The following is a 123,398-nucleotide window of genomic DNA, read 5'->3' as shown; positions in this document are numbered from 1 at the left end:
TAGGATAAATGTCCGGCCAAACATAACCGGGGACATTTTGTGCTGGTTATACGAGGTTTTTTGATAGGTTTAGGCGAAAAGTGGCATAAAAAGTGCTATCGTTCCTATGAAAAGTTTCGCGTTCTCTCAAAATTGAATGCTCATTCAAATTTTCTATCGAATTGTATGGCTCACAAAAATCATTTTGATTTTTGTTGCGAGCGGAGCGAGCACACTCGGGGGATTGAAGGGGTCTGAGACCTCCGGAGGGGTCCGAAGGGCACCTCCGGGGGTCGAAGACCCCGGAAATCCCCCCAGTGAAAAGTAAAGGTCGGGAATGATCACGAGGTCCCTAGAAGCCCCGCCGGGGGCGGGGCTTCTAGGGACCTCGTGATCATTCCCGACCGCATTATATACCTACCGAAACACGCGTTTTAAGATTTCAATGCAAAATTAACTTTTTCAGAACTCATTCAAATCATTTTGCCCGCCAATTTTTCAGTACTCATTCAATTATTAATCGTTTTGCCACTAAATTCAATGTCAATTCAAAAATTTTTACATTTGCCATTCATCGTAGATATTTTTCTTTATCTATTCGAATATTTTTTACAACACATTTTACAACAATTACTCGACCGTTAAAATTCATCAACCGTCATTTTCTCCGTCCGTTAATTTATACCAAAAATCAAACAGAAAACCGTTAAAAAAAATTTTTTGAAATCCGTTAAAAAAAGTATATTTTTCACAATTCACTTTTTCAGCGGTTGTTCGAATTCATCAACCGTCATTTTCTCCGTCAGTTAATTTTTCGTAAACGTATCACTAACGAACGTTAATTTGACATCAACTGACATGTTATATGAAATGAAAAGACATGTGATATGAAATGAAAAGACATGTGATATGAAATGATTTTTCGGAAACGACATGTGAAAATGAAAAACAGAAATGTAATATGAAATGTTTATATAAAAGTGACACAGACATGTGATATGAAAATTTACACAAAAAGTGACACAAAATTTTTTGAGGGTCAAAAAAATAAAAAAATGAACCCTTTTTTTAACCCTTAACGAATCGGATAAAATAAGCGTTTTTCGGATGATTTCACAAAATCAAAAATTAAAGCTAATTTCAAAAAAATTTATTTTTCTGTCATAATCCTTTTGCGTTAAATCATTCAAAAAATGCTCATTTTCTCCGTTTCGTTGAGGGTTAAAAAAAGGGTTAGAAAAAGGGTTAAAAAAACATCTTTGAAAATTAAAAGGTACTTTTTACATTCAAAACCTCAGTTAATAACAACTTTAAGCTCCAAACACTAAAATCTACATAGGATTAACAACAAAACACTAAAATCCACATAGTATTAACAACAACTCAGCCGGATTCATGCCTCACACATTTTAAATATAAATGTCATCATGAATTTAAATATATTTTATTACTTTCAATCAAAACCAACCGATTTATGATAATTCAATCGATCTCAACCGTTCAAACAGTCACGTTTCAAATCTCCGTTGGGTTTATGAGTCAGAGCATTTAAAACACAAAAGTTCAGGTAAAGGAAACGACTTTGAATTCTTCGACGAAATCAATGAAGATTCAATTGAAGTTAATAAGTATGGCAATCATCAATTAGAAGATTATTATTATGATGATAAAACAGATGCGTTTTACTTTTGGAACGGTATTAAATTCAGAAAATTAACAATCTGTTATGATAAGCGCGGTTCTGCTCATGTTTATTGCAGAGATACTAATAATTCAAGTTTTGCACTTTATTATTCAAAATTCAAAAAACTTTACGGTTTCGTTTAAAAAAAATTTATTTTTTTGTCATTCAACTTTTGCGTTAAATCCTTCAAAAAATGCTCATTTTCTCCGTTTCGTTGAGGGTTAAAAAAAGGGTTAGAAAAAGGGTTAAAAAAAACATCTTTGAAAATTAAAAGGTACTTTTTACATTCAAAACCTCAGTTAATAACAACTTTAAGCTCCAAACACTAAAATCTACATAGGATTAACAACAAATTCTTACCGATATATCAACCGTCAACTTTTGCGTTAAATCATTCAATAAATGCTCATTTTCTCCGATTCGTAAAGGGTTAAAAAAAAGGGTTAGAAAAAAGGTGTAAAAAACATCTTTGAAAATTAAAAGGTACTTTTTACATTCAAAACCTCAGTTAATAACAACTTTAAGCTCCAAACACTAAAATCCACATAGGATTAACAACAATCCATCCGTTATAGTCAGCAACTCCCGTAAACTTGCAATATTCACGTCAAATCACTAAAACACTAAAATCCACATAGGATTAACAACAACTCAGCCGGATTAATGCCTCACACATTTTAAATATAAATGTCATCATGAATTTAAATATATTTTATTACTTTCAATCAAAACCAACCGATTTATGATAATTCAATCGATTTTAGCCGTTCATCCTTTAGTTTATGTAGCGCGAGTGGGAGCGAGTGCGTAGCACGAAGCTCACATAGCGCAGTGTGTGTGTGTTCACAGACAAACAATTTATAATTGTAACTGTCAGTTAAAGTTCCAGATACATAAAAATAAAATTCAATTTATCCCGTGCGATATTATTCATTCACATCCACTAGAAAAAACAAATAGATATCGAAATAATTTAACATTATTGCAAAAAGAAAAAATCATTCAACATACCAAACAAGGATTAACAGCACACTCATTTAGACTTTGAATATAGTTCTACCTTATTAGGTTCGCTTGGAATATCTTCTTATTCTTATTCAAAAAATTCAACATTACATTCTTGAATTCCACATAAAGTATTCTTTTCCATGACTTCTTCTTTATTATAATTTAAGTCAATTTTCCAAAAATCATTAATACAATTCACATTGCTAAACACCTAAATAATGATGTAACGCTATTAAGTGAGCACATGGAATATCTTTGATAATAAATTCACCACAACTACAGTAATCTTTCGTTGTTATACTTATGGTTTCATTTTGATTAAATTTATTAGTACAAATATATCCCATATTTGGATCAATTTCAATTATTTCGTACAATTTTAATTAGTTTGTCGATAGAAAATGTATCAAGCTTCTCTGTATTACTTTATAACTTGATAAGTTTGTGATTTTTTGAGTGAGAGTTGAAATCTTTTTTCACATTAACATCTACGAACATTCCCAAGTTGTCAATATATAAATCTGTGGTTGTCTACAGATTTTTGAATTGCTTTCAGACAAATTTTGTGATACGATCCTTGTAAAATTTCATCGTAATTCTCTATATAATCTCAAATATTTGAATAACATTCAAAAAGTGATTACTGGGATGATATTATAATCAATTTCTTGAATATATATATATGTTCAATACACGTCCGTCAGAATATATTATATTGAAAACAGTAGCCATACTCTCAAAAAGTGATCATGATATGAAAAAGTGAAATGGTTGCACCAGAGAGTTGCCATAAAAACATTACAATCCTTGGTTTTCTGTTGTTTATTTTTTTTATCTGGCTTTTTGAATGTTTTTTTATCGTTGATCAAACTTTTTGTAAATTCGGATTTTTGAATTTTTGGGTTGAGACTGTACAGTTGCTCAACTTGGCTAAAAAAAATTATGACAAATGTTGGCTAAAATCACAAAAAAAAAAAAAAAAAAAAAAAATTAAACGATGAATGAAAGAGATGTGAATTATAAAGTGATACTTAAAATATGATAAATCAAAAACTATCTTTTGACCTAAGGTCTTGGCCTGATATTGTAGTGCCAATAATCCTCTCTTCAATTTCCTCATAAGTAACAGGAAGTGCCATTGGTGGCATGAAACGAATAAAAAAATTAATTCTAAGACAATATTTAATAATTTTTGGACAACCTTAAAACCCCTTTCGGTACTCTCCGAGCAAAAGGGAGAATTTGAATACCTTGCTCTCAAAAAGTGGTAATACCTCTCAATTATGTGATTTTTTGAATACCATTGAAAAATTTTTATTTTCAAATTATTTTTGTGGGAAAATATTCCTTCTCAAATTTGATTTCTATGTTTTACATTTTTTGTCATGAAATTATCTAAAAATTTATAAAATGTCATTCAATGAGATATTACATTCATCCTTTTCCATTATTTATAAAATTTTTTAAAATACCATCAAAAATTAGCCTAATATATTATAGATATTTCAATTTAAGAATAAACTTTTCCACACATATAAAAGGCACTTATTCAACTTAAAAATTAGATGAAAATAACAATTTTTACAAAATGAATAATTTTTCAATTATCTCTACATTTCATCTTTATTTGATATCATATCTTGCTGTATTGTTTAAATTTTGTTTTATTTAAATTTTTTGTTGTAAATTTCGAAATTTTGAAAATTTAATTTTACAAAAAAATTGTTATGAATGAATCCTATAACATGGTAAACCTTAGTATTATATATACACTTTGATTTCATTAATTTTATACATAAATTTGATGTAAAAAAAAATATCAATTATTAAAAATCAAAGAAATTCATAAATATAGATGATTAATAAACTTGATATGGGTTGGAACCTTTAATAAAATATTATTAAAGAAATTAAAAATGATATTTTTTCAAGATAATGCAAATTAAATAAATATTTTATTTTCTAATATTAGCCAAATTTCTCAGGTTTATAGATGAAGGTAAAAATATATTAGAAAAATCTTTAAATCAAAAATCTTAGTATTTTGAAAAAAAATAAAAAAATTCTCCGAAAAATGATGTTAATTCAATTATTGAATAATAATTCAAAATTTATACAGAAAATTCGGCGTTAAAAGCTATTTTTTCAGAACCTTATTTCATTCAAAAAGTGGTAATTTAAAAAATGAAGATTTTTTTGTTGAAGAGTTATATATTAAATATTATAAATATTTTGGATGCAAAGAATAGTGAAAAGCGATATATAATTTTGAGTGAATGTCAGAATTATTATCGAAACATAAATTAAAACAAGCACAGAAATGTGACATTAATGTTTCCAAAAAATTAAAACAATTTTATTAAAAAAAAGAAAATCTATTTCAAATTTACCCAAAATTACTGAAATTTCACATATTATCAAATGGAAGTAAAATATATTCTTCATAAGAAATTAATATTCATAAACGATTCCCTAAAGTTGAGTTAAAGATTAAAACATATGTTACTAATCCTAGTAAAGAAGAATATTTAATTACTATTGCATCTATTAAATATTTAGGAGTTAACGATTCATTTTTATATAAAATTGAAGATAACGAAGAAAACGTAAAACGGAAGAAATTTATATTATCCAAAACTTAAGAAACTTCCGATTATAGTTATTGAAAATGAAGAAACATGAAAACGATTTTCGATTAAAGAATTTAATTTAATTCAAGCACAATTATTTTATTAAGCATATCATAATAAAAATATAGGGGGTGGAAAAAGTCTTTGCGCGAGCTTTTTTTTATGTAATGAAGTTATTTAATAAGAAATTGAAATATATTATTAAATAGTACATGTTCTAAATGAATTATCTTTTAAAATAAAACTAAGGCATTTTATTTACTAGTTCAAAAAAAAATTCATACAAGAAAAGTGGATTGTCAGAAAAAACGTTAAACATTTTCAATGAATGAAACTCAGGTTGAAATCCGCGCAGTTATCAACTTCCCTTTGGAAGAAAGGATTAGATAATTCTATCATATATAGTGAGTTGCTTGATGTATATACAAAAATGATGCACCCGCATTAAGAACTATTCAAGATAGAACAAAAAAGTTACGAGAAGGAACATGTACGATTTTTGATCTTCCCAGAAAAGGAAGACCAGAAAGAACCGATTTAGAGCCAAAAATCAGAAATTTTTTAACGTCAAACCCTTATGCAAGTACCAAAAAAATTGCTAAAATTACAAATGCTGATATAAAAAACTGTGAAAAATATTTTAATAAACAAATTACAAATGAGGAAGGTAAATTTCAAATGGGTACCACATTTACTTACTGAAGAAATTAAGGCAAAAAGGGTGCATATTGCAAAGGAATTATTAGAATTTTTAACAACTGCAAACGAGCGAAAGATAAGGATGATTCTTACACAAGATGAAACATGGGTATACTTTGTAAACCCTAGAAATACAATGTGGTTAGAATCGGGGCAGCCTTGTCCGCAAAAAGTCAAACAAACTATTGGAGCGAAAAAAGCAATGATATCTGTTATTTGGGGAATAACAGGTATTAAATCAATTACAATGCTTCCGCTCGATAGAAAATTTAATAGGGAGTTTTTTGCGGAAGTTGTTCTTGAAGATTTAGCTCAAAAAATCAAAACAAAAGGATACTTTTTACATTTAGATAATGCAAGACCACATTTGGTTGCTCAAAAATTCAATGATTTAGGCATAAAAAGACTTGATCATCCTCCGTACTCACCGGATCTAGCTCCTTCGGACTTTTTTCTCTTTGGGTATGTTAAAAAGTTACTAGAAGGATGTGAATTTCAGGATGAAAATGAACTTTTGGAAAAAGTGACTGAATTGCTATACAATATACCAAAAGATATATTTAAATCCGTGTATAATGAATGGATGAACCGACTTTTCATGGTAATTTAAAACCAAGGGGAGTACATTAATTAGCAATAATTAAAAAAATATTTACTTAATTATTTTGAATAAAAAAATTCGCACGCAAAGACTTTTTCCACCCCCTATATTATTATGTTCTTCAAATAAAACGGGGCATATTATTGTTAGAGAAATAGCTATTTGTAAAGAATTAGAAAGTGATATAACAAAAATTATATATATTTTATCATTTCAAGATATGTATAAAGAATACAGATATATTGGATTTTGAGAAACGTTATTCTAATTTAGCTAATGAACTTGAAAGAAATTATGAACAATTTCGTATTATATTTAGTACTGTTAAGAAATGGGATTCATTTTCATATTATTTAACGAGTAAAAATATTAAAATTAATATATCATTAATAATCATTGATGAACTTGAAATAATTGGAAGTGAGAATGAACATATTTCTGAAAATATTATCTATCGAATTCAAAAGATGATAAATAATAAAATATGAATCATTGGATTATCTATACCATCAAGTAATCCGATTGATATTGGACAATAATTGAGAATATCTAAACGAAATATATATAAATTTGATAACCCTACGAGAACTATTCCATTAATGGTATTTATTCAAGGATTTCCAGGTCTTCAATATTATTCACATATGACAGCGATGAATAAACCACTTATTGATCTATCTTACAATATTCCGAAAGTAAATCGACACTTATATTTGTGTTCCATCTAAGAAAAAGTTATAATTACTGTGATTGATTTAATCGCATCACAACACAACTATATTAAAATTTATAAAGACGAGTGACGAATTAAATAAAATCTTGAAAGAAATTTAAAACAAGAAATTATCATATTTCTTAACATTTGGGATTGATAATTGTCATAAAGATTTACCTAAGAAATACAAAAAGATTATTAAAGAATTATTTAAAACGGAAAAATAAATTTATTTAAAATGTACATCTAATTATTCATATACATTATATATTTTGTCTGTCAAAATATATATATTAAATGCGAGCACCGAAGGTGCGAGCGGTTTCGATCGTACCCTCCTTCCATAATGTTGGACTAAAATAAAACAATTTTTTTTAATGATTTTTTATTAAATTAAGGTGGATATTATTGTTCCAGCATCTTTTCGTTCCATTTTGGTGTATTCCATAAATATCGTGTATCGCCATCTTCCATGGCGTCGAATTACATTATCTTGGATGAACAGTTTTGGGGCAGCATTCGCTCCGCCTTTCCTAAGGGAATGGGAAGAATATTCATTGTGTTCTTTAATTCCAATATTCATCATTATACTTTTGATTTTTCTCGAGAATGTTTTATTAGAAAATTTAAAAACCTTTACATTTTGGTCGAATTGTTTGAGCAGAAAATAGAAGTTGAACCCAATTAAACGGATTATGCTGTTGCTTGATAGGGTCACCCTTTATTATGAAACACATAGTACCACATGACAATGGATCATTTTTTGATCGTTTAATATTTAAAGAAATTCCATCTTCTTCAATTTTAATGTCTTTAAACTCAAGATTTGATAATTCGGAAAATCTTAGAAAACCAAAAAATGAAATCAAATATATAGATTAGAATAACACCTCCGTTACCACTTTTTATTGGTGTTACACATTTGAAGACAGGGAGAAAAATTAAAAAAAAATCTTTCCGATACGGGGAGTCGAACCCCGCTCCCGTGGATGAAAACCACATATCCTAACCGATGAACGATATCGGAATTCAATTTTAAAAATTTTAATAATTTGTAATATATTAGTATACTACACAAAATTTAACCTCAACCGCTTCACAACACTTATAAAGAATTAATGCATTGGTTTGATGATGCTATAAAACAACTCTACCCTTCTGCAATTTCACAGATTAAATACACGGTAGTTTTAAACATTTCAAATTAAATTTTTTTAGTCAATAGGGACCTTTTTCATGAATTTATTGCTGGCTTGAAATTTTATCCAGAAGGGCCATACAAAGATCTGTGCTTGTTTTCGTAGCAACTTCCAAAAGGTTTTCAAAGTCAACTGTGTTATCCTTTTTTTCAATAGCGATGTCACTAAAAGATCTTATTGACAAGACAGGCTTATTAAATTTAGTACATATTTGGGCAATTGAAGTTCCCTCCATTTCAACGCATGCGACATCGCTGAACAATTCTTTGATTTTTTGAACTTGCTCATCAGTTCTTATAAACGAATCAGATGAACCCAAAAGCCCGTAATGAACTTTCGTTGGAATCTTTGATTCACTTTCTAATTCTTTTATCATTTGAATTAATTCTTTTGATACATTATTATATCTTGGTTGATCATAAGGAACTTGACCAGGAAGAAATCCAAAATTTGTTGCATCCACATCCGTGTAAATAAATTCTTCTGCAATGAACAAATCAAGAAGTTTTTGTCCTTCTTTAAATCCACCTGCAACTCCTACATTAATAATAATATCCGGGTCGTATTTCATAATCATTACAGTTGTTGTAAGTGCTGAATTAACTTTTCCAACTCCGCTTAATGTAATGATCAGTTCCAAATTTGAATATTGAACAATATAAAATTTTTTTCCATATATTTCTTCTACTTTTGTTTGTTCTTTTGTGAACCTTTTGACAAGCTCGTCTAACTCATAAGTCATGGCTTCAATAAAACCTATTCTCTTTGCAATCATTTTATTCATTTATCGACCGAGGGTGCCCCAATTTTACGATTTAAGAATTTTTAAACGTACAATGATTTTTTATTTTGAAATTTTATGGAGGACTAATTAAATTTATTAAATTTCGAATGATGAATATTGTGCCTTTGGTTTTTGCTGTTAGATGATACTAATGATTTTTTTATAACTATTTATCCTTTCATTAAACATCTTGCACAAAATAAATTCAATCGAATATGATCGATATGTTTCAATAGTTTACAGAAGGAACAAACCGAATATGAGCGAAAGGTGTCGAAAACGAAAACCTGTTGCTTATTATGATTCATCAAGTGATGAAAGTTTTGAAGATACTGACGATAGTGATTTTGAAGACTCGGAAGAATTAGAATCTTATAGTAAAAGATCAAATTCTAAGAAAAAACAGGAAAAGCGAACTCGACGCAAAGAAAGGTCCACAAAATTATACAATAAAAAGAAAAATAAAAGGAAGACTCCTTTTGTTGGAAGCCTTTCCATTGATGTTAATCCCAAATCTTTTAATGATTATTCTTCCAATGATTTAAATCATGATCCTGCAGGTAATCCATGTCGTTTTGTTCCATACAGCAAGATTAAAGATAACATTCTTAATCCTGAGAAGTATATGAAACCTGGTGAAAAAGGTGTTCTTACATTTATTCCAAATTGGAATCCCAACAACTCCGACCATCTCTCACAATTCGGTTACAAACAAGAACTTGCTAAAACAGATCATACATATCTCACCCAATTAACACTTAGGCAACTTGAAGACCTCCTCGAAAAAACCGAGCAAGAAATTCAAAGTCTTCCTCTTCCAAAAGAAAACACCACGGTTGCCATTCCAGGCTTTTCCACTACCCTCGAAGACTCAATCGCCATTAACGCAGACGTTCGCGACTTTGATTGGGCCGAACTTGGCAGACACCAAAAGTTTGATGTCATCACAATGGACCCACCCTGGCCCATTGCCACCTCCAATGTTACTCGCGGTGTTAATATTCCATATGAACAACTTGACGCAAGTATTATTGCGCAAATGCCTCTTCATTATGTACAGGATCGAGGCTATTTGTTCATGTGGGTCATTGCATCGCAACTAACGAATGGTGTTACGATGCTTAAACATTGGGGATATCAAGTTGTTGGACATATTAATTGGGTAAAGATATCAAAGTATGGAAGATATATGCCATCGCATGGTTATTATTTTCAACATAATAAGGAAACTTTGCTGATCGGCCTGAAAGGTGAACCACCAAGCGAAATGAATCGCGATAAGTTCCAAAGTTTGCTGGTGAATCAAAGAGGAATTAGACAAAGTCAGAAACCCGATTCGTTGTATGAAATGATCGAAGAAATATTCCCGGGACTAATGTACCTCGAAGTGTTCGCAAGACCTCATAACCTGAGAAATGGTTGGGTGTCAATAGGAATAGAATTACCGACGTAAAAATATAAAGTGAAATTGAATTGATTTTTTTGAGAATGTGCGAAAAGGAATATGTAAATGTTTGATGATTTAAGTGATGTTTTTCTTTGGTTCTGATCCTGAATTTACTTTGCAAGGCATTTTTTTTTTTTTTTTCAGATTTCGATGATTCTAAAACCAAAAAAGCTTAAAATTTTTACATTAATAATTTTAAATTTGTATTATATTGATATTCTATTGATTGCTGAAAGTTTCAAAAAATGCATATTAAGGGTGTTGTTTCTTTGATGATTCTTTAATGATTCAGGATTCATGGCAGAACAAAATCTCTAATTTTTTACACATATATATTTTTACACTAAGCAATTTAAAATTTCACGAATGTTATAAATATTTTATAAATATTATATCCTTTTTAATCATATGACACATTTATACGTCACTATCAGATTAATCCTTTAGTGAAAAAAAGTTTTGAATAATATATTATGCTTCAATGTGGACTTACTTTAATCAAACTTCAAGAGGAAAGACGATAACTTCTTTTCAATCGTCACCTTTACAGGGTGCCCTGCTTATGGATTGGCTGGTACGTTGTCTAGAGACAGCATATGATCCATCAAATGCAGAATGTTTACAAGCTCAAAATTCCCTTATTAACGCTATAAAAGAAAAGCCTACTGAGATTTTATTAACATTGGTAAATTTATTAAAATCTTCAGAAATCCCAGAAAAAATTTGCATTATCACATTAATTACCTCGAGGTATATTTTTCCATCAGATAAAATAACTCCATCACATAATTATTTAAATAATTTTCCAAATGATTTATTATTACAATATTTTCAAGTTTTAATCCTTTTATTATCACACCACTCACAAGACATTTGTTTTCACTCTTCTATAACACTGGGTAATTTTTTGGTTGTAGTATTATTTTTTGATTCAAATTCACAACTTTTACAAATCATTTCGCAGCGTCTGCAAGAAACTCCAAACGAGTGGGTCCTTAATAGTATAGAATACTTAGTATCGCAATTATCTCTTAGTGATTCTCAATTATTAATTCTTTTGCCACCAATTTTCCAATTATTTTATTCTAACTCATTTCCAACGAAAATATTTGATATTTTTTATCATACAATCAAACAATTTATTCATATTATTGATATGCAACAATTTTATATTACACTAAAACAATATACATTAATCAATTTAGATTTTTCGATACTTTCTTTTAAGTTATGGTATAAAATATCGAATGTTTCAATTGATTTTATGAAGGTTGTTCCTGATTTAATGAACATTTCTTTAACATTGTTTAACACTGTGCAAAACGAAAACTTAAAATTAATAATTATAAAATTTTGGATAAATATTTGTTATTATCAAACGCCCGAAATATTAAACGAAAATTATTCACAAATGATACAATCGTCAATATCTTCAATTAGAATGGATGGAAATGATGAAGAAGAAAATGAAATAACAATTGCTGTTAAATCTCTTTTTTCTATTTTCATTGAAATGTATCCGAATGAAATTATTTCATTTCTACTAAATTTCATTGAAAAAAATTTAAAAAATGAAAATGAAAATATTCGATTTATCGTTTTTTCTTGTGTTGAAATTTTGATTTCGTTAGGTATTTCTTTTGAGATTAATATAAATGAGATAATTTCATATCTTTTAAATCATAATAATTCATCATTTCAAATAATTGGATTAAAAATAATAATAATTTTAAGTAATCAATTTGATTTTTCTTGTTATTTAAATCAATGTTTAAATTTTTTGTTTTCTGAAAATAAAAATCTTTTAATTAATTCCGCATCTGCAATATCACAAATATTAAATCCGAATTCAATTAATATTTTATTTGATATTGCATTACAAATTGAAAATCCGCATAATTTATCTGTTATTATTGATTTAATTTCAACAATATATAATAAAACAGATGTTATTATTAATGAAATATATCAAAATGTTTTAGTTCTTTCGAAAATAAAACAAACGAATCATCAAAATGATGAATCTTTTGCTTCAATTTGTTATTTATTTAGTTCGATTATTGAAAAAAACAAATTTATTCCCGAAAATTTAATTCCTGAAATTTATACTTTTTTCATTGTGTTACAATCAACAGATAATTCCAATGTTGCACTTAAAGCAATCGGTAAAATGCATTTAATATTAAAAGAAAAACTAGAAATAATGAAAAGCCAAACATTAACTTTAATAAAAAATAAAATCGTTGCGAATAATTCTTTTGAAGATTATCAATCCGCGTTAATTACTTTAATATATTTAATGGTTTCTTGTAATATCTCTGATTGTATATTAATGTTTGTTCCTTTGTTTTTTGAGTCACTAAATGATTTTAATACGCCAAGAGAAATACAACTTTTAATAATTCGATTTTTTTCTTTTGCAGTAAAAATATATATAAATGAAATTCATCAATTTTTGCCGCAAATTTTATTAGTTATAAGTTCTGTTGCTTTACAATTGGATGATATGAATAACGAAGATGATGAATCTGCTTTCGATTTTGCGAATGCATTACTTTCTTTAGTAATTGGTTTGTTGAATTTTGAGTTTTTGTCTTTTTGGGATAATGTGCAAAATCCTTTAACAAAAGTTTTGGCTTTTCTTGCTTCTAATCAAAATACAAAAATCAAAACAAAATATCAAATAGTTCATTGTATACTTATGATATCAGATCATAACGTTGAATGGACAAAATTCTGTGGAAGTATCCCAGGAATAAAAGAAATATTTGATGAGTTTGTGGAAGAAGGTGGAAAAGCTAAAGAATTAATTGAAAAAATATTTAATAACATTAATAATTCAAATGTTTAATAATTATTTAATAAATATTGTATATAATTAAATAATTTTTTTTTTTTTTTTCATTTTTATAAAAATAAGTTTATTCTATTTTAATGTTATTAAATATTTTTATCAAATAATCTCGAAAATAATATTTAATATATTATTTAAAAATTCATGACAATTATAAGATAATAAAAAATGCATTTTCTATCTAGTTATAACATAAACATTAATTTATACTATGATATTAAAATGCTGGAAAAAATCTTACATTAGAAAGAACACCCAAAAAAATAACGTCTTTTATTCACTTCACTTTCAACACAAATCGGCAGTTTAAACATTGTGTTGAAACAGTTCAGTTTTTAATAAAACCGACAAAAAATTGAATGAAATATTTCTCCCAAAAATGGAAAGCGAAGAACAACAGCAGTTTGTTCAATACCTTAAAAATCGTATAACAGATGACAGGGAAACCATATTTCTTGTAAAGCCAATCAAAAAAAGTCGAAAAAAAGGAGAAACAAGCAATTGCTATCTTTTATGCACAATTTTTAATCTCTACGTTTTTCAACAAAGAAAACTGATTTTTAAATCCATAAAACAAACTGATAAGATTCAGTGGGATAATGTTACTACTATACGTTATGAAACTCCAAATTTTCTCGAAATTCATACAAAAACCACAATTTTGCGATTTCAATCAGAAGAAACTGTAGATATAATTAAAAGCATTGTAGGAAATTTAATGACTATTCTTCCAAAAATGAAACTTCCTAATTATTCATTTCCCAAATCTTTCATTGATGATATCAAAGTACCTGTAGATGCCATGATAAATAGGATTAAATTTGTTTCATACACTACCTCTAGAAATCCACCAAAAGGTCTTTATCAATTAGTTCATAAAACAATTTCCAATTTATTAAAAGGACCACCAAGCCAAAAAGCACTTAACTTAGAGACATTTAGTGAATATCCTGATTACATTGATCTAGTTCTTGATGCTCTCAATGTTTTTCCTGATATTCACAGAGTGGTTGCACCAGCACCTTTTGATGGAGGTTCTTATTGGGGAATTCTTGCAGATTTTGTTGCAAAGAATCAAACCATTACTACCATTGAATCATATGAATCAATCAATTCACAATTTAAAGATTTTGCTGATTCACTCTCAACCTCCCAATTTTCAAAGGTTCAAAGCCTGGGCTTTTACAACAACTCCTTTGGTTCTGATTTCTCGTATTCTCTCTCGAAACTCGTGAGCCAGAAGAATATCAAAGCTCTATTCATCACAAACGGTCTCAACATCAAAGGATACAAAATGCTAATTCCACTTTTTAAGAAAAACCTCGGATTTCAGAACTTAACCACCCTATCGTTGAGCGATACTCTTTTTATCCAATTTGAGGATATTATTTCTTCTTTACCTGACCTTAAGATTCTCTATCTAATGAACTGTTCATTAGATCTTTCTCAAGTCTTTATGGCTTTATCAAAATATCCACAGATTTCCCTTAATGAGTTAAGACTTTCAGGGAATTCGTTTTTATCACCAATTCAAAGTGATATTATATTACCACAACAATTAGACACATTAGTTTTGAATGATGTTGACTGGAATAACAATGCAATGAAAATGATATTTGTTGCAATCGATAATATGGTTCAAGAGAAAAACAGTGCCAATCCATTTTTCTCTCTTTCCATAAAGCATGCGAGCCAATCAAAGATATGTTGGGATTCATTTGATGAATTTTTAAGTACATTCGAATGTAAATCAATTACCAAACTAATTTATGATTGTAACCCAATTCAAAGTGGTTTCTTGGAGTTCCTTAAAAAAGCAAAAAGTCTTTCGTTTCTTTCGATGAAGGCGTGCTTCTACAATGGCGCACAGTTTTTAAACGACTTTTCAAAAGCGATCGCATTGAATAATTCTATCGTTAATTTATGCATATCGGGCGAGGGAAACCGTTTCCTATCGGACTCGTTCCCAGTGATCATTAACGGTCTCTGCCAAAACAAAACCGTTAAATTATTAGACATTTCCCAAAACCATATTGGAAATGCAATATTTGACCTTATATTGCAACTGTACACATCGCCAAACCCAATTTATGAACTTTATTTTGATGGTAATAGTTTATCTGATCCAAATAAATTTAAATCAATTCTTAGTGAAATGCGACAAAAAGGTGTAGCTGGAAAACTCCACTTACCTCGTGGTGACCTAAACAAGCTCAGGCAACTTAATACAATTACTCAATCGACATTAGATGATATCATCAAACTTATAAAAGAAATGGAATCAGACCAAAGCATCAGAGAAAGTCTCCTTCTTCAGAAGCCTCAACGAAAGAATCGTGTGACTACAGAACAATCTAATGGATATGAGAATTCAGCATCACTATCTGTTGTATACACGCCAAGTTCTCTTGCTTCAAGTAATAATCAGCGCCCATCCTTTACATCGCTGCCAGATGTACAGCCAAACCACTATCCTTACACGGAGAATATGCTTTCTGAAGTTCCACAAGATGTAATTGCAAATATTGCATCAGTTAACAAAGAATATATTTCTGACGAAGGATGGGAAGCTTCAACAGGCAGGATACCTAAGACAGATTTTGATGAGCTCTCCAAAGAGTTCATGAACAATATCTCATTGGATAAATTGTGTGACGAAATTTCGAATGGAAAATAAATTAATTTGTTTGTTTAATTTCCTAAATATCTGATACATAGTGTATTTTAATGTGTTTAAAGCTTTTAACCAATAATAAGCCGGTAAAATACAATTACAAAAAGTTTTACTTTGTGTATAATTCTTTTAATAATGTGTATGTTCAAATCTAATGCTTCTGGGTGAGGTTTAAATTCTTCTTCAATTTCCAAAATAATTTAAATATTGCACATAACTTAGCAGTAATGCCCTATAGTTTTTTTTTTCCCTTCAAATTCGAAATAACAACTTTTGCTTTTGCTATCTTAGAATTGTTAGAGAGTTTTTGCTGCTTCAATTTGGAGTTTTGCTTGTTAAATTACAGAATCATTTTTTTTAAAAAAAAAAATATTTTTTATTTAAATTTTTTTGATTGAAATTATAGTGAAATAGGAAGGAAAGATGATAGTATGATTAATATTAATTAATATTTTTGATCTGATATCATCTCTTTACTTTTTTTATTTATCAATATTATAATTTGGTGTTTTTTTACAATGTTATTAATTCGTGTTATATGTAATGTTATGTATAATTTCATCCGCAAAAATATAAATAAATGTTATTCATTATGTTTTTATATAATCTTATTCATGATGTTATTCCTCATAATGTTATTGATAATGATATTCATTCATATCATGTATAATGTTATAATGTTAAAATGTCATGTTTTATGTTTTTCATTGTGTTATGAATAAGCCCTTAAATCAGCATTCATTAATAAAAACAAATTGTAATTTTAGTTTTGTTAAATGCACTTCGAGCTTTATGCTCTTTTGATTTTATTTAAATAATTCTTAACAAGTTGATTTATTTCTATAACTTCTTTCAATGTCATGATTTCATCATCAATATTTATTATCAGGAACATTTAGAGAGGTCAAATAGTTAAAAATTTTATTTCAACCCTATGAAGAAAATTAGCCATTATCTTATATAAAATAAAATTAAGGTAAATTTCATGAGATACTAATGATAAAATTAAATATCATGAAAAACCATAAAAAATATATATTTTTAGGGGTTCTTTACATTTTTTGAGTTTCATATTGTAATGAATGATTCATGTAATTAAATCAAAATCGAATAGATAAAAAAAGAAATTGAGATTTATTAATGATAAATAAAATTATATAATATATCTTTAAAATAAAATTGAAAAAAAAAAAAAAATATAATACATTTTTTAGAACCATAATATTATGGTTTTATATAGATCTAAAAATGGGAAAAGAATATAATTTATCAAAAATTCGTTTTGTTGACAATTATTCAGTGATGAAGCAAATTAAATTTCCATAAAATTTCTTTGGAATTTATTAAACAAAATTAATTTACCTTAAAAATATTTTTATTATAACAGTTTGTTCTATTTCAAGCAAATTGTGGAACAGATAATCCAGAAAATTTTGAATTGCCTAAAAAGTTTGATATTGATGAAGGAATGTCGTTTTCAAGGCATGAATTCTTTAAGGCTGGAAGCAGTTCCTCAAGTAAAATCGAATCTGGGGAACCTCCAAACCATGGAGAAATCCGGACGAGATTTTTTGGTTGAAACATGGCAGACCCTTCAACATCATCAACCAAAAGGATTTTGTTGATCGGTCTATTTATCAATTCTAAATCTTTAACAGGATATCCATATTTTGATGTACAGTTTTCTCTGAAGAATCTGTGTGAAGCAGGTGTATCAGGCAAAATCAAATTAATGATTTGATCACCATATTCTTGGCTTGATGCTGTAAAGAAGAAAATATCAAAAAGTTTAGATACCTCTTGAATAAACTGACAAAGCCCAGGCCGAAATTGAATGTACATTCGTCTTCTCCCTATTTTTATTTGAGATGAGTCTGCTTTGGGTTTAATTGCTGATGCAAATATTAATGTTTCGTCCAGATCGAATACAATGGCCGGCTTTTGCTTATGCTCTTCAGATACTTGGGTAGTAGTGTTGAACATTTGTGATGGTTGGATGATTTGATCCTTTTCTACCATTTATTCGAATGGGTTGAAAGATTGAGGGTTTATTTCTGAGGACATTGAAAATTCATACAATTCGATGCTTTTTGCGTTGTAAAACGGTTGTTAGAATTCAATCGTGTTGGTATTTAATATTTCAATTGAATGTGTTGTATCAAATAATTCAATTGAAATTGCGGTTGATTTTTGAGGTTGAACGAACGATAATGTCTGTAAGAACTGTAGTTTCCGCTGGCGTTGATTAATCGTTCTCATTGTTTTCAAGCAATCAAACACCTCCGCCTTATAGTTTCTTAGCTGAACTATGAGTTATATATGAATCTCTAAAACTTTTATAGGCTAATGAGACTTAATATCATTTTAAAAAGAGCTTTTTTCCTCCAAAAAAGGGAACTCAGAAGCCATTTTTAGTCCGTGAAAGAACTTCTTTTTATTTGGCAAAACAAAATATAATTGAGGAAAAAGGTTCTTAATGATAACACTGTATCATTTTTATATTTATTCCTCGGTTCCTCTTGCTTTTCATAATAACAAAGCAATCGAAGAGAAACAAATAACATTGTTAGCATAAAATATTTTAAGATGACCATCAACAGAACAATTTGATTAACTAGAGCAGCAAAGTGCTAGCTGCTATTGTGGATTAAAAGAAGCCACTGCATGGTTCAAATGATTTGCAGTTTTTCTTTGTTATAAATTAGCAGCTTCAGGAATAAAAAAGCGATCGCTTACCTTGCACAACTGCTCTTAGATATAAACACAAAATTGGAAAGCATTCATAGTTTAAAAACCTTTTACAAGAACAAATTAAAATAAACAATTGAATTCAAGGCAGTTGTTATCGGCCCAAATGAAATGCATCTATAAAAAAGCAACCCCAAATTTTAAAATTTTCAAGAAAAGGGCCAGAGCATTTATAGAACGTAACAAATCTGAGGAGCTTTCAATTTGTGAAGAGCCAAATCAAGATTATTCAAATGCATTAAATACCATCTCTATGCTCAAAAACGATCAAAGTTACGAATTAGACATTTCAGCATTCTTAAATGATCTTTTGATTTTAGTTTATTATCCTGCTGATTATAATATTTTTGAAATTATTGATGAAAGCGTTTGTAAGGAAATTCTCAAAATATTAATAAACCTACATCCTATAGATCAAGTAGAGTTGATTCAACGCGTTTGCAATGTAATTACTGTGTTAAATACAATTCCTGATTCTAGATATGTCCAATACTTTTCAGATAATGGAGCAATAAATATTATAATTTCAAAATATAGAGAAAATACATCACAACTTTTTTTGATTACGACAGAAGTAATGAGCTCATTAATAATTGGAAATATTTTACAAAACATAGCCATTATTTTAGACAATTTTCTTCCATCCGTTGAAAACTATTCCTTGAAACTCAGTGATCCTGTAGCTCAAGAATCTTCTCTAAATTTTATTTATCTATGCATAATAGATATACCAAACCTCCATGACAATTACATATTTCGAATTTATGAAGTGTTATTATTGCTTCTCAAAGAAGATTTAAATAATACATTGAAGGCACTGACCCTTTGGTGTGTTTATGCTTTGTTTTCATCGTACAAATACAAATTCAATGATCTCATAGAAATAATTGAATCAATTACCAAAATTTTTTGTTTTTGTTCTTCAGATTCAAATCCCCAATTTGAAAATGAAATTGATGATCCCTTGTTCGTATGTATACTATGTTTTACCATATTTTTTGATCCTCAAAACCCAAGTTTAAATCATTTAATTGAAAATTTTCCATATACAGATCTTTTTTTATTAATGTCCAATCCGCATAAATATCGTCAGTGGTGTTCTTTATATCTATTTTCGCGCATTATTAAGACACTTGATGTCGAATTTATATTAAAATTAATTTATGAAGATAATCTTCTGGTTTCATTAAATGATGGAATAAATGGTTCTTACATCTCTAAGACATATGCACATAAGTGTACACTAAGGCTTTTGCAAACAAATTCGCCTGAAATTATTTCGGACGTTTTGCGGAGTGACCTCTTTTCTTCTGCCGTGGACTTTCTGGTCGAAAATCCTCCAAATGGAGTCGAGAATTTACTTGAAACTTTAAGATATAGTTTACAAGCTTTGCAAAACACACCTGAATTATTGAAAATGACTGTGGAACATTTGCATGAAATTGGATTTGTTGAATTGTATCAAGGATTAAAAGAAGATCAACCTGAAGACATTATAAATTTTTTGGATTCGATTTTGTTTTTTGATATAAAATCATGTTAACATTATTTTTTTAAAGATATTTCTCTGAGCTTGATGAAATTTTATTACTTCTTTTGATATTAGATTCTATTTTCAAATAAATACTTGTGAATTTCACATTCATGAAATTAAAATCTTTTTTCTTGTACAATATTTTGAATTGTTTCGTATACTAATAAGCAAAAATGTGATATTGGCAAGTAGAAAATTTAATATTGTAAAAATGAATTTCTTTTTTGGCGAGGTTTTAAGGTTTATAACAGATCTTTGCTTTTTAGTGTAACAATCATTTTCTTAAAAATTTTATCATTTGTGTGTTATAATGGAAACAAATAGAATTACATTTTTCGCGGGCTTTTTAATAGAAAAACTGATTAAGGCCGTTTAGGAAATTATAATGAATGAAGCGAATGAGGCATCTCTTGCGATTTTTAATGACAATTTAATCAAAGAAAAATCACAAAATATTAAGACAAATCAAATTGAAGCTTTTCGTTTTGATTATTCGCCAACAACAGGAAGAATCTTTAGACTAGAACCTATTATTGTTTATACTTCCATTTTTGAATTATCTCTTATAGGACATAATTTCAGTAATATAAATGCACTAAAATCGTTACCAAAATTACGAAGATTAAATTTAAGTTGGAATCAGATATCTGATTTATCACCATTAACGCAATTAAATCAACTAGAGGATTTAACAGTTTCCCACAATAAAATCGCTTCATTTCCGAACCAAATTTCTTCACTTAAAAAAATTAAAAAATTTCGTATTTCATACAATTTAATTTCAAACAGAAAAGAATTCTTTAAATTAAGACCACTTATTAACCTAACAAATTTAGACATTGAAGGTTGTCCTACATCTCGAGATCCAGATTCCTTATCATTTATTACTTTTTTATTACCACAGCTTAATCTTATAAATCGACAGCATATTTCTGTAGAATTCCGTCGACAATCAACAGAAAGATTTGAGCGATCTCAAATTGATGAGTTAACTCAACAAAATGATAAATCATTAAAATTAATTCAACAATTAAATACACAATTAGATGAAATACAATTAAATTATACAAAATTAGACACACAATTAAGTCAAGTTCAAGATTCTTTATTAAAACAAAGTTCAGAATTAGAAAAATATAAAAACATTTGTCAACAACAAGAACAGATTTTAAAGCAAAGAGACAAAGAATTAGCAATTGAAAGAGCAAATTCGACTGGTTTGCAAACACAAATTGCGGATTTAACAATGAGCGGAGTACAAAATTCATCACCAACTAAAACTGATCAATATCAACAATTAGAGAATAAATTTAATTCATTATCAGACGAATTAATAAAGCTTCAAAAGGAAAATCAGTCACTTAAAGATTCGATAAATATTGAAAAAATTAATATGGAAGTTGATCGAAAAAAAATTGCTGAAGAAAATGATGAACTCAAGCAAGAAATTGAATCAAAGAATAAACATTTTTTTCAACTACAAAAAGAAATTGAAAATTTAAAATTTGAATTAACGCATTCACAACAAACTATTGAGAAACAAAGAGAACTTATTCAAGAACTTGAGCAATCACAAGCAGAAAATCAAATAGAAGAATTTGATCGAAGTGTATTAGAATCTGCATCAAAAGTAACTTCAGCAAGAATAACTCAATTATCAGAAAGAATAAAATTATTACAACAAGAAAATGATCAATTACAAACTGAAAATAATTCACTTTCTAATCAATTAATAAAATCGTCAAAACAAATACAAGAAATAGAGGAAATAAAAAAACAAATTTTAAGGCAAAAAGAATCAAACATAACAAATGAAAACCAAAATGATTCTTTTCTTAGCGAAAAGTATTACACCATTTGTAGATAAATTATTAGATGAAAATCGAGAATTAACAGAAACAAAAGCATCTTTACAAACTCAATTATTAAATACGAATAATGAACTTAAACGACAAACAATTGCACTAAATTCAGCTAAACAAGAAATTGAAACAATAAGAAATCAACATAAAAAATTATCAAATTCACAAGATCAAGTTAAACGACAAAATATTAAATCAATATTAACTGATAAGCAAAATCAAATTAAAGAATTACAAATCAAATTAAAAAAAGTATTAATCCAAAACAAAAACGCATTAGTAGAAATACATAAAAATGATGAAAAAATTACAATGTTAACACAACAAAATGAAACATTACAAAATGAAATAAAAGATTTAAAAGAACAAATTACTAAACAAAGTTTACAACAAAGTAAAATTGAATTATCTAAAACACAAATTTCAGATTCAAAACAAAGATTAAGATCAGCTCTTTTTGATCTTACTAATGCAAATAAACAAATTAATTATTTAAATACTGAAAACCAAGAGTTATTACTAAAGATAAATGAATATGAATCGAAAATTAAAATTCTTGATGCGCAAGAAGTTAAACACAAAAATTTAATGAGAGAAAAAGAGAAATTAATTGAAGAACTAAATACAAAAGTACAAAATATTGAAAATAAATGTTTAGCTATGCAAAAAGAATTCACGCGTTTACAAAAGGATATGAAACAAAAAGTTCAAAACGAAGCTAATTTACAGAAAGAATTAAAAGATACTTCTGTAATCAAAACAAATCTTGAAGAATCGAAATTAAAATTAAGTAAAGCAAACATACGAATCAAACAACTACGAAATTCTTTAATACAAAATCGAAATGAATTAACAAATCAAAAAACAGAATTTGAGTCTAAAATAAATATAATTAAAGAAAACACAAATAAGCAAAAAGCTGATTTAGAAGCACAAAATCTAAAATTACAAACAAAGAATGAATATTATTTAAAATTTATTTCAGAACTTAAAATTTATATTAAACAAATTCAAACAGAAATTATTAATATCAAAACTTACTATAAAGAATTATTTATTAATTATACAAAAGATATAAAATATTCATTTAAACAATCGCAAGAAAAATTACAACATAATGTAAATCAAATTAATAAACTGAAAGACGTAATAAAAGAAAATAAAGAAATTGCACAACAAAAAGATCAAAAAAATATTATTCAAGAAAAAGAATTATTTGAATTAAATGAAGAAAATGAAAAACTACAAAATCAAATTAATAAACTGAAAGACGTAATAAAAGAAAATAAAGAAATTACACAACAAAAAGATCAAAAAAATATTATTCAAGAAAAAGAATTATTTGAATTAAATGAAGAAAATGAAAAACTACAAAATAAAATCAATGAGAATGAAAAATTAGTACAAACTAAAGATAATTTAATAACAAATTTATATCAAAAAATTTCAATAACAGAAAAATTATTTAATGAATCGCAAAATAAATTAAATGAACTTACATCTAAACACAAAGAAGTCGAAGAATCTTATAAATTATCACAACAAAATGCAGAGAGATCAATTTCATTATATAAAAATCAAATACAAAAATTAAAGGAAAAAATAAATGAAATTGAAGAAGAAAAAAAGCAAACGAAAGAATTTCTCGAAAATAAAATCAATGAAATGACAATGAACTTATTCAATACAGAAAAAATGTTAAAGGAAAAAGAAAAATTAATAGCAAATGAAGAAACAATAAATTCTTATAAAATTAAAATTGCTGAACTTCAAAATAAGTTAAATGAATATGAAATAAAAGAAAACAAATTGATGGAAAAAATTAAATCAAAAGAGAAACAAATTCTTCAATACAGAATAAAAATCAAAAAAATAGAAAACCAAATAAAAATTAAAGATAATGAACAAAAACAACAAATTTCGGAATTAGAAAATCAAATAAATACACAAAAAATAGAAAATAATCATCTAAAGAAAGATCTTATACAATCAAATAAACTTCTTCAAATCAAACAAAATGATGAAAATTACAAGAATAAAATTACTAATTATGAAAAACAAATAAATTCTTTCCATTCATATCTGCAAATTCTTGTAAAAAATGCATCAAATCCTTATCGGTTTATAACGGATATTTTTTCAAAGCTTAAAACAGTTTTTGAAAACTTTGGTTTAAACTCAATTGAATTTTCAATGCAGAAACCGCTGTTGACGATGGAGCAAACTGTTGATTCTTTTTCTCTTCAACCACAGACATTAACTTTATTAAGTGAAATAAGAGATGATTTAATACAATTTCCAATTGATAATGAAAATATTGTGCCTTTTTCACAATTATCGATTTTTGATCAAATCAAACATATTCATCAATTGATTAATGTACTCAAAGATCTATTTGATGATAAAGAAAATAACTTAAAGAAATTAAGAGGATTGATAGCATCACAACATATGGCTGTTATGGAACTAACAAAGAAACCAATTGATTCAATTTCAGAAACTAGCGAAATGAATGAATCTTTTTCATTACAAAGCGTTAATATACTATAAATAAATTGTTATTAATATTAATTTTGTAATTTCCAAAGTTGTACAAATTTGTCTTCTTAATGAACGATAGTTTGTGATAGGATTTTTTATTTATTTTAATCATCATAAAGTTAAAAAACCATTTCAAGAATATGTACTTTCACAACTCATTTCATCACTTCACATACGATATTTTTCAGAAGGTTTGTTCGGATACTTTTCATGGAAACAAATCGCCCAAAGTTCGTTATTGTAATGAGTGGCAAGGGCGGTGTTGGCAAATCTACGGTCGCTGCCAATATTGCTCGCTTACTTTCACAAAAAATTGAAAGTGTGGGACTTCTTGACTTAGATTTAACAGGTCCATCAATTCCAACAATTTTTGGAGTACAGAATGAAAAAATCAAGAGTGTTAATAACAAAATGATTCCATGTAAATCTTCCAATATAGAAATTGTTTCATTAGGTCTCCTTCTTGCAAACCCAAATGATGCAGTTATTTGGCGTGGCCCAAGAAAGAGTTCAATGATCCAAACCTTCTTTAATTTGATTGAGTGGAATTCTAAAGTCATTATTGTTGATATGCCACCCGGAACAAGTGATGAACATTTATCAACAATTGATATGTTAAAACAGAGTGGCGTAGTCTTTTCAACGATTATAGTGACAACACCAAATGTGTTATCTGTTGCAGATGTTCGTAAAGAAATCAATCTATGTCAAACATTGGGTGTAACAATTGATGGGATCGTAGAAAACTTTTGTGGTGTTGTATGCCCCTGTTGTGGGGAATTAACAGATCTACAAGAAAACGACGCTGCTGTCCAAATGAGTAATGAATTAGGAATTCCTATATTGTCTAAAATTCCATTTTTGCCACAAGCAGCAGCTGACTTTGATGGAGGTAAAGCAAGTGTAATTATTTTACCTTACTTCGAGCCTGTTGTTTTGAAGATTATTTCTAATTAATAAAATCAAAAAATTCTTTTGATAACTTAATTCACTTTATAAATCTGGCACAAACTTACTGAGGATTTTTCGTTCGTTACAATGGCGTTATGTGTTATTGATTCAATTTATAACGTCATTTGATTGCACAACATTTCAGGAAAATCTTTATGTACACTAAGAAATCATTAATTGTGCTAAATTACCAATGTGCTTTTTTGTAATTTCCTATATTTGTTCAAATTATATTTTATAATTATCAATTTGACTGAAATTATCCGCATTTTAATTTAATGAACTGTTTGGAATAAAATTAATGACCAAATAATTTAATTTAGCAAACAAAGAAATTGAAAATATATCTGCAGATATATAAAACAGTTTATTTATTTCATTGCAATAATTGCTTTTCGCATTTCTGGAAATGTTAGATTTGTATCTGCGACTTTTGCACCAGGATTTGTGTTTTCTAATTGAATTTGTTGTGTAATTATTTTTGAAGTTTCCATTGACATTGCCGTCATTTTCTTGAGAATGCCTTGTGTTAGCGCTGCTTTCCTTCCTATTCTCAAAAGCATTTTAAAGTTTTCTTTAATTTGGTATTGTCGCTGTATCGCTCTTTTCAATTTCTCAAATTCTTCGTCTTTTTGAATGGTTTCGGAGGTTTCTATAACTTTTTGAATTGTCTTATCAATTCTTATTTCAAAATCATTCAATTTCAAATTGAATTCCTGCGTCAAATTCTTCGGTTCGATTTTTCCATCAGCAAGAGCATCAATGTCAATGAGTAATTTGTTGGGATCTTGAGGACTTTCATCTGGAGAACTAAGAAATTTCTTCTCAATTCTATCAATATTAGTTTTTAAGTTTTGCATAGTTTCTTGCATTTCTTGGTTCATTCTATTTAACTCTGCTTGTTGTTTGTTAACTTGCTTTTGTTTTTCAGTTAGAATCTTGGATCCTTCTTCAAATGCATTTTGGAGTAATTTCTTGATTCTTTCTTTTGTATCTTGTATTCTCTTCTCGATTGCATTTCTTTGTTTTTGAACTTCTAGTTTCATTTGTTTTATCTGATTTAAAATGTTTAATAAATCTTTTTTGATTTGCAAACGATTATGATTCAGATCAAGATTATCTTTTGTACGAGAAGCAGCATCAGCTTTCATTTTAGCTAGTTTGTCGGATAATATTTTAATTTCTTTTGATATGATCTCAATTTCTGCTTCTTTTTGTGAACTGATCGCATCAATTGCTTCTTGAAATTCTGTTTCAGATGATACACCAAGAATTTTACAAAGATTATGTGCATCAATTTGAAATTCTTTCAATGTTTTTTTAAAATTAATATTTAATTTAGATGGCTGATTAACAATTTGAAAAATAAGTTCCCTTGTCCTTGCAAGTGATTCTTTTAATGTTTTTAGTTCATTTTCACTTTCAACAATTGCATTTCTTAACTTTCTTTGCATTGATGAAAAAATTTTTTTGATGAGATTTTCATATCACATTTCCCGTTTGAATGTTTTACATGATATAAACTTTTTCAATGGTGAAATAGTAAAAGTGACGTACAGGGCATATGTTAACGTTATTTCCCCAGGAAATAAACGTCGTTTCCATTAAATTGTTGTATGGTTTAAGCTTTTATTATAAAAATTCCCCTAACATAAAATCGAAGAAAATTGTACCATTTTGTATCAGATAAATAGGAATAAAATATTGAATGAAAGAAAATACTGAATATCAGATCATGAACAATTGTTCCTTGCTTCAAGACAACTGTAAAACACCCTCATAGTAATAATAAAATAAATGATATTCAAAAAATATCAGAGTTTTTATCCCAAGGATCTCATTTGGTACATTCGTCCAAATTTTCAAAAATAAAGGAATATAAAAATGGATTCATTCACAAATTTCGTCGGTTAATCACCTATTGTACCTTTGTTGGAACCAGTTTATTCCGAAATTGTTTTTTTGAAGAATGTGCATACATTTTTCATATACAAGTGCCTTTCATAAATTTTTATAGTTGCTACTGTAAAATCTAACTTTCATAATTTTTATTAAAATATCCCGAAGTGAGTAATTTAATGGAATATAATTTATTTCGATTAAAACGTATACATTAATTTGATATAATTTAACTCATTCGTAATACAAATTAAATATTATAATGACAACAAAACTTAAAAATTTTATAATGTTTATTAAAATAAGTTTGCGATTTGCGTCAAAACTTCTTCTGCGTTTCTCATTGTTTTTGGTGTTGTTGGCTCGTGATTATTTGGGTATTTCTCTCTAATCTGTGGCGTTATAATTTTATCATAGTGCTCCACGTACGCCTGCTTCATTTCGTCTTCTTTTTTGCTGAATCTAAACTTATCATTATACATTATATATTCGGCCATTTTAATTAGCGACCACAAATCCCTAATTACCTTTAATGCCTCTATTGTTAATGTTCCTCTATAATCCAAAACTGCGTAAAATCGAACATGATTTTCATCGAAGAAGTTATATAACAATTCATTAAATTGTTCATTTTCGAATGAATATTTCATAGTTAATACTAATAATATCTTTAAAATTCGAGAAGCGATTTTCAAACATGAATTACTAATTAATGAATTCGATGATGTACTAAATCTTTCTTCGATTAAACACCAAAAACTTTGGTTTGTTAACCCTTCGAATAAATTATTCTCTAACATTACATTTGAATATTGAATTTCTTCATAAGTTAAAAGACGTAAATAAAAACTTAATTGTGATATTATTAATAAATAACCTAATTCATAATCATTATCAAATAATTCCCATGAAGAAGAAAATATATTCAAAGATTTAACAATGAAATTATTCATTAATTCTTCACTTGAAATAGGAATTAATGCTTCTGCTACTGTAAAGATCATTGATCGAATAATTAATATACTTGAATTTAAATCATTTATCATAATATCAATTAATGATCGTTCAAAGTTTATATATAAATCCTTTAAACAATTATTATGTTCATCATTATAATAACAACAACATAAAATAACATTATATAACCCAAGTTTCGATTCATGATATTGTAATTGATTCATCTTTTGGATTGCGCAAATAGTATTTTCGAAAATGACATTTAAATATTTGGATTCAATATTATCAAATGATTTATTCTTTAATAAAAATGTTGAAATGAATGAAATTGATTGTGTTAAATGTAAATTAGTTTTTGAATCATAAATAGTTATAATTTTATTAAGGATATTATATATGAATTTAGAAAATATTAATTCATATGATTCAATATTTAACTTATTTATATAATTATTACTACAATATGCAATAATTGTTTGTGCAATGCCTATAGAAATAAATTGTGATTCAATGTCACTATTGATTTGATCTAGAAAATCATATATTAATATAACACGTCGTTGTTGATCTTCGAAATTATTTAAACCAAAAAGAATTTTAAATGTTTGAATTGTTGTACCACTTGAAGAGTTTTCCATTCCATCGATAGTTTCTCTTGCAATTAATTGTAATAATAAACCGATTGCAACTTTCGATGAATTAATTCCTTGAAAAGAATATAATAATTTCTCAAAGAATTTATAATTAGAAGAACGTAAAAGATTAATTAAAGCTGAAGATGTTAAAGAATTATCACAAATCATTAATAATAACTTTAATGAATTCGATGCAAATTCTTTAAATTTTGTTATTGTTTCACGTATAATTAATTTCTCAATAATAATTGGTAATATTCCTTTATCTAATGTTGAAGTCTTTAATGATTTAGGTACATCAGATAAATTATAATCACAAATATATTGTAAGAAATATGAATTAGAACCTAATGATATTAAGAAATCTAAAATCGAGTTCCGAATGTTGAGTTCGTTTTCAACTTCTTCTTCATTTCGTTGTATTATCTTCTTAAATGTTGAGATTGCTCTTGCTTTAGATTTAGTGAACACTACTTGTGATAAATTTGGTATTGTTACTCCTAAATATTTTGCTAATCGGATTGAACAGATTTGTAAATCTTTGTCATGTGATGCAATACATTGTATGATCTTTACTAATGCTCCTGATGACCATGAAATTCGATTAGCAATAGAAACATATAATGATTGATCAGTAATATCATTGTTTTCTTCATTAAATTGTTTCTCTTTATCAGCAAAGATTAAAAATAAACGAAATATTGTTAAAATACATTCTTGTGGATTCTCATCTTCTAATAAGAAATTAATATATTCTTGTAAAAACTTGGAATCACAATATGCAGAATGATATAAACATTGATTGTTTTTATGTTTGTCATTAGACATATTCGTCCAACATTGTGTAATCTCAGATAAAATAGACCATTTCTCATTAAAATGTTGAAATATCTTTTCTCGAATTTTCATAAAACATTGTTCAAAGAGAAATTGATGATATAACCGACAATTAATGGGTTCAGTACTATACTTGAAAAGTGACGAAAGGAATCGGATAAATGACCGCGTTAATGGATATAAATGTTCTTCTGATTCGATTTCTTCAATTTCGGATATAATGCCACCTCTGCCTGATTCTACATTGTCTCGAGTTAGGATTTGCGTTGATGAAAAGATTTTGTAGATTTCATCACATTGTTTGGGTTCAATTGATAATACGGATAAGATATCAAAACATTTGGCTTTAAGAGATGCTGGTATTGGTGATGATATTAATAAGAAAAAAGAATTAACGATTTTCTCGGTTGCAAATAATCTCCGACGATATTCCTTTGAATGATATGAAATGGCCATTAGTAATTGAATAACAGCTTCAAGACCATATGATTCTTCATCTGATAATAATTGTTGACCGACTCGATGAGATGATAAATCTTTGGCGTGACCGTTTATGGCACTTATAAAACGTTTAAGATTGACTACATCTGAAAAAGATTCGCTCTCTTCAAAAAGTTGGAGAACGTTATTTGCCAATTCTTCACTTTTGATTAAACATGAAAAAGTTTGTAAAAAGGTACAATAAAGTGATGGTGATATGTAGTTAGTAACATTCAGCAAAAGGGTTTTACCTTTTTGGAAAAAGTCAACAGCAAAATCAATGCCATTTTGAAGACCTGATACATTACGAATAAGTCGAAGAAATGGTTGAAGTGGAGCACCATCATTGTTATGTTTTGCCTCGGTTTGTGTTTTGACTTTTTCTTCATCGATAAATGAAGATATAATGTTCATATGATTGGTTACTGGTATGATAGCAAATATTCGACCAAATATTTCTAATACATGTTGAAATACAATTGATTGGGTAAGTGAACTTTGAAGTAAGATAATGTCAGAAATAAATCTAATTGTTTTTGATGTGAAACTACGAGTTATCATATCTGTGTCATCTGCAACTAACGCAAATCCTGCTTTCATTACATCTTGTAATATTGGACATCTTACACAATCATTCCATTTATCATATAAAACTTCTTGAACTCTATCAATAAATGGTTTTATTTCTTGTCCTTTTATGTACATTTGATCTAAATATCCTAAAAATTTTGCAACTGATAATATGGCTTCATAAAAAGATTGAGATTCTCGATCACGAATTGTGGTAGTGAAAACATGATGAGTAAATATTGAAAATGTAATAAGTTTTGGATTGTATAAATCAGAAATTACATATGATGTTGTTACATTTGTTACATGCGAAATTGTTTGACGTGCTTCTTCAACTGATTTCACAAGAACATCTGATGTGATCTCTGTTGTTTGGTATGCTTTGAAAAATGATGTTTCTGGGTCGACTTTAGTTGGATCACCTTTGTTCATGCGAAAAAAGTGTCTATCTTATATAGACCGTTAAATGTATGTTGTAAAAAAGTTGTCAAAAAACATTAAATGAAAATATATTTGCCAATTAATTTCGAAAACATTAATTCGGAAAAAATGCTAATAAATATTCATATTAATAATGATCAGTTAGTAAAATATTATTTTATTTTTATCAATATTTTGACTTTAAAGAAACTGTTTAAATTTAACATTAGTTTTTTTTCTTCTATAAATATCTGATATAAAAAGATTTTTAAAGACACAAGATGAATAAATTTTTAATGGTTTTTGTTATGTAGAAATAGTCATAAGTCCTTTTGTGTTACATTTTTTTTTATCGGCTAATAAAAATTGTGACCAAAGCCCATTGTCATGTTCGAAGTTTTCAATAGATTTCACATTAAACATTCGACCAAACATTATTTTTTAATTCGTTCAAGTGATTATATACTGAATATTTTAAATATTAAATTAAATTTTCATATTAAAAATTTATTTTACTCTTTTGCCACAAATAATTTTTTCGTGATATTATTTTAATAAAAAGATATTTTCATTTTAACAAAATTAAAATTTGAATACAGAACTCCCCATAATAGAAAAATGAAGTGAAAACTGGCCATACCATTTTATCATGGGAAGCCAAAGTAGCTGTCCTGTAGCAGTTATTGCCCGTGGGGAAGAAGATTCACCTTTCTCAAAAAGATACCATCCTGATTTTCCAGATGGTTCTTTTCGTAATCCACCTGAATATCCAACAATGAAAGAACTTACACTTCGTAATTTCGATCTTCATCTTGATAGACCCTATCTTGGTCATCGTGAATTGATTGGAGAAAATAAATATGCACCAGAATTCAAATTCAAGACATATCGTGAATGTAAAGAAATCACAATTAATTTCGGTTCTGGACTTCTCCAATTAGGAATCAAAGTAGGTTCTATGCTTGGTGTTTATGCACCTAATACATATGAATGGATACATGCAATAAATGCATCAGCTTTATATGGATATGTAATAGTATCTCTTTATGATACCTTAGGTGTTGATTCTGTACAGTATCTTATTCGCCATTCCCAAATGACAACTATTTTGGTTTCATCACAAAATGCACGTAAACTTCTTGATGCATTACGCAATGACAAAGCATTTGTTACCAACATTATTCTTATTGATGACTCTATCATATCCCAAGTTCGTTCAGAGACTCAAGAAATGAACATATCAGTATATACATTTAATGACATCTGTGAACTTGGTAAAAAATCCATTGCTCCATTCCCAGACTTTGATCCAGAGACCCCCCACTTTGTTTGTTACTCATCAGGCACCACAGGTAATCCAAAAGGTGTTGTCATATCACATCGCGCATGTGTCAGTAACTATTTAGCAGCCACAGATATGATTGAGATCGATCCCAACAATGCCCGTTATGTGTCCTATCTACCCTTAGCCCATGTTTTTGAGCGATGTGCCGTTGCAATTGTTGCATATGCAGGTGGCAAAATCGGTTTTGTCAGTGGCAATGTAACACATCTCACGGAAGATATGACCATCTTAAAGCCCACAGTCTTAGCTGCAGTTCCCCGTGTTTTATATCGTATCTATGATGTCATTATGCAAAAGCTCAAAGAGTCACGCATCAAGCGTTACATCTTTTGGGGCTGTTGGTATGCGAAGCGCTTCTGCATTAATCATGACTTACCGACCTTTCCATTTGATGCTTTAGTGTTTAATAACATCAACAAATTAATGGGCGGATGCATTGAGCAATTCATCATTGGTGCCGCTGCATTAGATCCAACAGTTCATGAAGTATTACAAGTTGCAACAGGTGTACCAGTACGAACAGGCTATGGGTTAACGGAAGGTGGTTCAGGTAATGTTTGTACGCCATATAACATCAAGTTTTGTTATCCGGGAACAGTTGGCGGCCCACTTAAGAATGTCGAAATCAAACTTGAGCCCATTGATGATTATGATGATCCTGAATGCGGCGAGATATTAATGGGCGGCCAATGTTTAAGTAGTGGATATTTATATGATGTTGAAGCCACAAATAATTTGTTCTACGATGAAAATCATACAATGATTCATACTGGTGACGTGGGTAAATGGGATGAACATGGATACTTAAAGGTCGTCGATAGGATGCGATCGATATTTAAGTTAGCGCAAGGTGAATACGTTGCTGCTGAATTTGTTACCCAAGTTTTCGAAGAAGCGAATTTGATACATCAAATATTCGTTTATGGGGATTCTTCACGTACTTGTTTGGTAGGAGTTGTGATACCAGAAAAGAAAGAAGTCGAGAAATTCGTCGGAAGACAAATTACAAACAATAGCGAATATGAAGAAATTTGTAAGTCAAAAGAACTGAATGCGGAAATTATGAAGCAAATGAACGAGTGCGGTAAAAGACATAAATTGTTCGGATACCAATACGTGAAGGCAATTCACGTCGATACAAAGGAATGGACAGTCGAAAATGACTTGTTGACACCGACGTTCAAATTAAGGAGGAAAAAGGTCGGAGATATGTATAAGAAACAAATAGACGAATTATATGATGAAATTGATAAGAAAAAATAAATATTTCACTCAAATATTTTGTCGTTACTCAAATGGAATTTAATGTCTTAAAATGTTTTATGTATAAAATTAAAATTTATTACTCTTTTCATGCATAAAAATTGATGAAAATGTTGAAATTAGAAATATTGGAACTTAGTTAGTGCTTTCATGTTCAATCATTTGTCCTATTTGTCAGAAATTGTCTCTATAATTATATAAATAAAATTTGATTTTTTTTCAATATTTCGTAAAATAGATGGAAAATATTGTATTCAAATTATCTAAAGATGAAAATATTTCTACTTGTACAAAATTTTTCTTGTGAAATTTTGTTAATGAACATTTAATTATGTAAATTTACATATTCTATTAAAAAGTTTTTTTTATATCATAATAAATAATACTGATCCATTTTTATGCTATTTCTTATAATAATTAGTAATATTACTTTACCAAATGATTTCAATCAATTCTTCTTCATAAATGATATTTTAATTTACTTAATGATTGTTTTACTTTTCTCTTTTATTTATTCGTTAAATAAGAAAAGTAAAATTGAACTAACAAATAAGTTTTCCCCCTTTAAGTTATTCTATTTTTTTAGTGCATTCATTTTCATATACATGGAATTCCCATTCTAAAACTCTTACAATAACAAAAATTGATGGTAGAGAAATACAAGATTATAAAAATCTTGCATATCATCTTATTGTATCAAAAGGTGTTACTTCAATAGGAACAAGTGAGTTCATGAATTGGAAATGTCTTTCAACAGTTTGTCTTTGTGAAACAATTCAAGAAATTGGAGATTATTCATTTGCTCATTGTAAAAACTTAAATACAATAAATTTAGAAAATGGAATTTTAACAATTGGAAATAATTCATTTGATCAATGTTGGGAATTAAAATCTATTAAAATTCTAGATGTTATGGTAACATCTATTTATAAAAATAAAACATTCGGTTATCTTAATGTTACTACAGCAACTCTTCAAGAATGCCTCTCATATACATTTATTCCACCAAACACACCAATTTTAACAAATACATTTATATCGCCAACTACACTTACGCTAACAAAAACATTCATGCCCACATATACTATTATAACACCTAATCATACATTTTCTTTATTAAATACATCAACACTTTCAAAAACAACATCTAATACATTGACAATATCAAAAATAACTCCAATTACAAAGACATCCATGACTTCAAGAACAAAATTGATATCAGAAACACATATAAATAGTAATATATATTCATTATCTAATAATGCGTACACATTGTCTATAACACATACACTTTCAATAACAGAATCTTAAGTTTTTTATATACATCATTTATTAATACATTTAGTATCACTAATTCTAAACAAAAGTTAAGTTATATTCCTACTAAATTTATAACTTATTTATATACTGTTCTCCGATTTTCGACTTATGTAAGTTATTATTCATATTTAATCGTAAACTATGATGAACCATTAAACAAAAATGATCCTTTCAGTTTTTCAAAAACAACAGTGATTGCGGTAAGTTGTGCAAGTTTTGTCATAATATTCCTGCTTATCGGAATGATTATCTTTATGATTCGTCATGCCAAATCGAAAAATAATTCTTTAAATGATAATGCAAAAGTATTAGAAGAAGGATTTGAACAAGAAACAAAAATTGATGATATTGTTCAAGCTTCAGTTAAAGGTGAAGAAGATAAATGGTTATGATAAATCCTTTAATGCATAAACATCAAAAAATTATTAATTTTATAGAATTTCATGAAATCGTAAACAAAATATGATTTAATTTTCTGTTATCCTAATAAATATTTTAAAAAACATTTTCGCTTCCAACTAATGCTTTTTTTGAGTTTAAGTACATATTGTTGCTTCCAATTTAGATCATATTTTAATAGATAAAGAATTATGACTTAATGTAATTTAACGTTCGTCGTCTTGGAAATGAGCCTCAATCCTGGCTTCAAAACAAACATAAGAAAACCAAGGTCTACAAAATTTAAAAGAATTACAGGTAATGAAGAGGAAGAATTTGAATACACAGACTCTTCCGTTAAGTCATTAATTGACATTTTTATGCAAGATCCATTTCATGGAATTCATAAACTTGCTAAGAACTCTGATAAAATCGATGACATTAGCCCGCAGTATGCTAAGCATCTTTGTTCGCGTAACTTTTTTTTTGTTTTTTCAAAATTTCTTGATGATATTGAAGAAATTAAAGATTTAGAATCATACCTAATAGTTCTCTTTCATTTCCTTTCCCTAGAAACTTATGTTTGTGTCAATATTCTTAATACATCAATTTTCCGTCTTTTAAAGAAATGTATTTTTCACACTAATCCTATATGTCAAGAGTTATCACTTAAATGCCTCCGCCGCGTTTCTAAAGATTCCGATGAATGCCGAAAATATCTTATATCATCACCATTAATTATAGATTTATCATCTTTAATCTTATCAAAACTCAACGTCAAGATTCCATCTTCAATAATCTCCAATATTTGTACACCTAATTTCGATTTTCCACCATCTGATCTAAATTTAATTCGTTGTGTTGGTAAATTTCTCTTTATGGAAACCGACCTAATTTTCATTGGGATTAAGCTACTTCTTTTTGTGAGTGAGAGTACCAATTCTGAAGATGTTGAATTTCTCAAAATTGATTATGTCAAAAAATTTTTAGATATTTTTCTTCAATTTGAGTCACAAAATCCACCTTTTTCCCATTTATTTTTAAAATTTTTAGCATGTCGAACACAATTTCCTAATGAGGCTGCAACATTTTTCGAAGCCGGAATTCTTCCAATTTTAGCTGAGATATCTAAAAGCGAAGAAAGAAATGCCATGTGTTCATGTTGGGTCATTAAAAACATATTACATAATGTTCCAAATTCGGTTAATGAATTTGAGCAACAAAAAATGTTTGAACTAATACATCATTTTATTATTAATGGAGGCTTTGAGTTAAAAGGTGCAGCTGTGCGAGTGTTTAAAGAATTAGTTATGCATAATGTTGAGTTGTTTGTTTCGTATGAAGATATATTTGAGGAATGTTTAATAATGTTAGAAAGCACAAGTGTTGAAACCATTTTTAACGTTTTAGAGATTATACAAGTAGTTGTAAATAATAATAAAATCGAATTAATTAATGAAGATACATTTAATTCAATAGCACAATTATCTGAACATGAAAATGAAAAAATTAGGATTTTGGCATCAAATATCTTGGAATCATTAACAGATGAAAATGCATGTGAATAAAAATATATATATTTATGATAATATTTTTTAAAAAGATATGTTTGACAGAAAGGTGATAAAACTGAATTGTCCATTTCTATCGGAGTTTTGTATGAATTCAAAACTGAAATTTGAATGTGGAATTTGAATGTTTATCGCTTTTTTTTTAATGTTATTTTTCAATGTACAAAAGCAGTTTTGTAGTCAAAAATATCGTCACAAGAAAAAACCGATTTAATAATTGGCTTTATTAATATCGTAAGAGAGAATAACTCGGATTTATTGCATTGGTCCTGGTAAGTCATCTTGAACACCTTCATATGGCGTATATTGTGGTATGTATGCTTGTTCATAATTTATATTTTGGTCATAATATGGTTGTGATACGTTTGGGGGTTGGTAATAATCATAGCCAGGTTGGTCATTCTGTACAACTTGGGGCGCGTACGGAGTATTTTTATGTGATTTGGAAGATGATGAAGATGAAGATGAGGAAGAAACTTCACAACATTCAAAATTACACTTCCCACTCTTTCTACATGCATAAACAAATATAATGATGAAAATCACGGCGCATATAACCCAAATGATTACACCGACAATGTCGTCCATAAAACTGGCAAAGAGTTCCTAAACAAACGGTCAAAAATTTCGTTGTTTGTGAAAAGGAGGTTTTTAAGTCAAATTTTTTGAACACCGGTAAACGATTGAATTTCATCAACATTTTTGAATGGTTTATGAAAAAAATGATTACTACGTTAAAAGGTTTTAATCATACTTGGGATGGACCTGGAAGATCATCTTCTTGAACATTTGCATAAGGATTATATTGTGGTACATATGCTTGTTCATATTTTTCATTTTCTTCTGTGTAATTTGGTACTGGTTGAGAATAGTATGGGTTGGGTTGAGGATATGGAGCAACAGGTTGTGGTTGCGTTGGTGGAGGATAATTAGCATATGCTCCTTCACCACCATTGTAATCATTTGGTTGAGGATAATATTGTGGTACATTATGCTTTGATTTTGATGATGATGAGGAGGATGATTTTTGAGGTTTACAATGGCCGCAGCATTTTCTACATGCGACACTGATCACTATAATGACAATAACAAAGACAACTGCGCTTATAAGTCCGCCGACATCGAAGCTCATGCAATTTGGATTTTTGCGAAGTTTATATAAAACTGCAAAATTTCCACGGTTTTTGAATTTGGTCGATGAAAAACCGTTTGTAATGTTGCCAAAAAAAAATCTTATTTTTAAAAATATACTTTACAATCTTCCGTTGAGCTTTTTAAGCGCTTCTGAGATATTTCCAGATGTCTCACGAAGAGCCATAATTATCACTTTTTCATCTTTAAATCCCATTTTCTTAAGTTCTTCAATCTCATGAGAAAAACGAGCTTGAATAGAATCATAAGAATTTGGGTCGAGAAGCTTTGGAAAAACAATTCGCATGTATGGATCTCGAGTACAACAAGGAAGAGGTGTTGTAGATATCTGTGGTTCGTAGTCAAGATTCGTCTTTAGAGGTGCCTCTTCGAAAAGAGAAATGCTTTGATCCTTTTTAAGGTTATGAATACTTTCAAAAATTCTCATTCCTTCGTTGTTGGATTCGATCTGAGAGTACACTACATCATTCATTGTTGCAATTGTAACATTCACATCGATGCAATCTGTTTCAAAGAGGTTTATAATCCTAGTTGCATCTGATATCAATTGTTGAGCAAATGAATCAATCAATGCAAATGATTCTAATGTTCTATTGTTGATGAGTTCTGTTATTTGTTCTATGAGTTCTCTTTGTTTGTTTGTTTTGCCTTCTTGAATTTGAGCTAACAATACGGCAAGCTTTCGTACAAGCTCAGCAGGCTTTTCTCTCCTTCTTGGGGTGTTAACTATTTCGCATGTTAATGTGTCTTCGTTTTGAATTCCGAAATATGATAATGAAAAGTCATTTGAATTGATGTTTTTCCCTTTAAATGATATTTTAAGCTGTTCTGCTTTTAGCTGTGTTTTGTTTGATATCATTCGTCTTATCTGTGAAATTGGGCTTGTAAGATTAATAAGAATTTTGAAAGAATAATCGTTATTGAAGATAACGTTGACCACCGAAGCTGATTTTCTGGTTAACATATATACTGTTGATTTCTCACAGATACCTATTTTTGACAAGACTTCTTGATTATTTAATTGTTTTCCACGAAATACCAATAATTGTAGATCTGAAGCTACGAGCATTTCCTCTTGAATCCTTGCTTTAAGTTGGAATACATTTTCTTCGAGATTGCAGGCAATCGGGAAAGTAATTTCACGGAATTTTACAAACAGCATTTTGAGGATAACACCTTTTCTGAGTCGATTCAATTTTAAACCATTTAGATTGAAACACCGTGTTTGTTCAAAAGAAATCTATCAACCCTAATTTTTCATTCAGAAAACACTGATCGTTCGTGCTTTTTCAATATAACCTATTTGAATTGGTTGTAAACACGATACGGTTAATTTAATTCAAAAGTTCTAAAGGCTTTGGTGGCCACAATTTTCCCAAGAATGATATTTCTTAGAGTTATTTCAATTTTCTATATATTATGATTGTGGTGGAACCTTTTCTTCAATATTCAATATAAATAGTTCTATATAGAGATCTGAAAATAAAGGAGGGACACGAAGTTTTCGATGGCAATATCAAACACAAAGGATGTGTATCAAAGAAACAATGTGTTTATGTCACTTTTTACTGTACGATGTTTTTGATCAAATAGTTTGATCTATTGAATATTTATAGGCAATATAATGATTTTATGTGTTACTTTGTGATCTTGTGACAATAAAATAAATAGATTAATTGTTTATCGAATTTATGAGTTTAAATATAAATTGATAAAAAATGCTTAAATTCATTTGTATTCCTTGCTTATTCATTCATGCTTCACAGCGATTAAACGTATTAGTTAGATTCTAATATGGTTATTTTCATGAAAATTTTGTAAAATTTTTTCAAACAATAATATTTTATATTTTAAATATATTTATTATAATGATTTTTGTAATGCTTGCATGCAAATAACTAACTGTTAACGATTTTATTATAAGATATTTCTATTTGTAATCCTATTTATACAACGATATAAATTTAATACAAATTACAGACGATAATTTGTTCGGATCCATTGAATTTCACTTTTTGAATGCATTTTATTGAATTTTCCCCACCAAAAGCTGTTGTTCATTCTTTACAACGCACGAGGGCTTTGTAAATAATTTACTCAAAAGTGTCTTATTACCTGTGATAATTAAAAAAGAACAAGAACAATGAAATTTCTGGTATTCCAAACAATTTCTTTATATAATATACCGAAAAATCCCCAATATTTTTTTTTTGAAACATTAAATAATTTAAATAAACATTAAATCAAAAAAATTAAAAATATTTATTTAAATTATTCAAATAGCGCGTTAATGCGGAATTAATCATTTCCTTCTTGTTCAATAAATAATTTAACAATTTATGAATGACCTTTTGAGGTTTTCATCATGAGTGTTCATAATGAATTTCGTAATTTCATTATTGATTTACATTCCATTATCCCACAAAAAATGATAGAATTCTAACATAAATATGTGAAATAAATTAATATCCTAATGCTTTTTTGTTATTAATTGCTTTAATTTTGTTTTCATTAAATTATTGAAAAAAATGATATTATTTGTTTAACATATTTTTTCAAATGTTGAATGGTTTTGTTCCCTTAAATGAATGATTTCAAGATTTCCTCGTTTAATAGCTTGTTTAAGTGCATTAATTTTTTAGAAAAAATTATATATTTCTTCAAAATGATATATCGAACTGCAGCATTTTCTCTTTTAAGATAATATGAATTCAATGACTAATCAATAATTTATAATTATCCTATGTATTTTTCTTCTTTTCATTAATAATATTAAATATTTTAAACATTTGCTATTAATAGTTGATTATGTACTTGGCTATGATAGTGATTTCTTGTAGATAGAATAAATCTTCATAAAAAAATTAAACATGATACTCTATCAAATGTTATAAGCAATAAACTTACACAACCATGTGAACACATTCATATACATTGTATTTCATTACATTAAACAAGTGCTTGTAACACAACAAATTTTATGCTGAGTCTAAAACTTTGTTTTGATTAAAACCCAAAGAATTTCTCAATTGTTTATTTCATTAAAAAATGTGCAAACGTATTCAATTTACATTTCTTTTTTTATTAAATACATGTACTATTCAAGAGACTCAAGCGCTTTCTCCCGCGATCGCGCCGGCTTAGGGCTATCATACATCGCCGCTATTTGCTGGAATATGTTCACCATGTACTCGAATCCTTCTTGCGTTTGCTTCCGGACCTTGTCGACTATTTCTTTCTTTTGTTTCTTCACGTTGCTCAAGAACTCGTTCCTTTTATGGTTCGATTTCATGTAAAAGTTATATTCATGTGTATCTGTTTTGATGACAAATGCCTTTTCGACAAATTCTTGAACTGGAAACTGTGATAGACGCACTTGAGTAAGTGGTACTGCTTCGATATAGAACAACTTTCTTGAGAACATTTTCCCTGAATGCTTACGTGCAATTAATAAAATATCACTCATCAAGAATATGCAGGAATGCTTAAGCAAATTACCATTGTTAGGATCAATAAACCTAAGCCTATATTGGCCAATGAATTTTCGACCTGGTTTAAGGATAGATATAAATGGTGGAATTTTGCTAACACTTTCAGCAATATTAAGAAGCTGTGATTGCGATGTCTGGTCACTCTTTTCTGCGTTCATCGTTTCGCCAACACTATGAACCATGGTTAATGCTTCATTAAAGGCTTTGTATTCGTTCGAGTCCGATGGGAAATATTTGAGAATGCGCTCAAAAAGTAGTTTATAACCGGCAATTCTTTGTGTGGGGAGGATCAAAAGGTCCTCAATTTCCTGGCACTTTGCACGTGGATTGAATATGGCTTCCCTCAAAAATTTGTTGAACTTTCTGTTCTTGTTCAACTTTTTGAGAAGAGCATCAGAATTTTCTGTTTGACTCAAAAATTGTGAGTAAAGTTGGCCTAAACGTGGAAGGAGCTCCGTAAAAGCATTCGCGATTTTGACGTATATTTCATGTGGTGGAAACGATGAACGAAGAAGTGGCGCATATTCATCCATGACTGAGAGTATACCATTACGATGAGCTTCACAAATCTCATCCATATTTCCAAATAACTTACCAATCGAAACAGTGTCTATTAGTGGAGATTTGGATGATATAGAACGATCTAATGGCTTGTAATAAACTTCTTGACATATTTGAAGAGAATCAACATAGTTTCGTTCGGTTTCGATAAGTTCTCGAACAATACTCCTACGTTTTGTGTCTTTCAATAACCTGAGTTGAATAACACCTCTTCTGATAAATCTAGTTATAATTCTATACGCACGAACTTCAGTCATAGGAAGTTTGATTCGTCGGATTTCGTCTGTTGAGAAGGCAAATTTGGAATCAAGAGTTCCTTTTCTTGGTCGACCATGAGGTGATGTTTGGTTTGGTTCAATAAAATTTGGTTTGGTTCTGGGAATTGATTTTGTACCGTGCTTTTTTTCTGTGGATTCAATATCTTCTGGTAATATAATCAATGGTTTCATATGAATGTCTCTTCGAGTGTTAGTTCTGATTCTCCTCCTTGGCTCTGAGAGAAGGGCATTTATATTAGGTGTCGATGACATCGTGCTTTTCGCAGGAGGTGAAGCGTCTCTTTTCGTTGGAGAAAGACGCATCTGAAAAAGTGCCTATGAAAACGAATCACTTTTTGAATCAATGTCAGAAAAGCAAATATTATTACAACAGAGCGGTTCCGCTCAATTACTTTGAAAATTAAATTAAGTAAAGTTAACAAATAAAATAAACGCCATCTTAGAACGAGGATAATTCATGTGGCATTTTGTATTGTGGTATGGACAAGAGATAGTATCGGTAAATATGTAATAACACCGTAACTTTCCAATGGGTTCTTTACATGCGATCCAAAAATTGAAGATGTTTATGAATGTACCCTTGCATCATCAATTTATGATCAAAATGTTCTTCTTGACATTCTTGATACTGCATCATTATATGATTTTTCACCGCGTGGTAACTCTTATATCAATAAAGGAGATGGCTCTGTCATTGTACATACCATTGTTGATCGCAGGTAATCTAAATCTGTAGATTATTTTATTGGACGAATTATCTAAAGTAAAGCTCCAATTATTATTTGTGGGAAATAAAATCGATCTCGAAGAAACAATCAATTGAATGTCACCTCGAGGTGAAGCATTGCTAAATATGGCATGCCATTTTTTGAAACATGTACAAAAAATAATATCAGTATCAAAGAAACATTTACAGCGTTTATATGTATGAATAATGAAGCTAAAGAATGTATTAACGAACTAAAGCATAAAAAGAATCGAAAAAATGAAATATGTAAAATATTTCAATTGCATAAATAAGCTTTTTTAAATAAAAAAATCAACACATAAAACATTTTAATTTTTAGAATAGACCATTCTTTATTGATTTAATCATTATGATATAATGTTTAAGGAGCAATTTTGTTTTCAACCCAACCTCTGTAAAAATTTTGATACACACTGCTAGTAACAAAATGGAACTAATTTCATGGAATACTAAGATTTTTATATTGTCTAACAATTGATTTTCATTATACATGTATCAACTTGTCGATGTATGAAATTAAGATAATTTCTTATAATAATATTCAATATTAATAAAGGTAATATATTGATAACTTATATACGATATGTATTTCAAATTTGATATTGCAAATTATTCTTTACTAAATTAATAAGGAAATTTTATCCTTAAAGTTTTTTGTAAATCATAAGTAGAAGCTGATTATAAATTTATAAAAAATTTATCATATGTTTTTCTTCCAAATTTTATATTTATATTTATTATATCAACATGAAATAATCAAAAATTAAACATCAACTTGGGTATATATGAAAATATATATGAAAAAAATGGGAGGCAACCGTTTACTTCTCCAATACTAAACGTTCATTGTACGTTTATTAGCAGTGTAGGAATGAATGCTAATGAATTCAGAATCGATGTAAATTCTGAAATTATTAGTAAGGATGGACATACATCAAAAAGGTTGTTAACATATCTATTTACAAAAGAAGTTTCTAAAGGAACAAAATTAGATCAATTTCAACTTCAAATTACTGATCAAAACGATCCACTATTTTTATACGATTTCCAAATATCCCCAGAAAAGTTTCAAGAAGTGAAAAGAGAGCAAAAATTATTTTGTGATTTTACAGATTTTCCACGTTGCTTTTATGAATTGTTGGAAATAACTAAAAAAGAAAATAAAACAAGAAAAGTTCTTATTGATGAACAAGAATTTAAAGTACCCACTCTTATGTTTCAACAAGTAACAGGCTTTTCATTAATTATTCATCTTCAACTTCCTTTAATACCAGCTTCTGATTCCAGACTTAAATTATTTTTATCTCAACAAACACAATTATATAAGTCAAAATATATGGAAATGATTAATAAACTTGAAACAGAACAAAATAATCGAACTGAATTATGTCAAAAATATGATAACCAAATAAAAGAATTAAAACAGAAAATCGAATCCCAAAAAGTGGAATTTGAACAAGAAAAGAAACAAATGAAAGATCAATATGAAAAGTTAATTCAAGAAAAACAGCAAAAACTTATAACGACCAAATCAAATTTGGATCAAAATTTCCAAACAAAAGAACAAGCTCTTATTTCAACATATGAATCTCGAATCGAAGAATTAAGAACAAAGCTTAATGATTCAGTAATCGAAAACCATAAAATTGATGCATTATCAGCACGTCAATCCGAAAAACTTCGACTTTACGAAACGCAAATTACAGAATTACGAAATCAATTACAAAAAAGCGAAGAAGAAAAAAAGTCAATTTCAACAGAAATATTCGAAGAAACTAAAAAACGAGCTTCATTACAAGCTGAATTAGAAACATTAAAAACAAAATTCTCCAATTTAAGATTAGCTTTAGAAGAAAAATCATCTCTTGCTGAAAACACAGAAATGACAGTTGAAAATTTACAAACTAAACTTGCATTAAAAGAAAACGAATTTGAGGAACTCAAAAAAGAAGCAATAATACTTAAACAAAAGGCAGATGAAAGAGATTGGATTGCTGAAAAGTCAAAACATGTTATAGAAAAACAAGCAACAAATATCCATACATTGATTGAGCATATTAATGAAAGAAAACTATTTATGGAACAAAAAGAAATAGAAATTAATAGAATGGAAAATCAAATTAATGAACTAAAAGATGAAAACAGAGGACTTTCATATACAATTAGTGAAATGCAAACAGAAGCCGAAAATTTAAAAGAAACAATTAAAACATTAAACGAAAAATTGGAAATGATTGAAAGTGATTCTAAAGCAGATAAATATATGCTTGAATTACTAACGCAACAGTTGAAAACAAGAAGAAGTTTAAAACTTAATGACTATGGTCTTGATTCCCTTAAAATGGCCAAAAGTTCTAATGAAAGTGCGACATTAAACGAAAATCAAAAAGATGATCCACTTGAAAGCGATGAATATAATCAATCGGACAGTGTTATTATATGATGTCAAGAAATAATTTTTCTCGAACAACAAAAATAATAATAATGAGTAATCAATTCCATTAATTTTTGGAAGGAGTACATAATAACATTTAGTAACTTAACTCTTTTGATTTACATATCTCATCAATTGAGTTAAGCACACACTTGATTTTGAAGTATAAAATATTTAGATCTTTTGGAAAATTCATGAAATATTCATGTTAAAATTCCAAAAAAGAGCTCTTTTTAAATAATGTATTTGAATAAATGTTTATAAATATGTATTTTTTGTATTAAATTGTTTGGCTGAATGTGCGATTTGAAGACGTTTATATTTAACGGTTTTGAAATATGAAAGGGTTTCTTTTCAAGATTATCCCAACAAAATCAGAAGATCAAATGGCCTTGCTAAATATAGTGCCATTTATAATCCTTATCCTAAATGTGATGAAGATTCATTCCAGTGCAGGTTTATCTCAAAATTATGTTTTATTTTCATGCATATCATCATTTTTATCCTTATTTGCACATTTTAATATTTCATTCTTTCTATACTTAATCAATTTTGTTGTAACATTATCACTTTTATTACTTGTTAAAATGAAGTATTCATTAAATTCAAAAACATTTGCGGATTCAAAACATACTATCTTTATTATACCAATTACTGTAGTTCTTTCCTTGGTAGCTTTTTTTGATGTGTCAAACAGTTTCAAACAATTTTTGAAAAACATGAGTTTATATTTCAATTCATTTGCTTTGCTTTGTCAAGTTATGTTAACAAGAAGATCCAAGCGAATAACAGTTTTTATGGGATTTTATACTGTTTTCTTCATCACGAAGATTTTGGTTATTATAATACAAATTGCAGACGCTTTTGTTTTTTCTGGATCTACAATGTGGACTCTGTGGATTAACGGAATATTGACTGTCCTATTCCTTGTTGATTTGTTGTTCTTTGTTTTATCTGCGAAGCAGAAGAATGACGACTATGAATTGCCATTTTCACAATTTAATGATCTCTAAAAATATACTTGTTTTAGCCAATATTAATATTGCAATAAATGTGCTCATTTTTATATAACTTTCGTCTTATTTAATTTCGATATTGAAATTTATAAATATATTTTTAAATAAAACGAAACGATGCTCACACTTCATTTGACATAAACTATTTCTTTGTTAAGCACACGCAAATTCATATTATGAGTTTTTTTTAGAGAGTCCATCAAAAAATACGTTTAAAATATCATATTGATTGAATGCGTTTTGATCGTAAAAGATAAAAAAAAAAAAACTTTCCATAACCAAATGATTTAATAATAAAGTTTCAAGAACTTTATCTATGTTTACAAAACACTCTATAGGAAGCACGAACAGTGTTAGCGATTACTTTTTTGAATTATTTTCAAAATTATCTTTATTTTTGAAAGGGATTTTCAAAAATAACCCTTCAAATGTGCTTAATGGCTTGTTTCTCATTTTTGGAGTAATTGGGAAAAAGCGTAAAAAGTCTTTTTCGATATCAAACGAAAATTGTGGAGGTGTGGAATCTTTTTCCAACTGTGGTAAGATGTACTGATTATTACATTTTTGTATTTGTGGTAATGGTAGTTGATTAGGTGATTGAATTGTAGGTATTTGTAATGATGGAATAATTAAATTTGGAGAAGTTTTTATTAATTTTCCGCTCATATCGAGCTCATATCTGTATTTAATATTGCCCATTTTATCATTTACTGTGATATACTTAATAAAGCGCTGTGGCTTTTTCCTCATTAATTTTGGAGTTTAAACGAGTTCGATTGAAATTTTTCATTAGAAGTTGAAAATCTTCTCTCAAAATTGTTCTTTTCGGCAAATAAATTTCAATTATATTTTAGTGAAAACTATCGTAAAATTATTCAAATTTAAACTCTTTCACATTTTTGAGAACATTTAAAATTCGTGATTGGACGGATGTCACTCAAAAATTCCAGACTTAATATTCTGTCTTCTTTAAGATAAAACAATAATTCTCCAAGGCTTATTTCAAGACACCATTAAGGACACCCGTAATTAACATTACCAAGCCTCTTTTAAATTCATTAATTAAATATATTCTCGATTCAAAACAAAAAAAAAAATAATGAAAGATAAAGTTGACAAAACAAAAAACTGCCTTTCGGCCGTTTAAAAAAACGTTTCACAGGGTGAAGTTCACCCAATGGAAGGAGGATTCGATCTGAACGATAAGCTTCCATCCGAAAGCAACGAACGTCTCCCTGTTAACGTAGATGACTCTATTACGCCTGTTACAATCAAGCAATTATTGAATTCGAATTATAATCCTGGACAACCATTTCTTATCGATGGCGTTCAAAGGAAACAAATAAATATTGTTGGTATGGTCCACTCAGTCCAAGAAGAAGCAATTGCATCTTATTATGAAATTGACGATTCAACAGGAATATTTCAAGTTCAAGATTTTTCAAAAAATATGGAGTGCCTAACCCTTTCATTTCCAGTAGGTACCTATGTTTCTGTGGTTGGTAAGATATCAACAAATTCACAAAATACTGGACCAATTATTTCAGCATTTTCTGTCAAGCAAGTCGAAGATTTCGATGAAATTCCATATCATTTTCTACACGCTTTGTTCGTACATTTCTTTTCTCTTCGTGGTTTACCCCCTAATTCTTCATTTGCAATTGCAGAAAATCCTCGCAATCATACGGAAGCAAGTGACCACAACGAAATCCCTGCGCCACAAGAACAAGAAAATAACCAAGAAATGGACGAACAGTTAAGACCAAAAATTCTCGAATATATTCAAATACACAATTCCAGTACTGGAGTAAGTAAAGCAGAAATTGCCGGACACTTTGGATCAACATATTCACTAGAACGGATTTCCAATGCTATATCAGCCTTGGAATACAATGGTGAAATTTATTCGCCATCTATCGATCATTATGTATTTTGTTAAATAATTTGTATTTTTTGGTTTAATTTAATGTTTGTATGGCAAGAAAGCAGTATTTTGAGTTTTGTTGAGATATTTGCGAAAGGTGAAAATTGTTAATTCCTTTTCTTAAAACCAATCAACTTCTTAATTCTTTTTAAATTTTTCTTTAATATCAATAAATAAATGAATAGAGTTTGTTGGCCTTATTTTAGAACAAAAAATTCAAATTAAATTTATTATGTTTTTTTTAATTTGTTTCGAGGATTTCAAATTGTTCATTTAAAGAAAGAATTTATAAATTAGAATAACAGGAATAAAGAAGTTGACGGGATAAAACTTAACATCTTATTTGATTTGATTAACAATGATAAATAACTTTATGATAATTACATTGATACAAGTAAATATTTCTATGTAATTATTAAGTTTTCGGCTTTTCCAAAAACTCCGCACTTACTCACATTTATTCTCCTATTTCCATAAGCAACACTAAAGAATCCAATTGTAGTTTTATTCTTCCTAACAGAAAATCCAAGTGTTTCTATTTTATAAATATTTCTTCAATACATTTATAGCACGCAAGAAAGTTCTTCCATTAATTCCGTTTTATTTACATAAGAAAACATAAAAAATGAAATAAAAACATTATTTACAAACAAACAACAAATTCATCAAACAAATGCAAACGGATTTACATCTTCCACAATTGGAAGGTATTTCGTGATTCCTTTTCCAATTAAATTTACTTGTGGCAATGATATTTCCATACTTGTTAGTTCTGGAAAACGGCTTTCAATTGTCGTCATATTGCTTGCAGTGAGCTTAATATAAAAGTTACGAAAGAAGTGAAGTGCAAATGCGATTAGAAACAAAAAAAGTGAAAGAATTAACTGCGATACTTTTGAAGCTCCTTTGACTATGAAAAAAGAAATCAATAAAATGATGCCGCCGTAAGCAGAGGCAACGCTTCCATAGAAAAGAAGTAGAATAAAAAATTTGTAATTTCTGTATCCAAGACAAATCCCTAAAGAATCACAATGATGATCCATGTTTAAAATACAACAACCACACCTCGAACAATGATGACATCTTGGTGGTTTTGGCAAGTGACATTTTTTGCATAAAGAATAATTGGAAATTAAATCTGTTCCTCTTTTTTGAATTTCATCTGATAGACGGCCAGGATTCATGAAAAGTAATCGAAACAAGATAAATTCAAAAAGAAATAATAATAAAAAGGTAAGAAACATTAAAAATTGACCTAACATAAAAATTTTTGAATTAGAATCCTGAATCATCTTTATAAAAGAAAGGCGACAAGAAGGTATTACAATTGTATAAAGAATAATATTGAAGAGAAATGCTCGAAAAAATTGTGCGCAAAACGATTTTTTCATGTTTACTGAGACTGTAAACTATTGAAAAGAAGATGATGAGCTCAAGATTTACTTCAGTTGCAGTTTCAAAATAAAATATTAGATGTTAATCCAATATATATATATATTTTTAAATATTTGAGAGTATGACATTTTATTTTGAGTTTATTGAGTTTTTTTTGAAACAATACTTCATTTAGAAGTATACGTAGAGGTCACATTGAAGTTACAAAAAGACTTCTAGAACGAGTGGGAATTGATATATATATATGTTATAGATATTTATTTGTTTTATCTGAAAATTATTTTAATGATTTATTTTTTCAAAATAGTATTTGGGAATTATTTTAAACAACACTTATTTCTGCATCTTTTAATGGTCACACAAAAATTGTTAAATTAATTCTTAAACAAAAATGAATTGATTTATATATATATGTTAAAGATATTTATTTGTTTTCTTAATAATTTATAATAATATTTTGAAACAATATTTGGAAATCATTTAAAAAAATATTTAGTACAGAATTTTTTTTTGCATCTTCTAATGTTACACAAATATAGTTAAATTACTTCTTGAACAGAAAGGAATTGAGATTAACACTATAAATATTTATTTGAATTATTTGATATATATTTTAAAAATTTTATATTTCGAAACAATATTTGGAAATAATTTGAATTATTTAGAACAGCACTTATATTAGTATCTGAAAATGGTCATATAGAAATTGTTAAATTACTTCTTGTCCATAAAAATGTTGATATTAATATAAGAAATTATTTTGTTTTATATAGAATTTATATTAATAAATAAAATTATGAAATAATACATGGAATTTAATTAAATAATATAAAGATGCACCTGTCATATCAGCAGAAAATAGAAGATTTGACATCATTCAATCGTTTGCGAATAAATTCCATTCTAATTATGGAAAATATCAAAATTGTACTGACATTGAAAAACGTAAAAAATAATCATAAGTATCAAGCAAAAAAAAATATAATAAAAATAAATGCCTATTGAATATCATTCGAATGTTTATGTAAAAAATTCTTAATTTTTTAAGTTATTACAAAATTTCAGCTCTGACTTATTGTATATACGATAAACATTAAATCATGTGTAAAATATATAATTTATAAATACATTATGAAGATATTCTCATTTTAACCTATTTTTGAGATTTTATAAAAACTTACATAATGACCAAATTTAATTAATGATCAAATTTTTGTTCAAAAGGTAAATGCATAAGTTTCACATCGATTTAATTCGAAATTAGAATATATGCATTTAAAAATATTTTATGTAGAATTTACTAATCATTAAACAGTAGCTTATAAACCAAAATATATTATAATTTTAACCAGTAATTTATTAAAAAACAAAGTTTTTACACCACTTTATATACATTTACTTACAAAACATTCATTTCTAGGATTGCTTCTTGATAAGCTTTTGGAAGGAAGTCTATGTCGCCGTCCTTTAGCACTCCCTTTGGCAGGTATTTCACGAACTCAGGTCCCATTTTCAGTATGTATTCGACGACCAAATTTCTTCTTTCCTCTTCAATCAATTGTTTTCTTCTTTCTTCTCTTTCTTTCTGCAACCTAAGGACATTTAACTCTTCTTCTTTTGCCTGTTGTAACATTTTTCTTCTTTGCAAAATATGCGCTTCTAATTCTCTTCTATATCTACTTATTTTAATTGCGTTTTTTTCTTGTTCAAGTTGCTCAAGTCTTTTAAATCGTTCATTTTCTTCAATCATTTCTTTTCGCGCTTTTTCTTCTTCTTGTTTGGATAACATTAATTTCCTTTGTTTCTCTTCTTCATGTTCTTTCATATATTGTCTTATTTCTTCGTGTTGACGTCTTATTTTTTCCGATTCTTCGATTTCTTTCTGCTTTAATCGTTCTAATTCTTTCTCATATTCTAAATCAATGATTAGTTGCTCATATTCTTCGCGTTCTTTCTCTTGTCTTCGAATGTTACGGCCGATTTCTTCTGCTACAATGTTTCGAGCTATTTCTCTTAGTTTCGATTGTTCTTGAGCTCGTTGAAGTCGTTCATCTACATCTTGAATATATTCATAGATTTTACGATCTTCTTCTTCTTCAAGTGCTTTTTCGGCTGCTTTAAGTGCGGCGCGTTGTTTCAAAAATTGATCAATTTCATGTTTAGTCCTTTGCATCCTTTCAAGTTTTTCTTGTCGTTGCCGAATATATTCTTCACGTTCTCTTTTTTCAGCTTCTTCGATAAGCTTTTTATCATGTTCACGTTCAATTTCATAAAGTAATTTCTTGCGATTTCGTTTTTCTTGTAATTGTTGTTGAACAAAAATTTGATCATTTCGAAGCTTCTCGGCTTTTGCCTTGCGTATTTCTGCTTCACGTGCTTCTTCTTCTTGATTAATTTTGTTGATGCGCTGTCGTTCCATAGCTGCTTCTAAACGTTGTTCTTCTTTCCACATTCGACGCTCTTTGATCTGGTTATCAAGTATTTGGTTGATTACAGCTAGTTCAAGTTTCGATTGAAGTTCTCGAATTTCTGCAGAATTTTCTCGAATTCCTTGTCGCAACTTAGAATTACGAAGTTTTTCTTCTTGTTGGCGACTCATTTCTTTTGCAATATTATCAAGTTCTATATTTCGCTGTTGTTGTTCTTCAATGTTTTTTTGATGTTGATATAATTTATTTGCTAGCTCAAATTCTCTATCTGCTAACATTTGTCTCTTTACTCTTCTATTTATATCAGCACGAATATCAGCTTCATATGCGACCCTTGCATTCCAATCTTTTTTTTCTTCTTCCTTGGCTTTCATTATTTCGCGCTCGTAGGCTTTTCTGTTTTTAATTCTTTTCTGTGCTTGTTTTAATCCAGCATGTCTCATGGAAATTTTATGTTTTTTGTTTATTCATTAACGTATTTTTACTCCAGTTTCCATTTTAATCTACAAAAGCATATAGAACTTCCATAATTAGTATTTAGACAGGAAGCAGTAGGAAATTTCTCTTCTCAATATAAAAGAAACATATATATATATATATATATATATATATATATTGAATTAATTTCGAATTTATTCTTCAAAGTATTCAAAAAACATTTTCTAAATTTATTATGTATCCATGATTTTATTAAGATTCAAACATTTATTTATTTGTTAGATGGGAAATATTAGCATTTCTTACAAGATATTTTATCGTATTAACAACAACCATTTTTTTTGTTAATTTTCTTAAAAATATCGATATCTTCTTCTTTTTTATTCTGATTTATATAATATGCAAGAGAGATATCACAAGCTATTTGATTGAATATTGGAGCTACAGAATTATATAATGTTGCTGTTGAAGAGAAGAAAGGAAATCCATTTGTTTGTGCATATTGAATAAGGTCTGTCATTGGAATTGTATCTGGAAGATCTATTTTATTTGCAACAATATATATCTTACATTCTGGAGAACAGTTTTTCCTAACACAATCAACCCATTCTTCTATGCATGTACAATTTGCTTTGCCTGAAGCATCAATAACAATAATTGCTGCTATTGCAGATCGAGAATACATTGGAACAAGACATCTATATTTTTCTTGTCCAGCTGTATCCCAAATATTCAATGTAACAGGGCCTTTTTCTGTCTGAATTGTACTTGAGAGGAAAGATGATCCAATAGTTGGTTGAACCTCTTGACTAAAATAATGAAGATTGTACTGTGTCAGGATTGATGTTTTTCCAACTGATGTATCACCAATAATAACAACTTTGAAGCCAGGAACCAATTCTTCAACCATTTTTATGGTTCAGTCAGGTGGAAGATCACATAACCGCATTAATCTCTGAAAAAAATGAAGCAAAAATTTTTATTGGAATTGAAAACAAACCGCTTCACAAAATTTGAAATAGCATTTCAAAAGCATTTAAATTTGGATAAAACAAAATTTTAGTGAAAACAATTTTTTCTCCTGAGAACAGTTTGAAAATTACCCTTAGATATATCATTAGTTTTATTTGAATGAGTATCTCAAAAAAGGGTTAACCCTATCTAGATTCTGCAAAATCTATTGCTTCAGGTGGAAATGAACTTGGAAATATGGATGAAAGTTTTGATGGAAATGATGGTAATTTGATTGAAGGTGGAAGTTCTGGCCATAAATTCGGAGTACCAAGTAATAACAATTGTTGGCGGAGGATTTTAACCTCTGACTCTTCATCAAAAGCTAATTTTCCTAAAATAAGTTCTATAAATATACACCCACAACTCCATATGTCAACACTATTTGTGTAATTCGTAGCACCTATGAGAATTTCAGGTGCTGAATATTGCAATGTACACATTTTAGGCGTGTGTGGTCTTTGATTTATTTCTTTTGAAAGACCGAAATCACATATTTTAATTGTGAATTCCTCATTAATCAATATATTTGTGGATGTTAAATCTCTGTGTATCCATCCTTTTTGGTGAATATAACAAATAGCGCAAAGCAATTCTCTCATTGTTTTTTTAATTAATTCGATTGATAAAGGATGATTTCTAAGTATAAATGTAAAAAGATCGATTCCAAATTATTCATATACAAGAAGGACCTTATCTTTTTCATATATTTTATCTAATAATTTAACAATATGATCATGCTTTAGATTTAATAAAGCATTTATTTCACGATTTGTTGTTGTTGAATAGGCACATTCTTTAATAGCAACCAAGTCATTACTTTCTTTATCTTCTCCTAGACATACAGATCCATATGTTCCTTTTTCTATTATTTTGATTTTTTTGTAGCGCATGAAATCCTAACGTACAATTTGCACCACCCCAACGACATCGTTTTTATTGAAAAATCGTTTGTTACGGACAATTGGAACGGTAAAAGTATACTTTTCAAAAAGTCACCGGATTTTTCAATAAAAACCAATTTACGACCATTCAAATTTGAATTGATTTTTTGTTCGTTTTACTTCATTTTTTGGATGGGAAACGATGGAAGCAAAATCAAAGTCAAAAAGACCAAGTTAACCAAGAAGCTTGTCTCTGATTTGGTAGCAAGCACTCACTTTAGCGAAGAAGAAATCAACATTCTCTTTGAAAAGTATGGATATCTGAGCAAATTGGGCCATGACGATGGTACTATAGACATGGAAGAGTTCAAGGAAGCATTGGGCCTCAGAAGCGTTGGCTTTGCTCAGCGCATATTTGCTGCATTTGATCGCGATAATAGTGCAACAATTGAATTCCCTGAGTATGTTAAAGGTCTTTCTTCAATTTGTCCAAGAGCTTCGATAGACGAAAAGGCAAAGTTCTGTTTCGGACTCTTTGACGTTGATGGAAATGGAACAATTGAAAGACAAGAGCTTAAAAGTGTTTTAGCCTTAAGCATGAAGGAAAATGGCTCTGTAAAGCTTACGCTTGAACAATTGAATCAATCTGTTGAAGAAACATATCGTCAAATTGATACTGATGATAATGGTGTTATTTCTTATGACGAATTCCTTGGCGCAGCCAGAGCAAATCCATCTATTCTCAATTGTGTTAATGTTGATGTTGAGCATTTGCTCCAAAAGAAATAAGATTTTTTCTTCATCAAAACATCATTAAATATTTCATTTTATATTTTGTTTCTTTATTTATTTTTCATTCCTAGATAACTGATCATTAAAATTGTTTTCCATTATAAATTATTTGAATTAATTTTCAAAGTGATAATTGATGCATCGAATTCTCGAAATCTCTGTTTAATCCCATGTATTGATCATATCTTAATTAAATTCCGCATTTTCTATTTCCTAACAGCTTAAAAATTCAATGCATATCTGATATTCAATATTTTCTATGAGAGCTTTCGATTTCAAATCTGTAATAAAACCGTCTCTGATACTTTAAATTTGCTGCAATAAAAGATGGAAGTGATTAATTTTGAAAGCATGCTTAATTCACTCCAAAAATTAATATTCCATTTAACTGAAGATAATATGGAGAATTCAGTTCAACAAACTTTAAATTTGTTCGATCCAAATTTCCCTTATTCATTTAATTTCACAATTTGTAAAATCGTTTATTCGGCATTTTGTAAGCAAAATAATGAAATATATAAATTCATAAATTATTTAAAATTAATTCAAACAAAAGAAGAAGAAATGGACAAAAGTATTCCAAAAATTATTGATATTTTTATTGACCAAATCATTAAAATCAAATCACATGATGCATATTTTATTATTGAAAAGATGATTGAGAAAAATTTAATTGATAAAAATGTTACTAAAAATATTTCATCACCATACTTTGCACATTACAAAACAGAAGATAAAAATAAAATAAAAAAATATTTTTACTCTCATTACAGAAAAAATTTTGAAGAGCTTTCAAGGAACAATTGGGAACTTCATAAGAAATATGTTAAAGAAGGAGTCAATGAAAATGAAATTGCTAAAATAATTCGATATGATGAAATAGAAAAACTTCAAGAAATATCATCACAAACTAATTTTGATTTTAATCAAAGAATTACACCGTCTCCTTATGAAAGATGTTCATTTATTAATCAATATTATGTTACATTAATTGAATATGCAGCATTCTTTGGATCTGTAAAATGTTTCAAATATTTACTTATGAACAATGTAAATGTAGAAAATACAGGTAAATATGCAGTTGCAAGTGGAAATGAAGAAATCATTCATTTATGTGAACAAAATCATTCATCATTTAAAGATGCATATGAAACAGCAATTAAATTCCATCAAAATGATATCTTTAGATATATTTTTGAAAACAAATTACAAAAATTTTATGATGTTTATGATGATGTTGAAGGTAGGCAAATTATTCAAACCAGAGATTTAATAGAACTTGGTTGGATATGCATAAACTTTAGCAACTATGAAATACTTTCTTTTTTATTAAAAGAAGGAATGAAAATATATAATAAAAATATTAATCTTATTAATGAATCAGCACAAATTGGTAATATATTTTTAATCAAATATTTCCTTATAAAAAATCAACTTCCAAAAGATATATTGGTATATTCAGCAGAATCAGGAAACATAGAACTATTTAAGTATATTTTCGAACAAGACGGAATTGATATTAATGTTAAAAATATTTATACTTTTTATTTTATATTTGTTCTATTAATTTTATATTTAAAATTATCTTTTAATAATTATTTATAGTATTTTGGACTGCATTAATGAAGGCATCACAAAACGGAAATTTAGAAATAGTAAAATTACTACTTAAACAAGAAAAGATTGATATAAATTGTAAAACTATTTGTTTGTTTTGTTGGGTGTTTTAGCAAAGAATTTTATATTTTGAAAAATTATTTGGAATTTATTCAAATTATTTACAGCACTTATTTTGGCAATTGAAAATAACTACAATGAAATTAGTAAATTACTTCTTGAAAAAGAAGGAATCGATGTTAATATTAAAGCTAGTTTTCATTAAATTTATTTCGAATTTATTTCAATTACTTGGCGTTTTAAATTAATATTAGGAGATTATTTATATTATTCATGACAGCACTAATGAGTGCAATCAAGAATGAAAATATAGAAATAGTAAAACTACTCCTTTCTAAAGATGGCATTAATTTTAATGCCAAAAGTGATTTTAGTCTTATAAACTTTATTTACTATTAATTTTTAGAAATTATTCATGATATTTGTAACACCACTCATGGTTGCAGCTGAAAATGGTTCCTCGGAAATTGTTGAAATTTTACTTAAACAAAAAGGAATTGATATCAATGCTAAAAATATTTATTTGTTTTATTTTATATCAATATTAAATATTTATATTTTTTTTATAATTTTTGGAATGTATTTAAATCATTTAGAACAGCTCTAATGCTCGCTTCCAAAAAAGGTCATATAGAAACAGTTAAATTACTTCTTGAACAAGAAGAAATTGATATTAATGCTAAAGATATTTATTTGTTTTATTTAAAATTTGTGTTGATAATTTGATATTTCAAAATAATATTTGGAAATTATTTAAATTATTTAGAACAGCACTTATATTGGCATCTGTATATGATTATAAAAAAATAGTTGAATTACTTCTTGAGCAAAAAGGAATTGATATTGATGTTAAAGATATGTGTTTGTTTTGTTTAATATTAGTTTTAAGAATTTTATATTTCAAAATAATATTTAGAAATTATTTAAATTATTTAATACAGCACTTCTGTTAGCAGATCGCTTGCATCATAATGAAATAGCAAAGCTGATTCGTAGGCAAAAATTTTATCGAGCTTTTAGGAAAGCTATTGGAATAGGATTAATCGCGTTAGCTTTAACTTATTTTTTGTTTCTAAATAAATAAAAAGAATTGTTTAATATTTGTTGTTTTGTAGTTAATAAGTGAACATTCTTTTATTGATAAAATTTTGTTGTATTCTCCAACAAGAAGGAATTGATATTAATGCTAAAGATATTTATTTCTTTTATTTAAAATTTATTTTAATAATTTGATATATTTTAAGAATACATGGGGAATCTGCAAATTATTTAATACAGCACTTAATTTAGCATCTATAAGTGGTTATGTAAATATTACCAAATTATTTTCCCAGCAATGAAAAATATGATTTTTAATCTCAAAAATAAAATATTATATAAATATCATAATTTTCCTCTTGTTTTGTAGTATTTCAAGATTTAAGAATTTCAAATTTTTTTTTTTTTTAATATTTTTCTTTGTTCACTAACATTAATTATTTCTGAAATGAAATGTGAAGTGAAACAACAATGGAAGGGAAAAAAAGATTTCAGTTCCAACTTGAGAACTTTGAACAAGTTCTTGAAAAATACATGATAGGACTAACAACACACCTCCCGGATAAATACGACTCATCTGAGTGGGCGAACAAAATTCCACCAGAAGAAGCTTTAATCATTTCATCAGATAAGGATGAAATTAAAGATTACACCCCATATAAACCCGAGAGCATAAGTTCAGATGATCTAGCACATGCATATTATGCAAGTCAAGTCCAAACATTTCTGAATATAAAATTTCCAGATAACAAAAACGAAGAAAGCGAATAAATTACGTATGGTTCTGACAGTTTGGTTTTAGTCAGATTTTTTGATATTTCACAAAATTACTAAATGTTTTTAATACCATATTTTTTCTTTTCATACTTAGGGCGCCCCAAGCCGTTTATGTAAACTTATGAATTATTTTGTAAAACAAAAAAATGACTTCTTTCATCCCACTTAAACCTGAAATTGCTCAAAAGTTACTTGAGCAATGTGTAGATAAAAGCGAAACTCAGCAATGGGCTGGTGAAGTTTTCCTTGTAATTTCACAAAAGAAGAAGCAAAGGTATGTATTATTAACTGAATCTTGTCTTTATATATTTTCTAAATCACGTGTTCGCTCTAGTTATGACCGTGAGACAGTCCTTTCTATTTTTGATTTAATAAGTTGTTCATGTTCACAAGAAGAATTAAAACTTATATTTAAAAGTTCAAATGGTGAAAATGTTTATCTTTTAAACTTTCCAGAAAGTGGCCAACTTATGACCAATCTTTACCGTCAATACAAGTATATTACTTGGAATGTTGATGTTGAATCTGTTACAGGATTAAATTTAATACCAGATGCAAATAGTCAACTTCCACCAAAAAGTCGTCCACCACATATACTTTTGCATCGATACGTTGCAGCCTCTGTTTCCAAATCACAAGATATTGATCCAACCATATCATCAATAATAAATAAATATGATTCCAATCCGCACAAGTCAATTAAATTCCAACGCGCTTCCATCAAATCACCCACGCCATTATTCTTTGCGTTATCTCTTGAGCCAAATCTTTCTTCGATAATTCTTGAAGATTTTTCACCACAAAACTTAGGTAATATCATCACGTGGACATTTTCCAACTATAACAAACTCATTAGCATTACCTTAAAAGGTTATAACAGTGCCAATTTCAAAGGCATTCATGTTAAACGTAACACATATAATCATTTGAACTGTCTTCGAATCAATCATTGTTCGACAAACTTTGTTATTGATTTCTTAATGTCCATGAAACAAGTTACATATTCCATCAACACCATAATATTTAAGAGCGTCAAGCCGATTTTAACGGAGCAATTAATGCAAATCTTTCGAAAGTGTTTAGAGAATTCGACATTTTTATCAGGAATCACAACAATTGGATTCATTGATTTGAAATGTGAAATATCCATTATATCATTCATTAAGAACATTTTAGAGTCCATTGAATTACGGCAATTAATAATCGAAAACTGTGGAATTGATATATGTAATTTCATGACAATGTTATCCAACACTAATAATAAGTTACAACGATTATCAATGCGACGTAATTATGGACAAGAAGTAATGTTACGAGATGATTCATTACCAGAGAACTTAATCCATTTAAATGTTGGAGACTCAAATTGGATACCGAATTCATTGTCATCATTCTTATCAACAATTTGTCGACGTTCACGAAAGTTTCCATTAGTATTAGAACTCGACAAAACACATTTAACTATTCCATGGGATGAATTCTTTAACTTATTACCATTAGAAAGTTTTCATCCATCAATCACTGAGTTAAATATGAGTTATAACAAATTCGATTCCAAATCATTTAACGAGTTTTTACGCTTTTTAGAAACTCAAACTCCATTAACGAATGAAAACACACAACATAAATTAATGCACTTATCTATCTCTGGTTGTTTCTCGAAAGAAGTCGAGAAATGTTTTACCGATTTTAGTAACTTCTTTTCAACACGAGAACTTTGGGGTTTATCATTATGTGACGTATGCACTATTACTAATCCCGATGTCATGGATTCATTAATTGATATGTTATTTAACATCTATGGGTTAACATCGATAAATATATCATCGAATTATATCCAAGATTCGGCCGCTAAAAAGTTTTTACATTTCATAAGTGAATCGCCAACAATAGCTGAAGTATATATCGACAAATGTGAAATTAATGATCCAGAACAAATGTTATGGTTCTACGAATGTTTAATGTTATCGCCACATATCTTAGCATTTAATTCAGTGATCAAAGACTTAATACCATTTCGTCATTATGATGAAGTTAAACGAATTAATAATCGTTTGTTACGGAAAAGACCATTCAGTACACAACATAAACGATTATATTTATACTTAACTTTATACGGCGACTTCCAAACGAGAATTATAAACCCGCCATATAAAGTTAATGATCATATTAATGACTCTTTGTTCGATACAGCTTTCATTAACACAGTGCCGTCATTGTTCACATTGGCATCGCGAACAACAATAGATACATCCGTTGACCCGTTGGCGTCGATGGTGACGGAGTACATCGCAACAAGTGGAAAATACGGAATCGTTCCGCCGACTGCGCCGCCGCCGGAGGCCGCTGATAGAGTATTCGGATTGCCGTCGGTATTCGCAACAATGCAAATGTACATCGACGAGGAGCCAGGATTAGGTGTAGAGATGGGAACAAAGTTAAACGAATTATCAAAGAGTCTGGCGGAGGCTTTCAACACCGACGGAAAAAGGATTTCAGTGTTCGCGTCAAATAAGTTGGAAAGCGGTAACGATATGACAACAATACCACTGATCGATTTCGGTAAATAATTCGCTGTTTAGTTAAATGTTTATGTTATAGATAAAGTGAAATTGGAAATATTAAATTAAATCAATAAATTTGTTTTCGCGTAACTTTATAAGATGAATTCATGTGTTTTAAATGATAAATTAAAATAAAAAAAAATATTATATAGAACAAATAAATATCTTTAATAAAAATGTCAGTTCATTGTTCAAGATGTAATTTAACAACTTCCACATAACAAAGCTTACATGTCTTCGTAAGTGCTGTATAAAATAATCCAAATGGTTTCCAAATATTATTGTGATACATTAAATCATTAAAACACATAAAAAATTAAATAAATAAATATCTTTTGCTTTAACGTATGTTAACATCGATTCCCTTTCGTTCAGAATTAATTTAACTTTTTTGTATAACCTTTATATGGCTTCATTAAAATAATTAAATACAATTTCCAAATATTGTTTTGAAATAGTCCAATAAGTAATTTTGAAGTTTCAATATTTCTACAAGTTCATTTACAGACCATAAAAAAAGTTTTAAATCAACTACAAATTTGAAGCAAATATCTGCCTAAACACCATACTCCGAATGAATTTAATATTAACAATATATATTAAGAGTTTTTATTGTTGTAGACAAACGCCTTAAAACAATTTATTTACTGTAACATATAACGTTCGCCAAACATAAACGGTGTCACAAGTAGATCATGTAAAAAAAAATCAAAAAATCACTTTTACTGAATATCTTCGAAGTAAAAGTTCACAGAGTCAATGATTAATTTAGCCAAAAAAGAAATTGTTTCATTTTCACATTTGCAATATTCACCAATTTCATTTTCATACTGGTACAGACATTCATACAACGTTTGTGTTGCATCAGCATCGAACGAAACGTTTTCCAGTAGTTCCAAAATGATTATGATAATCATTGGCCCACATTCACCATCATAAATAAATTGCATAACCTCATCAATTGCCCACATGTAATCGTTTGGATTTTTGATTATTATTTGCTGAATGATCAAAATCGCTTTCGATGAAAATTTATATGGAATCAAATGTATATATGTAATTAAGTCGTGCAACAGTTCGTTTGTAAGAAGTATTTCCCATTTGTCAATGTTTTCCAATAGATAAAATATTCCCCATAAACAAACATTTGTATCTTTCTTGAGAAATTGAAATATTTCTTTGAAGATTCGCTCAGTGAAAATTTGAAGTTTTAATAATACTTTTATCGAATAAATATTAATGACGTCATTGGAAAAAGAAAAAAATTCTAAAATTTTCTCTGCGATTTGTTGTGAAAATTCGCCAAAATATTGGAAATATGTATCAATGATTTCTAATGAGCCACAAATGTTTTTGTAGTTTTTCGAATTTAATAGAACTGATGTGTATTCGATGTATTTCGGTTTCATTTTGTTATTTATGACTATTTTTAATAATTTGCTGATGTCGATATTATCGTTTAAAATCAAAAAATTTAAAATATCTTTAAGGATTAAATACAGAAACTTCGTGGAATGTTTGGTATAATAAGAGATAAGTAAATCTAATGATTGAGTTTTATAAATAGTTTTGCTAAAAATATAATTAACAAATTGTTGTAAATTTTCCTCTGGAATATTAAAATCAAAGCCTCTGTTCAAAAGATATGTGAGGCAGTTAAGAGAAATCTCTAAAAATCGATTTTCTTCAACAAAATTAACTGACATTTCAAAAATAAATTGTAAGATTTTTCGGTCAATTATCTCTTCTTTTGGTGTACATGTAAAAATCGTCATTAGATTTAGAATTGTTTTTTCACTTCCATTAACTTTTTGGAAATAATAAATAAGTGAATTTTCGGTTCTTGAATTATCTTCAAATCTAGACAAGAAAGTCTTTACAGTTTTCCCTTGAGATACACTTGGTTTCCAGTTAAGTTGCATTTTTAAAAAATGATTTTCGCATCAAAAAAAAATTTAATGTATCAAACAAACATAGTGAAAAACAATTCACAAAATTTTTTTATTTATTCATAATCAATAATTGGCTCATCCAATAATTCTGGTGATGAAGAGCCGACGTTGAAGTCTTGTACATATTCGGATAACACTGAGTTCATTTTTGGTAGAAGTTCATTTGGTGTAATTTTTGGATGTAATTTGAGCTCTTTGGTTAAATTAAATGTAAAGATGCCTTGGGATTGACATAACGCCATCATTTGTTTTGAAGTCGTTGAACGTGGTGAAGCTGAGAGGGATATGACTCTTTCAGGAAGTGTGTATCCCTTAATTTCAGGTGATTTTATACTCCAGCAAGTATTTTGTCTGCACGTGTCTGTGATTAAAATTATTTTATTTGATGGTGCTTTACATTGAAGATGTTCAATCATATCTTCATCATAAATGATACCATCTTCAAAAGTAAAAGCTTCATCAAAATCATGTGGTTGTGTATTATCTAAATCAGAAGCCGTGGTTCCTTGTCCAACATAGTATACTATAAGGTTTTTCTGAGTATTTTCAAAGAAATAATCGATGAATTCAAGAAATCTTTGTGCATGAGGATTATGAAGATAATAAACTTCATATTCAAAATATTTAACACATTTAGCCATTGTTGCTGCATCATTAATTGGAGTGGTTCCAATGTTTTGTCGAAATGATCGATATGAATTCACACAAATTAAACACACATTTTTAAGGTCTAATGGCATTCGGTTGGATGGAATCTTTGATAAATCTCTTCCGAGGGAGCGCAATTGGCCAACAGGATCATACATTTATATAACGTACAAAACGATCATTTTTGATTCAAATATAAGTCGCTTTGTTGTTTTCTTGCCTGATAATTTTTTAGATTTAACAAGAAATTTGTTTTTGTAAAAATCGAATTTAGGGATTTTGCGTTCGAAACTGTTTTTCAATTTTTGAATTCAAAAGATTATCAAATTTCCATTTTCATTAATAAATTTAATTTTTGAATTGTTTTCTTTCCAGTAAGTTCTTTAATGTTCATTAGCAATATTGTAATTATGATCTATTGTTTTCATTTTTCAAAAAAGTAAAATTTTACTGGACCATTAATTAACGGCCACCCCAAATTTGATGAACCCAGATACACTCCAATCTTGCGATTATTATTATGACACTTATGCACACTTTGGCGCCCACGAATCATTATTAAAAGATACTGCTCGGATTGATGCATTTAGAAATGCTATTTTTTTAAACAGATCATTAATAGAAGGAAAAGCCGTTTTAGATGCAGGTTGTGGAACTGGGCTCTTTGCTATGTGGGCAGCTAAGCGTGGAGCCCGTGTTGTTTATGCCGTTGATAGATCACCATTCATTGAATACACAAAAAAAATAGTTGAATTAAATGGTTTATCAGATAAAGTTAAAGTTATCCACGGACTCCTAGAAGAAGTTGAGTTACCAGAAAAAGTTGATTTAATTATTTGCGATTTTTTTGGATGCGGATTATTATTTGATTCAATGTTTCCATCTTTTATTGTTGCTCGTGATAGATTCTTAAAAGAAGGAGGATCAGTTTTTCCATCTTCTTCTAGAATAGTAATGACTGCCATTGAAGATGGGGAATATCGAAATACAAAAATTAATTTCTGGGATAATGTTTATGGATACAAATTTACAGCTATGAAAAAAGAAGCACTGCTCGAGCCACTTATTGATACATGCCCAACAGATGGTATTTTGTGCGGAGAGTGCGTTGTAAAGGAATTTGATTCATTGACCGTTAAGCTCGAAGACCTTTCTTTTACAGCGCCTTTTACGCTCCTTCCATCAGAATCCAATACAGCACATGCCTTTGTGATATGGTTTGATTGCTTTTTCAGGGGTCCTGAATGCTCATTTGTATTTTCTACTTCTCCATATTTTAAATCAACAGATTACCAACAAGTCGTTTGTTATTTGAACAAACCTGTTCGAGTCGTACCAGGAGATCTCATTGATGGTGAACTTTCAATGAGACAAAATGAACAGAACCCAAGAAATGAAGACATCCAGATTTCATTTATTCATAACGGGAAAAAATATACACAATCCTATCAACTAAAAGTTTAACTAAAAACATAAATAACTCATGTCATAATTTCTTTTAAATTTGTTCAAATTCTTATTCAATAATTATGTTCACCTTCACTTAATTCATTAATACTTATCACGTTATGTATTAACATGTAGTTTTAGAAAGTGATTAAATTTAAATAATGATCATTTGATTTATGGCTTAAGGACTGATTTTTTACTAAAGAGACGATCACTTTTGTAAAGTACTCAAAATCAAGCAGACCTTAAAAATAGCCGCCCGATAACGTTGGATACCTTGAAAAAAATGGATGTGACCACATCACTTTAAGTGAGCAAATGTCTGCTGCATCCGTTCTACTTCAAAAGCAACTTAAAACTCTCCAACAGGATCCATCATCTGGCTTCTCTGCTGGATTAGTAAACGACGACATTTTTAAATGGAGAGTAACATTGATTGGACCTCCAGGAACTCCTTATGAAGGTGGCCTTTTCCCAGCAATTCTCGAGTTTCCACAAGATTATCCACTTAATCCACCAAAGATGAGGTTCATTTGTCCAATGTACCATCCAAATATCAGAGAAACAGGCGAAGTTTGTATTTCTATATTACATCCGCCAGGTAATGATGTGTTTGAATATGAAGATAGAAGTGAACGATGGCTTCCAATTCATACTGTGGAATCAATCCTTATTTCTGTTATATCAATGCTTTCAGATCCAAATTGTGAATCACCAGAAAACCTTGATGCAGCAAAGACGTTCCGAAACGATAAACAGGAGTACATGAGAAAAGTTAGAAGAACTGTTGAACAATCCTATGAATATTGTTAACTAAATTCTAACCAAAGTCGTATGCTCCAAATAGCAGATATGTTTAAAAAGATATTATATGGATTATATATATGGTTGTTCAATAAAAAATTAAATTCTTTTTTGTCATTTTCTGTAAAATGAACAAATAAATTATAGAATCAGAAAAGTGGCAAAATAGAGCAATAAAAGAAAATCAAAACCTTTCTTTTTTAATTTTTCATTTCCTATGATATCCAATAGTAACGCAAATGATTTATGTGATTTTGATAATATATTTTTCACACTAAAAAAAATATCGTATAAAAATGATATCGAAATCGAACAATCAATGGATACATATCCGAATCTTATTTATCATATGATAAGCAGCATGATGGTATTTGCATTGGTAATAACTTGTTTTTTTGGTCAAAAAAGAAAAGAATCGGTGTGCAAAAGAGAACGTTTTTTTCTTGGTTATTACAGTAAATTCTTAACATTACGCATTTCTCTATTCAAAATTTTCTTCAGAAATGTCTTAATAATCTTCACAATAAAAAACGATAAGTATTCAATAATTATCCCAAAAAAAAATATCTTAAATGGTGTCATTCCAATTCGGGTAAATTGAATGCATTCAATTCCGTTCAATATTCTGAAATCTCGCACAAATCAAAGAATTAACCTTTTTTCTTTGAGAGAAAATTATCGGTTATCCTCTCAAAAATACCTCTTAAAGTCCCCTCGCGAGAGATCAGATTTTGACAAATGCAACACGAGAAAGAGAAATTCATTCCCGAGGGATTACAAAAAAAATTCCTAAAAAGGTTAGGAAATGTTATAGTTCTCTCCAATAATCTTTTCTCATTTCCACAACCAATTTATGTATTCAAATCAATAATAGTTCTGCTTCAATCTTCACTTCCTGCGTTACTTATAGGTGATTCAAATCTCTGGGATAGTTCTAATACAAGCTACAAACTGCTCCGCTTTGCACAATTCTTTTGCAGATTTTACAGTCACTATTATAGTCAAACAGATTTTGCAATTAACACCATTCTTCTATATGCATTTATTGCTTACTTTTCACTTGCTCCACTAATTAATTACTTTCTTCTATATAAAACGGGAAAATTAAATTTTTTTGCAACATTTAATACAATTTTATTCTTCGTATTAGTTGTACCTCTTCTCATTGCATGGTCTGGATCTCAAATAGCATCATTTATTTATGCTCTTGATGAAGATTCATCAATTAACAAAACGACAGTAGTGGTTGAATTTATTGTATGTTTTTTAATTTTGATTTTTGTAATAGCTTTTTATCTAAAAATATTTCCAACAGAACCAATTTATGAAGTAGGTAAATCATATGCTTGGAGTAATCAAGTTAACTCTATTATATATATTTTCACTATGTTAATACTTTTCTTTTCAAGACTTGCAGAGTTATATAATGGAATTCAATCTCTAATTTGCATGGTAATATTACTTTTTGTAATGATAGTTTATCAAGCATTTCTATATGTATTTCAACCATTTGTTGATGACATATATCAAAATGTATTTAGTGGTGTTATGTTAGGGTTTACAGTAGGCCTTATATTACAAATCATACATGTTTTCGTACCTTCTTTAGATTCTTGGTATGTATTTTATAGTTCTCTAATATTATCTTTTATAGGTTTCTTTATATCGAAATTTATTCAAGCAAAGATTTTTCAAAAAGTTGAAACAACTTTAAATGAGTTAGCTAATAATGAAATTGATTTTGATAAAAAGTTTTCATCAGCAATAGAGTTCTTAGTATATATTCGAGGTGGATTTAAAAAAGGAAATCCTTATGTATTATCATGGAAACCTTTTAATTTAGCACTAGAAAAATGGCCTAATAATGCACAGATATGGATACAATACATTCGATTCATTATTATTTTTTATGAAGAAAGAGGAAAACTTGATCAAATATTAAAAACTTTAAAGTCAAAGAAAATTAAAGACACATATTTAGAATTATTCTGTGCTCAAATTCAGTTTATTCAAGAAGGGCGAAATCAAGATATGACTAAAGACTTAAAATATTCATTAAAAGTTATTGAAGAAGAAATCGCACAAATAAGAAATTTAATTGTAATTTATTGGAATACAATTCAAGATTGTTCTGTTAACTCATCATATGAAATATGTAATAATTTACAAAATGCTATTAATTCTTGTATATCTAAATTTAATTTATTAGCTTCGATGCGTCCAACTAATTATATAGTTGCACAAAAATATGCACAATTTTTGGAAGAAATTGTTTTTGACCCTAAATCAGCTTATGAATGGCGTTTAAAGGAATCTTATTTCCGTAAGACAAATGGTTATTATTTGGATCAAACACAATTTTTAGGCTTTACACGATTCCCAAATCTTCCTCACGATATTAAGACTATTAATTCTGATAGTTATATAATTAGTGATACATCTTTAAGTACTGATTTGGGAAGTTCATTACGTTCTGAATCTAGTACACAATATATTGACGTTGAAAGTAATGTTCCTGATTTTGCTCGATCTAATATTAAGGAAATGGCTAATAACACTGAATATGATTTTCTGAAAAAGATATTAGGAATAATGGCATTATGCATAACTGCTTTTAATGTAATATCATTATTTCCAATGATTATTTCTTCAGTTAATATGTGGAAACTAAACTTTTTCGGTAATTCTGTTGAATCATTTTGTAGTGTTAATACTGATTTCTCATCAATAGCAATATATATTACACATTCTTTTTTAGAACAATCTGGTTATCCAACATTTGAGTTAAATAATACTAATAATTCATTAATCATTAATCTTTTATCAGATATTAATTCTAATGCTGATAATATTGAAAACTCTCTTACAAATGAAGGTATCGAAATCATTAATACAGATTATATTTCTAAAATTCAAGTTCCAATCGAATTTTATGGAGAAAATCTTACTGTATTACAATCAATTAATTATTTAAATAGTAATTTATTTTATCATTCAAATTTAAACTCAACTCAAATAACAATTTTTGAAGAACAATTTGATAAATTACAAGAACCAATAAAAGAAGTTGTTGAAGATTTTACTAAATCATCAATTTCTGTGTTTTCAGATCTTTTTTCATATCATTTAATTTGTTCTATTGTTTGTTTATTTTTAATGTTTATATCAATGTTTCCATTAATAAAATTCATTTTAAATATTAAAGAACATTGGACATATATAATAAAAACATTAAACACAATTCCACGTGTTGCAATACAAAAAGTCATTAAGAATCAAAAAGTATCAAATGACGAAGAAAAACTTCAAAAAGAAGAATTTAAGTATCATTATTTATTTGTTAATATGGCATCTTCACGAAGTTCAACAAGTGGAATTCCTGTTTATCGGTTGATAGGATTAATGATATTTTTATTCATTATATCATTTATAGTTGCATTATTATTTGCTATTTATATTAACCAAAGCAGTGTCAATCCATCATTTTCTATGTTATATTATACAATATCGAATACATTTAAAATATTATATTATTATTCAAATATATTACTTCGATCAAGTAAATCAAATGATATTTTAATATTTAATGATACAAAAGAATCAATTTATAACTCATTAGGTTTATATTCATCAAATTTAAGTGAATTAATTGATTCTTTATTATATCAAAAATGGAATGGTAATAACATTGGTTTATTATTTTCAAGTAATGAAATTATGAAAGAATTAACAAAATGGAATAATAATTTTTCATTAGATGATATCGATAATTTACCAGATTATATGTTATTAGATATAGCAAAATCTATTCTTATTAAATATTGTGATTTAATTCATTTAGATATGAACTTTAATGTAACTGAATTTGATTCTGATTTATATTTTGCAATTCAAATATTAACTTCTCATTTCTCATTAAATGTTATGCCAAAATTACTTGAAGATGCACATGAATTATTTACATCAACTATAAATGGATATAGAAATACTGTTATAATTGCGGGAATTATATTCTTTTTTGTCGGTGTTTTAGTAATTGTTTTCATATTTATATTATATTTCGATATATTAAGATCATTTAGATATCTTTTATCTTATATATCTATGATAGACCCAGATTATTATAAGGATTTACCAAATGTAATGAAATTATATTCAGGTGTATCTGAAGGTAAAGTTGAAACAAATCTTAACATTAAAAATATGTATCAAAGAGCTGAAGCAGAAATTCCTGAATCAATATTTGAATTAGATCATAATTTTAATATCTTAAAATTAAATTCTTCTGCAATGAAACTTTGTCAAATAGATAATTTTAATGTTGAAGAAACTCAACAACATATTAATCTTTATATAACATTTGAAGATTTTGATATTCTTAAAGAACTTAAATTACAAGTTACTCGTCAATATCCACAAAAAAATACCTTCCAAACAAAAATTAGAATAAATTCTTCAAATGAAATAATCGAAACTAAACTTACATCAATTATTGTATCAGATGAAAAAACATGTTTAATTTTAATATTGTCAGATACAAATGAAAACTCAAATGAAGTTCAAGAAGTACAAATATATGAACAAAAGATTAAAGAAATGATAGAATCAATCGTACCAAATAAACTTCGAAATATATTTGAATCTGAAAAGAAGAATCAAATTTCTTCTGATTCATCATTAGTTATAACAATTGATTTATGTAATTTTAATGAATTTTGTACAAATCATAGTTCACAAGAATCATTAGAATTTATTAATAACTTTAAGAATTATATAGATTATTTATGTAATGAAAAAGAAACAGATTTGATAAATATTAATACGATTGGTAATGTTTTCGTGTTATGTTGTAATATAAATAATCAAACTTTAAATTATTATAATGCTATTTTGGAAACCGTACGATTCGTTCATGAAGTATATGAATTCGCAAAAAATAATTATTATAAAATTAAATGTTGCATACTGATGAATAAAAACGTAATTTCGATATTAAGTCAAAACAGAGCGGGATTCTTTATGTATTCACCAAATATACATTTAGCAATGAATACATTACATGCCGCAAGATCTGAAACTTTAATCATTGGAAAGAAAATATATGAAATGTTGCCACAAAATTTGGTAAAAGGAGCTACGCGAATGCATGTTAATGGAAAGGGATTATATATGCTTGACCTTCAAACAACAACAAATTGATTTCTACGCTTCATTTGCGAATGTAATAATTTGTGTAAAAATTACTTTTTGATAAGAAATATTTATTTTTTAAAAATATTTAACCGTTTGAATAATATAATTCCAATAAAATGTGTTTAATATCCATTAAATGATAAATTAATGAATTTTTGTTACATTTGCATTCAGTTGAAGTTGTATTACTAATGACAACGGTTTCTGGTATTATACGTACTTTGAATCTATTTAAATGGAAATGATAATAAATTTGAAAGTCTAACTTCTGTATTATTTAGTAATTTTGACAACAATTGTTATTAAACATTTTTGAAAGAGAAGATATATTCTCTTATTTGAAGAAATTTGAAATTTAAAGTTGAAATCTTTAAGGTGTCAATTGGTACCTTCATAAAACTATTTTATTTCTAAAACAAAATCTTTGGATTATGATAAAAATTAATCATTTTTCGTTTATTGAACCAATAAGATTCCGTAATTACCTCTGGCATAAAGCTTATTTGATTCATTAATGAAATAATTCCATTCCACATCTTGCGTGATTGGAATTGTGTCATTATCTGTATCGATTACGCTCATTGTTTTCATTGATGGATATAACTTCTTCAAAGTATCAAATGCATCAGTTCGCGATATTCCTTTTGGAAGTGATGTAAATATTGCAAAATCTTTGCCATCAACAGCAAGCTTGAATTGGAAAGTATTATCACCAAAAGGTGTTTCTTCAGCATAGTTTAGATCCATCAATGTTTTCACTTCTTCTTTTTTATATAAGTTGAATTTAATTGTAGTTTCATTGGTGCTGAAGTGTTCCCTAAAGCAACATTTTATATCATTTTCATTTTTGATCAACATTTTGATGTTTTTAGAATCTTCATATCCAAAAGGTGAGGCCGTATCAAACTTACCTCTTACTTTTGAAGCCAGATCTTCAAAAGAACAGTTTGATGGAACTGTATGTTCATAACGGGAGAATCCTACAACAAATTTAACTGTTGGTTTGAAAACAATTTCAACATTCTTCTTTTTGCCTGGGGATATAGCATCAAGTTGTTTTTGAAGATTAGAATTTTTTTCAGTTTCTTCTTTGATTCTCTGCTCGACTTTTGCTATACAGTCACTCATTATTTAATGATTGAAAAAGTTTCAGAATTTTTGATGAAAAACCGCTGAATTTCAGCTGAAATAAATTTTGGCTAAAAAAGATGTAAAGCATCATAGCTCTTAGTCATATGCAAAAAATTCCTTCTTAAACAACTTTTCGAATTACTGGTACATGGATTGATTTATACTTATATAAGAATACTATTTAAATATTCATGCATATTAAATTGATGTATTTCAAAAGAAATAAATTCTTTTTTATTGTTAAACATTTTCATTTGACTTTCCTTGTAGAATAACTATGAGAGAAATTCTTATGCTATTTAGAATCAATCTTGTCCACAGCTCGAATACACTTAACGTTCGTTCAAAAAAATTTTTCGGAATTTTCGAAAATCCAATTAGAATGGGATATACTAATATACATTGTTAGCACACATTATACCTTTAAATGTCTTTATGTAAGTAAAATAAGGAAATTGATGATTTGTAAATATAAAAGAAATATTTCAAAATTATGAAATTTTAACAAATTTTTCAAATGAAGGAATTAACATTAAAAAAATATTTATCGGTGAAGCGAAACGCATTTCGTTTGGCTTCCCATTTCTTTAGAAATGCCATTTCAGAAATGTATCTGTTGCACAACGTCACTTTTCAATTACAAAAAGTGACACCAGATGTGGAGTATCTTCAAAAGCAGACAAGTTAGAAGTCCAATAATTAGAAAATGGATCAAATGGTTTACCACTGAGATTTCTAAAAAGGATGCACAATTTTCAGCTCATCAAGATTTATTTCAAAAAATTTCTTTAATTCCAGAACGTACATATACGAAGCAAGAACTAACATCAATAGGTGATGTTCCTGAGGAAGAATATTTTACAAAATTATTTCAATTAAATCTACCATTATTTCCTCAATATGCAGAAATCGTGAATTATTTCAATACAAATTCAATAGCAGTTTCCAATCCTGATCGCATAATACCACTTGTAGCACCAATTTTGTTTCAATATCTAATTCGTTTTATGAATAAAATCAAATATATTTTTCCGAAGTACATTCAAGAAAATACAGATCCACAATTAACACATGAAAATTTGATTTCTCTTTACAGATTATTTTTATATGTTCCAACATATTTTGAAGAATTAATTGAATTATCAAATCCATTGTTTTTACAATTTTCACAATATTTATCAAACAACGGAGAAGTACCTACAAAAGAGTTTAAAACATTTTATTCAAATTTTTTTGATACTTTGATATCATTTTCTACAACATTTCCATGTTCAAAAGATAGTTTTTTACCAATTTTTAATTTTTATGTTCAATATTATGAGTTTTGGGCCACTAAATTTATCGGTTATTCCAATGAATTTGATGAAAGCATATTAGGGCAATGTTGTAATGCACCTTTATCATTCATAAAATTAACCCCTGAGTTTTCTAAAACAATTTCAGAAACAATTTTAGATCAAATATTAAATATTGGCTTTAATTTGTTAAGTTTTATCTTTGTTGACACTGACCGATCAAAATCCACTGAAAAAGTTTTTGACATTGGACATTCATTTTTACGGTTTTTAAATTATTATGCAAACCTTGGAAATAAGTATTCAAAGATTATATGGGAACATCAAATGTTTAATTTTACATTTTATTTTCTAATCTGGACAATTGATCGTTTTCCATTTATTACATTTGACGTTACAAATAATTTTAATGAAGATGAACTTAAAATTACATCAAATGAATTTATAAATTCTATTGAAGATATTAATATTGAAAACTTTGAATTTTTAAATCAATCGGTATTTAAGAATTCATTAGAAGTGTCAAGTGATATAACATTTGTTGTTGATTCAACACAATTATCACAATATGACTTCGATAATATTGATGAAATGATAACCAAAATAAAACATTATCGTTTGTTATTAAAGATATTTCAATCATTTTCATTATGTTCATATTCCGAAAAATTTTTAGGGAAATTTATAGAAATCATAATGAATTATTCCAAGAATTATTTAACCAAAAATTATAAATCTATCAGATTAACATCAAATCCACAACAAATATCGTCATCAATTTTATATTTTTTGTTACAATTTTTACTTTCAATTGATATAAAAATTGTAACTAAAGCTTTAATTAAAACAAATGGATTTAATTCTTTAGTTGATAGTTTAGCATTTTTACCACAATATAATATGTGGACAACAAAAATAATCGACGAATATTTAAATTTCATTTGTTTATTACGTAAAACTATTTATCAATTGTTTAAACAAGTTTTCGTTCAATCATCAAATAATTCATCAATAATATTAACAGCAATTTTTCGGATTTTCATTAATTCAACACCACAAATGGCTGATGAAGCAATAAAATTTTTATCATTAATATTTCGTTCTAATCCAAATACATTTGTTTCAGGTTTAAATGATGAACAAATCAATTTAATATTTGTGAATTATCAACTTAAACTACAAAAATTAGAATTAAATTTGATTTCTAATGAAAATTATTCGATTTTTTTGTCTTATGTTTGTCAATCGAGTATTCAAATGTTTAATTTTATGGACTTAATATTAAGAGAAGTTAATTCTCGATTTCATTTTTTTTGTGCTCAATCATTTGTAAAAGTTTTGTTTCATTTTTTATTTGATATAAATTTACAAATATTTTCACTCGATTTAATTAAAAGAGGTTTACTTTTAGATTTATTATCATTTGATTTAAATGAAACAAATAAAAATCCTTTTGATAATATATTTGTTTTAATAATAAAATTATTTAAAGAATCTCAAAAACATATAAATGATATACAATGGATAAATTTAATTTTAGAATTCTTGAAAATGAATTCAGAAATCTTTCAAAAAAATCGAAAATCAATTTTAACATATATTGAAAAATATAATTATTTAGAAACAATATCTTTATTACCAAATATTTCAACTGAATTTAATGATCATATGAAAATAATAAATTCAGTTTTAAATTGTTTTATCCCTTTAACAGAAGGTAATAATCAAATGCGAAAAAGAGTTTCGAAATTTCCAATGAATGAAATCTTAAAATCAATTCAAGGATTACCATTTGGGGAAGAAACTATTAATCTTTTATTACGTTTATTATTTGAGCAACCAATAACATTAACGAATTGTCCTAATTCTGCGGAAATTAATAATCGACGAATGTTACCATATATACATAAGATGACATTACATTTAAAAGAACATCAAAAAATTTTTAATTATATTTCACAAATATGTATTAATTCATTAACAAATAAATTACAAGTTTTTAGATCTAAAATGCCAATATGTATTATCCAATATTTCGAATCATTTCCAAGTTATCATGATTGTACTATTGATCAACAAAAGTCTATAATTGATTTACTTTCATTATTTTCAACTGTTTCTTCATTTATCTTTCATTGGAAAACATTTTATGAATGTGTTCATTCAATGCAAATCATTAATAATAAATATCGCCCTTGGTGGACAAGTTTTTTAATCTCAAGTTTTACTAATATATTATCAGGTAATAATAAAGAAAATCCTTCTTCATTTATACATTTTGATGGTAGAAATTCAGGAATTTATATACCTGAAATATCTAATTCATTAATAAATAATAAATTTACTTTTATGATTAGATTTGAACTTGACGTAAATTGGAGTTTACCGAATGTTAAACCTTATTTATTATCTTTAAATACTATAACAGGTCAAAACTTCCAATTATTTTTCGAAAATAAAAATTTGATATTTAAATATCAACAAAAGAAAAAAGATCAAATCGCTACTTTTAAGTTCGATCATGTTTTCCAATCAAATCAATGGTATAATTTAATATTAACTGTTGATGGGAATTTAATATGTTTTTATATTAATGGGAAAATGTTACAACAATTTACATTACGGAAATCAATTAAATTTACACAATCAATACATTTTGTTATTGGAAACATTAATAAAACTAAAAATAATTATAATGATTCATCATTAATATTTAATATGAGTTGTGTTTATTTATTTAATATACCATTAACAACTTCAATTATTAAAATTATATCAAAATTACCTAATGATTTTATATATACATTTTCTAATTCTTATTCTAAATTATATAAATCTTTGCCTCAAGAATGTTTAAATTTGTTTAATGATTCATTTAATTCTCATTTAATATTTTGTTATAATGGGAGAATGACTATTGATAATTATTGTGCTAATTTAATACAAAATTCTGTTGATAAAGCTTTAGTTAAAGGCCAAATAATACCATTTTCTACAACGTTTTGTGATGTTACTAATAATATCGGAGGATTAAAAACATTTTTACCTTTATTCGAACAAATTAATTTACCAATAAAAAATGAAACCAATAATTATTCAACAAATTTCTTCGAATCATTACTTGCATTATTTTCATTATTTTGTAATAAAAGTGATCAAATTCAAGAAGATTTTAATAAAATCGAAGGATTTAAATGTTTAGCTTCATTATTCTTAAACATAAAACCCGAAACTTTTGATTTAAGAATTATAAATCATTTAAGTAATTTTTATTTAGAATTAAATTGTGATGAATATAAATCAAATATGATAAATGATATTTGGATGAATTTTGAGTTATGGCATCATTTATCTATAGATATTCAAATTCATGTTATTAAAATTTATAAAGATTTATTATTAAATGAAGATCCTCATCTTGTAATATCTTCAATATCTGTTAAGAAAATGATTTTGTTATTATCGAATGAAGAAAATGTTCAAATACGTAAAGTATTATGGGAATTTATTTTAGATTTAGCTAAATTTCAATTTACATTATCTGATATGCAAATCTTTTTTGAGTTTTCATTTATGTTTTTAAACTTTGAATTACATTTAGAAATATTAAAGAATATGTATATATTAATGTCTGAACAAGTACATGACTTTCATAAAATTCTTGAAAAAAATAATTATTATGATAATTTTGTCACTTTGTTTACATCTAAATATGAAAAAATTCGTTTATTTGGATTAAAATTTATAGTTTTAATATATTCATTTGAAATTAATGGAGTTATTAGTAAACCTAAACGCAACTTAAATGATATAATATTAAATATTATCGGAATATTTAATCAAGAAAATCTTACAATTAAAACTTGGAATTATATATTAAAATTATTCTTTGATCAAAATCCAAATTTAATTGTACAAATATTTCCTTTAATTTCATATCTTTCGACTTTTTATTCTAATGAAATTATACAAAATTTTGTTATTAAATTAAATGAAATTTTAGAAGATAATTTAGAAATTTGTAATTTAATTTCTTCAATTAATTGTTGGTATCATTGGTTATTCCATATTATGTTACAATTAAATCGACCTGAAATAACATTTAATAATATAAATAATGAATTAAATTATATAATAAAAATATATAGTAAAATTACTATGTCAATTATTAAAAATGGTAATAAAAATGGGTTTTCTGAATTATTAACATATTTCCAATATATTAAAATCGAAAAACATTTTGATATTACATTATTTATACAAGAAATATTATGTGAAACAATGGAATATTTAATTGGTAATATAAATGAATCAATTTTATCTATAGTTGTCTCAGAGATATTTAGTTATTTATTTTATATATCAAATATTGAATTATATTATTATAATATATATTTATTATCATTTAATAAAATTGAACTTACAAATAATTTATCAAATTTTATTTATATTAAAAATAAACTTGATTTAAAAGAAGAAAATATTAACGTTCATATACCTGAAAATTATAAATTTAATTTCTCCGCAAGAATTAATGCTGAAGGTAAATGGATTGATATGAAAATCGCTTATTCATTAATATCATTAATAAATTCGATATTCTCATTAAAAGAACAAGAAATTAAACGAAACTTTGATTTAAGTTTCACTTTTATCGATAAACAAATTAAATATTATGAAGCTTATTCATTTATAATTTATTTCATTATTCGATCTGATCCATTACAATTTAATGATGTATATGATTTATTTATGAAACGTTATAAAAATAAATCTTTATATAACCAATTCGAATTATCATTTTTCTCTTTAGCATTTTATCAAATTTTAACACCTGAAAATTATGAAAAGTTTAATGAATTCATTGAAATGTTTAAGAATTATTTCGATAAAATAATTCCAAATAATCAAAAGTTTAATATATTAAGTAAAACTTCAATACAAAATGATTTTTATGAATTAACTTATGATTATACATTAAATTTCTTTAATTTATTAAAAGAAAAAACAGAACAAATTAAAAATATATCAATTGATAAATTAAAAAGTTTGAAATTAAATGAAATATCTAAAAAAATTAAAGTTAATATCATTGATGTTTCGACATTTTTAGCAAAATTCGAACAAGAACATCAAATATTTTTACGGGAATTACATTTTAAAATTATGAAAAGTAAAAAAGCTTATAAACATATATCACATGATTTATTATATAATGGAGGACCATGGTGTAATTCTACTGAAGTTAAACATTGGAAACTTTGGCCAATTTATGATAAGAAATATCGTCGAATCTTTTTAAAGCCAAACACAAATTTTGATGATCATAAAATTGCATCCGATCGACGTGATCATATTATCATTAAAAAACTCGATGTGAATGAAATGAATCAAATTCAAACGGAAGAAGAAGAAGAAAATGCAAATCAAGATGCAATTAATACTAAAGAATCCATATTTTCATCAGATTGTCAATTAATTACTATACATGGACAAACTGATGGAATCTTTTATTTATATAAAACAGAAATATGGTTTCATAATGTTAATGAAAATCATTATATACAATTTCCATTATCATCAATTTATATGATATTAAATCGTTCATATTTACATTTGAATTATGGATTAGAATTCTTTATCACTAAACAAAAGTCATATTTCTTTTACTTTAATAATAAAGGTATTAAAGAAAAAATCATCCAAAAGATTAATAACTTAAATTATCCTAATCTAAAACAAGGAATTAAATTATGGAATTCAAAAGATTATATAAATCAATTTACCAAGAAATGGAAAAATCATGAAATATCAAATTATGAATATTTAATATATTTAAATCTTTTATCCGGTCGAAGTTTTAATGATTTATCACAATATCCAATATTCCCATGGATATTATCTAATTATACATCCGAAACTATTGACTTAAATGATCCGAATAATTATCGAGATTTATCTAAACCAATTGGAGCATTAAATCCAAAGCGATTAGAAAAGCTTCAAAATGATTATGAAAATTGTCCTGATTCACCTGAGAAATGTTTATATCGATTACATTATTCAACTACTTCTTATATATTACATTATTTAATGCGACTTGAACCTTTTACTTCTTTACATATTGGAATGCATGATGAAAAATTCGATAAACCAAATCGTACATTTTGGTCAATTGCTAAAAGTTATGAAGCTGTAACATCATTAAATAATGATTTCCGTGAGATAATTCCGGAATTTTTCACATTGCCTGATTTTCTAATTAATAAAAATCAATTCGATTTAGGTATTCATGAAGATTTAAACATAAAAATTAGTGACGTAATATTACCACCTTATAGTAAGACGCCTGATGAATTTATTAGTATTCATCGGAAAGCTTTAGAAAGTAATTACGTCTCAGAGCATTTAAATGAATGGATTGATTTAATATTTGGCTATGCACAAACTGGTGAAAATGCTATAAAAAATAATAATACTTTTCATGCATATTGTTATGAATCTTCTTTAACGAATTATAATGCATTTAATGATTCCGAATTATTATTTGAGATACAAATTCATGCAAGTAATTTTGGTATTATACCAAAACAACTTTTTACTTCTGCACATCCAAAACGGAATTATATATCAATACCAAAATTATTACAATCGAAGAATATACAAAAATTAACAACAACGTCGAATCAAATTATTTATATGTTTTATTATGAGAATGAAATATTTATATTAACAAATGAATTAAAATTATATTCAATAAATTATACACAAAATAATAATGAACAAAATATTAAATATTATGGTTCATTTAATATTTATTTATTATCATTAATTAAAATTAACTCGATTAATATATCATATCTAATTGATCCTTTAAGAATTATATTAACTTCACAATGGGATAATTCATTTCATATATTTCGTATTGATATAAAAAGCGTTGAAATTATTTATTTATATTCACAAAGTCAAAACAATTCATTAATTTCTTTGATATGTAATACAAATAATTATTTATTAACTTCTTGGCGTGATTCTTCTTTAACTTTATGGGATATAAATGAAAATCCAAAACAATTATATCGAATAACTCCACATTTAACTTCTGTTGTTAACATTGATATAAATTATAACTTAAATATTATTATAAGTCTTGATAAAAATAAAAAATTATATTTGTCAAACTTATTAACTGGTAAATTCATTCGTTCTATAAATATAAATAATAATGTTAATGATTATATAGTACAAAAAGTTATGTTATTTAATATCGGTTATATTATAGTAGTCGAACAAATACAAAATTTCGGTAACGAAACTTCAATGAAATTGTTTAATATAAATACGGCGTTTTTAGGCGAATTAAAATTTAGTTCATTGATATTAAATTGGTGTAAGGTGGAAATGGAAAATGCTTATGATGGTATCGGGATAACACTTGAAAACGGACATTTCCTTTACGTAGATATACCTTCTTTAAATATAATGGCAGATATCGATTTGGGAAGAAAAATTTTGAACTTAATTTTCGTACAAAAATTTAACGCATTCATTTTGTCCGATACGGAAGGAAACATATTTTCGATTGAGTTTGAATGAGAATTTAGTTTTATATTTATGAATAAAGAAAATTATCTATCAAAATAATGATTTTAATATATCAATTATTAATTCTTTCGTTTAGATAAGTGATTTTAAATCAAAAATTTTCTGAATGTTAGAATTATGTTATTAACGTTGATTGCATTCATCATTTTTATTTACATCTGGATTTTATATGGTGTTCCACACAAACGGTAGAATAGATACAACAATATTTTATATATAAATGAAAACAGTAAATTTTATAGGTTTTATTTTTATTCTAAAAATATTTTTTCGTCATGTCTATCATTAACTAATATTAATTTTTTCTTCAATTGAATAAAAAAAAATGACGTTTAGAATTTTCATTTTACAGTAATGAAGCTTGATCAAAAACCAATCTCAATATATCTTGCGATGAAGGGAATGTCAGCAAAGACATGCACTGTGAAATGGAGGCTATATTCGGAAAAGAATGTATTTCATATTCAACAGTTTGTAAAAATCTCAAAGAAAGAATTTCTATTATGATATCATCACCTCATATTATTTAACCAATTCTTAAATAATGATGAAAACATTGATTTAAAAATCTTAGAAATCTTAGATAAATTTCCATATGTGTCAGTAAGACTAATAAACAAGTTGATATAGATTCCAAACACTACATTATATAGGCATCTTACGAAAAAACTTCTTACAGAAGATATTAAAAACAAAAATTCACTAAATCAATTCAACTTTTAAAAACATTAAAAATAACAAGACATAATAGTCTTAAATATTTTGTGACAGGTGACGAGTCCTGGTTATTTATGAGAATTATCATGTTCGACAATGGATACTACGAGGTAAAATATACAAAAGATTATTACTAAAAAAAAATAATGTTGACGGTTTTTCGGAATTACCATGGGTTCATTGTAATTGACTATCTTTTTAATAGTGAAACATCTAATTCACAATATAATGTAAATTATATCTTATCAAAACTTTCCGAAAAAAATAGTACAAATTGTAAAAAGCCCATAAGAAAACTTGTTATACATGTTAACAATGCGAAACGTTTTTGACGAATGGGGAAAAAAGTTTTCGAAACAAATGGAGAGTATATTTAATAAACATCTAATTTGTATTAAAAGATTCAAAAAATGATTGAGATACAACGGTTGATGGAACAAAAATATCACCTAGTAACGTTGCTCTTTTTCTTGTCTTGCTTCTCAGCAACAACACAACAGATTCATAATAATACGGAATTGGTACAACGCATTGAATCCTCCTAGCATCTACAAGCTATTGATACTCTGATTCATCTATATTAAATGTAAATTATGTGAATATATTAAAATTAATACTCGTCCATATTTCAATGGAATACCAGCAACAACCTGAAGTTTATCTAATGAATGAATGATATGTCGAATTGCATCTTGTTTAATTTCATTATTGAATTTATATGAACAAAATTTTTCGATAGATTGAATAGTAGCAGTATTTTATTCTTCAATAACAAATATGATCCATTGATATAAAAAAAGGAGAAGACAGATACGGAGAGGATTTTTCATTATTCCTTCTTCCTCTGAGAGATCTTTCGACTTCTTCAGGAAATATATCAGTTCTTGCTTCTTCAATGCAATTTGAGTTTTTTGTTTTTCGATTCCATCTGAATGTCTTATTATGATAATTTTTAATTATTTTATAGAAAAATTTTCTCTTTTCCTGTTCAAGTTATAGATTAAAGTAGCATTTTTACTCACTTATCTGTATTAATTCGATGCTGATAAATATTAATAATTAACTCTAATTCTGCTTCATTAGCTAATAATATTGTTGATGGAGTATATCTTTTATCGTTATCGATCTTATTATTAATAATATTATTATAACAACATGGTTGAAATTTGAAGAAGTTTGCGAATTTTCACGACTTTTTTTTCAGTATTCTATTTGTTTAAACAATGTTTCTGCATTACGGAATTCATTCGCAATTAATGAAGCATAAATCATTCTACTTTTTGTTTCTTCGAAGACTTCAATGCAATTTATAACCTTTGGAACTGGAACTGGTTTCATTTGCACTCATGATGAAAAATTATTTTTTATTCAAATTAATTCAACACATGAGGCAATGAAGTAGTTGATGAAGCATGGAATAATATTGTTATTATATTTTCTTGAAGATGTTATACTATTAAGATGAACCACGATTACACTTGGCTTTAAAGAAGTGAAATTTATCAATCTATACAATTCATTAATTTCGCCAGAAGGATGCAATGCAATATCATTAAGATAATGTTGCATTGCAAAGCACCGATATTTTTGAAAATAGTTTGTAATTTTGGGTCTAAATTAAGGTCTTTAGCTGTATCTCTGACTGTTTTATCATCTGCTCAAAAAGCATTTATTTGGGCTATTTTTTTAAGTGATAATATTGAATTCGATGTCCATGAGTTTCCTCTGATGAAATATGTTGTAAGGCATTTATAATCGCAGCATCTCCAAATAGCGCCATCAGGGGCAAGTGGTGAATAAAAGCCATCCATTGGCCGGCAGCATCTTTTACATATTCGCTTCTGGTTTACACTTGGTATAAGCTGAACCCTTGAAGCCGGTTTTATAAAATTTTCATCTGATTTAGAAACTTGATACATGACTCCTCGGAGAGATGTCATTTAAATATATAAGCTATTGGTCAAAGATTTGTGAGGTTTATTCAATTTATTTGCAACAATATACAATTGAAAATTATTTATAGGGTTGGGAAGCAACTGGGCCAATGGCCCAAAAGTGACAGCAAATCTTGGCACTGTGGTATAGGGACCAAAAAGGGATATATGCACTTTGGCCCAGGTCATTAATGAGGTACCTTGGCCCAATGCCCCAGGCCCCTGATGGGGGACCTTGGCCAAAATGATAAAAAGTGACAAAGGGACCTGGGTTAAGGTTTATTATTCAATTGAAAACAAAGACCCAAGGTTTACAATTTGCATCAAGCTAACTTGAAATAGAGTTCAAAATTAAGTATAAACAATTAATAAAAATCTCGAGTTTTGTGATATCACTATTTGAATGATCTAATTATTCACCTTACAAAAATTGAATTATTTTTATATTTAAGAATTGTATTTAACCAAATATTTGAAAGAGTTGGATCATAAAATATTTTGATAATGTCATATCCAAAAAGTGTTCAGAATAAAAATATATTTTATAAAAAATTGAATGTGAATTATAATTGAAAATAATTTTTTTGAAAGGCGAGTAGAATCACTTCACATTAATTCAATGTGCACAATTCCAATTCACTTTACCACGATGTGGTACAAAATGATCGTGGGAGAATTACAATTACCAGATGAAAGAGGTATTGATCACGCAATAATTCTTAGAAAAGATGACAAAATATATAAACTTGACAAAGACAATGTTCGGATAATCTCAATTTGCAGAATCTGCACACAATATCCGTGTACAGACTATAGCACTATATCTAATCATTGTCTTAAAAAACACAAAAAATTAGAACATGTAATTAACACAACACAAAAACAGATCATGAAATTCATATTACTTAACAATCAATATTTAATTTATATTGACAATCTAGATTCTACAAATTTATCTGCTTTTGATTAAATTTCAAGAAGATCGATTTACAATTATTTGAAAATTTTTATAACAAGAGTAAAGCAATCAATCAAAGAAATTATTACAAAATATAAGTATTTAACAATATATTCTGATGAATGATCCAAATTCCAACATAATTTTTTAGCCATTATAGCTTCATCATGTGATGCAATGTTTGTATTAGATTCGATCGTTCCCGATGACATACAAAAAACGTATAACGTTATATCTCATTATGTTACAGACACAATAAATAAATAATTAATTTACAGAAAAAAATATATCGTTCAATGACAACGGTTATATTTATGGGAATAATTGAATATAGGACACCGTTGTGTTCGTTGTATTAAAGAGATAACCGCCGATGCATTAGATATCACTGTATCGGTTTTTCACAACGAAATCCGGGGACCATTCGTCCAACCTTATTATTATATATGTTTTTATTCATAAATTCGTTTTTTTGGCATGATAATGATGATAAGTGTATACTGAAGAAATGGATTCTACAATCGAATCATTCTATAAGATATTGTGACAGTTTAAAATACAGAAAATGACGTATTGAAATGACAGTTTGAAAGACAGAAAATGACTTAACATATATTCAATTATCATCATTTTGAAACATACATGAACGCACTTACAGACGATTTCAATTTATTATAAATCAACATATTTTATGACATTCTCGCTTTCATTATATAATACATTTTATACTTATATACAAACAGAATATATATATATATAATGAATTCACAGTTATTGCATATACATTTTATTATAGTCATTACATTAATTCATATACTATTATATATAAAAACGTAATAATTACTAATGATAATAATAACAAACAATAATCATAGGATCATGAGGTTTAGATGTTATAGTTGTCATTATAATAATATTACTTAATACAATATTAATTCGTTGGAAAAAAGATCTAAGTGAGATTGAAGAGAAAAGTTTTGAAGGGAACGAATCACATGAAAACTCATTTGAAACAGGAGCGATTGATACCAATATTGATGAAGATTCTTTTGCAGATGATTTTAAAGAAGAAATATACATTAATAATATATATGAATAAAACTTGAACTAGTTTTCATTATATTTTTTAATCACTCATTTTAAAGTAAACAACATATTTAATCCCCAGAGGAATATGTTTTTAGGAAATAACAAAAGGCAGCGCATTTATTTTTGTAAAAAATATAAACGGAATACTTAATAATTTTGAAGTATGCTAATATTGATAATTAAAAATTTGAGTTTATATCACTACAAAAATATTCAAACAAAACATATTTTATTTATCTATAGCCGAAAATTCAGAAATAATTTCCTGTACCGAGTCCATGAAAAACGAGAATTTTTTTTCATCACCATTCAGCATGTTCAGAATTGCTTCATTATTAAACAATTGTTTTAACAAGCCGATAATAACTTTCCACGTTTCCAAACCTATTTTCATTTCCAACACGTTACTATACGGCTGTGCCAACAAAATGATGAACATTTTCAAATATTTTATTTTTGTTTCATTTTCCATTTTATCGAAGTTACAAGTTAAAAATGCGTAAACGTAATAACATAACCCGATGTCTTCTACAATTGGCAAAGCATTGACCATTAAATTCAACAATTTATCGAAAGGAAATTGTTCTTTTATTATACAATTTCCTAAAATGGCTAATGCGGCCACAATAGTTTCTGTTAAAATCGAATGGTTATTTTGTTCATTTATTAATCTCAAGTTCAACGAGTTAAAAAAATCATTCACAAAAGGAATAAACAAAAATTTTATTTGTTCATTTAAATGCAAAGTCACATTTAATATGAACGAAGAAGCAGAAGTTGCTATTTTAATATTACCATTAATTATAGTGTAATTTAAATTAGGAATTATCTCTTTTAATGATTCTTGTTGTAAAAAGAATTCGGGCATTTCAGTCACAAATGTCGTAATGATTTCTAATGAGAAGTAATCAGCGTTTTGGAAATTTGGTGTTTTAAATAACTGTATGAAATAAGCGAAAACTTCGTTAATGAATAATTCGGAACATGTTTGCTTAGTAATTATTGGTAATGAGAATTGGATTTGATTAAATAATTTCGAATCATATAAATTAACGTTTTGATTCGTAGTAATAATCGAAAGAAGTTTCTTTACTAAATTTTCACAGTTTTCAGTGCTAAAAACTTCAACACCGAATTTAATTAAACTATAAGTTATAGCTTTTAATATAACAATAAAAATCTCATGATCATTACAACTCATTAAAAAGTTATAGCATTGTTGTAACAAGTTAATTAATAGTGGATCAGGTTGTAATAAGAATATTATCGATTTAAACGCTTTCATAGTTGGCACAATACAATATGATAATGAAAATAGTCCGGCAAGATTCATAATTTGATTAAATATCATATTAACCAAATCTTGATTACCCAAATATTTGGTGATTTTAGCTAACGCTTGTAATGCTAAAGAATCCGCATGAAATGTAACTGATTCGAACTCTTTATCAGTTGGATTTATACATATTAATTCTTCCGTCCAATTTTTATTCACTCTTTTATATAATGAATTAAAAATTCCTTCTAAGAAATTGTTCATTTGATTCTTCATTATCTTAAATATTGATATAAAACATTTAATGATTTCAATCGCTCCATATGCATCTGATGAATTAAATCCTTCGATTAAATATGGAATAATTTCAGGTAAATGCGGTAACATCTTTTGTGGTGCTCGTCTTGATAATGCTGCTATAGATTCATATATTATAGAATATGGTGACTCAAATGATAATGGTGATGATAAGATATCAAATAATGTTTTATATAAATTATCAAATAATAATACACTTTGATATAACGAATTCTCAATAACTAATGAAATTAAATTTAACGCAAAGATTTTGATTTGTAAATCAGAATGAGAAAATAAGTTTTGTGCCGTTAATATAGAATCTGTAAAAATAATATCGGTGTTTTCGACTTGTTTGATAACTTTACACAAAAGTGATGTGCCTAAGTAAACATCAATGTCATTAGTATACATTAATACTGCATCACGAATTTGCAAAATGTTTTGATTAATTTGTCTTCGAAAGATATGTGAAAGATTATCAAAACAATGTGCTGCAATTCGTTGTTTTAATGTGTTCTTTTCAATAAATCCTTTCATGAATATTTCAAATATTTGATCTAAATTCGCTTCAAATAAAGTATTTGATGTTAAGAGAGCATTTTCTAATACTAAATATCCAAAACTAATTAATTCTTGTAAATTACTTTCAAGATATTTTTGAATATTTGTAAAAACAAATCCTTGAATAACAGTTGTATCCATCCTTGTGAAAATTAATGATAACATGATTTCAATTTCAACTAGCCATGTCATATCGTCAATATCATCCGAGTGGAAATAAACTATACAAATATTTTGTTCAAGTTGATAGAAGACATTCAAATTTTCAATGGTAAGTGGAAATTGTGTGTGCATATACGTTAAGGAGTGAACTAAAAAATTGTGAAGTTGCAGTTTGAATGATGTGTCAAATGACGATGAACTTAGAACGGTTATTATTGATGGTAATGCTTCAAATAATGGAAAGATAAAAAATGATTTTTGAATCCCTGTTGATATGTTATTTAAAATAGGAGTAAGAAAATTAATGTTATTGGAATTAATTGTTTCAAGAAAAACATTTAAAAGTGGACCCATAAATTGATCAAAAATTTGTGTATCACGATGCATGTTTGGTGCTAAATGATACAAAAATGTAACTGATATTGAAACTTCAGGAAATTGTTTAGATTGGAGTCCGAGTAAAATTAAATTAACAAAAAGTGGAAGACGTTCAATAACTGTTGGTGTAGACATGGTGAAAATTAAAAGATCAAAAATAGATAAACTAACATATATATGATCCTTAATTTGAATTGCAAATGTATCAAGTTCACTCCAATAGACATTTGAATATTGTATAGAAGTAGATACAACGGATAATATAGTATCTAAGGTTTCATAATTTTCTGATTTTGTAATATAGAATAGTAACTTTTTTCGATAAGCTTGAAGTAATTCAATAGGCATCGTAGCGCTTTGTTGTCTAATACACATAGAGATCGTGTGTAATGAATATTGTTTAATAATTATATCAGGAGAATTTTCAAAAATTTCAAATAATGATGGAATTGATTCAGAAAATTGATCGATTCTAGTTAACTCTGCATCAGCTTCTTGGGCTGTCTGAGGGTTTCGAAGACGTGAAAATATTGATAGAAGGTATTCTGTTAGCGATGTTTGTTGCATCGCTTAAACTGTTAGCCAAAAAGTGGCATTAGAACGATCAAAAAAACGATCACGAAAAAGTGCTGAATTCATTTATATGAGGTGTAGTCAGACGAGATATAAGCTGAACATAAAACAGAAATCCCTCTGGAAAAAAATAATAAATCACGATATAACTTGATATAAATATATGAATATGATTATTATTTATGATTTCAAATCATAAAAATAATTTATTCTAATAATATCCGGTCAAATTGATATTAAATAAAAAAGATAATAATCTAACAGTATAATTACCTAGTTTTCATTCAACCGTCGTTACATTTTCAAAACATGTTGAAAACTCAATAATAATGAAAAATCGAAAATTATTTCTGTTTGGTTCAATTAAATGAAAGCAGAGATCAGCGGCCCGTTCTCTTTTCGTTACATTTTTGTATATTCCATGATAATCCTTGATCGCCATCTTCCATGCCTTTGTATTATATTGTCCTGATCTTCAAATTTAACCGCTGCATTAGCACCGCCCTTTCTTAATGAATGCCAACTATATTTGTAATAATTAGGAACCCCAATTTTTTTAATTGTTCTTTTATTTTCTGTGAAAAACTCTGGAGAGATTAATTGAAAAGTACATCTTCATTATCGAATTTTATCATTGAAATGAGTAAATCAAATCAAAAGTATGGATTATGTGGTTGTTCATTCTTAGAAATGAAACATTGAGTTCCTTTACCTAAAGGATCGTTTTTTGATTTAGAAATTAATGAGAAAATTCCATCATTTCCGACTTAAATATCTCTCATTCTCAAATTTCTCATTTCAGAATACCTCATTTATTATTAAAATGTAATGAACATTTCTGTAAAACATTTGACATCTTCGAATAACTCATTATACATTTACATAAGTAAAAATATTCATAAAGATAAAATATTCTACACATTTAATACTATTATATAATATAAAGTTTTATTAAAATATCTCATAGTTATCGATAAAAAGTGGGATGTAAAGACTTTTGGACCACCCTATATATGACCTCAAAAGTTCAAATTACTATTGCTGGTGCATGTATGCAAGCTGTAATGGCTTGTCTCGCCAAATACCATTCAAATTGTTTTATCAGGCACTCAATTATCATGGGATATCCAATGATACTATGCCTGAGCCCAAGGCATCCACCAGTACGACTTTTTGTGATATTTATATCATAAACTTTTTGATATGTTTACGCCATTAACTTTTTGTTTTGAGGTGCCTAATCAGAAGTTTTTGGAAAGTGGAAATACCGATCCTACTTTCTGAACAGCAAGAAAAATTTGTTCACAACATATTCATTAACGCTCATTATATTAAATTTTTAAATAATATTGCTTCACTTTTAATGACTTCTAATGATAATCCATATGTGTTTCATTTCACCATCATAGTTATTTCCTCGTCAACATTCTCATTCATTTTTATATAGCTAGTTCATAATGTCCCTAGGGATGTTCTCTGTTCACTGGGGCAAGAAGGGGTTGCGAGGGACATGTCCCTCCATAGGGATTGAGAGGGTCAAACCTACTTTCATAAAATGCATTTCATAATGTTATGTAGAAAGGATTGAAATAGCATAAAGAATTTTATTTTTAATAATCAATTGATCAATATGCGTAAAATGAAGATGCAGCAACCACTTTAACATATAATTATTTTGAATTATATTAGGTAAGCTTGGGCAATGTTGACCAATTTCAATTTACGGTTGTTGAAAAAAGTGGTAAATTAAAATTGAAAATTGGTCAATTTTAATTTTATGTTGCAAGAGATAAAGCGCCTGACTTCACTTTCTCCACTTTTTGAATGAACTCATAGAATTGTTTGTATGAGATGATTCAAAAAGTGGATTTTACAACGAGTAAAAGAAAATTTCATATGAGATTTATCAAAAAGTGAACTTTGTACTGAATTTTTGATTCCCTTCACTTTTTGATGGAACTCATAAAATTGTTTGTATATGATAATTCAAAAGTTTATTCCGTCACTTTCTTGTTGTTTATATGAGGGGGTGCCCCATTGTATCGTTTCCACTTTTTCAATGGTTTATTTTACAATGAAGAAGAACTCAAGTAACGACGATCCGAGAAATGGCATCGATATCCAAGCATTCCGTCAATCAATTAATGACAATGGAGTCGAAGATACACGGAAAATATTCCATATCAGTCGAGAGAAGATCCATGCAATTTGCAAACTCGAGGGGATAGCAATTCCTAGCCGAGGGAGACCGTCAAAGGAAATCAAAGAGGAAGTTAATTTTTGCCTCGACTACAAAGACAAATACCATGTTGGCTACCAACGAACTGCTGAGTCTGCTAAGCGACATAACATTGCAACTACTGAGTGGTCAGTTAGGAAGATATTTACTGAACAGAAACTGCTTTGTTACAAGAAACCTGAAAAGCTCCCCCAAAGAACATCTCCGTCTTTTCGTTGCAAAATATGCTAATCAGTTATGGCATGCAGATATTCACTATGTTACCATTGAAGGAGAACAATTTTATCTCCTTGGATTCATTGATGATCGTTCTCGCTTCCTGATCTATTATGAAGTCCTATCAAGTAAGACTTCTGAAGCTTGTGCCACGGCGCTTATTAAAGCTCTAGGTTCTGTTGTACATCGACCTAAAAATGCTGACTATTGATAATGGGGAGAATTTACCGGCAATCCATTTCAATTTATACTCCAGCTTTATGGTATTGAAGATTACCGTACTCACCCCTATACTCCAGAGGAGAATGGTAAGATAGAACGTTTTTGGTTGACGATTGAACGTGCCAAAGGACCAAATGTTGCATGGAGCATTCCTAAGATTAATAGCATAATTCATGAATATAATTATTTTTGGACGCATCGAAGTTTGAGAAAAACTCACTCACCAATCCTTAACACCCTATGAAGCATGGCGCACAATGGATAGGTATACAGGTCAAACTGATGCTTGCATTGAAATGATTAAATAATTCCATCTCATTTGATTTTTATTATTTTTTATGTTTACTTATATTATATAAGCCTAGTACTGATATGAACAACGATTGCTTAATTTTCATGTGCTTAATCGAACTGGATGCATCCAGCTAGCTTGTGCTACTATATATTAATATATTGGTATTTTTTCTTCTATTATCAATATATGCCGATACCACTTTTTGAATAAAACATTCAAAAAGTGGTATCGGCATGTTTTGTAAACCATTCAATTTTTAAATTTCAATGCACACATATAATATATTCGCTTAGTATCATTAAAAAGTTGCGACTACAAGCAGGATTAATAGTCGTTCACAGGCACGGACGGGCCGATACCACTTTTTGAGTGCCCTCAAAAAGTGGTATCGGCGATCATTTCGGGGCCCCCTGTCGTAAATGCAATTCAAAAAGTTCGTATGATATTTTTTTCTATTTACGAATAGAATTTATTCTATGAAATCATTCAAAAAGTGGAGGAAGTGAAGTCAGGCGCTTTTTCTCTTACCACAGTCAATTTTAATTTTATATACTCTCATACTTTGAAAAAGTGGCGATGACATAAATCAATTCGAAAAAGTTTTAAAATTGAATTGAAAGTTTGCCATTTTCATCATGAAGATATGTTGGATAACTTTATTTCAAAACAAAGAAAGAAGTGCGAATATACACTTCTTTAAAGCAATATTATCACATTAAAATGTTACATTTTTGAAGTTAAAAAGAATTAGTTTTCGTTATCAAATTTCGAAAATTAATTTCAAAAAACAATTTATATACAAATCATATTTGAAAATTAATTTATTTCATTGAAATATTACATTTTTTAAGTCAAAATTGATAAGTTAGATTATTGTGAATGTCAAATAATAGTTTGATTTTCGTGAATATGATCTAAATAATAAATAACATAAATAACATAAAATAATCAAAATGAATAGAAATATAAATGTAATGATAAAATAATAAAAATGATCATTTCCATGAAAATTTTCGTGATATTCAGGGAAATTTTAATGTAGACTATAAAAGAGTAATGATAAATTAGAGCAAAACTATGTTCAAATATTAATATATGTATATTATCAAAATATTAAAAATAATCAAGCTTAATGTTCACTAATTCACTTGTACATATCATCTTATCTCACTGTATTCGAGATGTGATTTTTTTGTACACCCTTTCTCATCAAAAAGACTATAAAGCATGGAGTATTAAATACATTTATAACTTCTTGAAGTAATATGTAAATTCTTTGACATTCGAATTAACGATATGGCATATACATGGAAATCTTTCAATAACTGGAAATATATCTATTCGTTGAAGTTCATCTGCAAAAGCTCCAGGAACTGCGCCACCATAATCTGTAACTGCGCATCGTATTTTATTATTTATTTCATAGAATAACAATATTTTAATATAATAATTACGAATAACTTCTGACTTACAATGTATTTCAACCATTGGTGTATGAGCAATTGTCATCATCTTATATTGTTGATGAATAATTGTGGAAACTGTAATTCCCAAATATCTTCTCTGACTTTTATCTTGATATCTCCCAAATATCACTTTTTATTTACCCCCATCCTATATCACTAACTTTGATGGTGTATTACGATGCACTATAGATTCAAATTTTGTAAAAAAAGTTAGACATTTATCAATTCACTGATTCTAAACTAAATATGATAAAACACGAATGAATCTTACAACAATTTTGATAATAGAAGAAGCCAATACATTTCTGAGAAAACATGATGAAGAAGTAGAATAATGGGCATTTGGTGATGAACGAGAAGAATTGATATCGGAGGAAAAACAATTGACTAGTATGAAAGAAGGATCATTTCGATTCCAATTGCAGATTATTTTAGAGAATTTGTTTCCGAACAGTACAGACCAATTAGTTGGGTTTTGGAAACCATGGAAGAATTGACAACCAAGACAAATGCTAAACGTGTTATTAAAAAGAAACTTTGGTGCAGAATTTACCTAGTATATTGATGCGAGATATTTAAATATTATCAGGAAATGAGCATTCAATTTCATGTTGTTGCAATGTTCAGCTAGTTAACTAGAAACATGCAGTTCAACCAAAGACAGTCAGTTAATACTAAAAAAATTTTATATGATTAGAAATATTTAGTTAAACTAAAAGTACACACACAGCAACACTCCGGCACCGGAGGTTGGTCAAAGACAACAAAATTACAATAAAAATATATGTTGATATTGTTTTTTTTCAACGATACAAATTTCTACATATTATTGGTATATCATTATTCATTTCATTCATACCCTTCGGGTTAGCAGCATTTTCAAAATCGGCATTATTAATTTCGATATATACATTTTTTTGCTATCACATTGACAAATATGACATAAAGTTTTTAATGTATGATTTATTCTGGTACTTACCTACAACCGTGGTAAATTTGAATAGGTGGCATTCAAAAAGTCGTGGTCCCATTTAATCATAATGTAGAATTTGAATAAGGTGAAATATGCATTCAAAATTTGACTCTCAATTTGTTTTCTTAAAAAAATATTTTCATTCAATTTCATTTTGAATAATTTACAATTATCGCCATTTTTTTTTTTATTATAATTATTCGAACAAAAATAAAATTTGGCAAAGATGGTATCGAATGAATGTCGTAATATTTCATTATCTTGCTTTATGATTCTACTTGTTTTATGTTAATTCTCACTTATATCTGCTAATTCTCATTTATTTTTATTTATTTTGATTTAAATATGTTTATTCTCACCTATATGTGTTTCTTTTCATCATTTTATGTACCAACATTTGCTCAAATCATTCAAATATAATTTGGCAAATATATAATTAGAACGACTTTCATTTGATATAGATAATACATAGTGAACATTTGGTTTAGTTAAAAATGAATTCATACTTATTCTAATTTCAGAAATGGAGCTCATATGATTAATTAGATTCAAAAAGTTTACAAATCAATGTTTACATTATTATTTCATTGAGCAATTGATTTAATTATTTTCATCCAACCTCCACAAAACATCATATATATATATATATATATTATTTTAATTGCTCTGATCGTCGTAGAGATTGAATTTTATACAATTTAAAATTAATAAAACATAATTAATATGTAGAACATAACAATTCATAAGAATTTAGATGCGAAGCAATTGATATTATTGATCAATTTATAAAATATTAATTAAATCAAAAATGAATTTTTATGTAACATTGATATGAAATTTGTGTTGTAATACAGAGATGATTAAATATTTCACAATATCTTAATTCTTGATCGTGAATCATTCAAAATAAAATTGAATTGAAATATTTTTCTTCAGAGAACAAATTGAGAGCCAATTTTCGAATGCAAATTACACCTTATTCAAATTCTCCATTATGATTGAATGGAGTCTCCACTTTTTTAATACTACCCATTCAAATTTCCCACGGTTGTAGGACAGTACTAATATTACACATCACTTTCCATAGTCTTTGCAAAACTATAACAAAATTATTATTCGTTTTCTCTGCTAATGAATTTATAAGATATTGATGGAATATGAACATCTTGTTGAACAAGAAAATTGCCATCATCGAATGGAAGAAAAGAATTCATCCAGACGTCCCATTTATGAATAAAATTCTTCAGTCGTATAATAAAATTCTTCAGTCGTATAATAAAATTATAATATTTAGTACTTTCCATTTGATCAATGATTTCTATAACTAGTATGTTTGAATTTTCATTACTATGTGATTTAATTGAGTTCATCATTTCTTCTACAACAAGAATCGCTTGGAAATAAGAAATAATGAAACAAGAATGATTTGTATTTTAATAATCTTATTAAAAGGCTTGAAACTTAGGATCGTATTTCTCGAGATATGAAAGAATTGCTCCAGGTCGTTTTGACTAATGAGTACCGGATTTTTTTTCCAGTTTGCATAAAAAATAATATGAAGTTATTAACTCAGAAGGTTTTTGATGATAATCAAAATATTAATTTTTTCGATAAATTTTTATTAAAGTTATATGTTGTGTACGGAAATTCTCAAAAATCATTCAATTTTTGAGTAAACTATTGAACTCAAATTTTCGAGCTTGCAAGGAAGGAAAAAGATCGAAATTTGCCCTTTTTGGCTAGAAGCTACTGTCAAGGCAATTCAGCAAAGGAAAACAACAATGCCAGAGTTATCATAAATAGAAGAAAACCTTTTACTCGAATAGTGGTAACGAAAAAAGTACATCCAGGAACTGTTAGAAGGGCGATCGACGATAACGGTCTTGATCTACTTATTACCAGAGGAAAACAAAAAGTAGATTTACGCCATATACTCAAAAATAATATCATCGAAATACAAAGAATATACAAAACTGGCGTTAACATAACATTCTACCAAATAATTTCCAAATCAGAAAGTGTTCCTATGTGCCAAGAAATTACAACACACCATATGATATACGACGTAATGAAGGATAACAACGCCTTATCGTACACGTGACCGTTAAAGTCCGAAGAACCCTATCGTTGCCGATATGAAGCATCAAATTCAGATTTAATTTGGCGAACTGATTATTATAATCATAACGGAGAATATTTAATATCTTTCATAGATGATTATTCTCGTTACGTTGTATATTGTGACGCAATCTCCAACAAATTATCAGCAACTACAAAAAAGTGCCTCGAATTGATAATTCAATTCTGTGGCAACCGTTTATTTTATGTGTGGACCGATAATGGTCAGGAATTCAAAGGAGATTTTAAGAAATTCCTCGAAGATAATGAAATCAAACAAGTTTTATCAGAAGTCAAAAACCCACAGCAAAATGGGAAATGTGAAAGATTTTGGAGTACAGCAGAAAATGCAATAATATTGGAGAACTTAGAAATTGGATACATGTTTACAACAACACAACTCATTGTGGACTGCCCCAAAAAACCGTCAATGATAGGGAGACGTAACACCTCATCAAAGGTATTTCTATGGCGTTAAATGGGATCTTACAATATCTCCAACATGGAAAGTCGATGGAGTCGTCAATCCATTTATTCCATATGGGGCAAATTGAGTAAAACACTCAACAACAATTTTTTTTTAGTAATTGCGAGCGGTGGCCAAGCCTGGTTTTTTCGATAGCAAACGATCACAACCGAAGTGCAAGTATGCGGTAAAATGAATAGTTTACTCAGAAATTAAATGATTCTTGAGCAGTTCCCTACAGCTGGTGTACTTAAAAATGGTCTGAATGTTTAATTGTTTAGACGATATATCCAAATATTTCACGACGTGGATGAAAATCTGTTCAATTCGCACTTTTTAAATGATTTACTCAGAAATCGAATGATTTTTGAAAATTTCCGTACAGGACATTTATTGAAGTAATATGACATATTATAGTCTCCGACGGTTTAAAGTGGACAATTTTTAATAATGACCGATGAATACAAATTAATGTTATGGCAGGAAACGTCTAAATAACGTTAAAAAGTGGAACAATTTATAGTGTCCAACGGACAACTTCAACGCCAGTAAAACGATCGAAATTTTTACCAAAAAAGTGGACAATTTCTCAACGCTAAACGGACAACCAGAGTGGTTCCTATACATTATTTTTACAAAAAAATGAGAAGTAAAGTTAAGAATTTTACTTAACGTTCATTCATATTATTTTCTATTTTATTGACTCTGGAGAGCGATCAGGAAAATATTTCATCAATTTATTGAAATCACCACCAAAGTCGTCGTTTAAATCTTCGAGTTTTTGTCCAAGCACAATATTTTCTTCCAGGCTGATTCATTTCTTGTCTTCCTCGTATATTAGATTGAGAAGTCGGATTCAACGTAATGTCTTTTGTGCTACATATAGTATCATTATTATTATTTTGTTATTTTTCATAAATTTTCCTGATTTCATTCATGACAGATTCAAGAAGTGGATCCTTCACATTGAAATATATTAACCTTACAATTGATTATAATGAACCATTTAAATTTTAATCATAAAAAGTGACATAAAGTTCGATAATTTTACCAAAATCATTAATTCTGTGTCTGATCACTGTTTTTATGTACTCACTTTTATGTAACCTGATGAAGTTGACCCTTTTAATGTCATTAATGAATTTACATATAGAATCATGGTTTCGAGCTTTCATTCTTAAAACACCAAAAGAATGTTCTAAAGGATTTGAGCTAAGTCTATTTAAAGAAATGTTTCCTTGCTCAGATTTTAAAAATTTCAATAAGCTAATTATAGTGCCTTTTGTATCAATCATTAAATTATTATCATAAATATAAGAAAATTGTTTAAAATACATCAATGCGAGTTTCAGGTATTTACATCTACTTTTGACAGAAATGTGATCGTTGCTGATTGAAATAATAAAAAGTGACCATGGGAAAAAATATTGAAAAATTTGATTATGAGATTATAACTGCCTTTGGGTCATTGCATGACCTTCATTAGATGAATCAATTATTTCTTCTTTATCTTCATTCAATGCTCTATGTCGACCTAAAGGTTTTGGATCTTGTGGACCATTTGAGATACTTCTAGATACCGTTTTACGGCACATATTAAAGACGAATGCTAGTTGATTAAAAGTGAAAGTAACATCATCGAATTCAGATGCATATTCGTAGAAAAAACAAAGCTGATGATTTTCATATTCTAAGTTCATAAAGTCAGGATTTCTTAATAATGATCGAGTAAATTCTTAAGAAATACCAATAGTATCTAATTTTTGTTTAATTTCATCTAGTGACATTGCTGGTGTTAATGTTGACATTGATAAGAATGAGGTTTTATTAAAGATTATTTATTAACCTATTTTAACGTATGGGACCACTCGATTCCTGGGACACATTTAAATCTCTAACTGTATATTACAATTATCAGGTTATATGATCAAATACTACCATTACCTGCTAGTTATGATAATGAAAATAATAAATATGAAATTTTAGTAGAATCAGTAGGAAATAAATATATAAAGCATAGGCTTATTGCTATACAATTCATATCAAACTCGGATCCTATTAATAAATATGATATAAATCACATAGACATAAATTCATTAAATAATGATATATCATTACGTTGATGAGCTGCCTAATGATTGGGTGCCCTTTGAATAATATAACGGGATTGAGTTTGAAGGATATAGTTATTCACCATCAAAAGATGAATTTTATTATGATAATGGTGCTACAATAAGAATTCAAAATTTAACTGATCATGGTAGATATAAAATATTTCTAGCGAGAGATATAACTGGGAAAATTTATTTCGATAAGTGGAAACGTGCTGAAGGTTTAATATAAAATAATAACTTTTATATTTATGAATTATTAATTAAATATTATCAAATCCTATAATATAGATAGTAAATTCAAATAAATTGATGAAAACTTCAATAAAATAAGTAAAATGAATGAAGAAGTATTAGATAATGCTCTAATTACACCTATGTATGAAAAATACCCTCTATCCCAGAATGGCATATGTGCTTTTATAAAAGCTCCTCTGGGATCAGGTAAATCTTATACTTATTTAAAATTATCTGCATATCAAGAAGTCTTATTTAATGAACCTCATTCTGAATTAATTGTAATATGTTTTACCAGGAATAAATTTGATGAAACAGTAAATAATTATAAAATATTAATTAAAAAAAGTAAACTTGTAGCTATGGAAGATGTTCATTTATTAGATCATTCAAATAAATATATGGAACTTGTTTTGAAACGTAAATAATTTCATTACAAAATATATTAACAGTAATTATAAAGAAATCGATGAAGAGTTAACAAGAATTTTAAATAAACATCACCTTAATAACGAACATAGTAAGTTTCGAGTCTCCGGTGAGACTGATAATGAAAAATTATTAAAATATATATCATTGAAATTAATTAAATATAATTGGAAAACATATTTTCATTCATGTTTTTAATTTTAGATGATTTTGCATCTCATACTTTGTTGAGATCTAATAAAACTGATCTCTCGAGATCACTCAAAAAATTAAGAAATTTAAATATTAATGTTATAATATGTGTTCAAACTGTAAAATTTATATATAAAGATATAAAAAGAACATTAAATGATATAATATTATTTCCAGGTATTTCTAGAGAATATTACTATGAATTAATAAAAGAGATTCCTGCTAGTTGTTTTAATGTTGTTCAGATGTGGAATGAATATAGTAAAATCAAAGATCTACACACCAGATTCAATATATGGATAAAAGTTAGAAGGATTACCTTAACTTTACCAAATAATTTTTAAGTAAAAATAGAATACCTTGTTTATATATAAGAATTATTTCATGATCCGGAGTTTCTAAGAAACTTTTTATATTATTTTACTTATATAAATATGGAGTCATTTGAAGAGTATATTATATCTGAATATAATGATAAATGTAAAGTTGTTAATTTTAAATATTATCATTTTATATTTACGGAAATAGATAAAAGAACTATAAAACCTATCAAACAATGTATTATTTTCGTTAATGGAAAGTTTTACGATGATAAACTTAATATATTGAATTTTTTGGATTCCAAATTTATTAATAATATGCTTGCTAGCAAAAATATCAGAAAAGAAACTTACTAATATATCATTATCTGAAGTTAATAATAAGTTTATGAATGCTAAGAATGAAATAATCAAATGTATCAAATATAAACTAACAGTAAAATGCAATAAAATCAAATCTAGAATAGATGATTCAAATGAGTGTTTTGATATCTTCAATTGAAGATTTTAGAAAATGATATTAAAAATAATGTTGAAAATAAAAAAGTAATTGATAATAATAAACACGTGAAATTTGATATGTAAATTTTGCAAAAACTATTACCCCGTAGGCTAAATAACACTGTTGATTATTTTTGTATAATTTATGTAAAAATCAATATTGCAGAAAACATGATGATTTATGTTATTTTTATAAGTATAATTGTATGGACGTGATGGTGGACGTTGGACGAGATAAAAGGTCCTAAAAAAATGAGTTTTAGCTTTAGCTTTTTTTGAATGATATTTTTACAACAATTTATTTACACAATTATATATTCAACGAATTTATTTATACAATTATATATTCAACAAATTCATTTACACAATTATATATTTATCATATTTATCATGTTTTAGTGCACTAATTTTTTATAATAATCTGCAAATAAAAAGTGACAGTAAATAATTGAGTAGTTTATTCGGATGGGTCCCAATTATCCTTTTTGTTTCAGAATACAATTGTCGCCCCTCCAATGAACATGTTAACGGTCACTAAACCTTATTGTTTATACCTTTCTAAAAAATCATAAATAAAAAACATTAAATAGCAAACAAAATTTTAACTCCTTTTTAATTAGTATTCTTAAATTTTTGATTTTTTTTACCAAAATCATCATCTCATCGGTTATCTTTAACGTTGTCAGAAACCATTGTTTCGGTTTACAACCACCAAATTCACATAAACCGTCATGATGGTTTAATCATTTTGTAAATGACCGACTGCAAAGTTGTTGTTTTTGGTGCTGGTGCCGTTGGTAAATCTGCTCTTACAATCCAATTTGTCCAAGGTTACTTTATTACTGATTATGATCCAACAATTGAAGATTCCTATAAACGTGTTTTACTTGTCGATAATGAAAACGTTCAACTTGATATTCTTGATACTGCTGGTCAAGATGATTTTGCACCCATGAGAACATCATACATGAGACAAGGTAAAGGATTTATCATCGTTTATGCGATTGATGACCGTGCTTCATTCGAAGAAGCAGAGGCATTTTACCGTGACCTCTCAAGGACAAAGGGAACATCAAATGTCCCAGTTGTTCTTTGTGGTAACAAATGCGATCTTGAAGATAAACGCGTCGTTAGCAAAACCGAGGGTGAAGAACTTGCTCAAAAGCTTGGTGCAACTTTCTACGAAACGTCCGCCCTTGCTAATATTAATATCGAAAATGCTTTCACTGCACTCGTAAGAAAAATCCGTGAGCAAAGTTCTCCTGCTCCAGCCGAAAACACTGTCAAAAAAGGTAAAAAAGAGAAAAAGAAAGGAAAATGCACTCTTCTCTAAAAAATAAGGCGTTGCGCTAATTTTCACTTTTTTGACTTTTTGAGTGAAATTTACTCGGTGCTGAACCAAGGCATTTAGGTGTCTCGTAACCATACATTGAGTTCTATTGATGGTGAGAGTACGTGTTATTATATGAGCTAGACTGTTGTGGGGTACATTTTTTGGGGAAATGCACTTTTTCCCATACCAAAAATTAAATTAATACAAGAATCGCTGAAGTACAGTAGTATTTAAAGTTGTTGGTATAAATTTGATGAGTGTAATTTAGAAAAATGATTATAAAATTTTATATGAAATACTCGTTTTTAAATTTTGTTGTAATTTTATGATCAAGCTCAGAGCTGGGAAAACTCAAGCTTTGCGAAAAATATTTTTACTCGTTTTGAATAAATAAATATCATATATAATGTTAATAATATTTTCATCAATTAATTAAAATTCGATAAAGAGATTCCGCAATATAACAATTTTATTATTAGTGAAACAAAGTATACAAAAATTCAAAAACATGATTGAAATCAATTTTTCATTTTTTATTTTGAATTTTTCATTGAATATAGTACTAGTTTTCATAGTTTTGCTTATGACCAGCATAAGTCGTGCAGTTGATAAAAATAAATCAAGTTTTGGAATAATTTTCAACGGTGACTAATCAATTCACAAGCAAAAACAATCCAAAAACTGATGACATAATTACCTTGTAACAAAAAAAAAATGACATAATACAAGTTATCAAATTTCCGACTTGGAAAAATTGTTGTTCTAGAAAAACAAATTTGAAAATAGTGATTTCTACTATAATTTTTATTTCATTTGTTTGAGTTTTGAACTTTTCTATGTTCCGCAAAAAGAAATTTTGCTAATGCATCAATTGGGTCATCAGGCATCTTTTTACCTACCTCAATTAGTCCTTTTATTATGTGCTGCATAATTTCTTCTTCGATATAATTTTCCAAATCTTTCGCTTTTTCGGATAAGAAATTTGAATCGACTGTTTCAAGTCGCGAAACACAAACCTGATGAATTGCATCGCCTTGCTTCCATTTCTCTGTTTCTTCTTTAAGTTGTTCTTTGCGTTGTTGCTTTTGTTCGTTTTCTTTAACTTTCTTCAAACGTTCTCTTTCGGCAATTTCGGCATCGACTTCCTCCTGTGGCCTTCCGAAATCTCTTTTTGGACCAATAAAATCAAAAATGATGTCATTGGTTTCTCCAAGAGCATCGCAAATTAAAGATGGAATTGCACGATCATCAAAAAATTCGAATATGTTATCATCACCATCATTATCTTTCCGATACCTTCTAAGTTCTTTTTGAAAGCTCTTGTAATCGTCACTAGTTTGAGCAGCAATTTCTTCAAGTTCTTTATCCCGTGCATCTAATACAATTACATGGGTTGGTATATGTTCGAAATAAGGACTTGCTTGTTCTTCTTCTCCTTCGTCGAACAATTCGCCTGCTTTTTCTATGTTATCTGCAAAACCACATATAACCCAACCATGATTTCTACAATCTCTTTCTGCCATTCTCCGATGTACCACGTCACATATGACCTCGTTACTGATGATACCTTCATTCTCTTCAACGATTGATTTGATTTCATGTCCAAATTCGGAATCTTCTTTTTGAACATCATAAACAATTCCTAACGTATCAATTAGGGGTGCCCCAATATGATCGGCTATCGTTTGACCAACTTTGACAAATCCTGATGCAGGAGGTCCAATTACAAGAACTTTAAGAGGCGTAAGATTATACTTTTCACGAAATTCATCAACAACTTTAGCAGCACATGATATAATTCCATCTCCACAAAATAAATCATCTGGTTCAACATCATTCAAAAATGTTGATTCAGATGGAAGATCAACAGTTAAAATTAACTTTTGTAGCTCAGGAATATCTTCGTTAAAATCACAAGTTTTTCCATCTGCAAGAATATTACTGAAAGCTTTTGCAATTTGTTTGAGAGTTGGACAATTTTGTTCTGAAAGTATAAAATAAGGAGAGTGTAAATTTTCTTCATCTTCGGTATCATCTTGTGAAGTAAGTAGAATGTGTTTAACAGCTACTCCAAGGTTTCCTACGTGGATACAAGAAATGTGTGATTTAGAAGATGGGAAATAATCAGTTTTATTCTCCCAAAGATCCTTGAAAAATGGGAAGAAAATATGTTCTCCATACCCATATAGTAAACCAACACCAAATATATAAACTTTAAGTCTATCAATTTCTTCATTGACTTGAAGTGCCCTTGATTCAAGAAGATATTGTTTTTTGGCAGCTTTGTGCGGAATGCGAGTGAGATAACCTTCTTCAAGAATGTAGTCTTCAGGATTAGGTTCATCATTTTCTTCCTCATTTTCATGACTCTCTTCTTCTTCTTCATTGTTTTTCTCTTTTTTAACACGACCTCCCCAGGTTAGTAATGTTGAAAATATTACAAGCGAGATTTTATGATGTAATGGATTGGAGTTGACAATATCAAGGGCTTCTTCAACAGATTTAGTGTCTTCAACCATATCAAAAACTGAAAGCATAGTTGAGAGTATACCTTCTTTGCGAGAAGAAACAAGATGGATATTGGGATTTGGCGCCGATTTTCCATATCCAAAAACAGTGAAACCAGCTAAAGAAAGAAAATTAGAAACGGCAGAGCCGATGTAACTATCACAATTATTTACAAATATCTTGTAATCTGAGGCAGGTTTTTCTTCTTCCATCCAATCTAACGGAAGACGTTAAATTCTATCGACGGTTATTTATGAAAAAAAAAACGTTAAAGTTGATTTCATTTCGAATTCCTGTTTAACGTACCAATTAAAACATATCATCATCGAAACCTCCTTAGTATTCATGGAGTGTTGCTCCTTTAGCAATAACATGAGTAAAAGTTTGAGATTTCAAGTTATTAAAGCTCTTATTGAATAAAAATATCTATGTGGTCTTAACAATTCCTTCTTTGCTAAGGAGTAATTCAACTATTTTTGTGTAACCTTTGTATTTCGCATAATCAAGTGCTGTTTTAAAAATTATCATGAAATTCCAAAAAATATAATCAAATATTAAATTATTAAAGCATTCATTAAAAATTTAATATAAATATCTTTGGCATTAATATCTATTCCTTTTTGCTCAAGAAGCAATTCAACTGTTTCTATACAATTATGTTGTGTTGCTCCAATAAGCGCTGTTGCAAATAATCTAAATAAATTCCTAATTTTATTTTGAAATATTAAATTATTAAAATAAATATTAAATAAAACACATAAATATCTTTGGCATTAATATCAATTCCTTCTTGTTCAAGAAGTAATTTAACTGTTTCTAGATAACCATTATAAGATGCTTTCATAAGTGCTGTTTCATATAATTTAAATCAATTCCAAATATTATTTTGAAATATAAAATTATTAAAATAAATTTCAAATATAAAAAATAGACATCTTTAACATTAATATCAATTCCTTTTTGGTCAAGAAGTAATTGAACTATTTCTGTATGACCATTTCTAGATGCATACATAAGTGCTGTCTTAAATAACTTAAATAATTTCTAAATATTATTTTGAAATATTAAATTATTAAAATAAATATTAAATAAAACACATAAATATCTTTGGCATTAATATCAATTCCTTCTTGTTCAAGAAGTAATTTAACTGTTTCTAGATAACCATTATAAGATGCTTTCATAAGTGCTGTTTCATATAATTTAAATCAATTCCAAATATTATTTTGAAATATAAAATTATTAAAATAAATTTCAAATATAAAAAATAGACATCTTTAACATTAATGTTAATGTCTTTTTGTTTGAGAAGTAGTTTAACTATTTCTGAATGACCATTATAAGATGATAACATTAGTGCTGGATTTAATAATATCTAAAAAAAACATCTGATACATAAATTTCGTTTTTAGATTTATTTAGTAAAAATTTGATCATCTCTATAAAACCTTTTTCAGCAGCAAAAATAAAATCACTAAATAAATTAAAGAATTTTTAAATTATTCAAATTTACACTGAATAAAATAAAAATACATTTTTAGTATTCATGTCAACTCCTTCATATTTTAGAAATAATTTTAGAATTTCAGTATATTCATAATGAAGTGCGACCATAAATGCTGTTTGAAATAATAAAAATAATTTTTAAATTTTATTTCAAAACATCAAATTATGCAAATAAATATTAAATATAATAAAAAAATATCTTTGGCATTCATATCAATTCCTTCTTGTTCAAGAAGTAATTTAACTATTTCAACATAACAATATTGAGATGCACAAATAAGTGGTGTTTTATAAAACATTATGAAATTCCAAAAAAATTCTAAAAACATTAAATCTTTAAAACAAATAACAAATAAAATTTTTAAATATCTTTAAGATTGATATCATTTCCTTCTTGTTTAAGAAGTAATTTAACTATTTCAATATGTCCATATAAACATGCAATAAAGAAAGCTGTTCGAAATAATTTAAATAATTTCCAAATATTATTTTGAAATCCAAAATTTTTAAAATAAAATTTAAATAAAACAATTAAATATTTTTAGCATTAGGATCAATCCCTTCTTGTTCAAGAAGTAATTTAACTATTTCTGTATGACCATTTTTTGAAGCTAAAATAAGTGTTGTATTAAATAATTTAAATAATTTTCAAATATTATTTTGGAAGATTAAGTTACTTAAATAATTCTTAAAAATTATAAATTAATATCTTTAGTAGTAATATCAATTCCTTCTTGTTCGAGAAGTAATTTAACTATTTCTGTATAACCTTTTTGGGAAGCTATCAAAAGTGCTGTTTCAAATAGAATTTAGAAATATTAAAATCCTTAAATAAATTATCAATAAAATTTAAAAACAAATTTTGTATTTTTAATACTTTTCGATTCTAGAAGATATTTAACGATTTCAGCATTTCCTTTGTTAATTGCTAATTTAAATTCTTCACTAAATTATTCAATTTAATTCTAAATTTTATGCTGAAATATCAGATTATTAAAATAAATTTCTTTTTTATTCTTTTCAGTTTCTTCTTTCTCAACTAGAATTTTAAAAATTTCAGGATATCCATAATAAATTGATCTCATAATTACTCGACGAAATAAATTGAATGATTCCCAAATATTATTTCGGAACATTAAACCATAAAAATAATTTTTAGTGATATCAATACCTTTTTTTTCAATAAGGCTTTTTATTATTTCTCTGTAACCTTTTTCAGATGCATGCATAAGTGCTGTCCAAAATATTTTAAACAATTTCCAAATATTATAATGAAATATTATTTGAATATAATAAATTTGACGCAAAACAAATAAAGATCTTGAGCATTAAAATCAATATTTTTTTGTTCAAGAAGTAATTTAACTATTTCATTATGGCCATTTTTTATTGCAAATATAAGTGGTGTTTGAAATAATATAAATAATTTCCAAATATTAGAATGAAATATTATTTTAATATAATAAATTCGACGCAAAACAAATAAAGATCTTTAGCATTAAAATCAATATTTTTTTGTTCAAGAAGTAATTTAACTATTTCATTATGGCTATTTTTTATTGCAAAAAAAAGTGCTGAATAAAATATTATAAAAATATTTCACGAAATTTTCCTTAAAAATAGCAAAACGGAAAGAAAAATAACAAGCAAAACAAATAAAGATCGCGAGCATTAAAATCAATATTTTTTTGTTCAAGAAGTAATTTCACTATATCTGTGTAACCTTTCTGAGATGCATACATAAGTGCTGTTTTAAATATTTTAAATGTTTTCCAAATATTAAATTAAAATAAAAAATTATTAAAATAAATTTGAAATAAAACAAATAAATCATTCTTTCATTAATATTAACACTATTTTGTTTTAAAGCGTATTGTATGAGTTCAATATACGCTCCTGATTTCAATAATTTAAATAAAGCAGCATAAGGAAGATTATTTTTACAAATATGTTTCATAAGATATATATTATTTGCATTTAGAAAATATTGCAGATTTTTTTCTGTAATACCAAATTTTTCTACCAAAAATGTTAAAATTTCATAACTTTGATAGAAAATACAAACCTCTTCTAAGTTTTCTCCGTTAGTGATTTCTAATTCGTTTTCATAAATATAATGAAAAACATCACTTCGATGAAATTGAATTGCTGTTTCATATGCACCTTTAAATGAAGAATGATTTTGTTCACATATATGAATGATTTCTTCATTCCCACCTGCAACTGCATATTTACCTGTATTTTTGACTTTTGCACCATTCATAAGTAAATATTTAAAACATTTAATTGCAGAAAAAAATGCTGCAAAATCAATTAATGAAACATTTTCTTTGTTAACAAATGAGCATCTTTCATAAAGTGATGGTTCAATTGTTTGATTAAAATCGAAATTTGTTTGTGATGATATTTCTTGAAGTTTTTCTATTTCATCATTTCGAATTATTTTTGCTATTTCATTTGGATTAACACCTTCTTTAACATATTTCTTATGAAGTTCCCAATCATTCTTTGAAAGTATATTGTAATTTTGAACAAAAGATAATTCAATTCTATATTTACAATATGTATCCATAATTCTATTTATTGATGTTTTGTAATGTGAAAAGTATTTTGATTTTATGTTAAGTGCAATTCTTGAATCGATGACATTTCTCTCAATCAATCTCTCGATAATCTTTGTTGAGATTATTTTCTAGTTTTTTATCACACATTTATATGACCTTTGAAGTAAAAATTAAAACGGTCACCACCGATAGACAGGCAATTTTATAAGATACTTTATTTAATGTTTTCCATTAAACATGTTTTCCCATACCATACAATATATATTATATCGATTGATAAATAAATTTTCGAAAGGGTGATTGGTCTAGTGGAATGATTCTCGCTTTGGGTGCGAGAGGTCTCGGGTTCGATTCCCGAATCGCCCCGAATTTTTTTAATTAACAACTTAACTTGAATTTTTTTTGCTTTTCTTCTTACGCAACATTCATTTCCGCTGATAAAAGTGATGACACAAAGTCCAAAATTGATTTTTGTTGGTAAATAAGGAAAATTAAAAAATAGCTTTCAATTGAATATTCATTAAATTCAAAAATTTTTTTTATAATTATTAGTAATATTTGAAATCAGTTTCTATACTTGCCTAGTCCGTACATTTGTTGAAGATCTTTAACCACATCGCCAATCTTCATATCTTTTTTTACCTTTGTTAGACAGTATCTCATAGCATCAGCCAGTTTCCGCGTTTCATTTCTACTAAATGTGAATGGGCTTGAGTACATTCTGCCTTTGAACATTTTATCATCAATACTAATGGTATGGAAATAAACTCCGCCAGGAGGTGGAAGCCTTCTTACGAACGATGTACCTACTGTAACATCAACAATGTCTCCACCTGTTTTGAGTGGTCCAATATTTGATATTCCGCATGTTGCATAATCAACAGAACGAGAGTATCCAGTCATTAAGTCACGGATTGACTTAATCACTTCTTTGTTAGTAATCTTTTTATTAAAGTCTTTTCTTAAAGAATCACACATTTCTGATATTGAAGAATCTTCAGTAAGATCATTAGCATAAACGCAAATTACAGTGTTTTCATTGGCATGCTTCCATCCAGGATTGCTAATAACTCTCCGGGTATCAACAGCATTTTCCACTTTTGCGTCGTAAAATTTTCCGTTTGAAGCGGAGACCGTTAATATCATTGAACTCCAAAGTAAATCAGTGAGACCACGCAGAGAGCCACTAGAGTGTGTTGACATATCACTGAAATCAATATTAACAGGATAGTAATATGCAGTGACTTTTGGATCAGTTGGAATTGAAGGATTAGTGCCTATAACTTTGGTTGTATTATAATCACGATGTCCATTGACAGATTTTATGACTTCGTTAAACGTAACTGAAGCTGATTCATGAATGTATGGTTCAGGTCCAGGTGGAACATCACCGCCTATGAGATAATTCAGAATTATTTTCAAGTATCCCCCATCACATGATGAATGAATATTATGTAAAATAACAGTGTCATCGTTGTAACAAATTGAGGCAAGCCTTTGTGATAAAGGGACAGTATAATATGTTGAAGCGTATATTTGAGCTTCTTCAAGAGAAGGAAAATTATTTGGAATTCTGAACACAGGGCATTCTAAAGGAGTGTAAATATAATTCTGTCCATCAAATAAAGTTCTACATCCAACTGCTTTTTTTGCGATTTCATGTACAATTTCATTAACTTTTGTTGGCTTTACCTTTAATGCAAGTTGGCAATAACAACCACCACCAAGGATTAATTTTTCATAAGAAGTTGCCTTAAGTTTCTTTGGCCCAATCATCGTTAACTACTTTCAGCCTTCATCGTTTTAAAACAACAGAAAATTTGACTTTTTGACTTGTGTTCACGACAATGGCTTTGACATTTTTTACTAATCACAGAAAAAAACAATGAGATCTCAACATCTAAATATTAAACCACAAATTATTATAAACCATCTTGTTAACTTTAATTTATTTTTGCTACATTTTGAAATTAAAGATAAATTTTTTAATAGATTTTGAGTATTACCTTTTTTTTTTTTCCAAACAATTTGGCTACAACTTTTTCAAATTTATCCATGGTTAAACGGTTGTCAGTTAAATAACTGAAATCTTTCAATACTCCCATTCAATTTCCGACCATTCAGTTTAATTTCAAGAATTCTGAAAAGCTGACATTTTTCTCATCCAAAAAATTATTGGATTGAGCTTTTTTTGATAGATATTTATGTAATTAAGAATTTTTTTTTAACTACATATCATTTGCTAATTCTTTAAAACAAAATGTTTTGTAAAAAAGCATTATCATAACAAGATATTTGCGTTTATAATAAAATTATTTCAATAGTTTATCGAATAATCTTAATTTAATTTGATAACAGGTCGAAATCAATGCGTCGTCTCTCAAACCCTCAATTTGTGACGATAGCATATAAAAAGTTACTGAATTTGAGTTGTCCATTCAAGTTCAAGCCAAATTTGACTCTTGTAAATTCTTCAGATTGCATTTCCTGCGTTTCATGAATTGATGCAAAACTATAAAGTTTAACGCAAATAAAGGATAATATTTCTTGTATATAAAAGATAAATTGATTTAATAATTTATTGTGAATAAAAAGATATTTTCATTTTTTGAAAGCATTTACTGGAAAACCGGAAACAGTTTTTTTTTAGTATGTCATCCAACGAAAACAAGAAAAGAAGGAAAATTTTTACATACGAAGAAGATCAGAAACTTATCCAACTTGTCCAAGAGAATGGTACAAAGAATTGGGAACTCATTAGTTCATTGGTGAAAACAAGAACAGCGAGACAATGCAGAGAAAGATGGAAATTTTATCTATCCCCAACAGTAAATCGTTCCCCTTGGACACCTGAAGAAGACAGAATCTTATTTTTAAAATATAATGAATATGGATCGAAATGGTCAATACTTTGTAAGTTCCTAAAGGACAGAACTTTAGACAACGTAAGGAACAGATGGAATTCTGTTATCAGAAAAGTAAGGTCATTAAGGCTAAATGAGAACTCAGAAGAAGATTTTTTCTATTGTGCAAGACTAATCACCAAATTTTCAGCAAATACACAACTTAAAAAAGACATGGAAAAACAAACAATTACTACTGAAGATCCAAAACCCAATTATGATCAACCATTTCAGCCGATTGATCCTTTAGCATTTTTGGAAATTACTAACTTGTTGAATCACATACCTGAACCTGTTTGAAATGAAATACATGAATTCACACATATGAGTTCTTTATTTCAATGAATAAATTTAAGCTGTACCAATTTTTCTCTTGCAATCGAAATTTTCTATCAAGCAAACCTTTTTAACGAATAAGATAAAGGGAAAACATGAGTGTTATACTGCTAAAATCATGTTTTCAAGCTTTTCAAAACAACAAAAAAAACCATCAAAATTTTCAATGCATTCGGACCGATTAAACCAAGAAAAAGTTCCCTGATTTCCTTAGGGTAACGTAAAATTTCTGATTTAATCGTTTTTTTGTTGGCAGTTATAAACATCAACGTTTTTTATTTTTTCTTTTTTTGGAAGAAGTATCAAATTTTGAGAAATTTCCAACTGGTTCCATGGAGTATGAAGTATAAATAAAATCAAATATTCTTTATGCTCCAATTAATTCGTGTGATAGGAAGAAAATCGAATTTTATTTTTGTTAAACAAATTGAATGATGATTTCAATGGTGTCATTTTTTACATGTGCTTTATGGAATATTCAATTCAAAACGAACACTTTTTGACTGGCAGGTTAATCCGTGGTCATAAAAAATCGATTATTTGTGGTCTTGAACTTTTTGAATATGCACACAAAATTTGTATGGATTTGATTAGACTCTTCTTTAAAGAAAACTCTATTTTATTGGTTAAAATTAATAACATTATATTTGCAACAAAACAAACAATGTAAAGACATTCTAATGGCAAAAAATGAAATGCAGTACAAAACTATATTATCAATATGTCAAAAAGAATTAACATGATTTTGATATATATTGAAAAATCTTGATGAAAAAAATAAATAGATCTAATGAATTTAATTAGAGGCACCATTGGATCCATATTTTGGATTTATGATTCTGATTCATTGAATCACATAAAAAAAAAATCTGATAAATTACATTTATAGTCTTTAGTAATTATAAAAACAATACATTAGACTCATTAATTGTGTGCAAAATTTTATTTTACAAAATAAATAAATTAGAATCGTTTTTCATGCCATGCTCTTTTATCAATTCAGTAATTTCAAAGTTATGGCCATATGTAAAGGAGGCCAATGATTTAAAGACGAATTCCATATCGTTACACAAACTAACATCTATTCTATCATAACTCAGTAATATTTTTATGATATCTAAACAATTCGCCAATTGCAATGGTGTACATCCTTCATTATTCCTACAATTAATGTCTATATCATCATGAACTAAAATGAATCTAACAAATTGTGATTGACTATGTTGGGTAGCATATCGAAGTGGAGTTCAAAATTTATAAAATAAAAATACTTTTAAACTCCTTTCATGTTTATAATTTTTATAGCTTTAGAATAACCTTCTTGTGATGAGAAATGATGGTGGAGTTCAAAAAAAAATGAATCAATTAAATTTATCTCTTGAATTTACATTAATATTGTGCTGCTTCACAAACAATTGCATCAATTTATATTAATATTAAGATGATTACATGTAATGCAGTTTCTTCGTTTTCATCGCATGCATTAATATTTTGTTTATTCTGGACTAATAACATTGATATAGAATCCATTCTTGCAGAAGCATTTAATAGATTTTTATTATGTTCAAATGTCCCCTGCAAAAATGTAACATTAAAATTGTTACGTGATACATTTGTTAAATCGGAATCCAACTCGAGAAGAAATATTTAAAACAATTCATTGCGCTATGAAACGCGACAAGCGTTGGCTCATTACATAAAAACATACACCACTCAAAAATGCGCAGGTTTTTATCAAAATATTGGCTTCAACATCATTGTCTTTAATGGATATCGATATTCGTTCATTGTTCAGCTCGTTGAATTAAAAGTTTCCAATCATTTGCACGTGCTATTTTCCACAAATTTATTATTAAGCTTCTATATGTGTATGCTTTTTTGTTTTATATAATAAATAAGTGGTATCAAAGTTAGAAAAATAAGGTACTTGAAGCTTAAACTTTTAAATTACAAAAAATTCAAACATCGAATATAAATAAAAGACATAATGTAAATAATATAAAGTTACTATAAAACATTCAAAAATATAAAATTTTTCAGATTTATAATCAGTCAAAAAATAAATAAGAAAAAAGAAAAATATTTAAAAACATTTATTTTGAAAGTTTCATCTGGATCACTTTTTGGGCCTCTCCTTTTCATATACCTGTTTGCTTATGCATTTAATCATTCTGTGTTCTTGAGAATTTAGTTCAGGAATGGCACAAGCTTCGCGTGATTTAATTGAAGCGCCAATTGTACAAAGTGATATATTCCAAAACGAAGATATAGAAACAGAACCAAGCGGAACTGTTGGATCACACTCGATTCGTCCCTTTAAACTCCATGTTATATTGGGATTATCTTCGCATTGATCTCCATCTTTTGTATAATGATATAGATAATGATCTTTAAGTTCAAAATGAGAAAAATCGCCAATGTTTTTTTGATTGAAATTCGATCTGCCCTTGAAACAGAATAATAATGAATTCGGCAAGAAAAGAATTCGATGACATTTTCCTTCTAACCCCTTGAAAATATTTGTTGAATTGTAGTTTTTGTTTGGCTTTGCATATGTTTTATCTGGAACAACACAAACCAATGAATCTGGTTCATTTCCGGGTAAAGTTATAACTCTTCCAGGAAAAGGAAGTTCGCTATACTTTTGTACATGAACAACATGAAATGACTTCCTTTGTATTGACAAAACAAAAAAGAAGTTGAAAATCATCAGAACAAAATAAAACTCCTTTTTTTCGATAAACTATTCAAAAAACTCTATCGTCAGTTCTCCACTTGAGGTAAATTAGTCTAACATTTATATATTTTCTTATACGAACTTAAAAATAAGATTGAAAAAAGTCATCACCAGAATACATTTGATATGTTTAATCGTATGATATCAGTATAAAAAATTTTATATTAATCTTCCAATGAGAATCTAAAACCAAATATAACTGATTTCACTAATCCTCACATGTAAGATTTAAAGAGTTGTTGTTACTAATTTTTACTTAATTGATTTGTGTGGGATTCTTTCGGTGAGTGACATTTTTAAAATCTATTAGAATGCAAAATTACATTTCTTATATCATTTATATAAATAATATCAATTTTGTTATTCATTTTTACAAAACGAAAAAATTAATTTTAATTGGAGATTTATGTTCACTTAAATGAATGATTTCTTTATTTTCCCACCAAGCTACATTACATTTACTTGTTGTTAAATGGTATTTGATAAATTATCCCAGATTAGCGTAAAAGTGTGTAATCAGATGCTTTGTAAATATAGATTTTAAAAATGTCACTCACCGAAAGAATCCCACACAAATCAATTAAGTAAAAATTAGTAACAACAACTCTTTAAATCTTACATGTGAGGATTAGTGAAATCAGTCATATTTGGTTTTAGATTCTCATTGGTAGAAATTTAGATCAAATTTAAACATAATTTAAGGTATTTCTTTCAATAAAAATAATTTTATGGTTACAACACATTGGCTTAAATTATGTTAAAGAAAAAACAATAATTACTGATTTATAAGAACTTACTGTATTAAACTACAAGTACACTTTATTAATTTCATGAAAATTTTGATCATTCCAAATTTAAACCAAATAGAAATAAGCCAAATAAAACAACAATATGGAAAACAATAAAACTAGAATTGTGTTAGCTAGTGTTGAGTCAATATATGGCCTTTTCTCTTTTTTTTGTGTTTTAGGAATTGTTTTCATGACCGAAATAGGTATTTTCTTTTTGATAACTCGAGGTTGTTCTTGTAGGGAATCCATCATTTTTAACTTTCGAGATGCCATAGGTGAATTTGATACAGCTTTTGTTCCATTGCTCATTTTTCGAACAGTGTGTGAATTGAACAGGTTAGTTCAATTATTGTAAACGGTCTTTTTACAGCTCAAGAACGAAAGCTTCGTTTATAATCACAATATTATATGCTTTTTCCAAATGTATACTCAATAAAAGCAATAAAAAATTTGAAACTTAAAAAATGTCAATATTTGATATTAATTTAAGATTATCTGATTTGAGAAAAAATACGAAAAAAATGATTAAAAAACCTTTAACATCGACATAGAAACAAATTCTATGCTTTGATGTTTCTCTTATATTATATCATTATATGAAATCGAACAACCAAATTTAGAACAGATCGCTTTTTGAAAAGCCTATTTCCGGATAACAAAAAGTGACACATATTTGAGAGCATTATAAATTTTACATAATTCAAATTCTAATCAGCGTGTTATTGTTCAAATGGAATTTGATCAAGACCTTCTCTATCATATCAACAAAATTATAGATCCATTAGTTGAAAAACCTGTTGTTTGTCAAACTGTTCTTATTCTAGTTCCTAAGAAGAAAAAATCCAAAAAGATTCTTTATGCAACTGATGTATCATTATATATAATCAAGAAGCATAAATTTACCAAGAAGCTCAAGATAATCAAACGTTATGATTACTTCCAATTATTTGGTGTTTCTCTTAATAATGATACGTTATTATTTGATTTTCCTAATGATAAGTTTTCTATCCAACATCAAAACGCTCTTGAAATTGCGTGTGAAATTCGTAAGTCCCTTATGACTTTAATGATTCCAAATGAACTGCCAATGTTTGAATTAAATGATACACCACCGGCAGGTATTCAAGGCAATCCAGGGGTTCGATTTATATCCATCTGTCTTACATCCAACATTCCTATTAGTCACAATGAAGCCAATTTACTTCGGTGTTATTTTGAAGATAAACCATCTGAACTTTATGTATCGAAATTCCAATCCTTTTTTGGCCATTTTGAGCAATTTCTCAATTGTTTAGTTGTGCTTCCAACATGTAACATTTTAGTTTTTGATATTGAAGTTGATAATGATTTATGTCAAGCACTTCAAACAGTGCTCAAACGCAACACGACAATTGTAGAAATGCGTTTTTGCAAGCGAATTACTGGCGATTTATCCATTATTGCACCATCATTTCAACGTACTCCACCATCATCAATTCGAACCCTTCGATTTTTAGGTTTTCCACTTGAACTTAATAGTGTTATTGGTATTTCCAAGATCATTAATGAGCAAAAACTTAACACATTACAAATTGACAAATGTTTAAATTTAAAGATGAGCAAAAAGTTATTTAAGAACTTAATCACAGTCAAAAACTTTCGAGATTTAGAGTATTTAGATTTGTCTAACACGGAATGTATTTCATGTTCGATGTTATTTCCATTATGTTCCAATGTCAAAACATTAAAACTAGAAAAATGTGGAATCGAAATCGCATCAGCATTAGTTGCGTTAAACAAATGTAGTGTTAAGAAAGTTGAATATTTAGATTTATCCTCCAACAATGCACGAATGAGTTTTCAAGAATATGATGAATTACCCGGAACATTAACACATATTATATTACGTAATGTTGAATGGGAATTTGATATTTTCTTAGAAATCTTCCAACAATTAATCAAACATAATCCGAAGAATAAGTCATATTGTTTATCATTCTCTAACATTCATTTCCATGCGAACAATTGGAAGATATTTTATGACAAAATTAGTAATGAAATTAATCCTTCATTAACTGAATTCGAATGGATATCAAATCCATTAGATCAACGATTAATTAATTGGTTTAACAAATGTCCGAATTTAGTTAAACTGAATATGAGTGATTGTTATCAACGTGAATTAAAGAGTGGATTTCAATATTTATTAAACTTCATAAAGAAAACACGAAAAATCAAAGAATTAATTATTAATGCTGGTGATGCAAATACATTAACTCGACAAGAAGCTCAAAAATTAATCGAAACAATTAAAGAAAATAAATCTTTAATAAGTTTATCAATTAATGGTTTGCTATTAGATGATCAATCAATTAAAGATTTATCGAACGCTTTATTAGATAATAGACGTATAACAAAACTTGAATTCGATTTTATGGGCGCAAGTAAATTCGAAACTATCGAATATTTCTTCCATAACTTAATCGATAGAGGACCGAAACTTCAAATGAAATGGCCGAAAAATATTTTCGCGCAATTATCAAAAGTCGAGAAAATTATTACAAAGAATTTCTCTGATGATTTTGATCAAGTTACATATGGTAAACCTCAAATAATTCCGCCACCAGAGACCATCAAATTTGCGGATGCAAATGAAGAAGAAGAAGATTTGTTTAATGATCCAACAATGGATGAAATAGAGAATCGAACGCGAAAACAATCGGCAAACGTATTATTACCTCCGACGTTAGAACTAACCGAAAACGGTTTGCCGCCACCCCCCCAAAACATGAACTTAATTATGCCTCCAACGATAGAGTTAACCGAAAACGGTTTGCCGCCACCTCCAAATATTTATATGAATAATAATACTACAATTTTGCCTCCTCCTCCTAATATAACATTAGGTAATAATACCCAATTCTATCAGCCACAAATGCAAAATACAATGGAAACTCAAAATTTCTTATATAATGATGATAATAATATGCCTCGTTCATTAATTAATCAATATGGTTATGATCCAAAAGATTTCGGTAGAAATGGTTTTATGCCACAGCCTTTGGTTAATAATAATGAAATAGATGACGATGAAGATTTGGGATTAGATGACGAAGAGCATAAAAAGAAACCAATACAAGGAATGACAGTGATCGGATTTAACAACGACTTCGATGACCCCTTAAAAAGATTCACGCCAAAAGCGAACCCGAAACAACAGGGCGATAACCAAAGGCCTGTGAAAAGAGGAGAATTCAAAATTAAAGTCGCACGGCACTGAAATTTGAAATTGGTTTAATAAAAAAAAATTATTTATTCACAAAAATTAAATAAAAATTTAAATGACATCGAATCGATATAAGTGTCGACACTTTTAGGAAACGAAAGTATTTGTTCGCATATAATAATTTATATAAAAAATTAATCGATTTGAATTATGTAACGTGATTATCTCGAATGAGTTAAAATATGACATATTCAATATTGAAAGTGTTCAAGTTGACCTTTTTTCTATTGTTTGATCATGTCGTTATTTATTTGATAGTTTAAGAAATTTAACAGATCATCAAGGTCTTTCATTACCGCGGCTGTATATTTGATGATAATATTAAAAAAATAAATAACTGAATTTCAAATTACAATACATTTTATTTCTTTTTACAGCAAAAATTGGTCTCACACATAGTCAAGTAACAAAAGAATTAAAGGAGATTTATGGCAACAATTTGCTCTTCAAAAATCCATGACTATTATATAATATTAATTTTTTATTAAAATATCTTTTTGTATTTTTGAAAAAGAGAGATGTATAGACTTTTGGACCACCCTTGTTATACATTGATTTGTTCCCTTACGTTACAAATCAAATTTTTACCATGCTTATATTTGCTTATGATTTCAATATATATTTTCATCAAATAATATGCGATTGACCAATCTTTTAAGTATAATATGAAACTTATACTTATAATATGAACCATTTTTTTTCGCTAAACGCTGCAAGTGAGTTTTAAGTTCATTTCCATCTGTATAATTTGATTGAGATTGTTCCTCAAAGTTCATTCGTGAATTTGGCAAAATCACTGAGCACTTTCATATGTTTTATTGAAAAAGTATGGTTAATAAGTTTTGTACCAAAGGGAGAGGGTAGAGTTCTTAAAATGAATGCTATCTAGCATGTTCAAATTTTGAATATTAATATTATAAATGAAGAAAAGGAATTATTTAATTATGTACAAACATCAAAGATTGTCTCCAATGGTTCATCCAAAAGTTGTTTGGCAATCAAATCTTCATTCATTTTTGTGACAGATAAACTCTTGCCATTTTCAATAACTGATGGATTAATCCATATATTTAGAGGCAACTTGCAAAAGACATGAAACTAAATTCATGAGCATAGTATTGTGTATGGAAAACCGTTTATTTAGGGTATAGAAAATGTGGAAAAAGATGAACTTTTTTATTTAGATGTGTACTCACCCCCTGTACATATTACTTCTTGAAGACGAATTATCCATTCATCAAGCACAGCCATGGCTGAAGAGAACTCAACGGTTCGAAAGATTTGAAGAGAATTCATGAAGCACCGAAGGTTTATCACATATGCGACACCATATTTAATATTAAAAATGTCTATGAAGAAATTCTAATTCTTTCTTTCAAATAATTCTATATGATCATAGAATACAAAGATTGTTTCATATGTTATGTATATACATATGTTATTAAAATAACATAGAGTTATTAAAATAAATTGAATTATTAAAAAAAAAATCAATTTTATAAAATAACTTTCAATCTGATTTCAGTTTATTTGTAATAGGTGGATCGAAATGAACACTTGGTTGAATTTGATTTATTGAAATTCCATATTTTTGAAACTTTGAGCACATTTCAAAAAATACACTTGCTTTCCACTTTAAAAATTTATTTGATTCAAAGTTATCTTTTTCATGAGATGTAAATTTAGATTTAAGAAAATTTAAAATTTCATGATATAAATCATCCACTTTTATCTGAGAACAAAAAAGAATAGGGTCGAATACATGGAATGTTAAGCTGATATCTATTTTTCCGAGTAAAAAATTAAAAAGAACAAGTCCAGTATTCACAATTATTTCAACACTATGAAACCATGAAAAAAATGTACATCCTGACGAGAAAACATATAATTGTTCATTGTTTCTATATCTCCAAACTACTGAAATTTGATGAGGGATATTTCCTATATAAAGCGAATTAGGGGAATTTACTGTGAACACAAGAGCAGATCCATTTTGTGCTTCTGATATTGCAGTTCTAAGAGAAGAAACTTGTTTTTGTGAGAAGTCTTTTAAAACAACAGGCTCCATTTTTTAACGTGCTCAAAAATTAATTACAATTGAAATTAAAACAAATGAGAATCAACAGAGAAAATACACTTATTGAAGATAACAGTTATCCTCTCGAAGGGCTACATGAAGATGACATTGTTGATTATTTAACTAGGGTTTTTGAACCATATTCTTATATTATTGAACAAATTCAAGGTGCACTTTATCTTCATAATTTTCCTCTTTATTGCGCTATGGTTACAATAGCATGTCTATTTACCTATTCATTTAAAGTTGTTTGTGATTCAAAATTTCCAACAATTTTATTTTTATTGATATTATATCCACTCGGTTGTTTTGCTATCAAAATTGGTGGCAACAGTCTCCTCAGATCTCTTTGCATTGATTTACCTATACTTCCAGAAAATGCGCCAAATCGAATTCGTTCTGTTAGAGAAATAGTTGCATTAGCATGGAAACCATATGTTTTCGGCTGGAGGATTTTATTTAGTATCTATAGAGTATTTGTTAAACCAAATGCAATTGATATTTTAGTTTTGATCATTATCACAACTTTAATCGGGCTAGTGCTCTGCGTTATAGATGGAGCATTAATTTTAACTGTACTTTTCACACTATTTTTGGTTTTTCCACCACTTCTTACAAGAAATTTTGTTTATTATTTTCTTATGGCACATCTTGGAAATATTGTTCTCACACATCCTGAAATCAAAAACGAATGATGTCTACCATATTTTTTAATTTGTCAGTAAAATTGTTTTATTTTTTAACCTCTTTATCTCTGTAGTTCGATTCAATGGATGCACTTTTGAATATTCAAATTAATTTATTATTTTTTAGGAAAATAATAGGAAATGACGATGTATGTGACAAAGTTAGTCTACTTATTTTATTGAACGTTTCCTGACTAAATGAAATCCGAATACTATTAATGCCTTTTTATTATGTAATGTTATAACGCGCACTGAAAAAAAAAAAACTAAATGAAATCCGAATACTATTAATGCCTTTTTATTATGTAATGTTATAACGCGCACTGAAAAAAAAAAATTAATGCATCTTATTAGGATAGATGCAACAATAATAATAATTTTTGATCAAGAGGAAGCAGATTTACAATGTAAATCTTGTTGTAATAAGCACTTGACAACGATATACTTATTTCTTAACATTCAAAAAAAGCTCAAATAAATCATTGTAATTTATTTGTAAGGAATTTCCATTTACAATTCCTGTCGGGTAGGTATATAATGCGGTCGGGACCTCGTGATCAGTCCCAACCTTTACTTTTCACTGGGGGATTTCCGGGGTCTTCGACCCCCGGAGGTGCCCTTCGGACCCCTCCGGAGGTCTCAGACCCCTTCAATCCCCCGAGTGTGCTCGCTCCGCTCGCAACAA

The 123,398-nt window shown here is 27.8% G+C and overlaps 28 protein-coding genes across 28 annotated transcripts; 14 read left to right on the top strand and 14 right to left on the bottom strand.

Annotated features, from left to right (window-relative positions):
- Nucleotides 1–8,558: 8,558 nt before the first annotated feature.
- On the bottom strand, nucleotides 8,559–9,299 carry GO595_002547 (5'-methylthioadenosine nucleosidase; the record flags this gene model as incomplete). Its single annotated transcript, XM_067915469.1, has 1 exon — nucleotides 8,559–9,299. One exon carries the CDS (start codon nucleotides 9,297–9,299, stop codon nucleotides 8,559–8,561), a length of 741 nt encoding a protein of 246 aa, XP_067777313.1.
- Nucleotides 9,300–9,558: 259 nt separating this feature from the next.
- GO595_002546 (MT-A70 family protein) lies at nucleotides 9,559–10,752 on the top strand (the record flags this gene model as incomplete). Its single annotated transcript, XM_067915468.1, has 1 exon — nucleotides 9,559–10,752. The coding sequence occupies one exon, from the start codon at nucleotides 9,559–9,561 to the stop codon at nucleotides 10,750–10,752; it is 1,194 nt and encodes a 397-aa protein (XP_067777312.1).
- Nucleotides 10,753–14,336: 3,584 nt separating this feature from the next.
- Nucleotides 14,337–16,277, top strand: GO595_002545 (Leucine Rich Repeat family protein; the record flags this gene model as incomplete). Its single annotated transcript, XM_067915466.1, has 1 exon — nucleotides 14,337–16,277. One exon carries the CDS (start codon nucleotides 14,337–14,339, stop codon nucleotides 16,275–16,277), a length of 1,941 nt encoding a protein of 646 aa, XP_067777311.1.
- Nucleotides 16,278–17,672: 1,395 nt separating this feature from the next.
- On the bottom strand, nucleotides 17,673–18,293 carry GO595_002544 (NLI interacting factor-like phosphatase family protein; the record flags this gene model as incomplete). The annotated part of the gene is made up of 1 exon (XM_067915465.1): nucleotides 17,673–18,293. One exon carries the CDS (start codon nucleotides 18,291–18,293, stop codon nucleotides 17,673–17,675), a length of 621 nt encoding a protein of 206 aa, XP_067777310.1.
- A 6,876-nt stretch (nucleotides 18,294–25,169) lies between these two features.
- GO595_002543 (ATP-binding protein) lies at nucleotides 25,170–25,916 on the top strand (the record flags this gene model as incomplete). The annotated part of the gene is made up of 1 exon (XM_067915464.1): nucleotides 25,170–25,916. The coding sequence occupies one exon, from the start codon at nucleotides 25,170–25,172 to the stop codon at nucleotides 25,914–25,916; it is 747 nt and encodes a 248-aa protein (XP_067777309.1).
- Nucleotides 25,917–26,281: 365 nt separating this feature from the next.
- GO595_002542 (uncharacterized protein) lies at nucleotides 26,282–27,061 on the bottom strand (the record flags this gene model as incomplete). Its single annotated transcript, XM_067915463.1, has 1 exon — nucleotides 26,282–27,061. One exon carries the CDS (start codon nucleotides 27,059–27,061, stop codon nucleotides 26,282–26,284), a length of 780 nt encoding a protein of 259 aa, XP_067777308.1.
- A 3,160-nt stretch (nucleotides 27,062–30,221) lies between these two features.
- Nucleotides 30,222–31,720, bottom strand: GO595_002541 (nuclear pore complex protein; the record flags this gene model as incomplete). The annotated part of the gene is made up of 2 exons (XM_067915462.1): nucleotides 30,222–30,250; nucleotides 30,367–31,720. The coding sequence occupies 2 exons, from the start codon at nucleotides 31,718–31,720 to the stop codon at nucleotides 30,222–30,224; spliced, it is 1,383 nt and encodes a 460-aa protein (XP_067777307.1).
- A 637-nt stretch (nucleotides 31,721–32,357) lies between these two features.
- Nucleotides 32,358–34,316, top strand: GO595_002540 (AMP-binding enzyme family protein; the record flags this gene model as incomplete). Its single annotated transcript, XM_067915461.1, has 1 exon — nucleotides 32,358–34,316. One exon carries the CDS (start codon nucleotides 32,358–32,360, stop codon nucleotides 34,314–34,316), a length of 1,959 nt encoding a protein of 652 aa, XP_067777306.1.
- Nucleotides 34,317–37,840: 3,524 nt separating this feature from the next.
- Nucleotides 37,841–38,173, bottom strand: GO595_002539 (uncharacterized protein; the record flags this gene model as incomplete). The annotated part of the gene is made up of 1 exon (XM_067915460.1): nucleotides 37,841–38,173. One exon carries the CDS (start codon nucleotides 38,171–38,173, stop codon nucleotides 37,841–37,843), a length of 333 nt encoding a protein of 110 aa, XP_067777305.1.
- A 160-nt stretch (nucleotides 38,174–38,333) lies between these two features.
- On the bottom strand, nucleotides 38,334–38,717 carry GO595_002538 (uncharacterized protein; the record flags this gene model as incomplete). The annotated part of the gene is made up of 1 exon (XM_067915459.1): nucleotides 38,334–38,717. The coding sequence occupies one exon, from the start codon at nucleotides 38,715–38,717 to the stop codon at nucleotides 38,334–38,336; it is 384 nt and encodes a 127-aa protein (XP_067777304.1).
- Nucleotides 38,718–38,837: 120 nt separating this feature from the next.
- Nucleotides 38,838–39,899, bottom strand: GO595_002537 (ATP-dependent protein binding protein; the record flags this gene model as incomplete). The annotated part of the gene is made up of 1 exon (XM_067915458.1): nucleotides 38,838–39,899. One exon carries the CDS (start codon nucleotides 39,897–39,899, stop codon nucleotides 38,838–38,840), a length of 1,062 nt encoding a protein of 353 aa, XP_067777303.1.
- Nucleotides 39,900–41,834: 1,935 nt separating this feature from the next.
- On the bottom strand, nucleotides 41,835–43,370 carry GO595_002536 (RhoGEF domain containing protein; the record flags this gene model as incomplete). Its single annotated transcript, XM_067915457.1, has 1 exon — nucleotides 41,835–43,370. The coding sequence occupies one exon, from the start codon at nucleotides 43,368–43,370 to the stop codon at nucleotides 41,835–41,837; it is 1,536 nt and encodes a 511-aa protein (XP_067777302.1).
- A 1,781-nt stretch (nucleotides 43,371–45,151) lies between these two features.
- On the top strand, nucleotides 45,152–46,258 carry GO595_002535 (uncharacterized protein; the record flags this gene model as incomplete). The annotated part of the gene is made up of 1 exon (XM_067915455.1): nucleotides 45,152–46,258. One exon carries the CDS (start codon nucleotides 45,152–45,154, stop codon nucleotides 46,256–46,258), a length of 1,107 nt encoding a protein of 368 aa, XP_067777301.1.
- A 2,184-nt stretch (nucleotides 46,259–48,442) lies between these two features.
- On the top strand, nucleotides 48,443–49,204 carry GO595_002534 (putative replication factor A2; the record flags this gene model as incomplete). The annotated part of the gene is made up of 1 exon (XM_067915454.1): nucleotides 48,443–49,204. One exon carries the CDS (start codon nucleotides 48,443–48,445, stop codon nucleotides 49,202–49,204), a length of 762 nt encoding a protein of 253 aa, XP_067777300.1.
- A 2,779-nt stretch (nucleotides 49,205–51,983) lies between these two features.
- On the bottom strand, nucleotides 51,984–53,456 carry GO595_002533 (meiosis-specific nuclear structural protein 1; the record flags this gene model as incomplete). The annotated part of the gene is made up of 1 exon (XM_067915453.1): nucleotides 51,984–53,456. One exon carries the CDS (start codon nucleotides 53,454–53,456, stop codon nucleotides 51,984–51,986), a length of 1,473 nt encoding a protein of 490 aa, XP_067777299.1.
- Nucleotides 53,457–53,773: 317 nt separating this feature from the next.
- Nucleotides 53,774–54,361, bottom strand: GO595_002532 (small GTP-binding protein; the record flags this gene model as incomplete). Its single annotated transcript, XM_067915452.1, has 1 exon — nucleotides 53,774–54,361. The coding sequence occupies one exon, from the start codon at nucleotides 54,359–54,361 to the stop codon at nucleotides 53,774–53,776; it is 588 nt and encodes a 195-aa protein (XP_067777298.1).
- Nucleotides 54,362–55,538: 1,177 nt separating this feature from the next.
- On the top strand, nucleotides 55,539–56,135 carry GO595_002531 (EF hand family protein; the record flags this gene model as incomplete). The annotated part of the gene is made up of 1 exon (XM_067915451.1): nucleotides 55,539–56,135. One exon carries the CDS (start codon nucleotides 55,539–55,541, stop codon nucleotides 56,133–56,135), a length of 597 nt encoding a protein of 198 aa, XP_067777297.1.
- Nucleotides 56,136–59,324: 3,189 nt separating this feature from the next.
- On the top strand, nucleotides 59,325–59,624 carry GO595_002530 (uncharacterized protein; the record flags this gene model as incomplete). Its single annotated transcript, XM_067915450.1, has 1 exon — nucleotides 59,325–59,624. The coding sequence occupies one exon, from the start codon at nucleotides 59,325–59,327 to the stop codon at nucleotides 59,622–59,624; it is 300 nt and encodes a 99-aa protein (XP_067777296.1).
- Nucleotides 59,625–59,776: 152 nt separating this feature from the next.
- On the top strand, nucleotides 59,777–62,200 carry GO595_002529 (uncharacterized protein; the record flags this gene model as incomplete). The annotated part of the gene is made up of 1 exon (XM_067915449.1): nucleotides 59,777–62,200. One exon carries the CDS (start codon nucleotides 59,777–59,779, stop codon nucleotides 62,198–62,200), a length of 2,424 nt encoding a protein of 807 aa, XP_067777295.1.
- A 1,999-nt stretch (nucleotides 62,201–64,199) lies between these two features.
- Nucleotides 64,200–64,952, bottom strand: GO595_002528 (Clan CD, family C14, metacaspase-like cysteine peptidase; the record flags this gene model as incomplete). Its single annotated transcript, XM_067915448.1, has 1 exon — nucleotides 64,200–64,952. One exon carries the CDS (start codon nucleotides 64,950–64,952, stop codon nucleotides 64,200–64,202), a length of 753 nt encoding a protein of 250 aa, XP_067777294.1.
- Nucleotides 64,953–65,277: 325 nt separating this feature from the next.
- On the top strand, nucleotides 65,278–66,258 carry GO595_002527 (S-adenosyl-L-methionine-dependent methyltransferase; the record flags this gene model as incomplete). Its single annotated transcript, XM_067915447.1, has 1 exon — nucleotides 65,278–66,258. One exon carries the CDS (start codon nucleotides 65,278–65,280, stop codon nucleotides 66,256–66,258), a length of 981 nt encoding a protein of 326 aa, XP_067777293.1.
- A 303-nt stretch (nucleotides 66,259–66,561) lies between these two features.
- On the top strand, nucleotides 66,562–67,056 carry GO595_002526 (Ubiquitin-conjugating enzyme E2 G1; the record flags this gene model as incomplete). The annotated part of the gene is made up of 1 exon (XM_067915446.1): nucleotides 66,562–67,056. The coding sequence occupies one exon, from the start codon at nucleotides 66,562–66,564 to the stop codon at nucleotides 67,054–67,056; it is 495 nt and encodes a 164-aa protein (XP_067777292.1).
- A 5,640-nt stretch (nucleotides 67,057–72,696) lies between these two features.
- Nucleotides 72,697–73,368, bottom strand: GO595_002525 (uncharacterized protein; the record flags this gene model as incomplete). The annotated part of the gene is made up of 1 exon (XM_067915444.1): nucleotides 72,697–73,368. One exon carries the CDS (start codon nucleotides 73,366–73,368, stop codon nucleotides 72,697–72,699), a length of 672 nt encoding a protein of 223 aa, XP_067777291.1.
- Nucleotides 73,369–92,281: 18,913 nt separating this feature from the next.
- GO595_002524 (uncharacterized protein) lies at nucleotides 92,282–92,692 on the top strand (the record flags this gene model as incomplete). Its single annotated transcript, XM_067915443.1, has 1 exon — nucleotides 92,282–92,692. The coding sequence occupies one exon, from the start codon at nucleotides 92,282–92,284 to the stop codon at nucleotides 92,690–92,692; it is 411 nt and encodes a 136-aa protein (XP_067777290.1).
- Nucleotides 92,693–102,761: 10,069 nt separating this feature from the next.
- Nucleotides 102,762–103,340, top strand: GO595_002523 (small GTP-binding protein; the record flags this gene model as incomplete). Its single annotated transcript, XM_067915442.1, has 1 exon — nucleotides 102,762–103,340. One exon carries the CDS (start codon nucleotides 102,762–102,764, stop codon nucleotides 103,338–103,340), a length of 579 nt encoding a protein of 192 aa, XP_067777289.1.
- An 809-nt stretch (nucleotides 103,341–104,149) lies between these two features.
- On the bottom strand, nucleotides 104,150–106,060 carry GO595_002522 (adenylate kinase 7-like; the record flags this gene model as incomplete). Its single annotated transcript, XM_067915441.1, has 1 exon — nucleotides 104,150–106,060. The coding sequence occupies one exon, from the start codon at nucleotides 106,058–106,060 to the stop codon at nucleotides 104,150–104,152; it is 1,911 nt and encodes a 636-aa protein (XP_067777288.1).
- A 4,422-nt stretch (nucleotides 106,061–110,482) lies between these two features.
- Nucleotides 110,483–111,694, bottom strand: GO595_002521 (uncharacterized protein; the record flags this gene model as incomplete). The annotated part of the gene is made up of 1 exon (XM_067915440.1): nucleotides 110,483–111,694. The coding sequence occupies one exon, from the start codon at nucleotides 111,692–111,694 to the stop codon at nucleotides 110,483–110,485; it is 1,212 nt and encodes a 403-aa protein (XP_067777287.1).
- Nucleotides 111,695–117,415: 5,721 nt separating this feature from the next.
- On the top strand, nucleotides 117,416–119,944 carry GO595_002520 (Leucine Rich Repeat family protein; the record flags this gene model as incomplete). Its single annotated transcript, XM_067915439.1, has 1 exon — nucleotides 117,416–119,944. One exon carries the CDS (start codon nucleotides 117,416–117,418, stop codon nucleotides 119,942–119,944), a length of 2,529 nt encoding a protein of 842 aa, XP_067777286.1.
- Between the last annotated feature and the right edge of the window lie 3,454 nt (nucleotides 119,945–123,398).

This window comes from Histomonas meleagridis, assembly GCF_020186115.1.
Source record: "Histomonas meleagridis strain 2922-C6/04-10x chromosome Unknown contig_182, whole genome shotgun sequence".
Classification (NCBI taxonomy): Eukaryota; Parabasalia; order Tritrichomonadida; family Dientamoebidae; genus Histomonas; species Histomonas meleagridis.
This window is presented reverse-complemented; position numbering and strand designations above follow the sequence as displayed.